Consider the following 144,179-nt stretch of genomic DNA (forward strand, 5'->3'; position numbering starts at 1 on the left):
CAAGTGGCAGCATCATTTCCCCAGCCCACATCAAAGGTTATTTAACTCTTCTGGTGATGTCTGTGTATACAATCTGGTCCTTTACGTGTTACCTAGACTTAAACATTTACATAGGTAATTGTCCAGATGGAGTTGTTGTGACTGGAGCCGAATATCTGGTTTTGAACACACAGACCCAAGGGCTGCCAACATCCTGTCCGTTTCTAGATGCATAAAACAGTGAAGTCCATCACCAGGCTGACTCTGTTGTGTGCGACTACCAGGAACACTTCACACTGAGTTACACTGAGTCACACTTCAGAGTACAGGACCTAAAGAGAGCGGATAAAAGCCTTCTGATTCTGAGCAAACTGTTTCCTGCTGCAGACTCCAAGTGAACTGTGTAAAGATGTTACATTTGATTCTTCTGCCTTTGTTAACAATGTAAAGATGTTACATTTGTTTCTTCTGCCTTTATTGACAATGTAAAGATCTCAGACAGAGCTGGGCGGTGGTGGCGCACACCTTTAATCCCAGCACTCGGGAGGCAGAGACAGGTGGATCTCTGTGAGTTCGAGGCCAGCCTGGTCTACAAGAGCTAGTTCTGGGACAGGAACCAAAAGCTACAGAGAAACCCTGTCTCGAAAAAATCAAAAAAAAAAAAAAATCAAAAAAAAAAAAAGATCTCAGACATTTGCTTTTGCTGCATTTGTTTAGTTATGAAAAGATGTGTTGCCATTTCACCTTGCCTTCCTAACGCAACTGATTGATCTAATGAAAAGCCAAGCCGCCAGTAGCTAGGCAGTAGAGAGACAGGTGGGGCTGGCAGGCAGAAAGAATAACTGCTTCCTGTTTGCAGCTGGAGCTGTGAACTTACCCTGCAGCTCCAGCCAGCATGCTGTTGGCTTCCCTGCCATGGTGAATTCTTACCCTCTGGAGCCATGAGCCAAGTAATCGTTCTTTCTGTAAGATGCCTTGGTTATGGTGTTTTATCACAGCAACACAGACATGACTAAGATACATCCCTAGCAAGTCTCAAAGAACTTTGGGAACTTCTCCTTGCACCTTTATGTTCCCCCTCTAGTGAAAGGCTGGCCAACAATAGTAACTAGCCTCATTGTTTGCCTGGCCTCAGTTTATCTTAATATTCCTTATGAAAGAACATTCTGGAAGATGGAACAGTGACGGGGCAGGGACTTTTCCTGGTGTGTGAGCTGCTCTGAAGTCACAGCACATAGAATCTGGGGCATCAGCTTTCGTCTCTAAGTGCTTTCTGAGACATAGCTCACTCAGCCCCTCCCACCATGCTCCATCATTCCCCATCAAACTGTCCTGCCCCAGACATGACTACCAGCAATGCAGTTCTACCCAGAAAATACGTGTGATGACAGCTCAGCCACGAGAGTTGTCAATACTTGTCATGGTTTTCTTACGCTATGCAACAGTATGTAGAATTGTCTTGAAGTGGGCTTCCGTAAGTGCATGCTTAATTAGAGAATGCCTCCCTGGCTGTGCAGGACTGTTCTTACTCCGTTAAGTAACAGTAAGGGTATTTACAGAAGGCTGAGCTGGGTAGCCACTGTACAATCTGATTTGGCAAATGTACAAAAATTGTCCTCCCGATTATACATTAAAGCGCTAATTACACAAACGACACTCCAGGGACACCTTGGGCAGATGCAGCGCAGAATTAAGGAAGGAAACAATTACTCACAATTATAAAAACTAGCTCCAACAGTAAGAGCGAATGAGCCTATTTCCTGCAGCCCAGGGAACCTTGGTAATGGCTGAAGAGCAAAGGAGAAGCGTAATTTCTACAAACGAGTAAGAAAAGGACGTATCTCCAAGTTAAGTTACAAAAATGACTTTATTTAAGTTACATTTGTTCCTATTACACTATATAGCCAAGTAACATTAAGACGTTTCCTTTCATGAACATGTATTATGACAAATGAACTCTCAGTCCTTTTACTGGACAGTCCCAGAAGTTTGCCAGCACTCGACAGTCTGAATGCCTGTGGACACTGTAAACAAATGCAAGACAAATGCGGAGCGAGCACGTAAGGCATGGAGCGTCAACCCCAAGAGCACGGTGGGAGAATGGAGACACAAACAAACACGTTAGAAACCATTCAGGTCAGGGGAACACCTGGAATCCAGGACCCAGAAAGGTGAGGCAAGAGGTTCTCAAGTTCAAGGTCAGCCTGGGCTCAGAAACCAAACCAAACCCCAAACAGATAGTGGTTGCTATTTGGTCAATAGGTTAAGCAGTACATGTTTTATATCCGTCTGACTCTCTTCTCTCTCCCTCAGACCAACATAAAGACACCATCTTTATTAGTGCATGACTCTGGGAAAGGGGAATGGGGTTGGTACTTGTTTCGAAGGCTGATGTCAAATTATAAGAAGTTTGAAGATCGGGAGCTAAATCTGAAAACTCATGGTGGCCCTAGGTAAGACTGTCTGAGTTTTATTACTTTGTCTCTAAAGAGACAAGATGTGAGCTTCACATAGAGCCATCTAGAAACTCTCGTGGCCACCATGGCATTTTGTTCACTGAGTATGACCCTGTTCTCAAGATCCTGACTGCTCCAGTAAAAACTCGGCTCAGCACCACATGTTCCGGAATCACAGGATAACACGGATGCTGTCTCTGCCTACTTTCTGAAAAGCTGAAGTTACATCAACAATTTATGTTATTTGCAAGAGTACTATGAGTGGATTTTGTATAAGTGGACCATAAATGTTCTTGTTGAAATGCCAACACTGCTGATTGGACATCTGGGGTGAAACTGGACTAGAGAGTGAGAGAAGCTAAAACAGAAACCAGCATGCTCTAAGAAACTGAACTCCTCTTCCAAGAGACCCAAGAAAGAGCTTGCGTTGTCTCAGACCCTTCCAAAGCAGGACCTACAATCAAAATGAACAAAATCCACAGGGCACGAACATTTCCCAAGCGGCCTGTAAAAGCAGACTTGCTTGCTGTTCAAGATGCCATGGAGATTGTTGGAGCTCATTACAACAGCAGGGTGGGCAATATGAGAAACCCACATGTGGAGGCACCAGACTTGATCTCATTAAGAATTTTGATATTCAAAACCAGATCAAATCCTGTAATAAGAAAATACAATACTGTTCTGAGGTGTTATCTTTTTAGGTGTGTTTATGATTTTAAAAATGACATTAATTAGTGCATGCGTTTTTGTGTGGTTGCTCACGCCATGGTGCCTGTGTGGAGGCCAGAGGACACCTTATGAGAGCTGGTTCTCTCCTTCCACTGTGTGGACCCTGAGAATCAAACTCAGGTCCTTAGTCTGGGTGGCAAGTGCCTGTTACCCACACAGCCAGTCCCTTAGATGGGGCTCTATTAGGACCTCCCAACCAAACCACCACCAGACAGCGGCTTGTTCTGTACTCCGTGGCTAGACGTCACTGTACAGCTTGTCCACGTGAGCCTGAAGCTGCACCTGCAGTTACGAATACAGAAGAATACAGATGGCACAGTTGAGGTTAACACAGCAGTTTGTTGTGAAGCTGAGGTTGGACAAAGAGCTGGCTGACCTCCTCAGCAAGAGCACTTGGAAAACACAGAGTGACCGGGGGAATGGCCTCTGTGCACTGAGTTGGATCAAAGAACTCTAGGAAATACAGCAGTTCAGGTACCTGAGTTTCTCATTGGAAGGCTAAACAGTGATCAGATGCATCTCACTCAAGAACGTGAACAAAAGCTTGCTGTATTAAAAAGGACAAGCATCAGAAAATTTAAAGTCTTCAAAGCTAAGTTTGAGGCTTTGGAAGTTTTATAAAATTGAGTAGAAAGATCTATGAATATTTTCCTCTTGGTAAAAACATAAAGTCACAGAATTACAGTGGTTTATTGAGTGTTATTTACAACTTAGGTTGGGAGCCAGTCTGCAGAGTCATTATGAAAATAAATCAAATTATTTTGGAGGCTTGATAAAATTGAATTATTGGTGACTTATTTTAGTTATGAAGCCATATGGGAATTCCAGCTAACGCCAATAAAGACTTGGGCATAAATACGGCATTTGACCTGAATAGCTCCCTTTAAAAGGTGATAATGGAAATAAACATAAATTTTAACCAGCAAGACAGTGCAGGTCACTGACTCGGTTTACCTTTCTATAAAAGGTCACGCATGCTCAATAACAGACAATCTGCCCATAATTCCCCTCTCTAAGACAGCTGCTTCTGAGCAGGACAGAGCACTCATACTTGGGATCTCCAAATGCTAAGGTTGATGACTTCATAATGGTGTAACCGTATTTCAAAATATTATTGTTTCAATTTCAGGTTTAAAGAAAGAGTGGCTGAAACTTCAGACGGAAAACAGAAGCGTCTGCTCCACACAGCTGGCCCCAGGATGATGAGCACTGGCTCCGTTCCTCTGTTTTGTGGTCTTAGGGGACTCAGCTCAGGCGCTGGGGCACGCTGCTGGACACACTGTCACTAACTACAGCTCTTATCTTCATCAGACAAAACTGTGTCTGCCCAGTGCCTCCCAGAGTTGCCTTCTACACGTCTGCAGGGCACAAAAACCAGGGTTGGGCAAGGCCAAGGGGCCAAGAAAGCATTCTTCAAACCCCAGGACACTTTCTATTCTCAGTGCTGAATTAGGGTTTTCCTTACGTCAGTGGACTGTGTAGCCTGAGTCTGCGTACTTCGCTGGATTCTAGGCAGACAAAGTCAAGGAAAGGCTTTGCCAGCCACCAGGCAGGAATTGTTGCCAGGTGACCACACATCTGGAAAGTGACAGGACCGGCCGACTGAAGTAATATACGATTTTAAGCAGAGAGTCGAGGGGTTCCCATGCTTGCGTCACGAGCATCCGCGTAGAGGGCAGGCTTGCGGGAAGCTAATACCTATATCTATGTATGTACTGGGCTGTTCTGATCAGCAGGCAGGAGGTGTATTGATCATCACTGCACAGGGCCCAAGGAAGGGGCGGGGGCTGTGTGGACTATATCGGCTTTTTAAAAGACTGCCTTAGTAGCAAGATTGCTTACCATCTGATGCATCCACATATCAAGATGTTGAAAATGATTAAATTACTCAAGACAGGCTTCTGATTCTATGATTTAAAATTTAATTATCTGCTACAATATTAAAATAAATCTAATTTCCTTAAGGTTGTTCACCAGTGCCACATGGTAATACTGAGGTGGATGGGGGGGGCTTAATTTTTAATGATAAATTTTAGGGTATTGGTAAAAATATAAATCAGCTAAACAACAAATGATAAATGAACACAAGGATGATAAGAAATGGGGGTGGCCTGCTTCAACCACTTAAGAAGCCCATCTGAGGCTAACCGAAGCTGCTGTTCAGGAAATGATATGATTAACCGTGTTGGAGGAGGGAGAATTTTCGCTAACACTCGGTGACAATGCACTTATGTGAATCTTACACTCTGGAGTTTCTGCAGAGTGGAAAAGTTGGCCAATGAAGAAGGCAGCTGATATTAAAATATCTGGCACAGACGCCATGACACACGATAGAAACACAAACAAGTAGACAAGTAGAAACAAGGTTAAAATGGTGTTGGCAAAGTTATCTCCAGCCTTTTAAAATATGCCAAAATGCACACAACCTACTATCCCTTTCCTTTCCTGAGAATGAACTGAAGTGAAAAAAAAAACAAAACCCAAAGCCAGATGGAATTCACCCATTCCTGTTGGTAGAAAATAACAACAGATGCATTCGCTTCCAGGACAAATAAAATGTTAAAATATTAATACTGAAAAAAAATACAATTAAATTTTTATTAAAAAATACATAATCCTTACTCAATCTTTGTGAACATTTTGTCTTGTGTGAAAAACAAAAGCAAATAATCCCCCCCCCAAAACAAAAGTAATATAGGAAAGGCAATAAGACTACCTAGTTCCTTATGTCGTATTTGGTAGAAGCATGTTTCAGTCATGTTTTGATGAAAAATAAGTTACTCTGCTTTCATTTGCTCCCGGACATCTGACGGTAGAGTCTCAAACAGAGCGTCTTCTACAACTAACCCGGCTCGCTTCAGAGCCCGGCAGTCTCCCAGCTCAGGAGGGAGGACTTCAAAGTGATTGCCTTTGATGTCCAAGTAGGAAAGAAATAGTAAATTTCCAATTTTTGGTGAAAGGACGGAGAGGCTGTTTTTCCCAATCTTCAAAGTTTTAAGTTTCTTGCAAAAGTAGAGTTCGTCTGGAAGGCTTTCAACTTTGTTACACGTGATGGAAAAATACTGTAAACTTTGCAGAACCCCAATTTCGGGCGGGATGAAGCGGATGTCATTATAGGACAAGTCCAGGTATCGGATTTTGTTGCAGAGGAAGAGGTGGGAAGGCAACACCTCTACCTTATTGTGGCTGAAAAACAGTCGCTCCAGGCTGGTCAGTTTCTTGATGTGCTCTGGGATGTAGGCGATGCTGTTATACCAGAGTTTGAGCACGGTCAGCTTTCTCAGGTGCTGGAAGCTCATGATTTCCTCTATGGACCTCAGGTTGTTTCCCTTCAGGTCCAGCTCCTGCAGGCTGAGCAGGCTGAACACAGCGTGGGGAATGCGCTCCAGGTCGCAGTGCACGAGCTCCAGCTCTGTCAGGTTGGTCATCTTCTTCAGGTTGTTCAGCATCACCAGCTTGGTGCCGTCGTTGTGAATACACATCCTCTGGAGGTGACTGGACACGTCCACCACGGCCTGGGGGATTTTGGAGACGTTGCTTTTGATGGAGAGGATCTTAAGGCTTTTGAGATCCCGCAGGGACTCCAGGGTGACATTCTTGGAGATGTCGTGACTCAGAGAGCCGACCAGATAGAGCTCTTCCAGGTTGCGGAGGCCGTACATCCAGGGGGGCAGCTCCCTCATGTCGTCAAACTTGACGCTCAAGACCTTGAGGTTTTCCTTCAGGAAAGAGAGGGCCGCGCTGTGGATTTTGACCGAGCACTGGTGCAGGGAGAGCTCCTGTAGGTTGTCTAGCTGGGCAATGGTGGCGGGTATCATGACGTTCTTAATGATCTCTAGCTTCAGAGACTGCAGCTCTGTGATTTCAAACACGGTGTCCGGAAGGCCAGACAGCATGATCAGAGGCAGCTCCAGGCGGTTATGAGCATTCGTCTGCAGCTTCTGTCTCAGCTTGTCAGGGGTCCACTCGTTATTTAAATTGAGCTGCTTTAATTTGTTCTCGCTGACCTCAGACAGAAACACGGCAAACCGCTTCGAGTAGAGAGGGTCATACTGGTCTATCATGTGAAGCATAAAAGCAAAGTCATTTTTCACATCTGGGATGTCATCAATGCCCGTCTCCTGCCGGACGTACTCGAAGGAATATTCCCGCAGGGAACGGTAGAAGAGCCAGTAGAGCGTATAAAGACACGTCAAGCCGTAGATGCTCACAAAGCACAGGTAGCAAAAGGAGAGCTTGGAGAACAGATGAGCCATGGTGTGATTGCAGGAGAAGTTTTTATAGCCTGTCATGTCCTGGATGTCCACATTGCAGTCCACTGTAAACTGGACTTTGGAGACCAGAGAGCTGTTGTACGCAATGATGATTAGGAACTTGATGACCTTGAGCACGGTCTGTCTAACGTACATGGCATATAGGATGTCACCTTCTTCCACATGCAGCCTGAACTTCTTCACCTTCTCAAACAAGGCCTTTGCCTGCTCACCCTCCTTTTTGTCCAGAGCCCCTGCCGTGGTTTTGTCAACCACAAACTTCTCAGGAATTGACTTGAGAGACTGGGAGTTGACCATGCTGCCCTCGGGACCGGGCTGGATGGTGTTGGACCTGCTCATGTTATTCTTCCTGTTGTCCTTTTCTTCGGAGTCCTCCCCAGACACTTCAGAGAGTGCCCGCGTGGTCCACGGGGAGTCAAAACACTTCCCCAGGATGGAGATGAAATGTTCTATCTTGGAACTGGAACCAGGGAACTTGAACCAAAAGTTGCTGCAGAGCATGAAGACCAGGGTGTGGATGAGCACGAGGTACGGGAAGTACTTGGCGTACCAGTGCAGGGCTCGCTCGTAGCACATCTGGTTGATGAAGCTGTACTGCTGGAGGTCCAGGTCTGTCTTCAGCCCTTTCATCTCCACGGTGGCTGGGTTGGCTGGAGATGGTTTAGGTGGAGGCAGTGGGGTGGTGCTGAGAACTGCCTGAGAGACATTGGAAGCGGAAGAGTGGTTCTGAGCCGGCTGCACTCTTTTTGGAAGGCAGATGATCTTGTCTTGCATGACCTGAAATGCAGAAATGATAGTTTCAAATTATATTATCCAAAGAGCTTTTGTAATGTCATTAGTGCAAAAAAAAAAAAAAGTAGCAATAACATCCAATAAATGTCCATTTCCTCTGCCTGGAGAACATAACACTCAATTCCAGCACCAAGATTTTATTCTTAGCTCATGTCATGGAAAAATGAAATCTTTAGTTTTGTTTACCATATCAAAGATTGACACAAGGCAGTGGTACCGTCGTCATGGCAACATGAGTATTTAGGGAATAGCCAATAATTTTAATCTTTGTATTTCTTCTCTCACTGTGGCCGGGGGGATTTTGACTTGAACTGGATGGTTTTTAGTGCCATCGTCGTTTGTGTATGAGACGTGTACACATTGGAAAGAAGAGCGATGGAACCAGTTCCTGGTGTTCCTGTTTACGGCTTTTTCCCCACCCACATCATCCACTCGATGCGTGATTAATGTAACTGGCTTTGATGTAACAGGCTCTCAGGGGCTCTCACAGAAGCTTTCCCACGTTCTTTAGAGCTGAGAGAACAGACACAATGCTCAATAACAACCCATTCCTGCTTGAATGTGCTGCCGTGGAGAACAGTCCTGGGCCCCTCCACTCTGCCAGGGCTTTGTGGAGAAGTGTGTAGTTTAAGAACATCAAGCGGGTCCTAGGATAGCAGCACAGAGGGGGCAGGGTACCAACTGTCTGGGAGGAGCCAGGGGACTCCTGAGATCACATTAGAGAAGTCACCCTCACACAGACGCTCAGGAACATGGAATAGTTTGGACAATGAACAGTTCGGAGGATGAATAACAACCAAAGAGCACGGAGTAAGGGTGTATGGAATTAGTAACTCAGGGACAGTTGGTTTGGGGCTGGTGAGATTGTGGCTAAAGGCACTGGCTGCTAAGCCTGCTGTCTGGCGTTTGAGCCCGGGACCTACAAGGTGGAAGGAGAGAAGTGACCTCCACATATGCACACACAATAGACAAATGTAAACAAGAAGAAAACAAGTCAGTCTATATCTTTAAAGATCAGAAACCCAGTGTGTTGTGATTCTTCAAGAGCAAGGACCTGATTACAACAGAGGAAGAAACTGAACGCATTGTAAAGTGGACACTAAGTAAGTGATTACTGGGGCCACCCACAAAGCTAACAACCAGCGGTGGTGGTGGGGGTACAAGGCTTAGTGAAGTACGTGGTACTCAGGTGCTGACTTGCTGAGAGACACCCTGGGAGCACTACCAGTTCTTCTGGGTGTGGGTGCTATCAGTGAGAGCATGAAGAACACCTGTCCTACACCCAGGGCCCCCAACCATCCGTCTGGGTGTGGGTGCTATCAGTGAGAGCATGAAGAACACCTGTCCTACACCCAGGGCCCCCAACCATCCATCTGGGTGTGGGCGCTATCAGTGAGAGCAGGAAGAACACCTGTCCTAGGGATGAGGATGATGGTGATGATGACGACACCAACACAAGTATGTCGTACTCGACAACTGTCCTTATTCTAGTATCACAGGATTAATTTTGAATTGTCTCCTTTAAATTTTATTTTGTTAGATAGGGTAATACGTTGCCATGGGTACCAAACATGCCATGGAGCTGAGAATGACCCTGAATGCCTACTTTCCTTGTTTCAATGTCGCAAGTGCTAGGATTCCAGGTGTGCGTCACTGTGCCCGATTTAACTGTCACCTTAATCTGATAAGGCAGTGTGCTTATCATTCCCATTTTAGAGTTCAAGAGACCAAGGCATTAAGTGACTTACTGACATCACAGACCTACATCCTGTTATTTTGCATAACTGATAGGTTTGAAAATGTCTTTATTGCTTTTATCCTTTTTATTTTTTTTAAAAAAAACTAGTTAAAGCTGTATTTTCTCATATATATGTGCATGTGTGTGATGTGGGAAGGTCATTGGTTAATTAATAAAGAAACTGCTTGGCTTCATAGGTTACAATGTAGGTGGGTGGAGTAAACAGAACAGAATGCTGGGAGGAAGAGGAAGTGAGCTAAGATGCCATGCTTCTGCTCTCCAGGGCAGACGCGATGAAGCAAGCCGCCAGGTTAGACATGCTGAATCTTTCCTGGTAAGACTGATGCTACACAGATTATTAGAGATGGGTTGATCAGGATATGAGAATTAGCCATTAAGGGCTAGAGCTAATGGGCCAAGCAGTGTTTAAAAGAATACAGTTTGTGTGTTGTTATTTTGGGGCATAAGCTAGCCAGGCAGCCAGGAGCTGGGTGACAGGAATGCATCCCGCAGCTCACACAACATGTGAGTATGTGTGTATGCATGTCACGTGTTTGGGTGCAACAGAGGCCAGCAAAGGGCATCACATTCCCTAGATCTGGAGCAATAGGTGGGTGATGAGCAGCCCAACCTGGGTGCTGGGAAATAAATTCGGATTCGTCAGAAGAGCAATAAGTGGTCTTAGCCACAGAGCCATCTATTCACTGACCTTTATGTTTTTAATTAGAAATTTATCTTTATTTGGGTTGGGGAGGTGGCTCAGCATTTAAGAGCACTGGCTGTTCTTCCAGGGGATTGGGGTTCAATTCATGGCAGCTCACAACTGTCTGTACCTCCAGTTCTGGGTGATCTGAAATCCTCACACCAGTGCACATAAAATAAAAGTTAAATAAACTATATACATGTTTATATATATATATATATATAAAATTATCCTTATTCTTTCTCAGTTTATACATTTTCACCTCTTGTTACTCCCTTTAATTCCCTCCTCCTCCTGCCAAGAATGTTCCTCTTCCTAATAAATGCTGACCCTAATTTAAGTCCTTTGTGCGTGTGCACTTGTTTAATTGGGGTAGCTTCAGAACGGTGCTTTCTTTCTTGAGGAATAGTTTGGTTTGTTGGTAAGCTTTACAATTCTGTGTTGAAAGCAATTCCCCTTTGCATTTGAAAACACGATTCCATTTCCTCCTGTTTATTTGCCAGAGAGATGCCTGCTGCCAATCTAGTTGTTTAGTGGGCAATCTATCTTTCTCTAAGGCAGCCGTTAACACTGTACTGAATCCTGGATCTTCCTAGTGCTGCTTTAATTTTGTATACATGTGGATCATCCCTGCTCCATACTTGGCACAGAGGACTCAACTTTCTTCAGTTTTAGAAAGCATCTGCCAATGCTACTCCACACGGCTCCATCATTTTCTTCCCGTGGACACATGTTCCTGCCTTGCTGTCCATCTTTGCTAGCAAGGATGTGCTCTGAGGTCCTCTCTCTCTCTTGCTTGGATCTGGGAGAGACCAGAAGTCACTTCTTAGGCAATTGTTGTGGGATGTCTGAACACTGTGTGAAGGTGTACTGCTAGGATTGGTGTGATGCAGAGCGGAGTGGCCAATAGCTAGGCAGGAAAGTATAGGCAGGACTTCCGTGCAGAGAGGACTCTGGATATGCTGAACTGTGACCTTCTGAAAGCTTGGATTATATATGAGCCCAGCTTGATCTCAGCCTTTTTTCAGTTTTCTTCACCTGTTCTGGGGAAGGTATGTTTGGAGTGGGAGGTGGCTTTTCACTGCCTGAGTGTGCTCTTGTGATGTTTGCATCCATCTGGCCCTGGGGACCATCCCTGGGTGTTATCACAGAGTTCTGTTGTTTCCTGGGGGTGTTATCACCTTCCAGGTCCATGCTGGGACACAGGGAGCAGGCTGACAGGAGCTCTGGCTGGGAGGTACTCTAGGGCAGTACCCAATGAGGAACCAGCTTTAGCTTCCGGTCCATTACCATTCTTCCAGGGTCCTTCTGGGAACGAGAGCTTTGGCTTCAGAGGGTGACCAGGCTCCAGTCTCTTACCCTGCCTGGAGTGTTTCTAGTTGTCTTTACTGGCAGAAGTCAAGTTTTTGCTCATCACTGCTTGGCTTTGGAAGGAATTCTGGAAGCTGATTTAGACTGGTCAGTCCACTCAGTGCGCCATTCCTGCTCCAAGGACACTAGTCTGGACTGGCAGACCTTAGATTTGCTAATTAGCTTGAGAGTGACCTTGAACTCACGATCCTCCCGCCTCTACCTTCCAAGTGCCGAGGCATGCCTAAACCACTATACTTGGTTTGGACAGTGCTAGGATTGAACCCAGGGTTTTGTGCATGCTAGGCAAGGACTCTAACAACTGAGCTACAATTCAATGGGGCTATGGTAGATTTCATCCAAGCTGATAGAATAGATCAGTAAAAAGGCAGGTGAACTATACCAAAGATAGCCAGTCTTTGGCAGGAGGAGGTGACTTGGCAGTGTAAGTTATTTTATTTTGCCACTAGCGAAGCAACAGATTCAGCATCATGCCACTCTGTCTTGATTAATCTTGATATTAATATACATTGTACATATTGTCTCTGTCATCTTTCTTTCAGAGATGCATACAGCTGGTACTAAATGTGGTCCCCTAAAGCATTGATAACCAGAGGTGTCCCAAATCAGACAGAGCAAATCAAGTTATCCCTGCAGTGAGAAACGCATCCCCAAGTATTCTCCATGGCTTGCTTAGAAACACCAGGGAAGTGTTCTTTATCAGCTAAAGCTGACCAAGGAAGGCTCTGCTATACATGGCTGACACCTCAAGAAAGGAGAGTGGCACACATAACACTTGTTCCACTGCCTTGCTAGAGATGTAACTGGCTGTACAAAACATCAACAAGAACACAAATAAGGCAGTGTGCCCTCCACAAGGGTGGCACAGGAAGTGCAGTAAGAGCTTGGGTGTGGAGGAGGGAGTAGGAGTGGGGCTCCAGGAAGAGGCACAACTACATTGGGTCTTGAAGCTTCTAGACTTGAATAGGGCACTGGGGAATGGAAGGTCGGAGCCTTGTAGGTTCCAGGGACAGGAGCAAAAGGCTGCGGTGGGTGGGAGTGAAAAGCACTAGGACGATGGACTGTCACTCTTCCACATTTCTCCCGGAAGTAACTCTCAGGCCACTGAGGCACAAGTTAGTGAGCAAACTTAAGTACTGTCTCCCAGAAGCCAGAGCCCAGAGAACAAAGCCACTGCCAACAGGAACCAGTCTTGTTCTGTGGCAGAATGATTAATTCAGAAAATGCTGACTTTGTTTCAAGGGTATTGAAAATGCTTTAAGTATCATAAAACCTTTCAGAGAATGAGGAGGAATTGAAAAATCTGGGCAGATGGTGCTAAAGGAAGGGACACTTTGGGGTTATTAGATGTCTTTTTCATAAGCCCGCTGTCCTCTGAGCCGAGCCCTGTGTATGCAGGGACAACCACCCCAGAAGTGCAAAGATAGACATCCGTGAGAATCACACATGCTGCATCTCCATCACCAGGACAAACATGGTCTCTGTCTCCTGGGGAAACAGGAAAGTCAGACTGGGCAGTGCCATCACTTCCTGTCTCTGCGCACATGTATTTTACCCTGTTATCTAAATAGCTTTATTATTATTTTTTTAGAAAAGATTTATATATACAACAAAATAGACGGAAGGTACAGCAATACCTCATATCCTCCCATTCATAGGTATGCAAACTCCTCTTAACAGCCTGGTGGTACATTGTAACAATGTACAAGATGAGCTTATATTGATGTCAAACCCCTCTTAACAGCCTGGTGGTACATTGTAACAATGTACAAGATGAGCTTATATTGATGTGTCATTATTAGCCAGAATCCACAGCTACATTAGTAGTCTCCCATGGTCTTGTTCTCTATGGTCTGGGCAATGCTGCAGCACACATCCACTGCTATAGCACTCTACAGAGCCGTCTAACAGCCTTAAGGCCTCCTGAGTTTAGCCTGTACATCTCTGTCCTTTCCAGAACCCTACTTTGTCTCCCCAAACACTGACATTTTTACCTCCTTTACAGTTCTGCTTTTTCCAGAATGTTCCACAGTTGAATGAGATAGTATGTGGCTTTCCAGTTTGGATTCTGTCACTCCACTGTTTTCTCAGGTGCCTCTGTGTTTTTGCAGCTGGCTCAGTTTCTTCTTGACAGTACTGTATAGCAACAAGTTGTCTAGATTCCCTTAGTGATGGTGTTTAAAACTGACAGAATGGTTAGGAAACAGCACATACTGCATGGAGAGTGTTTAGACCCAGAGAGCCAAAAGAGGGAAAAAAGTCTTAAGCAAATTGTAAAAGTTTAACTGGTTATTTAATAATATAAGTACTAGTTCAGGCTGTAGCTCAGTGTCAGAACCCCTACTTATCAGCACGCAGGAGATCCCGAGTGTGATATTTTGCAGCTCACACATGCAACCCAAAAATGGAATAGTTTGTCTTTATTGACTGTAAGAAGAAACAAGGCCATGCGCCCCCACCTTCCACCCCAGCATTGAACAATAGTTTGTTGTCTGGGTTATCTTTTTAGTGAAGATGCTCAAAACTTTCAAGATGGTCAGGGAGTAATGTGTGCACAGGGGAAGTTTTATATGTAGAAAACAAAAGAAAGAAAAACCAGACACAGATAACCACAGCCTCCTGCACACTCTACAGTCTCCTGCACACATCCTGCAGCCTCCTGCACACCCCACAGCCTTCTGCACACCCCGCAGCCTCCTGCACACCCCTGCAGCCTCCTGCACACCCCACAGCCTCCTGCACACCCCACAGCCTCCTGCACATGCCCACAGCCTCCTGCACACCCCACAGCCTCCTGCACACCCCACAGCCTCCTGCACACCCCACAGCCTCCTGCACACCCCACAGCCTCCTGCACACCCCACAGCCTCCTGCACATGCCCACAGCCTCCTGCACACCCCACAGTCTCCTGCACACCCCACAGCCTCCTGCACACCCCACAGCCTCCTGCACACCCCGCAGCCTCCTGCACACCCCGCAGCCTCCTGCACACCCCACAGCCTCCTGCACACCCCGCAGCCTCCTGCACACCCCACAGCCTCCTGCACACCCCGCAGCCTCCTGCACACCCCGCAGCCTCCTGCACACCCCGCAGCCTCCTGCATACCCCGCAGCCTCCTGCACATGCCCACAGCCTCCTGCACATGCCCACAGCCTCCTGCACACCCCACAGCCTCCTGCACATGCCCACAGCCTCCTGCACACACCTGTAGTCTCCCAGTTATCAGTGTCATAGAGTGGTGCGCTGGTTACAAGTTGTGGACCTACACTGATAGGTTCAGGAGTTTGTGTCACTGGGGATGGGAAGCAAGATGTCCTTGAAGGATGGTACAAAAACCTGGATCTTTCTCAGTGTGAAGAAAGTGCCAATCCTACATATTGTATTTGTGTGGATTTTGTCAGTTGTAAAAGATAACAATGATACAGATTGTATATATGTAAACTTAGTGGTAGAAGATTACAGTCATACACATTCTAAATGTTTCAAAGAAACCAGACTTCAGGCAATTTGTGGCTATAAATCAACAGGAATTTCTTGGCTTGAGAAATATGAAATGCCACTGGGACGGCATTCATTCCCACGTCATTATTACCCAGACCACGTGAAACCTAAATACTGCAGGTTCTGCAGAGACAGTCACCATGGCTTCTCATAGCGGCATCACGGACACAGAGAAGATCAGATGAGTAAATACAGTCTTTCCCCCAGGAGAACAAGCCCCAGCAGTGGGCACGGATACACGCACGCCTATAATTAGATGGCATTAACATCTGGAAGTGTCTGTCTGCTATCTGCCTTCTTCTGAGATAAAGCAATTTCTTATGCACATTCTCCACATCGCCAGAGCTAAGTGCTGACTGCTGAAGATTCAGAGAGTGCCGGAGTCGGGAGGCTGACACACAGACATTAAGACTGTCTCTGTGCTTTGATATTTGGCTTCATCACTACAATTCTTTCATCACCACAGATACTGATGCGTACGTTTCTGAGAGAGGTGACGCCATGGTGATGCCTGCCGTTTGTTGTTAATGCCTCTGACAACTGGTTGGCCTGGCACTTCCCAGCCATCTGCGGTGGGCTCATTTCCTGTATTTTGATTATGCTGACATTATCTGTCTTCTTTTGCTGAAGCACACAGCTTCCCAGCAAACAAGGAATTAGATTGAAAGCTTAGGGCGGGTATAGGAATTGGAGGGACTGATGATATTTTCCAAGTAGATCAGTGAACTACTGGATCCATTTCAATAGGAAACATCTATTTCAAAGTTAAAAACACACAGGAAAATTTAGTGGATATAAAAACCTACACTAATATATACTGTATATAACTACTCGGCTTGGCTTATGTCTTCGGTAAATTTGAGATATTTACCTACAATTATGTCCCTGAAACAATATAAGAAAAGCTACTTCTGAGGCGGCATGCAAGGACAGACTGACATCTTGTTCAGCAGCTACAGTTTGCTGCTAAGTCTGTAAGGGGGAATAGAATCAGAGAAATGGGGAATGTTTAAAGAAAAGACATAAATCTTCTGGCGTACCCACAATGTATCAACAGCACAGAGGATACTAGAAACACCCAAATAAATAAGAAAACCATTCAAAGAGGATTTTTTTAAAATGAAGATTATTTAATAAGTTTGCCATAATATTTGTCTATATGATAATAATATTCTATAGCTCCCAAGGAGTGTGATAATGCCAACTGCCAGGGTCCAATCTGTTGGAAGGAACAGACCATATTATTCTTAAAAGATTAGCTGTCTGTCATTCATTGTGACATCACAGGGGCCCACCATAAAGTAGGGGCTGTTACAATTGTTAGGCAGTTGTCTGAGCAGAGTTAGGCCTCCTCTTTGCTCTTGTTCCAGGGAGGGCCGGAGCTTCAGAGATGCTCATCTTTGAGGAGAACGATTTGACCTTCTGGTTGCCAGGGGTTAGCAGGTTTGAGTCTGAGCCCTGGATGTGTGACTGCTCTCCTTAAGGCTTCTCTTTGGAGCCCTCCTGTGTGGGGAGGGTTGTGTACAACATGGGAGATAGCGCTCTAGCCCCGAGCCACACCCTCAGCCCAGGAGTCATGTTCTGCAGCTTTTCCTTTCTCAGAGCTGACGTAACAGGATGATTCCAGCATTGCTCTGTCTTAGGGAGACAGTGGCCTGGGAGGACAGCTCAGATGGGGATGCCAGCCTTTCTCTGTTTTCTCCCCCCCCAACTTTCCATTTCTTTGCCAATTTACACAGCTCTGCCTGGTCTCTGCTTTGTTTTGTTGTTTGTTGTTGTTATTGTTTTGCTGTTCTGAGCATGACAGACCACAATACCAAGGAGGGTAGGTAGCTCCTCTTCCCCCTTTCTGAGACATTTACAGGAGAGAAAGTCCTTGTGACTTATGTGAGGTATGACCCAGTTCAGCAGGAGGGTGTTAGTGAGGACTGGGCCACAGCCTTGGCGTTAGCTAAATGGTTTTCTTGCCTGGCTTTCCCTCTATGACTGTACATCTTCTGCAATACTTCCCGCAGGAGAAGTATAGGCAGCCACTGGCAGAGATAAGCAGGTGGACACGTGACCTTGGATCCTGGAGCTCTCTTGGTCTCTGAGTGGTTTACCCAACTTGATCACACTTCAATCACATGGAAATGTCCCAAAGGAAGTGAAGGTACTTCGAAGTCTATAGCTAAAGAGGAAAAATGCTACCGATTTCTACTACACCTTGATTCATCTTTCAGAACAAAGCTGAAATAAGGGCTGGGGAGACGGCTCAGTGGGCAACCTAAGTTCAGATCTCCAGAACCCATACAGAAGCTGGGCACAGGGGCAAACATCTGTAACCCTAGCACCAGGAGGCAGAGGCAAACAGATCTCTGGAGTTCGTGGCCAGCCTGGTGTAAACAGCGAGTTTCAGAACAGTCAGAGACACACAGAACTTGTCTCAAAAAATTAATATAAGAAATTGATTGAGAAAAATACCTGAGGCCAACGTCTGGCTCCACTCTTAAGTCTTTACATCTTTATTCTTTCTATCAGGAAGTGCTACCCCATGTGTCTATCTCCATCCATCCATCATCCATCCATCCATCATCCATCATCCATCCATCCATCCATCATCCATCCATCCATCCATCATCCATCCATCCATCATCCATCCATCCATTCATCCATCATCCATTCACCCATCCATCCATCCATCATCCATCCATCATCCATCCATCATCCATCCATCATCCATCCATCCATCATCCATCCATCCATCCATCCATCATCCATCCATTCATTCATCCATCCATCCATCATCCATCCACCCATCCATCCATCATCCATCCATCATCCATCCATCCATCCATCCATCCATCCATCCATCCATCCATCCATCTCCCCGCTCAAAGTTGTTATTGGCTAGAATCCTTTATGTGAACATTTATGAAAACTTTAACCTAGTTTTACAAATCCCACCTTTTGTAATACCTTGTAATACTTTATTTCAGAAACATAGTTTATTCCTATATTCTTCTAATCGTGTGTAAAACATTAAGGGCTTTGATTTTCCAAGGTAGAATTAGTCTCCTTTCTCTGTTGTACAAATAAATCTGAAATTTATTTATAAATGTGTGTACTCCTATAAATAAATTTGAGATTTATTTATAGATATCCAATGTAGAAATTATAGCGTTTTAAGGAGTACACACATGAATTTCTACTCTGAGACAGTTTGAATATCTTTAGGACTCAATCCAAAGTTTGAGGTAGTCATCACCGAGCATGGTGCCTGCAGCTACAGGGTAAATGATGCAGTGAACAACTTAAGTGCTGCTTGGCCTCTGTAACAACTCCATACAACCCTCTGGGGCAGAGACGGAGTCTTAAATATTATGCACTCCCCACAGTTCCTCACACAGTCCTGGGAACTCAGTCAACATTCTGTTAATGTGCACCGATTTATCTGTACTTTCAGGAGTGCAAGTTTCACCGAACAGGGCTCTTCTCGCCCCAGACGGTCTCAAGGGAGAGCATCCACGTGCCAAGGATAAACTATCTCCCTTGGACTTCCACTGCACATCTTTCAAATTCCCTTCCGGTGCTGACAAGGATACTCTGTAAAAAGAAATGTAACAGTGCAAGACCACAGCCCTCAGGGATAAGACTGAGCCAGCATCATGAAGACCCAGCCGTTAGTGAAGAACACTGATATTTACATGAAACATGTCAAAAACGGGTGAACAAAAGCAAGGCCTCAAAGTTCACTTAAAAACTGGCTTAGGATAGAGACTGGAGAGGGAGACTGGTGAGGGACTGGAGAGGGAGACTGGCGAGGGACTGGAGAGGGAGCTGGCGAGGGACTGGAGAGGGAGCTGGAGAGAGTGCTTGCTGCTCTTCCTGAGGACCTCAGTTTGGTTCAGCATCATGTCGTGTGATTATTAATACGTGTGTTTGTTATCTTCTACCACTAAGTTTACACAAATACAATCTGTATGGTTTTATCTTTTACCACTGACAAAATTCACACAAATACAATATGTAGGATTGGCACCTTCTTCACACTGAGAAAGATCCAGGTTTTTGTACCATCCTTCATGGACATCTTGCTTCCCATCCCCAGTGACACAAACTCCTGAACCTATCAGTGTAGGTCCACAACTTGTAACCAGTGCACCACTCTATGATACTGATAACTGGGAGGCTGTGGGTGTGTGAACTAGGCTGTGGGCATGTGCAGGAGGCTGTGAGTGTGTGCATGAGGCATCATGTCGTACGGCTCACAACCACCCGTAACCACAGCTCCAGAGAACCCGATTCCCTCTCTGGCCTCGTGGACATGCACACATGAGACACACACACACCAGAATAAAATATTCTTTAAAATTGCTTTAGAATAAAAAAGATGTTTTCCCCTGAAAATAGATGAAGGGTTTAAGGCTCAGGTCAGCTCATTAAAATCCAACCCAAGGGAACAAGGTCACTTATGACACTATAGAACCCGAGCACAGCAGATAATGTCTATCTGGAAATATGACATGTAACATCTAGGTAATGATAAAATTAGGGCTCTAGACTTCCCTGCCATGGTCCTGTTTTACTTTCCCAGTTGCTATGTTACAGCAGATTATATACTCGCATTCAGAGCTAGATTCACCAATTAGAGAACACACACACATGAGCAAAACTAAATAGACTCAGCGGGTTGTAGCTGTGTGTGTCCACCGCGAAAGGGACCACTCTGCCTCACGCTTGCAGTCCCTGCCACAGTCCCTTGGTTCTCCGTGTGGATCGTTCCTTTGTGGATGCCCACAGGCTCCTCTCTGTTCCCTTGTTCTACTCCGCTTGACCACTCTATGGCTTCACTCTTTCACAGGACTTAAGTCTCAAGTTGTATTTCAGATGTACTTGCTGGTTTTCATGCAAGGAGCTGGATTTTTTTCAAAAAATCCCTCTGTCTCTCTGTCTCTCTCTGTGTGTTTGCATGCGGTTGCCATGGTACTCATGTGGAGATCAGAGGGCGACCTCAAGGTTCAAGCCCTCACATTCCACATTGCGACAGGCTCCTCCCTCCCTCGCAGGGGCTCATGTCAGGCTGGGCAGCCCCTTAGCTCCTGGGGCCTCCCACGTCTCCACTTCCTGTCTCACTATTGAAGCGTCTGAGTGACTGTGCCAGGCTTTACTTGGGTTCTAGGACTCAAACTCTGGTCCTCCACATGCACACAAGTGTTCTAACCCACCGAGCCATCTGCCCAGTCTGGGTGCAGACATTTTTATCACTACTGAATCCTCGTGATGCACACTCCCGTGCCCCTCCCCCACACTTCTGAAGGGGATCTCCAGTAACAGAATCTCATGACCTAACGTAACATTCCAGAAGGGTCTTGACTAAATCTCTATTCTAGGAAGCACAGGTGAGGCCTAAGCCACCGATACTTTTCCTTACGGAAGTCTGCTGTGATTCCCACTACAGCTCATGTAGCGAGGGCTTGATCCCCAGGGCAGCAGTGTTCAGAGGCAGGTTCGGGGGCTGGATCATTAGGGCTCTGATCTCATCAATATACTCATCCAGTGATGGATAAAAGGCTACTGGAGGTGCAGGAAACTTAAATGGGGTCTGTGGAGGAAACGGAGCCCATGCGGGCATGCATGCAATCCAACACTCCCGGGTGCTTTCCCAATGCTATCACATGCTCGCTGTCAGTAGCCGGCTAATGGGTGCCATCAGTAACTCTCTGCTCATTTCCTAAATCCACTCTGTTAAGCAGTTACATGTGTTTGCTGCTGGTTTCCATTTTAGGGTATAGGGATAAACCCCACAGATGGGGCCCGGTCTTATTAAGTTTATAATCTTATACATTGGATATAGATTCTTTAAAACTGCACTGGCGCTTTGCCTGCATGAGAGTATTGGATCCCCCAAAACAGAGAGGTGTGAGCTGCCATGTGGGTGCTGGGAACTGAACCCGGGTCCTCCGCAAAAGCAGCCAGTGCTCCTAACTGCTGAACCAACTCTCCAGACCCTGGATATATATTCTTACAATTGAATTCTACAGTAAGGGACGATGTATCCTCAGAGCAGGTAATTTTCCCCCTTATGAAACTTAGTGCTAATGACATCTATTCGTGAAGTACAATAAAAAATGATTACAAAGCCATTTCCAAGTCCACATTTGAAAAGAGGGATGAGATCTGGAAAGAATGCGTGATGCAGTCTAGAAGGGGAGCAGGAAAATCCTTCATAGGGAGGGGAGAATTGAGTGTGTGCCTGCGCACATGTGTGCACACGCATGCATTTGTACAAGGCTGTCATGTATGAAGACATGCAGGGAAGGGGACCAACTGTGCATGCTCTCGAACGGAGATACATCATCACTCTGTGTGGTCCCCGTCTTCCCTCATGCTGCTCCCCTTCTGTCTTTTCATTCTTCAAATCATTCTTTCCCATTATCAGGATGAAAAAGAATTCATTTGGGGGAAGTGTATGAAGTCTCTCAAGAAAAATCTAGCTAGAATTTTATTAGTATTGCTGTGGATCTAATTCTGGGAACTGGATGTGTTTATAGCTTTGCTTCTGTGTGATCTGAAATGTGTATCATCTATTTATTCAAATACATCTCATGTTTTCACTGGACACCTAAATGTTTCCTGCGAAGGTCTTGTCTATTGACAGCTGGCTGGTTTCCCAGATACTCGGTTTCTCCTTTGTTTTACAATGGCATTTTTTTTCCTTATAAGTTTTTTACTTGGTATGTATCTTTCTAGCTGATAGCATTAATTACTCAATACATTCATTTATCCTTTTGCCGAGACAGAATCTCATGTACCCAGGTTGTGTCTCTGTAACCAAGGCTGCTCATGAAATCCCCATCCCTTTGTCTGATCTTTGCAATGCTGGGGTTACTGACATGCGAAGCCACGCCTGACTCATTCACCTATTACATGCAGTGAGTTCCTGGCCCCAAGGATGACCTGTGGATTGCCTTTACCCAGCTCTCCAGGGCTTCACAAAGAACAGGAACCCACATGTTATTCTCAGTCCATCTGATACCATGCAATGCCGCGTACCATATCACACACGAATGTTAGATATTCCTAAAGGACGGGAATTATGAAATGTGCGGAAAATTAGCCTAAGGAGAAGCAGTAGCAGCACACATTGTATGAACTGAAAGGCTCCAGACACGAGCTAGAAACTTCCCAGCTGGCAATTGAAACGTGGCTCAGCTTTAACCTACTCACCACAGAGCCTCTGATTCCTGAGGGGACACAAGCATGGCCAGTGTTCTGGGGTGGGTGGAGTGGAGAGGAAGAATGGACCTGAAGTCAGAAGGACTGAGGAAGCAGTCACCACCTCGAGGAGAAATTCAAGGTCATTCCCCTCTCTGCTTCCACCCCATCTTCTTCCTTTTATTTTACTGTCTGCCCCTGGGCAGGCCTGAAACTCACTATGTAGCCCAGGCTAGCTTCCAGCTTGTACCAGTCCTCCCGTCTCTGCCTTCTAAGTGCTGGGCCGACATGAACTACCACATGGAGCTGACCCAGATCTTTAAACAGCGGTTTTAAGGACTCACACACACAAACAGCAACAGAGACTAAACACATGATAAATCTCTTTGGTCTCACACAGAGAAAAGCATGGTGTTCTATCAGCACCTTGTGATTCGACAGAAAAGATATTAAGAGATAGTAGGCACTGGGCGTAGCGGCTCACACCTTTAATCCCAGCACTCAGGAGGCAGGCGGATCTCTGTGAGTTCAAGGCTAGCCTAGTCTATAAAGAGAGTTCCAGGTCGTCCAGGGCTGTTACACAGAGAAATACCCTGTCTCAACTCCCAACCAGTCCCGCCAAAGAAACAAGCAATAAAATAATATCAATCTACAATGTCGAGGGAAAGGGAAATTATTCACTGTCTGGCAATGCATGGTACCAGAGGGTCTAATAACAGCACCTGGATTCCTGCCCTTTGCCAAACCCGAGAGAGAGATGAAAGGCAGCTCATACCTTACTCTGGGTATCAGGAACTCCCTGGACTTTAAGTTGTCACAGTGGGAAGAAGAGAAGCAAAGTCCCAAGCACAACCAAGTACATTGAACTGAATAACCCACAAGGACACGGGGGTCCTAAGGCGGCAAGATTTCCACCGCAGGGTGGAGCGGGGCTTTGGAATCATGTTGCCTTCACGGTTCTCTACAGTCACGGCACACGAGAAGACCCTTTGATACAAATCTCACAGCTGAAATGATGTTTATTTAACAGCCCAAAGTTCCAAGTAGATGGTACAGAGAAATTTATACGTATCTTAGATGAGGTCTTTGATTTTGTTTTTCTCTTGCAGACAAGGTATCTGTACCCAGGCTGGCATCAAGTATATGGTACTCCACCTGCCCCAGCTCCCAAGTGTGAGCCCAGTCTGAGTCTCTACACCCAACTGAAGTCTTATTTTAAACCTGCTTATTGGTGCTTTTGCTATTTTCCAGGATATTGAACTTTACCTTAAACTAAGGCTGTGTAAGAACTTTTGGGCTTCACCTATAGAAAAAGCAAAATTCAGAGCACAGCATTCAAACGAAGTTCTGTGAAATCACTCCGAAGTTCATGACTTCTCCTGCCTGGACTCTCCAGGAGCTGCCTGTGAGCATTTTTACCCAAAGTCCTTTGCCTTAGCTTGATAGAGAAGTAGAGATGAACTTCCATGTGAACCAGAAACCAAAGTGGCCCCCACAACTCTGCTTTGCAAGCTGACAGCATGAACCTGTCGGCTGGTTTGCCTCAGTGCTTGGACTAACCTGTCCCCTCTCAGTGCTCGGACCAACATCCCCCCCACCCCCGCTCGGACTAAACCCACTGAAATACTTTGGAAAATGGTCTCAAGTCATTGAAATAATTCTCCTGTGGCCCCCACCCAGCTTGGAGAGCAGGAAATGCTGTTCCTGTGTAACAATCACAGGGCAGGTCCCTGGGGTTTCCCGGGACTTGCATCACCCAATTCCTGTTTCTGGCCCCTAACTGCTCACTCTATATTTGTACCAGGCTGCCGTCTGCTGCTGTGCATTTGGTTTACAAGATAACCTGGAGTCACTGAAATCTAAAATAATCTGTTTTTCCAGGAAGCAGCGGACTGACCTTTCAGGATTTGGTCTGCTTTACCGAGTGTGCCGAGCGTCTGAATAGTGCTGTTGATAGCACAAGGCTGGGTGTTTATCCTGTGGGTCCTTGAGGGTGAATAACCGTACGGGAATAGGATACGCACACTCCTAGACTCTCTTGGCTTATGAAGAATTGATTCCTGTTTCTTCTGCGGACTGGTGTCACGTAAGGAATGCTACTTCCACATGTTTTTCTGCCACTGTAGTTTTGAAATAGCTACTTGCTTAGAAATGAGTAAATATTTGTCAGACAAATAAGACAAGAGTTGATTCTAAGTTTTGCGTTTCAGGGCAGGAAAGAGCCTAACCAATAGCCCCTTTATAGATGATGTCACTCCCCAGTGCTATATATGTGAACAGTATATTTTAGGGGCAAACACAAGCAAGCATGACTGGTCACAGAGGAAGCAGTTTTCAAGAGGCTCAGGCTGCAGGGTTATTATTCCACTGTCAGTCAACAGCCCAACCTCTATGGATTTCGCCCTGCTGTGTGTTCTAACCTAGGAATTAATCTGTTTTGTAAGGAAGGCCAGAGAGGACTGCATCCTCCTTCTTCATGGGGAGCAGCGAGGCACTAAGCACCTTTTAGCTGGTTTATTATCGCCGTGGAGACGAGAAAGGAATGCGAGCTGCACAGAGGCCCTTTGTGTTTTAGGATTTGTCAGTTACTAAGCCAGTTTCAGAGCATTCCCGCCGCACGGCCTGAATGGGAGCATATGGAGAACACTTTCCCAGGAACAGCATGTCCATGGCGGAGCGGCTCCTGGGCGCTTTTAAATCCTTCTTTAATAATTTATTGCAGCCCCCCCCAGGTTTCTTTAATGCAGAAGCTATTATCTTATAGCAGACAAAAGTGAACAGTCTTTTTAAAAAATTGAATCTGTAAGACAGACACTCTATAACTTCATATCCCCGCACTGGCCTCACGTCCCCCATTATCACTTTCTGCTTTTTGTTTTAAATAAAGTTTCATACAGTGAAGTTTGGACATGTGTAAACCCCTCCCCCAATATTCCACACCAGTGTGTGTAGGGCAAATATTCCACAGGGTGTATGTATGAGCTAGAGCAGGGGTTCTCAACCTGAGGGTCTTGACCCCTTAGGGGTAGCATGCCCTCCATATCAGATACTTACACTATGATTCACAACAGTAGCAAAATTACAACCACGCAGTAGCAGCTAAACCATTTTATGGTTGGGGTCACCATGAGGAACTGTATTAAGAGGTTGCAGCATTAGGAGAACCACTGGGCTAGAGAGAGGGGTCCTGAGAGCTGGTTAGCTTCTGCCTATACCCATATTCTCAGCCGGGCAAGCCATCCCAACTTTTATCCTTCCAAATCCTTATCTAAGAAACAGGATTTCTCTTGCTACAGGCTCATACTAGAAGAAGTCCATATGGATTCGAGTGCGGATCGCTTACAGGCTACTCAGTAGCAGTGCTGCTAGCATTCTGGCTAAAGGGATTCTAGTCTTGACTCCGCCCTCAAGATGGCACCCGGGCTTCTGACACTGTGGATCCCAGGAGGGTCTGTGAAATGACCAGGCTGCTTCCTGCTTACGCTGACTTTTCTTCCCATTTTCATACTATTTGAGAATTCACTAGATCGTCTTCTCTTCAAGTTCTTAACTTCCTGTGACTGAGATGCCGGCACCACGCTAAATATTCTCACTAGTCATTGAGATGCATACACTGCAAAGGGTCACTTTATGTATCCTCAAGATCTCCAGACTGCTGACACTGGGGTTTGGGCTGGGCTGTGTCGGAATGAGTTCTGAACTCTGCAGACTTGGTACTGTGATGCAATGTTCTCACTTCTCGGAAAGGTGGCATCTCAGAGTACACTGTATCTGGTCCACTGGCATCAGATTCCTTCTCAAGGGCTGTAAAGATTAAACAACATGTGCAGAAGGTCCAGGCTAATTAACCTATCTTCTGGGAGTCACAAAAGCAGGGGTGGGTGGTCCTAGGGCTTCTGCACCATAGGCAGGATGGGGATCTGCTGCAGACAGATACTGTCATGTTGTAACAAAAGGAGGCTTAAAGTATGCTTGACCAGTCCCTCCCCCAAGCCTCCAACACTTCAGACACCTCTCCTGAGTGATGCCCATTGGAGACACTACTTTATTTTTTGAGAGATTTTCTCATGTAGCCCAGGCTGGGCTTGCACTTGTTACATAGCCGAGGATGCCCTTGAATTTGATCTTCCTGCCTCCACCTCTCCAAGCCTGGTCTATGTGGTGCTGGGGATGGAACCCAGGGCTTTGAGCATGCTAGACAAGCATTCTGCTAAACGAGCCGACCCCCAGTTGCATTACAGATATTTTGGTGGGCATATTCTCTCCTGATTTGGTTTCCAGAGAAGGGTTACTTCTCCCGGATTTCTGAGTTCTCTTTTCTGTTCTCTCTCCAGCCCTGGAAACCCTGGAATGTGGTTTTGTTAGGAAGCTCCTACCCTGTGTTGGAGCTCCTCACAGTCAGAAATAGATGTGCAGTCTTCCTGTTGACCCAGGCACCTTCCTTTACTTCCCAAAGTGGCCATTGCTAATCTTTGTCCCGTTCTTTGAGGTCTACATGGCACTACTTCCCTCGGTACCATTTCCTGTCATCCGCAGCCAAGCCACACGTCTCCCCAGATGTTTTTCCTTTTATACCACAGAGAAACCAATCCACAAAGGCCCATCTTTCTGTGTCCCTTCCAAATAAAAGACATCGTCGTTCCCTTCTGGTAGCTGATGCTCCCAGTCAAGGGTTTCCTGCCCCAATCATGGGGGACCCTTCTACCTGGACACATCGTGTCCTCACTCCTGGAGACGAGTATTCCCTGCACTCCTCTCTCCTCTCCCTCTGCAGGATCTCCAATCTCCGCCTAATGCTTGGCTCCGAGTCTGCATCTGTCTCCATCACTTCCTGACCACCCTTCATGCAGCCACCTATGCATTCAATATCACAACCCGGGTGCCTGACATGTAACTCGGACGTAACATGCTCAAAACCGAACCTTTTCAGTTGCTCAGGTCTGAAAACCTTAGAGACATCACCATCGCTTTTGTCCTCACATTTAACGTTCAATCATCCAGAAACGCTTGGCCTGCTTCCCTCAATACACCCATGACGACTGCTCCCAATCTGGTCTGAGGCACTAGGTTAATATCTGGATTACAGTACTGGCTTCCAAGTAAACCAGTGATGCATGCTCCCTTCCTTTGCACCTGGACTGCACCTTGAGCTCCCATGCGAAAGTGCCTCGGTCTTGCTCGCTCTCTCTTCTATCTAGACAAGGGCAAGCCACACCCCCAAAGCTTAGGTTCATGAGACACTCTCACTACGTAGCTCTGACTGGTCTGAAACTTGCTTCCTGACCTTGGGCTTTTTTGTGATCCTTCTGACCCTTGCATGCTGAGATTACAAGCATGCCACCTTGCCTAGGCTTACACTGATTTTCCACAGTTGGAGTGGTCTTGTCAAAAATACCATCTCATGTCAGGTGTGGTAGCACACACCTTTAATCCCAGCACTTGGTAGGCCTAGGCCTCTCTGTGAGTTCAAGGTCAGCCTGCTCCACAGAGTGAGTTCCAGGACAGCCAGGGCTACATAGTGAGACCATGTCTCAAAAGAACCAAAACAAATAAATACTTAGGCAGGTTGGTAGGTAAGTAGGAAGAAAAAAAGCAAGATGGACGGATGGACAAACAGATAGATAAACAGAGTGTAGTGGGAGCTGTGGGCCTCTTCCCACAGCCCAGCTCATGGCTACCTGGCTAGCTTTACCCAAAATAACAACACACAAACTGTATTCTTTTAAACACTGCTTGGCTAATTCTCATATCCTGATCAACTCATCTCTAATAATCTGTGTAGCACCAGTCTTACCGGGAAAGATTCAGCATGTCTGACCTGGCGGCTTGCTTCATCGCATCTGCCCTGGCGATGAGCTGCATGGCGTCTGTCTCTGAGAGGAGCTATCGAGTCTGAGCTCACTTCCTCTTCCTCCTAGCATTCTGTTCTGTTTACTCCACTCACCTATGTTCTAACCTATGAGGGCCAAGCAGTTTCTTTATTTTTTAACCAATGACCTTCCTCCATCAACAGAGAGATAATACCACCTCGTGAAAACCCTCTGCTCAGGATGGTCCAAGTGGGTCCTATCTCATTTGAGCAAAGCCACCCTCAGAAGTTGACAAAGTTCTGCATGACGTGACTGCTGCTAACCTCTCAGGTGCCAGTGTTACCTTTACTGTGCCAGGGAAACCTTTGCTTGCTTGGGTCACTGTCAGGGGCTTCCTAGGTTTGCCTCATCTCACACGGTACTGGAATCACTTACAGAAAGGACTAAGTGGCAGCTTGTACCCACAGCTTCAAGCCCTGAGCTTTGTCCTTGACAGAGAATCTACCAACGGTCTGTAGGTGAAGTGGTCTACACTGGTCTCTGAGCATCTCCCTTCTCCCTCTTGCCAGGTGTATATGACAGGACAGTCTATACCTCTGCTTGGACACACATGCTCCCTCCAAGTCAGAGAAGTCCAGCAATATGGCTCCCTGTCAGGCATGTATTGCTCTTTCAGCTTAGACAAGCTGACCAATCAGTGGTGACTTAGAATCTAAGTGCTGCTGCCCAGTAACAGAATTGAAACTTTACCTGTATCAGGTCTCCAGAGGAACAGAAGGATGAGGAGTGAGGGGATACAACTTCAGGAAGTGAAGGATCAACACACTCTATCCCCCTGCTCCAACTTTTAGCCTGGAGTGTTCCTTCCAGCTACCTGTTCCTGCCCATCTTCCACTCCTTGGCCCAAATCTTTACTTGATGACTTCCCCTGGGTCTTTCTCCCATCTGAGTGCCGGAGTTTTCTGTTGCCCTTCCTGCATTCTAATTTTTTCTAACAATTGCATTTTATTCATAAATTGCAATTCTGTGGTTTTGGCTACCTGCTGTTGATTGTGGTCCTAAAATATTAAATGGAAATTTCAGAAGTAAGTGATTCATACATTTTAAATTGCACGTCACACTGAGCAGTGTGGTATTAATTGCTTACTAATGGCCTTGGTTTTCAGGGTAACTGTGGGGACATCTGGGCACTTGCATTCCTGTAGCCCATATTTTCATAAAATATAATGAATAAATTTTATTTAATAAAATAAAACTCAAAATGACCTTTGAGTACCAGAAGAAGCAATGGATAACTTGAAAGCCCCAAGAGAAGTCTCAGTTTAACAGGGAAAGGAAACAAAAAGATTTGCTGCGGTTGCTAAGATCCATATAATGTGAGAACAAACAGGAAACACCAGGCGTGGTGGAGCCTTTCAGAACACACTGGAGGTCTTGCATGCATCTATCGCCTCTCGGTTCATAACTGACTCACTGTGCTTATTCTCTTATTTCCTTTCCCTCAGCTCGAGGCACATTCTGATGATTCAGTGCATGTGCTCTCGCATGTGCTGCAGGAAGAGCACAGTTGTCTGAAGTCAGGACTCTTCTACCATTGCTTCTTAGGATCCAGCTCTGCTCGCTGGTCAGGCTCGGCAGCAAGTGCCCTTCCCTGCTGAGTCATCTCGCCAGCCAGAGGTTTCTGTCTCCGCCTTCCTTCCTCCACTGTCAATTCTTAGTAGAGAAGAGCTTGGCACACAGGTTATTTTATTTATGAATTAATCTGTTTTCCCTCTGTTTTAGACTTTGGTTTCTCCTTGGTATTCTATTCTGAGTGGGTGGGGAGAAGGAAAGTGTGTTTGTTTGTTTTGAGACATGGTTTCGCATAGCTCAGGCTAGCCTGGAACTCATTACATTGCTAAGGATGCCCTTGATTCCACTCCTCCTGGTTCCAATTTCCAAGTGCTAGGATTCTGAGTGTTTACTACCAGGCTAGCTAGCAAAATGTTTTTACTGTTCAAATAAAGCAAAATGAGCATGATATTAGAGACTAAGAACAAGGACTCTGGATCCAAATCACTTGGGTTAAAGAAGGGCTGTGCCGCCCACAGGGAAGTTCCCTTTAACCTCCGTGTACTTAGGACAGTGACAGCTCCTATCTGAGAGCTGGCACGAGGAAGGAATGACTTGCCACAGGAGTGACATGTCCAGAAAGACACCCGGCACACAGGCAATGTTAGGATGCACTTTAACGATTAACAATACCAAATCTTTAAAGGCCTTTATTTCTACACTGTATTATTTCTGGAGATTTTTCTTTCTTCCTACTTCTTGCAGGCCATTCTTTCTGAAGGTCCCACCCAACCATAGCCTCTAACTTCCATCCACTTGTCCAACCACTGAACTAAGGCTTCTAAGGGTCAGATGTTACTTTTCTCTCCTTAGTCGGTGAGTTCGGTGGGAGTTGTCTGCTGTTGTTACCCACTCCTCCTGAGCCTGGGACTCTCCTGTTCTCCACCCGGCCTTACACCTCCCATCCCTCCCACAAGAACCCTCCAGTGCTGTTCAGGGCATTTTTTCCCTCCCACCTTTTCTTTGGATGATTCCACTTCCAGGCACCACACTGACATCATCCGAAGGACACCCAATCTGTAGCAGTCCTTCTGAAGGTTTCCCACGCATGCTGTGTTCTTTGTTTCACTTCCTCCCCATCCTGGCACCTTCTCCCTGCCCTTTCCCTACCCCTCCAGCTCCCACCCTCTAGCTAGCCAATTCTTCAATTAGTATTGCAACAATTCCCTTTTTCCCCTTTCTAGACTAAGCTGAGTTTCTTCCTCTGCACTTCCTTCCTACCTGTGGCACCGGCATCACTAACCGTCTCTTCTGCTTGCCTGTCAGCTCCCCTCAGAAATCAACTACACACAGTATCTAGGCCCTGTGAGTGCGGGGCCTGGCACAGTAACAGGCACAAAGATGTATCTGTGTAGATGGGTACACGGCTTCTATGCAGAATGCATTTGTGACTGAGTTATGCTTTAACTCAGAGCTAAACACCGAGGGCACCTTGGCCTCTCCCAAAAATATCAATTCTCCCAGAAAAAAACACAGGCTCAAGCATAAGAGGCAAAGAAAAGCAAAAGGCTGTACATGACAATGGAAGTGGCCCTGCGAATGGGTCACTGTGAAGGCTGTGAAAGTCAAGGAGCCCTTCTGGATGTTAATGACGTCAAACCTCACTTGAGTAAGCGGCTTCCTTGAATTCTAGCACAGCTCCATCTCACCAGGAAAGCTTAGCAAATGAATTTTCAGGCTCTATGTCATGATTACCAATGCCATAGATAGCTAGAGAAGACTGCCTGTCGGTTACCTGCAACCCCCACCCCTATGTAGCCAGCTCACCCCCTAGCAGCCAGCTTACATGCCCCCTCATGCAGCCAGCTCATCCCCCCCCAATGCAGCCAGCTTGCTCCTCTCCCTCCCTACCTCTTCCACCCCCACTTTCTGCCCCGTACAATGCTGGAGATTGAACCCAGGGTCTCGAGTTGTATTCCAGGCATCCCCCACCAGCAAGCTCCGTTCCCAGTCCAGAAGAGCCAGCACTTCAGCTGCCCCCTTTGGCTTCCAGTCCTCCGAGGGTCGGGCACTTACCTGCAAAGTACATCCGAACACTCCGATCATCAGCATGGCCACCGAGAGGTAATCCGTGAACACATCCCACCAGGGCTTCAGCACCCGGAAGGCAGGCTGCTGCTCGGAGAACTGCCGGAACTCTGTCACGGGAATCATGGTTCTGAGAGAGGAGAGAACACTGGTGAATTAACACTTCTTTGGACATCACAGAGGGCGTTTCTGTCTGTTTTTTAAGCAACATTTGAAGTGCTTTTGTGAATTGCAGGAGCAGGACCTTGTGGAGCCAAAGGGCTTCCAAAACACACAGTGCTCCTGAGCCAGGGAGGGACCACCAACGGGAGAACTGAAGAGAGCCGCAGACAGCTGAGTTATCGTCTGGTAGCCATGCTGCCTCTGTGCTCTGTGGACAAAGCCAGGTAACCCTGGATCCTCATTTCCCTCAAGTGTAGCATGAAGATGCTGCCATGGGGATGGTGTCCGCGCTTTGAAATACCTTTCCTATTCTGTGTGTCATTTGTGTCCATTTGTTACAGCTTTATGGGGACAGATTAGTGGGTGCTTCCCTCAGTTCAGGGAGACGGGAAACCATGTGGCTCCACGGCCATTGTCCAGTAGTAGACTGTGTGTGTGTTTGTGTGTGATTTCCTCCACATCTTTTTTTGCCTAAATGCCTTTGCTTCAATTCCTTTTCCATTTCTTACATATCATATTCCATTGTGAATCTTAAACACATCCTGATTTTCTATTCTGAGAAATTAGTTTATCCTGGAAACTCGCTACACTTTGGGTAACTGTTACCTAGAGTGTTAATCCAGGTATGGCCGCCAGCCTGTGGTGCTTTGAGAGGAGGAAGATCTTTAAGAGGTCAGGCTCAACAGAGGGAAATTAGGTCGCTGTGAGCGTCCCTTGAAGGGACCCCAGTGCTGGCTTCTCTCTCGGTTTTCCTTGCCTGCCATGTGCTCCTCCCTAGATGTGATTCCACGCCAAAGACGCCAAAGCAATAGGCAAACAGGCGCTGGACTAAAGTGTTTAAAACCATGACCCATGGTCTTTCGAAGATGATTTATCCCAGCGTGTTTGTTCCAGTGATACAAGATGAACATAAAAATGGATTCTCTATAAAAATGACCGCTGAAGGCGCACCATCCTCACAAAGCCTCGGGAGCTGCGGAAGAGGAGGCAGGAAGGAGATGGGAGGTGTTATGAAGCGCAGTTTCCTCGACAGAACGTGGCACCTACAACTATGAACACATATGCACCGTGGACACCAGCACATGGCTTGATGAGACTGGGCCCTAATACATTCCACTGTGAGCTGGGGCGGGGCTGTGAGGCCCAAGGTTGCCTCAGGAGCTCTCAGAGGTAGCTCTCAGAGGTTGCTGGAGGAGGAAACTGAGCCAGAGTCTGCTGTAAGAACAGCAAGTGCTCTTCAGTGCTGAGCCACCTCTCCAGTCCTTCCTCCAAATGTTTAAAACCTACTGCTATGTAAACAACAGCAGAGGAATACACATGGTGACCCCGAGGTTCTGGGGAAGGGAAATGGGCACATTCTCTTCTTCTCTTCTCTCAGATGCCCATTCTCAGAGCCTTCACTGTGACCCAGAACTCCTGTGGATTTGTTGGTGGCCACTGTTGAAAAGCTACCATAATGTTCATTCTGTCTTGCTGCTTTAAAACTATCTACTTTTTGTTTTGTTTTGAGACAGGGCCTCTCTACATAGCCCTGGCTGTCCTGGAACACACTATGTAGACCAGGCTGGACTCCAAATCATAGAGATTCACCTACCGAGTGCTGGGACTTAAGGTGTGCACCACCACAGTCAACTACAACTGTTTCTTAAACAATTCGGGCTTTGCTCTTTTGAGTTTATTCATTAATGACGCTGGGAATTTCAGCCCTCAGCTCTGCTAGCCTGTTGTCTACTTGACATCTGAGCAGCACTGAAGTGAGTTTTCCATCTTATTGAAACATAATTTTAGGCTAACCCCACCAGCCACCACCAGTTCCTGAGAGCTGAGTCTACTCTGTTATACACGTACAATGTTCTAGTTACACATGTGTCCTGGTCCACTTTATGTTGCGCACCGGTTCTTTCATGGGTTTGGTTGTTTTGTCTTTCACAAGTTTCCACAACCTTTGAAAGAACTGGGCTCATTCACTCAGGTAGCAGACAATTTCAGGAAGGAAAAAATATGCCATAGCGGAGCAGTGGGCTCTCAGCCTTGTTCTTCCTTTCATGCCCAAAATGTAATGAGACTCACAAAGTGTTTGCTATGCTCTTGAATACTGAACAGTAGATGTAAAAACCACAAATTTTTTAAAGCATGCATTCATGTATGAAAAAGTAAAGTACAATATGAAAAGTGTTGATTGCACATTAACGAATGTTTCTCATGAAAGTCAATCAACAAGACTATGAATTCAAAAATGGGAAAAAATCCTCATCACATGTCTACATATATTACTATGAAAAGTCAAATGTTCCAAAACATCAGATGGAAGTATTTTTCACTTTTGCAAATTTCCCCAATATCTAAATAGAGATGCCAGCTGTATTCTCAGGTCTGGGTCTGAAGTCAGCGTGCTGTGACATGCTGTTTGGGCTAAAATGCATGAGACTGAACACAGCCTCACAAAAATGTGAGTTCGGAAATACAAGGACTATGCTAATAGCTTTCATGTAACTGTGGATATTTATTTCTGAGACCTTGACTAGTTAGTTACAACATGGACAATAGGGAGGTAGCAATGAGTCTCACTATAAAGACTTCTTACAGGCCCAGAGAGTATTAAATGGGCATCAGCTGATACATAGGGGGCTAGAACCAAGCAGGTAGCAAGGTTTAAGCTTGACTAGAGGGTGGCCTGTTGTCTCTATTGATTATACTTTGTATCTTTCTCTTCTGAAATGTAATGTTCACCCAGCTACAAGCCCTTTGTGGCCAATGCAGAGGCACCAGCTGGTTATAGATACAGCCCAATGTCACTTAAGGGGCATGAGACCTGCCTGCAGGGCTGCCCCAGATCACCAGGCATGATTGCCAAACAGGTAGCAACCCTGACTACAGGCTGGTGTAGCCAAGGAGGCAAGCAGCATTCTTCCTTGCTTTAGGCTAAACTAATCAGTTAGAGCCAGCTCCACTGAGTTCATGAACGCTGGAGAAAGGCAGAGGCTCCATGGGTGCCCAGCATGAGGAAGCCAGCTATTGACAGGAACATATGGAATGTTTTCAGGCTGGACTAAACCTAGCTAATGTTTTACTTTAGCATCTCCTTATGGTTGACCGGCATGAATGGCAACGGACTGAGTATTTCACCAAAGTTATCTTTACAACCACACTGTCTTTTATGGGACGGTGGCCCAGGACCTTCTTTGTTGTTCTGCCAATCTTACAAGCTTTCAGTATGGGGCTGGGGAGACAGGCTCAGCAATTAGGAACATGGCTGCTCTTCTAGAGGACAGGTTTCCAGCACCCACACAGTAGCTCTCAATGGCCTGCAACTCCAGCTCTAAGGGATCCGATGCCCTTTTCTGTCTCCAAGGGCACTGCACACATGTAGCGCATACACATACTTGCAGGCAAAAGACCCATGCCACACAACAAACCAACTTTTATTATACAGAGGGCACAACGCTAACTTTGAGTTTTTTACAGATCTAGAAAGTTCCTTGAGGGACATATGTGTGTACATACCCACAGGAGCAAAGCTGAGAAGACACCTTACAGAGAGAACAAGGGCAAGATGCAACTGAGAGGTTCCTGGGGACTTTATGGTTGATGGGCACAGATGACACTGAGGTGACTGGGAGAATTCAATGACACTGAGTCAAAGGGACATGGGAAACTGAGTTAAGGACAAAAACAGGTTGGTCAGTGTGTACCTAAAAACACCACCCTCCTCCCCTTCCAGTCTGGTGCCTTGATCTCGACTTATGAAAAGTACCTTCCACACTACTGATTTTGCATCATCAGCAACAAAGGCAAATGACAAATTAGCATCACAAAATGCTAGTCTCACAGGTCTGGGCTAGTGGGTTCCATGAGCTACCAAGGCAGAGGTTCCCTGCTCCGTCTTGATAGCTTTCCTTGAAAAGGCAAGGGTCTGGAACACACAGCATGTGAGACTCCCTGAGCGCTTGGCGGAGGTGTCTCCTAGGTATCACACTTTACTGTGGGAAATAAAGGTGAACTAAGGAGCCAAAGCAAGCTTGTGAGGTGTGCTGGTCTCAAAGACAATGGTCCCCATAGGGGCAGCACTATTAGGAGGTGTGGCCTTGTTGGACGAAGCGTGTCCCTGTGGAGGTGGGCGCTGAGGTCTCATATATGCGCAAGCCACATCCAGTGAGCCAGTTCACTTCCTGTTGCCTGAGAGTCAAGATGTAGAAGTCTCAGCTCCTTCGCTAGCACCATGTCTGTCTATACGTTGTCATGCTTCCTACCATGACAATAGTGGACTAAACCTCTGAAACTGTAAGTGATCCCCAATTAAATGTTTTCCTTTGTAAGAGTTGCTGCGGCCATGGTGTTTCTTCACAGCAATAGAAATCCTAACTAAGAAATGAGGCAAGTGCTTTCCTTGCTGGGCCAGCTTTCTACTCCTGCAAGTAAGATATCTTAAATAATTCAAAAGGGTCAGATACTCCAATTTTAGAAACATAAATTTTTGCAGTCTATGTCTGCTTATATTGCAAGCTGAGGTGCTGTTTGGTGGTTGAGGATATGCTCAGCCTGCACAGGTTTTAAACTCCACTTGTTCTAACTGCACTCAATGCTCACTGCTTGAGGATATCATATCATTCAGTTCTTTGATTAAAAAGCATTGGTAAGTGGGACTGGGGCCACAACTCGGTCTGTGTGGTATTTGCCTTGCAAGCATGAGGACCTGCATTCCATGCCCAGAACCCATGAGAAAAGCCCAGTGTGGTGAGGTGGCTTTCAATCCCAGTTTTAGGCAGCTACAGACAGACAGAAGGTGGCTCCACCTACGTGAGGGGCTCCAAACCAGTGAGATCTAACTTTAAAAGGTGGATGATTCCTCAGAATAAAACCTGTGGCTGTTCCCTGGTCACCTTGTGCACACATGCGCAGCACACATGTGAACATGTGCAGTAGTACACAGACATGCACACATACAAGAAATGCTGGCATTAAGTGCAACAATTTCCTAACACAGCGTATCCTCACCAGCACAGAACTGCATCCCGGACAACACTGATACTTTCTTGCCTGGAGTTAACACTCTTCTCTATTTATTTACCATGGCTCAAAGGCTGTCAAACTTAGTCTAGCACTTACATCCCTTCCTGACTGCCAACATCACTGGGTGGGTGTGCCTCACTTTTGTTTCATCCATGACTTTCTGGCAGTCATGAAATGGCACTGTACCCTGAATGAGCACAGCCATAGACCATTCAGAGAAACAAGATTAGATTCTTGTCAACAAGAGATCAGTGGCTCTATAACAGAATGCATAAAAAGCAGCTAAACATTCCCGAGTTCAAGATTCACAAATACAGTGGGAAAGAACCCCTCATGTATTATCCATCTCTTAAACTGGTTTTCTTAAATTACACAATTATGCTTTGAAATTTTCATTAATGCATACAAAATATGTTGGTTGTATCTATGACCTACATTCATTCATTCTCATTCTCTCTCTCTCTCTACCTCTCTCTCTCTCTACCTCTCTCTTCTCAATATAATCCACTGATCTGAGTCCAATTTCTGTTGCCTATATGTGCCTACTGGGGCATGGACAACCCACCAATGGCAACATCCCCTAGGAAATGTGCTTCTCCCTCCCAGTCACTAACTGCCAACAGCTTTTTAGCTAGGGTGGTGCCACACGAGCTCCACCCGTCCATGCTGGGATTTTAACTGGCTTGGCCTTGCACATGTCCCGTACAGCTGACCACTGCTGGCAGGCTGTATGTGCAGAGTCGCAGCTAAGGGACAGAGTTTCACACACTCTTCTCCATCCTCCAGCTCGTACATTCTTTCTGCCCCGCTTCCATGGTTTCCCCAGGACGTTCAGACATGTGGGGTGTTGATAGAGATGTCCCATCTATGGCTGGATGTTCACGGTCACTTATTCTCAGGACTGTGACCAGTTATGAGTCTCTGCATTAACTGTGGGAGCAGGAAGGTGGAGGGAAATGGATTATGTGTGTGTGTGTGGGTACTTAACCCAAACTAAGAATGTATGAAGAGGTTTTATGAAAACATAGTTCATAAGCTTATTACAAATACACCCTACCCCCTGCAAGAAGAAGTTTGAATTGGAAATACCCTGTGTGGGTGCACAGTGATATGAGCTGTGGTTTTTAAATTATGTGCATAGGCACGTTCACGTGAGTGCAGGGGCCTGCGTGTTCAGAGGATACCATCAGCTCCTCTGAAGTTGGAGTTGTGTGTGTGTCGGGGGTACTCATGTGGACTCTGGGAACTGAACTTGGATCCTTTGTAAGAGCATCAAACATTCTTAAGTATGAAGCCATCTTTCCTATTTTAAGTATGAAGCTCTGTGAATTACTAAATGAAAATCTCAATGCCAGGCATGGGTTACCCCTCAACGAGTTACCAGTCAGGGATGCCCAAGAGGCACCTAAAACGACGCAGGCTATCCTTACTGCTCTCAGTTGCCCACTGTAACTAGATGGTAAAACCCCACTGCTGAAGACACCACAAACTCTGATTTCAGGACATAGGGAAATCAATCTTGACTATTTGGGAAATTCTCCCAGGTAGCTCGCTTTCAAACTGCAGGAAGCTGTGCAAGCTGCTGGGTGAGAAAAGACAGCCATGGTCCCATCCAGGACTGGGCCCTGCATGCTAGGCTGACCTGCCATGAAGAACGAGCCTGCTGGAGCAACAGTGGCGCGATGGATATAGGGGTAACCAAGTCTGTCTGACGGGACCTGAGGCCTGCTCCACACGAGGGAACTTATGCCTAGCACTGTAAACCTAACGCAATCCCACGGATGGGGAAATCCATGGATTCTGACCCCAGTGCGGAACCCACTGTAGTTGTTTTGCTAAACAGTTACCCTGCCAAACTGCCTTCTAATTATTTATGCTCCTATCCCTGAATCTGTGCTGCTCTCAGCCCTGACACAGGTTTTGTTGTTGCTGTTGTTTGTTTTGCAATAGGTAGGGGTTAAATCTTCTTATCTGCTTTCCCAGCAGCACCTGACACCGTCAAACCATTCATTCTTGGGGCTTCACTTTGCTTCTGACCCCCCTGCTGTTTCTCCCATTCTTTTCCATTTCCTATCTCCTCTCCTCCCCTGACCTTTTATTTTGAGTGACCACTGCTAAGTCTTTGGTGATTTTCTTTCTTTCTAACTCCTTCACTCCCTGGGTGACTACATCACTGTTTCTGTCACCTCCATGCAAATATCCAGCTACCTATTTGACACCTCATTACCCACTAGGTAAGTCAAGCTTGGTTTTCCAAAATCTATCCATGTCAACCCTTACTTCCCACTCTCACGGCAAAGCCCTGCTTCATATGTAGCCTTCCTAGCTCAAAAGAACAGCCGTATCCTTCCAGTGATCGAGGTCCCCAATCTGAGTCACCCTTCACTCTCTTATATCCACAGTTACTCCGTCAAAAGGAAGCTTAACACCGTTTCTCACTGAGCCGCTTCTTCCTTACGTGACAATCTAAGTTTCACAAAGGTGACTCTTTTTCCTTGTTGGTTCTATTCTGCTCACAGATGTATTACAAACGTGTAGAAAATGGTACTCAGAGAATATAGGTCAAAATTTGATGAAGTTAACAAACCTGGGGCGATAACTCAGTGGGATAGGATGCTTTTTGTTTTGCGAGAACAGGGACCTGAGTATGCCTATCACTGGGGTCAGGGGGAGACTCTGTTCCAAGTGAATGAGGCAGAGAATCACAGGACAAGGTATTCAGTGTCCTCCTCCGGACTCTGCATAAATTTTGGAGTGCACTCACCCATACATGCGGTGTGTGTGTGTGTGTGTGTACTATAGAAATATCCCATATACACACAGACACACACATAAAATAGAGTGAATGTTTGTAATTTTAGTGAGGAAGAGGGTAAACTGTTTTCAATTTTACAACAGTCATGCAAATCAACATGCATCTGGGTACTACCCCAGGCAGAAGTTTCCTTTGTGCAGGGCCAGGGCATGGGCACAATGAAGGCCAGTATGGAGAAGGCACATATGATTTTACACACACAGACTGTTAGTTGTACCAAAGGGTCCACAGGTCAAAGGGAGCCATCAGGGTCCACAAGCATCAGTCATCAAACAAACGCTTTCCTTTAGCAGTGTGGAGGAATGAATAGCACACCTTCTCAATCACATACACAGTCCGTCTTTCTTCCTTGGGAGGATGTGACTCTGGCTAAAGTCTTACTACGAGGTATACATGACAACATATTCCTAGAAAAGTCCCCCAAAGGAGGGTGTGACGTTACGATGCTATAGAAATACAGTTTGTTAGAAGAGGCATAAGTGTGTTACAAATTAGCACTGAGAGGGCCCAGGAGTTTGGCCATCCCATTCATACCATCGTTTTAGGGGTGAGAAACCTGAGCCAAGAGAAACCAGATGCTTGATCAAGGACGATAGCTAGCAAGTGGAGAACCGGAACTTCCAGCTGAAGTTCTTGCTCGGGAGTTCTTTGATGAGGTCACAGGATGTGGACGAGGATTTAAAGAACCTATTGAGTTCTAAACAAAGAGTGGAAATAGAATTTCTCCTGAGCTCAGTCTGCTGTCATGTCCTTGGTTGGACTGTGAGCAATAAAAACCATAGAGTGTTATTAACGTTTAAATAATTCTTACAGGCAAGTGGCCCTCAAAGCCGTCCTGGAATGGAAGCCTTTGACTCAAAGGAAGCTTAATGGTTAAGCTGACCTTGTGACCCAAGATGTACTTCCGTATTATTGACTCCTTGGATTGCTTTATACATTCCTAAGTTTCCCGTGAGTGGATAGCTCAGTTATCTTATACGAAAAGTCTTCAGTTTGAACCTCCCATGATTCCAAGGGCAGTGATGGCAGGAAGTGAAAATCTCTCTTAGTTAGCAGTTTTTTCTTAACCAGAGAAAAGATTGCTTTCTTTTCCAGCCTTCTCCTTCTGTCAATGTGTACAGCAAGCACGCACCAAGGCCTTGCCTTTGTATGATGCTTCTGGGATCTCTATGTAGCCACTGGCCTCTGAGGCTACTAAAAGTGTGTCGTATATTCTGAGCAGGAGCTGTCTGGGACAACTCCCTGTTACAAGCATAATTCACTTTTATTATGAATTGGCTTGCTGTAAATGAATTACGAGAGCGAACTATGCCTGGCCCTGTGCACACAGGAGAACACAGCAGACGGCGTACCAGTTCCCACCCACATATTCTTTCAGGGAAAGGGACCTGCGATCAGGATTCCCACAAAGTTGGCAATACAATGCTCTCCTTTCTAATCAGTATTGATTAATGTTACTGGGTGTGCCAATGCTCTAAAGATTGATTTTATTTTAATCAAGATAAAATTTATATGTTGCTTATTCTGGAATCTTCTAGAAAACAGCAGGGTCTTAGAAATTATCATTGTATCATGTGGTAAGTTGAAATCACATGGATACACACACCCAATTAAGCAATTTGTAGTAAACACCAAATTCTTCCAATATGTTACTCTTTTTTTCTTTTTTTAATTGATTTTATTGAGCTATACATTTTTCTCTGCTCTCCTCCCTTCCTCTCCCCTCCTCTTTAACCCTCTCCCATGACCCCCATGTTCCCAATTTACTCAGGAGATCTTGTCTTTTTCTACTTCCCATGTACATTAGATCCATGTGTGTCTCTCTTAGGGTCCTCATTGTTGTCTAGGTTCTCTGGGAATGTGAATTGTAGGCTGGTTTTTCTTTGCTTTAGGTCTAAAAGCCACTTATGAATGAGTACATATGATATTTGTCTTTCTGGGTCTGGGTTACCTCACTCAAAATGATTCATCCATTTGTCTGCAAATTTCAAGATGTCTTTTTTTTTCTGCTGTGTAGTGCTCTGTTGTATAAATGTACCACATTTTCCTTATCCATTTTTTGGTCGAGGGGCATTTAGGTTGTTTCCAGGTTCTGGCTATGACAAACAACGCCGCTATGAACATAGTTGAGCACATGTCCTTGTGGTATGATTGAGCAATCTTTGGGTATATGCACAAAATATGTTACTTTTTTAAAAGATTGATATTACAATAAATAAAACCAAAAGCATTAATACATAGACGCATATTGGAAAAAGTGACTAACCAAAACCCATCTGGTATTAAGAGAGAATGCATGAGAGGAGCAAAGCAGTCTGGGGATATGTATAATAGGAAGCCGAGGATCAGCAAAGCTTGATGACCGCTGGAGAGGGTGGGCTAACAAATGCATTCCTCCACCTCAGCTTGGCCCCAGGGAAAGGGCCAACGCAGCTGGGCTGAACGTTATGACACAACAGACAGCTCGAAACTGAGTTTGGATTTCTGTTTGTCCACATGCTGCTAGGGTTGCAAAAGAAGGTTTTCACTCCTTGGGGATTTTTGCTAAAAACGCTTCAGTGATGTCATCATGACACCAACCACTTAATGCTCACTCTGTGCATTTCAAGTTCGCCTCCATTCAGAGATCCCTAGTGAACTGAGACTAGGTGCTGTCTAACAGCCTCTTAAAGACCGATCATAGACCAGCATGAGGGGTAGACATTCTTTTCCTGGTCTCTGGTTCTGCAGGTTCTCCTACCTACAGGCTGTCTGCCACATGGCTGCCGCTGGGTATTTGTTTGCTTGTCTGAGATAGGTCTCAAGTAGCTTTGACCCCCAAAGTGGCCAAGGGTGACCTTGAGCCTCTTTCCTTCTGTACCTCCCTAGTGCTGGGCTTACAGGTGTGTTCAGTATACCCTGTTTATACGGTGCTGAGGACCAAATTCAGGGCTGCATGCATGATATTCTACCACTGAACTAAATCCCCAGCCTCAGCCCTGCTTTAATTTCTAAATGTTTCAGACCATCTGCATGCTGCCCAGACTGGTCCTGAACTCGCTCTGTACTCAGGTAGGGTATAGCCTGATCATTATCTTGTCTCTGAGGTTTCAGGCGTCCCTCACCATGCCTGGCACACTGCCACTTTCCCAGAAAAGCTGTATACTATTTAGAAAGGGGTTATTTGCCAGGTACTATTATTAGTAAAAATCTTGGATTAGAACTAAATGAGGCTTTCCTTAAAAAATCCATTTCAGAACTGTCTATGGCCTTGCCAGATGTATTTTTAAAAGTCGTTGAAAGATCTAGAAAGCAAGATTCATAAGCCCAGTGACATATCAGCCTGCCTGCTGGCATCTACAGCTGGTTTCTGATCTGCATTTCATCAGCTGGATGAAAAGTGTGTTTGGAAGGAACAGAGCTGGCTTAAGGTTTGTCCCCTTGGACTAGCGTGGGAAGCATGTTCATGTGTGAGGTATGTCCGTACCACCAGCAGTTCCAGGCAGAGGAGAAGATGGGAATTCAAGGATAGTTCTAAGTCAGCCTGGGCTACACGAGACCCTGTCTCGAAACAATAACAGAGAGTTGTTAAATTGAAAGGCTTAAAATATCAATCCGAGGGGAGAGGTGGTGGTGCACGCCTTTAATTCCAGTATTTAGGAAACAGAGGCAGGCAGATCTCTAAGATCAAATCCAGCCTTGTCTATCTAGTGAGTTCGAGGCCAGCCAAGACTACAGTGGGACCCCCACCTCACAAATAAATAAATAAATAGTTGGAAAATCTGAGACGTTTGGTTAAAAGCAAAAATTTCATAGAAAAAAAAGGAGGACATAAACAAGAAGAAAAGGGTTACTTTTAAAAGTCAAACACTCCAGAGATGAGAGCCCTTTGGAGCTCTGAAGAGGAACTGGGGAATTTAACAGATGATTTTCTGGGTGGTGGAAAACAGGCGCAGAGCCAAGAGAAAGGGCAATTGATGGAATAACTGGAGATGTTTGATTGTCTGTTTCCTCCGTTCGGAGGACCCACCCTCAAAAGGGAACACAGATCACTGCTCCCTGGGCCTGAAAATGCTTACATAGACATAAAAGTTACTGCAGAATAAATAGTGCCCCCTGCATGGAGCCATGGGGATGTTGAAAAGATAGGTTGGTTCATTTGTATTCAAGGCATTGGATACAAGCAAGGCCATCCTCGGATTCCTGTGAGTATGTGGGACTGGGGATGGGGAGGAGAAAACCAGGGATCTTTGACTTCATCTCTCCTTGCCCCTTGGAGGTACAGGGGCTCAGATTATCATGAAATCTTGGAATGAGATGGATCTCAAGGGTAGTGACTGACAACCTCTTTGTCCCCGACACTGACCCTGACAGTAGACCTGGCAGCTTTATGAAACATCTGTAGCATCCGGAGCCGCGAATGTGGAGAAGGGAGTGAGTGAGGAAGATGGTCTGTCCTAGGAACCTTGCACCAGGATGCAGAGATGTACGGACAGTTGCGAGAGTCACGATAGGCCGGGCACATGCAGGATGCTTCATATATGCAGAGCTGCCTGGACACCGGGGTTGAGATGCTTTCCTCGGGGTTTAACATGGCTCTCAGTGAGGCACTATGAATTTTTGTTTCTGTTGAGTAAGATAAAATTGACGTTGTCTACCCCAGAGATAAGGACAGTGCTGGGCTGCTTCAAGTGCCCCAGAGGAGTAGGGCATAAACGACAGATTCTGACCAAATTGATAAAAAGTCACTGAGACTCAGTCACGAAAGCCAAGCAACCAGCAGAAGCCAGCTCCATCTTCCAGCTGCCAGTTAAATGAGGCAGGCTGTCCTCCAGATGTGCTGACTGACACTGACCTATACAGGGTCATCCTCCACCTGACGCCCCAGTTGTCCATGCTGGGTACTGAGTTCCTAACAGTCTCCTTCCAATCAGGATATGCTGTTTTGACATCTTAGGGATCAGTCAGCAGTTTCCTGAGCGCCAGTGGCGATGCCGGGGGTGGGGGGGTGGGGTGTGTGTGGGTGTGCGTCTCCTGCCTCTGCTCTCCTCACTCAGTCTGTCCACATCTATCTGGGAACCCACTTCCCAGCTGCACACACGTGTCTATTGCCTATTCTCTGGGCAGAGGATGATTCCTTAGATCTGTTTAGAAACTTTTTTTGAGCCGGGCGGTGGTGGCGCATACCTTTAATCCCAGCACTCGGGAGGCAGAGACAGGCAGATTTCTGTGAATTAGAGGCCAGCCTGGTCTACAAGAGCTAGTTCCAGGACAGGCTCCAAAACTACAGAGAAACCCTGTCTCAAAAAACTATAAACAAAACAAAACAAACAAGCAACAACAAAAAAACCCAATTTTTTTGGGTTTGGTTTTCAAGACAGGGTTTCATTGTATTGTGTAGCCCGGCTGTCCTGGAACTCCCAAGTGCTGGGATTAAAGGCATATGCCACCACTGCTCGGAACGAACAATTTTAATTGGATTACAATACTCAGGGGCTTTAGGTTCTCAGATTTTTGGGTTCTGGTGATGTTTGGGCTTGAGTCCAAGACCTTGGGGACATTAGACAAGTGCCTGACCACTGGGCTACACTGCCAGCCTCGCATAAACCATTTTATGGCATGGCAAACCTCTGAGCCTTCTCCTGTTAGTTACTGAGACATGTAAATCACTGTAAATAGCTATCCTGACATTCTACAGAAGGTATGAACAAATTCTTCCTGCTGGACTTCTTGGTCTTGTTATATAACTTCTCCAGCTTTCCCATCCTCTCTGCCATTCCCAGTCTCCAGAGACCATGATTTAGCTCCCCCCTTCTATGAGATCAGCCTGCTAGGACTCACGGGTGAGGACGTGCAGCATTTTTCTTTCTGTGCACAGTTAATTTCTCTTTATTGGGATGTTCTGCATGTTTATCCATGTTGCCATTTTACTGTGTTTTTTTTTTTCTTTTCTCCTTTTCTTCCTCATTTCCTTTTCCATCATTTTAAAACTACTAACCACCCATCACCGAGAATCAGATGTTAGGGGGAAGTGTGAGCAGCACACATCCTTGAAGGAGGCTTGAGAGACGACCCCTTCGACCCCTTCGTCTGTTTCTCTGCTCTTTATGCTAATTCAAACCCGAAGGGTTTGTCTGAGCCGGGAGAGCTCTTGGGCGATGTGTGGTAACCAGTCTTTCACTTCTTCCAGAGAGGACAAGATCTAAAGTCCTGCAAGCCAGGTGTGATGACAAGCACCTGTAAGCCAGGTGTGGTGATGGGCACCTGTAACCCTAACACTGGACAGGTGGAGGGAATGGGAATGGGCATGCAAGTCCAGTCATGAGTTAGCACAACCTGGGTTACACGTGATTGTCTCAAAACCAAAAGTCTAACAAGACAAAACATAAAACCAACTAAATATGCGATTGCCTGGGAATAAAGGCGTGGAAATAAATGTGTCCAGCCTTCACGACTGGGATTTGTTTTATAACTTGAAACTGGAATAGATTCAGAGAGATGTTTAAGAATTTCTTACCACAATAAACTCTGCTTAGGTGATTTTGTTTTTGAGGTAGTATCTAAGTAGCTAAGGCTGGACTCTAGCTAGCTATAAGTCAAGAGTGACCTTGAACTTCTGATCTTCCTGTGCCCACCACCAGAGTACTGATATTTCAGGTGCACCGGCGGCATCCAGTTTACACAGGGCTGGGGACTGATTTAAGTGCTTGTCCACCTGAGGCTGCACTCTCTCAGCTGAGCTACACCCCAGCCCTTGGGAAAACTCCTGCAATTCACTATCCAAATTCTGAGAACTAGACAGACATGGAGGAGAGATGTCTCAATATGTTTTTGAATATTCAATACTTCTCTCCATCGTTACTTAAACTTGCATTTTTCTGATGAGAAGGTCTTTCTTCTTGTTAGCAATGAGATGTGTACCCGCCTCAAATATTTAACCACTATACCAACAGGGACCCACCTGATGGCGGCAGGAAGGGAAGCAAAAGGGAAGGAGCTGCAGGAATGGAACTAGAACAAAACAACCCCTGTGAGTGAAGGGTGAAGGGAGTCAGCACGAGGTGCAGCAGCCCACAGGCCTCAACTTCAAAGAGAAAATGAAGTCATTTGGGTTGCCCCGGTAACACCAAGATAAAATGTGGAAATGAAAATGCAGGCTATAACGTTAACAAAATCTTCCTCGGCAGGAAGGTCTCTGACAAGCGGAATGAGGTTTACCATAGCAACATGCAAAAACCCCACATAAACCAATCAAACAGAGAATTCCCAAGGGGGAGAAGCCTGGCAATGAAGACCAGACGGATCCACTGCCAATTCTGTCCCTCACAAGGGCTTGCTGGGATCAAAGGAGACTTCCTTTAAAACCTTAGCCAGTTTTAAATGCTAAGCGTTGTATCTACCAACTGTTTCTTCAAATCTGCACTCTTTCTAAAGCACTGGTTTATGGGGGGGGGGGGGAACGTAAGTAAACAAACAGAAAGGCCAGAACCCCAGTGATGGTTTAAATAAGAAATGTCCTGCATGATCTCAGTATCTGAACACTTGATCTCCTGTTAGCGGCGTTGTGTGGGAAGGTTCAGGAGCTGTAGCCTTTCAGGAGGAAGTATGTCAGTCACCAGGGCCGGCCTTGATAGCGTAAGTCCCCTACCCTGCTTGCAGTTTGCTTTCTCTGTGGCCACACTACCCACCATCCTTAACACATCCCTCAGGAACCTTTTCCCCCTAAGTTGCCCTGGCCGTGGTGTCTTACCCAAGCAACAGAAAGACTGATACTGCCACCATTCTGGGTTATATTTTCCATCTATACCAAGGTCCTCAGATACTAAGGCAGTAGGTAGACCTCCCTGGCAATCAGTTGTAGTGGGATTCTAATTGATTTAATAATAAAAACCTGGAGTCAGATATTAAGGCGTGAAAGCGAAAGATCAGAGAAGCTGAGCAGCCACACTAGAGTTCTTACCTCTACGAAATCCTCAGAACCAGGGGGGCGAAATCCTGTCTCTATGAATCCTCAGACTGAATGCCGAGAGCTCCTGTCTTCTCCCAGTTTATATTCCTCTCTCTGTCCAGCCATATCCCTTCCTGTCTCCACCTCTAGTGCGTGACTCCCAAGTACTGGGGTTAATGGTGTGAGCACCACTGCCCGGTTCTGTTTCTCTATTAGATTGGATCAATCTCGTGTAAATCAGGGTGGCATTGAACTCACCGAGATCCGTCTGCCTCTGCTTCCTGAGTGCTGGGATTAAAGGTGTGTGCCACCTCTGCCTGGCCTCTATGGTTAACTGGTGGCTCACTCACACTCTGATCCTCAGACAAGCTTTATTTGTTAGAGCACCAACAAAGTATCACCACAGTCCGGGTAGTTCTGCAGTATTGCTATCGTTATTAACTTTCCTTTTGGTTCTGGCAAAAGAACTCAGGGACCTGGACATGCAGAGAACTTACTCTGTGACAGAGCAATGCTCTCAGCTCCACTGAGTCAGGTGAGACTCTAGAAGTAATAGTGGTTGGCCAGGATGGCCCTCGTGTGGAAGTACCTGGGTCAGAATCCTGACTCTGCCACGTGTGAACCGGGTGAGTAGACCAATAATCCTTTGGCTTCTTCACCCTCACAAGGCTGACTGGAACAGTTCTTTTCCTCTGTAAGACTTAGGAAGTGTGTGAGGAACGATTACGGTAAGCACTAATTGCAGCGAGGCAGGTACTTAGCGCTCAATATTTGGCAGCAGAGGCAACGATTAGATTTGGCAGGTATGGTAGGGAGTTCACAACTGAAAAACTTGTATGTCGTTTACGTAAGAAAACTTCAGAATAAGATCTACCTTCTCAGCAAGAAAAACCGTCTAATATACAGTGTGATTTTCACTAACCACAGCTGTAAAATTCTGCAACAGGTTCCAAAGTGTGTGTATCTTTCTACTTGAAATGTTACATCTATTTGTGGTGGTTTTAATGAGAATGGCTCCCATAGGCTCCTATGTCTGAAAGCTTGGTCCCCAGTTGCTGAGGGTTTGGAAAGGGTTAGGCTGTGTGGCTTTGTTGGAAGGGGTGTCATGGGGGTAACCTTTGAGGCTTCAGAAGACAGCCATTCCCAGCATGCCTCTTCTTCCAGTGAGCTCGCAACTATGTCTCCAGCTTATTGTCCCTGCCATGGACTTCCCTTCTGAAACTGTAACCACCAAATATACTGGCTTCTGTCAGTTGCCTTGGTTGCAGTGCCTTACCACAGCAACAGAAAAGGAACTAAGACACCGAGATCAGTAGCCACCACTTATCCTTTCTGCTCGAAACCCTCTGATTAGTGTCGATGTGCCAAGCAGGTGGAGAACATAGCATGTCACTGTGTGATTGACCTGTTTCTCTTAACATGACATTTTCAGGGCTTATCGGGACCATCACATACTGAAGAACTAACTTTTGGAAGCTGAAAAGCAGTCCATTGCCGGTGGACACTTTTTTTTTAAAAAACGAGCCGGGCGGTGGTGGCGCACGCCTTTAATCCCAGCACTTGGGAGGCAGAGGTAGGCGGATCTCTGTGAGTTCGAGACCAGCCTGGTCTACAAGAGCTAGTTCCAGGACAGGCTCCAAAGCCACAGAGAAACCCTGTCTCGAAAAACCAAAAAAATAAATAAATAAATAAAAAAAAAATAAAAAAACGATTCTTCAGAGAGAGCTCACAGGGCCCCACCCTTCCCTGAGGATCTAACTGTATCTGGAGGAGAGAAAGACATTTTCTTCAATGGTGTGGCCACTGGTAAGCTGTCCCTGCTCCCGTAAATTCCTTTTCTCTGAGCCCCATAAGCAGCTTCAATTAAACTAACAGGTTCACACACACACACACACACACACACACACACGATATATTCATCTCTTGATAGGTTATTTCCACATTGTGGCTATTGTAAGAAAGGTTAGTATTAATATAAAGAGGTTATCTAAGAATAAATGCTTTACAAACAAAACCCTTTGAATAAAATTTCTTGTTTTTGTTAAACAAGAAAGGCAGATCTGACAACTGATAATGTTATTGTGCCTGCCAACTGCCAGGCACTAACACAGTATCTGCCAAGCATTGTCTTTTTTACTCTACGTTAAGTCTGTCAGAGAGCACTGGCTTGCTCTACAGAAGATGAAACCTACACACAAGTTAGTTTCCCCAACGTTAGAAAGTCTGTGAACGGCAGAGCAAAACCCCCAACTCCAATCTGTCGGAGTCCAACATCCAAGCTCATCACACGTCACAAGTAGAATTGTTTCATTCGGGAAGCGAGCTCTCTTGGGATTGTATTCTTGGTAATCATGTTTGTGAGCTGAACACAATGCCCTCGGCTCTGCACACAGAAAGATGCAGTCTAAGAGAAGAGCTTGGTGGAGGTTCTGTCCACACAGCCACTAGTATGGAACCGACCTGTCAGTCACTGGGAGCTAGAAGAGCGAAGATTTACAGACAGTGCCACAAGACCACTTCCATTAATAAATTACACTCAGTTACACCGCTTCTGTTTGAAGCTAAACCCTTGGGTGGAGAATGCGGTTCCCAGACACAGTCTCCTAATTTAGGGGATCTGGATGTGACTTCCAGGAACTTGGTGTGGCAAAACAGCAAGAACCTTCCGTACCGAGAATTGAATACTGGGAAACTTACACCAAATTAAAATAGAAAGACACCAACTACTTACTTCCCCTTCATTGTTCTTGTGCAAATTAATTTGCTCTGGCTACTTGTTAACCATCTCTCGCCCCAAGAAAATTACCAGATCTTGCTTCATTCATGTTTCAGCTAAGTTTCTGCTTTATTGCAAATACACTCACAAAAAAAGGTTGGTTTTTGAAGACTAGTTTGAAGGTTCAATCTTAAAACAAAATGTGATGACTATTTTGGACCCTTTCTGCTCTTCTCAAAATATTTCGAAAGGGAGGAAACACTTTAGGTATATTTTATGTATAATATTCCATGAGTACTGAACACCTCTTCCTAATGTATGGCCTCCATCCTGTCCATGAATAATGGTGGAACTGCCATAGCAATGCACAGAGCCGACCTCTCTGAGGGTGACGTCACCTTTGTAGGATTCCCACGCTCACACACCCTTAGCTTTGGCTTCCATTATTTTATTAAACATTTTTTCCCTGCAGGCGCCTCTATCATTGCTCAGATTTCTATCTGAACTCAATTTTTAGATCTAGGTGCTCCAAGTTTCCCTCTTAAATTTGTCCCAATATATAGAACACGGGATCTAGCTGAAGGGTTTGACATGGTGTTTGGTGAAGTCAAGACAAGTTCAAGATTTTTACTTATTTTTGTAAAATTGAAGGGAATAAAGAAGTCTTAGTCAATAAGAAGAGCTCGTCTGCAGAGTAGCACATGGGGACTTGGTTAAGGCAATGCAAGTTAGGTGTCCAAGTGGAGGAGCTTTGTAAACAGTTGGATACACCAGACCAGAGTCCAAAAGTCTTGGCTAGCAGAACAAACTCAGGAGTGATTAGGACATATGAACTGTTACCAGGGGACAGGATAAAACCACTTAGGGCATATACAGACAGGAAAGCTGCCTAAGGACTTCCTGAAACAAAGAACATTTTGCTCCAGATATGGGCATGAATATTTTCTCTAACTTCCTTCTTACCTTTGCATGAATGCCACTTTTGGAGATTTTTTTTTGGCCGGCCCTCTTGAAAATATGAACGCTAGAGGCTGGGAGATGGCTCATGCTATACAAGCGTGAGGACCTAAGTTTCAATCTCGAGCAACCACATGAAAGCCAGGCATAGCTGTACATGCTGGCAACTCCAGCCTGGGTAACTGGGAAACAGACAGACGCTCTGGGGTTTGTGGGCCAGCCAGGGTCGCAGCATCGGTGAGCTCCATGTTCAGTGAGAGACCCTTTCTCAAAGAAGAAAGAGCAGCCGAGAAAGACACCCAACATCAACCTGTGGTTTCTACATGCAAATGCATGCATACTTCTACATACATATGTACAAACCATAAGAACACATGCCACACATGTGTTCATATGCATACATACACACTAGTGCCAACCCTTGGACAGCAACATGTGATTCCAACCTTCCAAACCCCCATAAGAACATATGCATATGCCAGCCACACACGTGTGCACGCACACACACACACACGTGCTAACTCTTGGACAGCAGCACATGATTCCAACTTTTTAAACCCCCATAAGAACATATGCATATTCCACACGTGCACGCGCGCGCACACACACACACACACACACACACGCTAACCCTTGGACAGCAGCACGTGATTCCGACCCTCCAAACCCTCCCATCGTCACCCTCACTTCACAGCATTATTGGCCCCACCCGTGTTGTGTGTTTTATGGTTTTCAGTTGTGTTGGTCTGTCTCCTCTATGCGAGGTAAACTCCTTAGGGATCAGGGGCCCGGCCTTCCTTCCTCCCTCCCTTCTAATGCCCAGCACGGCCTCTGGCATATCCACGCTCTCAGCAGACAACTGCTGAAAGAATGAGTGAAAATCAGTGTACACACGACTGGAAATTCTCTCGGTGGTCAGAAATGCAGAGCAGAAGAGCTGCAGAGAAGGCTCAGTCCTCAGCATCCTGCTGCTCTTGCAGAGGACCCCAGTTTGGTTCCCAGTACCCCACACACAGTCTCACAACCACCTGCATGTAAGTCCAGATCCAGAGGATCTGATGTCCTCTGTGGACACCAGGCAGTCAAACATAAAATGAAAACAAATCTCCACAAAACACGCATACAAGAAACATTCATTTGACTCCAGAATTTAGTTAGGTGGACTTGGTTTTGAGAAGAGAACCATGAGCTCCTCCGAACTGATCAGCATTTCTCAGGAGACTGCGCTGTGCCAAGGCGTTGAATGACAGCACAGGTGTGTAAGAGGCCATCAAGATGTGTGCGTGTGGGTGGAAATCTAAAAAAACAAAACCTTTTGTCTTCTTCAAGGAGTGGGGGTGGGGGGCGGGGCGGGGGGAGGAAGGAGAGGGATAAGGCTAGAGGTGCTCTTGGACTGGGTTATCCTAGGCCACAAATCCCTAAAGGTACACGGACAGCAATGAACAGGGACAGCGGAACAGAGTGTGACAACTTCATAGGGGGTGACACAGGAGCAGGCTCAAACTGATGATGCTCATAGGGGGTGACACAGGAGCAGGCTCACACTGATGATGCTCATAGAGGGTGACACAGGAGCAGGCTCACACTGATGATGCTCTTTCAGGAGACAGGTGACATAAAGGCAAATACTTCTGTAACTAGCAATGGGTGGGTTCCTCACCAGAGTGTGGAAGGCTGCTATCTTAAAGAGGAATGTGAGAAAATACACACACACACACACACACACACATATTCTAACCATTTACATACTACCTTCCTCTCTCCACCTTTGGGAATACATTCCACAGAAGCCCTGAACCACTGGTCTACACCCTGAGTCTCTGTTTCTGACCAATCTCCACTCATGACGATGGCATGACTGGATGACCGCAGGAGCCCCTTAATCGATTTCCCTGATTCTACCATAGATTGCTCTCCCCTGAGCAGCCGGAAGGAAACTCTCTGAGTCAGGGTTTCTATTGCTATGAAGAGACACTGTGACCACGGCAACTCTTACAAGGGAAACATTTAACTGAAGAAGCAGCTTACAGTTCAGAGGTTCAGTCCATTATGATCATGGTGGGACATGGCAGTGTGCAGGCCAACATGGAGCTGGTGAGGTACCTGAAAGTCCTACATCTTGCAGGCAACAGGAAGTGGTCTGTCTCATTGGGTGTGGCTTGGGCACATATGAGACCTCAAAGCCTGCCTACCCAGCGACACACTTCTTCCAACAAGACCGCATCCACTTCATCACAGCCACACCTAATAATGCCACTCCCTTTAGGGACCATTTTCTTTCAAACCACCACGCTCTTAAAATACCGGGTTTTTCCTGTGAGCCCAACCCTCTGACAACTCTCCATCTCACTCAGGAGAAAGGTCAAAAGCTGCACAAAAATCCTACACTCCTGTCTTCTGCTAGTGAGCTCTGGCCTGCTCATTTTATCTGCTCTAGCCACACCGGCCTTTCTAGACGTCCCTAAACATTCCATACCCGTCCCTGTCTCAGGACCTTCATACCTGACACACCCCTGCCCAGAATTCCTCTTTCTGGAATCTGTAATGGGCTTGTTGAATTTGACTCATATCTCAACCACCTTTTAGGCCCCTCTGTCAGCACCATGGTGGTATCTGACGTCACTACCTCTTGTTTGGACAATAACACTGCAAAGCTGATTTAACACTAAACCTCACAGTCCACACTTCCTCTCCCCTTCCACAACAGTTATCAAAGCTGAATGCATGTGTGTCATATGTGTGTGTGTGTATGTGTTTTCTTTTCTGTCTTCTCTAACTTGAATTTCCACTAAATCAGGGTTTTTTTTTTTAATGCTTAATTTGGAAGTTATTTTTGCACCAACCATTCAGAACAGCCTCTACCTGAGTCACATGTTAACCAAACAGTTCAAGAAGCAGAAATAGCGTATAGAAATGCCATGGAAGAGAAAGCAAGTAAGGGGATACAGATGGCTAACAGACACATCAAAGGCCTAGTAGTGCATATGTACACTCCAGCGCGTGCAAATACAAAGCTTTGGAGCGATGCACGGCACCAGGATCCCATCTGTCGAAGGAGAAATTTAGGAAGGACTGGTGGTTAAACGGCATGCATAACAGATTCTAGAACAAAACTCAGAGACTATTAGAGGAAAAAGTCAGAAAAACACTTCAAGTTACAGGCATAGGCAAGGGCCTCTCAACCGGACTCCAGGTAAATGGGACCTCATCAAACTAAAGTCTATAGAATGGGAGAAAATCTTTGCTTATAAATCTGACAGATTAGTATCTAGAATATACAAAGAACACAAAAAAGCTAAACAAGAAATCAAACAACCAGACCAATAAATGGACTAATGAAATGAATAAAGAGTTTCCAGAAGACAGAATAAACAATAAACCTATGAAAAATGCTCAGTTACTCGGCATCAGAACTGCATGCAGGTCAATACTATAGTGAGACTACACTCTGCCCCAGTTAGAACGGCAGCCACTAAGAAAATGAGCCAGGCGCGGTAGTCCTGCCTTTAATCCCAGCACTCAGGAGGTTGAGAGCAGACAAGTGTACATTCCAGGAGCAAGTACAAATGCCTTTTGAGTTTGAGCCAGGCCAGCCAGGGATACGCAATGAAACACTTTCTCAAGACAAACAATAAAAAGGAATCTACCAAAAGCCTATGGGTTGGCTATCCCATGATAACATCAAAGATGGGTACTGTATAGAAAGGCCTCTGGTGCCCTGCTAGGGAGTTCGGATCCTTTGGGAGTCACTTCTGAAACACGAACAGTGTTTTAGGATTGAGTACATCTGTGTAAGTCTGTGCTGGGCACTGCCCCGTGGAGAACCTATTGCTAATCCTAGCTGCGCTAGCATTTGAAAGATTTACTGCAAAATCCTGGGGGAAATAAAACCCAAGCAGGTGTGGGGATCCTTCAACTTTTGTCACACAGCAGGGCTGTTCAGAAAGCCTTTAAGACATCAGTTCCTGAATGAGTCAAGACTAAGTGTCCCAGGCATGGGACCCAGGCATGAAGTATTTTTATGCAATCCTAGATTGGGACCTATTTTCCTAGATACATCTTAAAAAGTAAAGAAACACATCCAATAAGGTCTGTAGACAGATAGCCAGAGCTACAGCTGCCCTTACAAAGGTAGTTTTCTTGCTTTAGTACTCATGATTGATCAATTGATGGGTTCAATGATTCTAGCTAGGGAACTGAAGAAGTCCTTGAACATGCTAAACACATGCTATACCTCAGAGTTACAGCCTTAGTCCCTGTATTTTATTCATTTATTTTGAGACAGGTCTTACTGTGTAGCTCTGGCTGGTCTGGAACTTGCCAGGTAGACCAGGTTGGCCTTGAACAAAAGACCCCTTACCTCAGCCTTCCAAGTGCTGGGATTAAAGGCAAATGTCACTATGCCTGGCCAGTCCTTGTGTTTTAATATCCTGTCTTTAGCTCATATTCTCCTTCACACTACATCAGGATGGACAGACTCCCCCACGCACTTGGCCTTGGGGAAAAGCAGGCTGCCTAAGTAATACTGAAGGGAACTTGGCCATAACCCTACTTTGAAAGTCCACAGCTGAGTGTTTTCGCATACAACCCAAGACCAAGACTTTCCTACCTGCTCTGGTCTCTTCTTCGGTGCTTGGGTTTTTTATATCTGCAACTACCTCTCCTCCCACACTGTGAACGCTAAGGGCAGAGACTGAGTGCCCACTCTGGTACTCCCCGCTAGTTGTCTGGGAATAACGGTTTACATGACAGAACTGTACGTGTGCACCGATGGTTTGGCCTTCTCAAATACCTTCTGAATGTGGACAGTGCTCTGAACATAAAAGCTATAGTACTGACGGGATCTCTGTCTGCTTGACAATTGGAAACTAACAAGTCTTAACAAAGCTCCCTCTCCGCATAATGGAGAACTCTGGGACACAAAGAAGGAGCACCAAGAAGGAGCAGGCATTTCATGTGAGCTGCATGTTTAACTCCTCACTATCCCAAGGCTCGAGGTCCTACAAGCCTATGTGTTTGGGAGAAATGGAGATTTTAGAGAGTTACCCATTTTGCCTGGATGTGACAGCTAAGTAGGGTCCTGAATGTCACCCAGGGAGCCTGTTTATGGTACTGTGAACGTTATACTCTAAAGACAACACTGTTTTTCTTCCTGATCTCTGGCAGGAATTCATCAACAAGAAAGGCTGTTCTTTCTTCTTCCACTTGTTAATTCTGCCCCACTTCAAAAGGGATGATAAATGAACATTTATTAATTGTACCAAATGAGTTTCACTGTGACATTTTCATATAAGCACAGAGCATAATTTGATCCTATTCACCCCTCCTGGTCTTCTATTAGCTCATTGCGTACTGTCTACTAAGATGGATGCTGTAGCTACCTTGCATTTCCTAGGAGCTGACAATGTCAGAGATACTTTGTTTCCTCTCTCACTGGTTTCTCAATCTTGTAGCTCTCTAGCCTCTTGGGTGGTAAATAACATCACAGAATGTAAAGGTAGACTCCGCTTCACTCAGCAAGTCCATTCTGTGAGCAGACAGCCCATATGCATATTTATATTAAATATTTGTCATAACATGTAACACAAGAAGTAGCGGCACACAGGTTTAGTTTTCAAATCAACTGTTTCATTTTAGGGAGAAAAATGAGGATTTCCTCAGTGTTGCCCATGGGTGAGCTCAATATTAAACTAGATGGCACTTGGAAGAATCTTTCTTAGAATAAGGACATGGATTTATGTTTTTAAGTCATGGTGACCCTGCCACCCTTGCCCCTCCTAAATAAAATGCCACAGAGATTGACGCATTGAAAAAAGCTGAAAGACTATTTGAAAACCTTCACAAGACAAAGAACTCACTGGTCCTTTTCAGATGACATTCTAAAAACAAAACGTATTTTAAAACAGGCTCCCTTCCAGGTTTCCAAGCAAACACACCCAAATAGATTAATTAATATATCAGAGCCGTAGAGTGGCCTCAGATACTGTACTTAATCTTGCTTATGATGCCACACAAGCAACTCTGATTCAGTGAGAATGTCAACAGGAAGAGGTCTGGCGGAAACATAAAACCTCAGAGCGAACGAATCCCGAGACTCAAAACAAGTCCCTTACCAGAAATGCTGGTTAAGCCAAACGACAGGGCAGCCAAGGCCATCAAGGAAAACCTCTGTTCTCAGGCTTCATGCTCTCCTCATATAAGGTGTCTATTATAGTTCTGCCTGGATGCGGGGTTTTTATGGAAGCATGGTATATTTCAATTAAAACCTCTAGCTGAGGGAATGTAAAGACAACCACGGGTATACACTACATTCCTGAGGGGCTGGCCCTAAAGAGATACTTGCTCCTCGGCACCACTGATATACCTTATTGCCTCCCCCAAAATATTTTTGTTTTGACTTATAAAATATTCTTGAGGGTGTGTCTCAGCTAGTAGAGTGCTTGCCTAGCGTGTAGGAAACTCTGGGATCCAGAGCAGCACTTCCTAAACTGAGTGTGGTTCGCCCAAACCTATAATCCCAGATTGTGGGAAGGTGGAGGTAGGAAGATCATAAATTCAAGGTCATCCTTAGCTACGCGCTGTGTTCGAGGCCGGGCTGGCATACTGACGGACGACTCAAAAGAACAAACAACTCACTACCACCAAAACCCAAAAAGCTAATAATGGCTTACAATATTACAATATACATTGCCCCATTTAGGTCTAATTTTCTTCTCTGATATTAAAATGGAAACCCATCAGCAAATTTTGAAGAAGCAAACTATGATCATATAAGTACCTTCCCAGACACAATGGCAGTTGATTACTGAAGATACACCTTAAAAGACGTGACAGGCTTTATGGTTCCAACTACTACATGAACAACATTGAATCCAGAGGCTCAAAGGCAATGTGTGAAAATTCTGCTCTCTCTGAACTAAGTACAGTTGCTTTGTACATGAAGACTTGTAAGAAGCACTTCATTTAGAACAATCTATGTCAACGGTGAAACTGATAAAAAAAATATACTCCTGGTATTACCTTATATGTATATGTTACTCCACTGAGCATCTGTAGTTCCAGAATTCTAAGTTTAGTCATAAGCAGCCACATTCATCTAAAGAAATAAAAACAAACGTAAGTCATCTCTACTCCATTTTGCTCAACACGCTCTGTTCTGTATAGTAGTTACAATGTAAGCCTTATTCAAGAAGATCTATGCTTGCAGTGAGGCTTTAATGGGTAGTTTTCAACCTCTTCAAATTATGCGCCAGTAGGAAAGAAAAAGTGTTGGCAATAAATGTAACAAGTGTCTTTAAATGTAACAGTTACCAATATTGACTTAAAAGAGAAGCCTCTATCTTAGAATCTTCTGGAACACTTACTGTTTGTGCCCCTTTACCAGCTGCTCATAGAAAGTACCTGTAAGAACCGTCAATTGGTGGGGTCTTCTTTCAAACATTTACACTGTGGAATTTCCCTCTGCCTCAAGTTGAGTCAAAGTGTTCAAATTATCCATCTCTAATCCATATGTGCCAGTCAACCCCCATGAACATCAGTCTGCCCCCATCCAGAGGCTTCAAATGAGCAGTCTAGGGTCTCTAGTTTCTGTGTCTCCTGGTGCTTACTCAGCATGGGGTACCTCTGGAACATGCAAGGCCCAAAGTTTCCAAGAAGCTTCCATAGCCCAAACCAACAATAATATCAACTGAAGAGTTCCTTAGAAATGAGGGTCTATGCGTAGAGAACACATTACCGCCATTTCCCTAAAAGGCCATGCTGTTAAACTGCCTCCTAAATATGTTACATCTATCCCCATAAAGTAACTCATGTGCCCCCTTTTACAGAGGGTGACAGCTAAGGCAGATTGTCTGGGCAAAGTGCTGTGAATTGGAGACTGATGAGTGTTTCTAATAGGACATCTACAGTACTGCCCCTCAAGGCCTAAGAAACATGACAGATGATGGGACAACAGAAGGAATTTAAAAAGTGGAGATGAGCCAGGGTCATGACATGCTGCCTTCTGCATATGACATTGTCATTGCAACCACACACACAGCAGCTACGGACACCTGCATAAGACTATGCCCTTTCTTGTCATCATGGATGGGTGATCCATTCCTTTCCAAGGAGCTGAAGGCAAGACTGTCATTTTCTCTAATGGTGAGGCCAATAGGGGAACAGGTAGAAGGGGTTCACAGGCAAAAGAAGGGGGACACAAGCAAGTAGTGGTGTGAACATATCACACATAATACACTACACATGTCTGAAACTGTCAGGCAGACAACAAGGGCCAACCCCACTCCATATATTTTGGGTGGTTAGACCACTTTGAGAACACAATTCGAGAGCGGTGCTGCACCTTTGGGGTCTACAAGGTGTCATCAGCAGAGCAGGACGGACTCAGCTATATTTTATAGAATTGGTATGTCCCCTGAAGACCGATTTCCTGGAAACTGAATCTGTGCTCCCCAGGAGTGGTTGAAGCTGTTGGCTTTCACTATGCGGATCAGTTCCCAGGGTCCACCCTCTCCTTTCTCTAACATGGGGAGATTGGTGTTCCTTGTGTTGGGTAAGGGCACGTGACGACTCAGTGTTAACATCATGTACATGGAAATGACGGGCTCAGCTGCCAAAGCAAAGGAACTCCCCTTCCTCAAACCCTCGCCCCTATTTCTTACATGATACAGACTTAGGAGTAACTACCTTCAATCTGACAAGCTAGGGATACATCAGCAAAGCAGAACATTAAGACATAAGCAAGACAAGCGTTAGATGTCATGTGATCATGTCTAGAGTATTATAAGGGAGAAAAAAAGCAATATTTTTTTTCTTTACATCACAACAATGTGGGGTGGGGTGAGGTGGAAAGTTCCTCTGAGATCACCTGAGCTTCGCCTAACTGACATGGACAGTGTTTCTCGCAAAGAAGAAGGGAGGATGAGGGAAGGATCCACAGGGCAGACTCAAGGACAAATTATTTTCAATGATTTTTGGCTTTAAAAGAAATTTTCTATTAAAACCATCAAGGATGTAGACACAATTGTGAACTTCACATGCTTTTACTAAGTTTATTAATTTATGTGCGTGGGGTGGGGTGTATACCTGTCACTGCACACGAGGGGGCTCAGAGGACAACTTTCAAATATCCGTTTTCTCCTTCCACCATGTGGATTCCAGGGACTGAAGTTAAGGCCCGAGGCTTGGTAGCAAGTGCCTTGAGCCATCAGACCGGCTCTACATGCTCCTGAGAGTTAGAATATAAAAGATAGTATATGACATTTGGTCCTTCCAGCTGAATGCTTGGATCTCTGCTCACAGACTTCCAGAACGTGCAGAGTATCTTTCCCATAACAAAGGGGGCACCGATGGACAGAAGCCTGAGGATATTCATTAAATACTTGACAAGACGCCCAAGGCCTAATCCCATCCCACTGATAAAATACAGCCACGTAAGAAAATATCTCAGCGGTATTCTTTCTCCCCTCCCCCCACTGACCCTTTCCAGCTGTGTGAGGATAAGGGTGACTCAGGAGCAACTTTGGAAGGTGACGCAATGCGAGGAGTCAGACCCCTCTAGCAATGACATCAAACCGGAGGTCAAATAAGAGAAGGCTGCTTGTGACCTGAGCATGCACTGTAAAGGCCTCCGGTGGACTGATCCCGCCATTCACACAGACCTCTCAACCAGCTTCCACATGCTTGTGTGGCCTGAAGGTTTGTCTGTCTGGGCTTGTGTTGAAATTCAATCGCTGTCACGGCATTGGTCACAATTTAAGAGGGTTTCTGTTATACGGTTCCTTCTCATAAGCGAAGGGATATCATGTCTGGAGCGAGCCTATGGTCATTTGTATGGGTTCTCTCTCCTGTCCTCGTTGATCTCCTACCCCGCCTCGCAGCATGGCAGAGCAAAGAGATCCTTCCCGGATAGCAGTGTCCTGATAGACTTCACACTCCATACTGTGAGTCAGGGAATTTCTGCTCATTATGAATTCCCCAGATTCTGGTATTTTCTTATAATTGCACCAAATGAAATGAGACACATTCGAGCATGACAAGATGAAACACAAATATCATAGCAATGAGTGCACAGAAAAATGAAATGTTGGGGAAACATACAAAGTAGAGAGCAGGGGTGGGGATGTGGCTCAGTTAGTATCATGTTTGCTTAGCGTGCACAAAGCACCGGGTTCAATCCCCAGCACCATGTAAACTCACTGTGGGAGCACATGCCTGCAATCCCAGCACCTAGAGGCAGAAGAAGGAGGGCTGTGTTGGTTTTTGTCAACTTGACAGAAACTAGAGTCTCTTGGGAAGAGGGTGCCTCAATCGAGAGATTGTCTCCATCAGACTGAACTGTGGGCATGTCTTTGGGAGATTTCCTGATGAATAATTGATGGGGGAGGACTCCAACCTGTAAGTGGGACCAGCCCTGGGTTCTACAGGAAGGCAGCTGATCAAGTCGGGGGTAGCAAGCCAACAGGGAGCACTCCTCACGGCTTCTGCTTTAGTTTCTGATTCCCTCAATACCGGACTACCTTAAGCCCTTCCCTCCCCAAGTTGGTTTTGGCCAGTGTTTTATCACAGCAATGGAGAAGTATGTTGATACACAGATCAATGCAAGTTCAAGGCCAGTATGATTAAGCTACAGTGTAAAACCCTGCTTCAAAACAGTAAGTAGACTATTATACTGCATTGTAGAAGAAAAACTGCCTAAACTTAAGTGCATGATGCTACTTACAGCCTCCTCCCAGAAGAAATCAGTATCCCTAGCAAAATGCTTAAGTGTTTGATGCTTATGAACATCAACCACGCAAAGGCATATTCTGCCAGGCAGTTACACCCAGAGTTGACCAGCTGACAAGTGAGCTAGTGAGCTTTCTTTCTCTTTCAATGTCAAAACTAACGGTCTTTCACAACTGTCATTTTCCACAAAATATTCTTATCCAGTCAGACGTGGTGGTGCACACCTTTAATCCCAGTACTCGGGAGGCAGAGGCAGGCGGATCTCTCTGAGTTCGAGGCCAGCCTGGTCTATGGAGTGAGTTCCCGGGCAGCCAAAGATACACAGAAACCCTCTCTCGAAAAAACTATATAAAGTCTTACCCAAAGCAAGTCTTTAGAGTTGAAATGTTGCTCAGTCAGTGGTTTAGTTCTCCAAAGCAATAAATAAATAATAAATAAGCCAACTTTTGAATTCTAAGAGCGCTTTATCTTTGTAGCAAGTAATAACATTTTGAAAAATATTGCAAATAAGTTATCCATTTACCTTCTTAAACTCAGAGAACAGGTACTTTTTTTCTATAAAGGCAGAGATGGACAGCAAATACCATGACCATATGTTCCATTGGTATATACTGCTTTGGAAAATACAAAGCCAAGTCTGAGGTGGACTGTGCAAAAGCAGGCTGCAGACCCAGACCACGTGAGTATGCGAGCTTTGTCACTGTGTCTTGTGGGGTTGCGAGACGCTCCAGGCGGACTCGCCTTGACATAAGTGGAGCCGTGGTTATTAGCTACAAGGCTGGGATGTTACAGTTCGAGCACTGCAGTGCGGAGTCTAAAGGCCATCTGAAAAGTCTCTCATCTACAGGGCTTAAGATGACTTACTGTGTCAACCGGGAGCAGGCTTAGGAACTGGCTGAGCCCAGGGTTGGGTGGGAGCACTTCCTCAGAGTGGAATTGCTATAGGATTGTGCCGTGCAAGGAATGTCAGTGTAGAAATAAAGAGATGGCCTTAAATTTCTCTTCCATGGTTTAAGCCTGAGGACTCCCAAAGCCAGTGTCTCATTTTGACCCAGCATAAATGTCTATTTTATTACAGAGACAACTAAGGTCCTTTGAATAAAGCATAAGATGAGTAAGTGTGTGCTTTTGAAAATATCAAAATTCAGAATGAAGCAAAGCGTGAACAGAAGAGATCCTTTCAGTGAGCTACCAAAGGGTGATTTCACCGGCCTACTCAGGGTGACTTAAGAAAGTGTGGCTCGTTTTGATTTTCTGATTAGTTCTAGCTAAACTCCACAGGGATACTTGTGTCCAGAAGAAAAACACATAGTAACATTTGTTTCTTTGAAACACATTTCCTAGTCAAAGATCTAACTGGGCAATGTTATTTTAACATTCTTTTTAAAAGTGATTTGCATATATTTTACATGTGTTACGTGTGTAAGCTGTCCTCAGAGGGGAGACAAGAGATGTCAGATCCCCTGGAACTGGAGCTATGGGGTTGTAAGCCAACTAATACGGGTGCAGAGAATCAAACTCCGAACCCCTACAAGAGCAGAGAGTGTTCTTAACAGCTGAGCCATCTCTCCACTCTTTGAAAAAGAAACTCCTGAGTACTCTGGGAAGCGGCTTTGCCATTCTCCTGGCTCCCTCCCACTCATTAGTTAGGCAAATTGATGGCATGATCGCCTCGCAGAAAAGTGATGTTTCAATTTTGAAAAACTATCCTTTGACAACCTTCAGAAAAGTTTCGTGTTTTGCTTGCTATGGTGCATTTTCATGTGGATTTGTCTCTATCAAACAGTTAGTTAAAGTTGCAGTCAGGAACCTGTTCAGAGGTTGCCCGTTGCCTGTTGTTGGTCAGAGGTTCTGTCTGGCCAATGAACTCCTGAGACACTCAACAGGTCTACCACTTCCGATCTGCCCCGAACACTAAGAAGGAAGGCTCCCTGGCCACAGGAGTTTGTGTTTGAGAACACTGACCTGGCTGTACATGCTAGTTAGTTTGAAATTTGCAAAGACAGGGAAACCGGAATACCTGCTTTCCCTGGGTGAGAAGACAAAGGGGGAAGAGAAATTTCTGCACCTGATAGGGAAATGAAACAGTAACTCCCCAAAGACCCAGACAGAATCTGTCGTCTGTAAAGTCAATTCCAGTACAGAAAAGCATGGGGGTCCGGACACACAGCAAGATTAGAAGAGGCTCTGTTGTTCACAGGCTCTGTGTCCTCCTTCCAGACAGAACCTGAACTCTGAGGTCACCTCTCCTAGACAGACACCGACAAGCACTTTATCCATCTGGAGCGAGGAAATTGAGAACTTCCACTTTCTTACACGTGACACTAATTGGAGCAGGAACTAGCGGGTAACCTGCAGGTTGTTAAGGACAAGGTACGAGAAATTTGCATGCAACCACCTGGTGAGAATCTTTCAGAACACCCTCTCTGTCTGTCTGTGGTGCAGGGTGAGTGTGAGACCAGTGCCCTCTGGCCTCAGGTTTGTGAAACAGGGTCTCACTGTCCAACGGAGGTTGTCTTCCAAATCACAATCTTTCTCACTTCTTGATTTCTAAATGAAAATTTGCACCCCAAATATAGATCCCATGGTGCTTCTGTTACTTTGCAAACAACAGTGAATGAGATAAGAAAACTGGTAGGTATATATATATATCATATATATTATTGAGCTCTACATTTTTCTCTGCTCCCCTCCCTGCCTCTCCCCTCCCCTTCAACCCTCTCCCAAGGTCTCCATGCTCCCAATTTACTCAGGAGATCTTGTCTTTTTCTACTTCCCATGTAGATTAGAGCCATGTAAGTCTCTCTTAGGGTCCTCATTGTTGTCTAGGGTCTCTGGGATTGCGATTTGTAGGCTAATTTTTCTTTGCTCTATGTTTAAAAACCACTTATGAGTGAGTACATATGATAATTGTCTTTCTGGGTCTGAGTTACCTCACTCAATATGTTGTTTTCTAGATCCATCCATTTGCCTGCAAATTTCAAGATGTCATTATTTTTTTCTGCTGTGTAGTACTCCATTGTGTAAATGTACATTTTCCTTATCCATTCTTTGGTCGAGGGGCATTTAGGTTGTTTCCAGGTTCTGGCTGTGACAAACAAAGTTGCTATGAACATAGCTGAGCACATGTCATTGTGGCATGGTTGAGCATCCTTTGGATATATATCCCAAAGTGGTAGTGCTGGGTCTTGAGGAAGGTTGTTTCCTAATTTTCTGAGAAATCACCACATTGACATCCAAAGGGGACTGTACCAGTTTGCATTCCCACCAGCAATGCAGGAGTGTTCCCTTTACCCCACAACCTCTCCAGCATAAGTTGTCATCAGTGTTTTTGATCTTGGCCATTCTTACAGGTGTAAGATGGAATCTCAGAGTTGTTTGGATTTGCATTTCTCTGATGACTAAGGATGCTGAGCATTTCCTTAGGTGTCTTTAGCCGTTAGGTTCTTAGGCTGTAACTCCCATCCCGCTGGTACCTTCCCCGTCCCCGAGGTGCTCTGTGTCTGCCAGAGGAGTAGGAGGTTTACCAAGCTCAAATTTTGTGAATTATAAGACCAACCTTCCAAGCAAGATGCTCCCACTTGTATAAAGCACTATTATTATGGTTGGATTTGAAGCCTGCTCCACAGGGAAGAGCCATACCTGCTACAATAAAAATCCTGGCCCAAAACTCATGCCTGCTATGACCTGAAGCTCTGGGGATAAGTAAATACCAGCGCCAGCTAAGCTGACACAGCACCAAAATGTCTTTTAATGCATATTTATCTTCATACATAAATGCTATTCCGTCTCAGTGGAAGAGGCCTCTCGTGCCAGTGAATGGTGGTGAGTGCAGAGACTGGGGGCTACAACAGGTGCTGAGAATGAATGCCCAGGGAAAAACAAGATGTGTATACCCACTCCTTCTAATGCTCAGGGGACAGATAAGAAGAGGGGATGGATGTTACATTTGTTTACAGTATGAAAATGTTTCTTTGTCAAGGAGGCTTCCGACGGGTTTAATAAAGGCTTGGATAAAGAAAGGGGTCCATCCATCCCTGTTGCGGAATGTTCCTTTACTTGTGTGGAGATGTGTAGCTGTGACTGGTTCAATAAAGCGATGACTGGCCAATAGCTAGGCAGGAAGATGCTAGACAGGACTTCCAGGCAGACAAAAGAAAAGATGAATCTAGGCATGGGAGACGCCAGAGGAGATGGGAGACAGAATGTACAGGAGAGGTAAAAGCCACGAGGCATTTGGCGTGTGGCAGCTTGTAGATGAATAGAAATTGATTAAGTTATAAGAGGTAGTTAGAAACAAGCCTAAGCTAAGATCACATTTTCATGATTAATAAGAAGTCTCGGAGTGGTTATTTGGGAACCGGGTGACAGGACAGAGAAAGACTTGGTGCACATTCCTCGTAGCTGAACCATAGGCTACGGATAGATCAAGGACAGGGAGGGAATGTTAGCTCCAGCTGTGAGCCCACTGGTGACTCCAATGGACAGTCTCAATCCAATGGGCACACGGATGGCCCTGGATAAACAGAAAAACAAAACTAGCAGTCACAAGCCTTGGAACGGACCAGGTCACGTGTGAGCTTGCCAAAGAACAAAATTCATTAATAGAATTTTGGCATTCAATGAATATTTCTGATAAGAAATAACTGATCAGAATTATTTTTGTTAATTCCATCAAAATACTAATATTTTAACACTGATTCAAAGAACAAACATTCAACCTACTTATTTTTAAACAATATTTTAAAAATTTTTAGACGAATTTAAATTTTAAGTTTTAAAAATTTAAACTTAATTTCAAATCTGTTTTTCAAATCACTGATTCTGTTATTATTTCTATTATTTTCTTCTTTAGTTGGGGGGCTAATTTACTTTCTCATATGTAAACTAGATAAAACTAAATTTGTGTGCTGTTTTTTATTGTTATTTTGGTTGTTGCTTTTTAGTCGTGACAGAATAAACGCAGGGCTCATGCATGACAGGCAAGCACTGTGCCGCTGAGATTACCCCCAACCCGAGGATTCTCCTGACATAAACACATTGAGTCCTATAAAGTTTCTTTACCCACCTGTCCACCTATCTCTCATCTGTTCATCCACCAACCTACCTATGCCTCACCTGAGCTGTATTTCATCATGTTTTCCTAGTAATTTTGACGTTGTGTCTTTATCATTCAGTGCTGGGAATGTTTTAACATTTTCTTGAATTTGCTTTTGAAATAAAAGTATATAAAAGTTACTCATTTGACTTACAAGGATTGCTCTTCTTGTAAATGTCTTTACAAAAACTCTGTGTGTGTGTGTGTGTGTGTGTGTGTGTGTGTGTGTGTGTTCATGCAGAGGCCTGAAGGGGCATTGGTCTCTGGAACTGGAGATAAGATTGCTGATGTGGGTGCTGGGAAACAAACTTGAGTTCTCTGGAAGAGCATCAAATGCTCTTACTGAACCATTTCTCCAGCCCCTCCTCTAAGTATCTTATTCTTTCAAAGTGGTCAAAAAATACAAATAAGATTACCCTGTTCTTTCTTGAAATCGCTTATTGGGACTGGAGAGATGACCCAATAGTTAAGAGCACTGGCTGTTCTTCCAGAGGACCCACCCATATTTGGTCTCCGTACCCACAAAGTGGCTAATAATCATAACCCCAGTACCAGGAGATAAGATGCCCTCTTCTGGTGTCTGAGCACTGCATGCACAATGTGCACAGACACACAGGCAGGTAAAACATTCATACGTGAAAAATAAAAATAAACCAATCAGGGCTGGAGAGATGGCTCAGTGGTTAAGAGCACCACCTGCTCTTCCAAAGGTCCTGAGTTCAATTCCCAGCAACCACATGGTGGCTCACAACCATCTGTAATGAGATCTGGTGCCCTCTTCTGGCCTGTAGGCAAAGTACTGAGAATACTATATACATAAATAAATAAATCTTTAAAAAAATTTAGAAAAAATAAACCAATCTATAAAAAATCGTGTCTGTGAGTATGGGCTCCCATGCACCACAGGGGCAGGCATGCAGAGGGTTGTAGATACCAAATCCAGGCCGTGAGGCTTGCATGCAAGCAGCTTTTGCTCCTAGCAATCTTCCCAGCCCGAATTTTTCTGGAGGAAAACTTATCCTTTATTCTGTTTTGGCCTGCAGGGAACATGCTGTGCTTTCTCTGCACACTTTCATAGCTTTCTCCGTCTTTCTTTCCAGACGTCAGTCTACGGCGACGATCAAGGGATGCTTTCACTGTGCTGAACCTGACTGCAGTATGATGTGAAGTTTATGTTTTATTTTTGTCAAATGTGGGTACCTGATAGTCATTATCTGAAACTGTTTTTTCTTTCTTATTTTCCCTATTTTTTCTCCTTGAACACTTTTTGCTTTTTTCATTATTTCTTTGTACTAAATTTATTCCCATGGCGTTTTTGTTTGTTCATTTGCTTCTGGGATACTCCTTCTTCTGTGGAATCTGCTCTTCTGTGTTCCTTTCTGTGACGATCATCTCAGTGCGTCAGACTCAGGCATGTCTGATCCGATCACGAGCTCACTGTGTGCCGTGGTGCATCCTGGGAGCTCAGCCATGTCTAATCTGACCACAAGCTCACTGTGTGCCGTGGTACATCTTGGGAGCTCAGCCATGCCTAATCTGACCATGAGCTCACTTTGTGCCGTGGTGCATCTTGGGAGCTTTGCTCACCTGGCTGAGTCCAGTGGTCAGAAAAGTTGCACTGGAACCATTAGGCGCTCTACGCTCGCTACACTTTGAAATGTACACAGCAAAATGTAGTACTAATTCTAATTTAATAATAAGAACCTGGAGTCAGATAGATGGGTTAATGCTGAAGATCAGAGAAGCCGAGCAGTACGTGACTAGTTCTTATCTCTACTAAATCCTCCTGTCTCTATGAAACCTCACATTGAGTCCTGAGCTCCTGTCTTCTCCTGCCTTACATTCCTCTCTCTGCCCAGCCCTATCACTTCCTGTCTCTACCTCCTTGGTGCTGGAATTAAAGGTGTGAGCCATTACCACTAGGCTCTGGTTCTCTTTTAGACTGATTCGATCTCCTGTAGCCCAGGGTGGCCTTGACCTCACAGAGGTCTGACTACCTCTATGAGGGAATAAAGGCATGTGCCACCACTGCCTGGCCTCTATGGCTAACAAGTGTGTCTAGGTCTATACTCTGATCTTCAGGCAAGCTTTATTTGTTAAAGCACAAACGAAATATCAGCACAGCAAAAGGTTACCAGCACTTTAGACCACAGACCCTGTGCCCAGTCTACCCACTCCACCAATGCAGCGGCAAGATGCTGCAGGCTGCTCCTTTCAACCAACGCTTTTCAGCTACTGGGCTCTGGGGATGCCACGCTTCGATGGCCCAGGCAGCTTCACAAAGGAAGAAAACACAAAGATTTGGACCTCTGGACTGGCAGGATTTTGTGTAGTTTTCTGGGTTAAGAATACCAAACTGCTTTACAAGTCACCCCAGGCTGCTCCCAGGAAGAGACGGCTGCAGTATTGATTTGTCTCATGTGTCACTGTGTGTCAATTACTTCAGATCTTTTACTCTACCCTTTACACTACAAAATTGTGTGTGTATGTATTGTGTGTGTTCTCTCCAATGAGTTCTAAAGCTACCTAGGGGCTTTTTCATTTTAGACTGCATTTTACAATTTCTGTTTCTTTGCTGAGTTCCTATCTGTGGAGCCGTCAGGATCACTTTTCCTTCCACGCCGCTAACAACAGCAGCTGGAACTTGTTATTGCCTAGTTCCATCACTTGGCTCATTCCGAAGTTAATTTCTGATGATAGTCTTTGTCTTATCACGGACTGTGTTTCTTTCCCTGTGTGTTTTCATGTCTAATTACTGATGTTTACCCTGGATGCCTCTGGAAAGTGCTGGTTTTAGTTGCAGCAGATCAGCGGTGTGGTCCTCCTCAAACTGTGAACTCTGTGCCACACAGTGGCAGGGGCTCAAGCATGGCCTGAGGCCAGGTACCTGCCCAGCTATTGATGTCTCTCCTTTGAGATCAGGCAAACATTTGGGAGGGGCTTATATGCGGATTTGGGGGTTTCCCTCTACTGTGCTGCCACTGGCAGGCTCTGACTTGACCCTCCCCTTTTCCAAGTCAGCAGGGCTGCAGCGTTTGGTTTAGGATGGAGCAGCTCCCTGCGACAGGAAGCACCCAGAGGTTCCAAAAGAGAAGCCTAGCACGACCTCACCCAGTGCAGTTCCCTCTCTTAGGAAGCCCTGCACCCCATCTTGGTGTTGACTGTGTTCTCATGCCTTCCTTGTCTAACTTGTTTTCTGAAAGATATTTGCTAAAGCAAGCCCCTCTATTTTAAAAAAGTTATTTCTAACCCTTAATCTAGCAAGTTATTTCAGTGTAGAGTACCTTTGAAAACAAAACAACAAAACTAAACTAAACCCAGAACAGTCCGATGTAAGCGTCTACGATAACTGGTGATTCCTGATGCTTCCATCAAAATCCAAACCTCTGTCTCACTGGTACATCACCAACAAATGCCAGGAGAGCCAGAAGCCCCATTTGAGGGGTTGGAGGGTTACCTTCCTCAGACTACTCCCCAACATAAACACGCTCTCTAGAATTTTGGGTCACACACCACTGCTAGCATTCTAACACCATGAAAGAAAACATGCGGTAAGGAACAGTAACAGGGGAGCCGCCAGCATTACCTCATGAAGGCGGAGGAGAGCACAGGGGAATCCCATGAATAACTGCAGTTTTTGAAAGTGAACTCAGAAAAGCACAGGCAGGTTCTGTAAAGGACCATCGGCACAAACTTTACTCTAAGAAGGACAGCAATAGAAGAAAAGCTTGCTTGCTGAAAAGCACATTATTATGGATGCTACGTCCCCTTGGGAAATAAGACGCAAGTTTCTTCCATTCATAACGCTGCACGTCATTACTGTGTGCCCTGAGACCTTTACTGCTCCTGGTAATGTATCAATATGCAAGTATTTGTTACACATCTGTCCTTCCCAACAGCTAGTAACTGAGCAAAGCTACCGTGACATGCTGCGCTGAAAACGTCACACTTGGAGATGAATTTCTTTAGCATGCCAATCCCACTCTGAAGGGTCTAGGGTTATACTTTCATAAGAGGAACAAGGCCCGCAATAACTTTCCTGAACACACTGTATTATCTTGAGAATGCCAATTGTGTGCGCATGCACAAGTGTGTTTGTGGGTGCACAGGTGTTTGGAGGCCAAAGATCAACACTGTCTTCCTCGGTCTCCCTCCACACTGCTTTTTGAGACAGGGTCTCTTGCTGAACCAAGAGGTCATCAACTTGGCGAGGCTGGCTGACCAGTGAGCCCCAGGGGTCTGCCTGGATCTGCTTAAGGTGCTGGGGCTACAGACGTGCACTGCCGAGCCTAGTTTTTACATGGGTACTGAGGATCCGAATCCAGGTTCTCAATGCATACATGGCAGGAACTTATCAATTGATCTCTTTCCCCCAGCCTCAGAACCTCAACGTTTTAGGAAAGAATACAATTTTTGCTAAGTGTGGTGGTGCCTGTCTTTAATTCCAGTACTGGGAGGCAGAGGCAGGTGGATCTCTGTGTGTTCAAGACCAGCCTGGTCTACAAATGGAGTTCAGGAAGCCAGGGCTATCCTGCCTCAAAAAAGATTAAAGTCGTTTTGAAAGACTCAAATATATTTTTTAAAAGAATATAACTTCTTATCAGAATAAGTCTTAGGGGCCTCTCAAAAAATAGGGGTCCCACGGGGATTAATAATATAGGCAAAATTATTTCTAGCTTGAAATTGGCACCAAGTGGGCCATACGTACTTCTTGGTGTTACCTTTTAAAAGATAACATGCTCAATATACAGGACAGAAACACAGAGGCCAGGTGCACACACACACTGTATTAATCAGATCATAGTGAAACAGTATTCATTTAGATTATGTTTTGAAAATATTAAAACTACCAGTGTGTTATCAGTGCTGGCCATCAGAACTCTAAGGACACAATATAGACGAAGAAATCCAAAGAGTGACAAACTCAAATATCTTAACACAAAAACAGAAAAATCCAGAGTGACAAACTCAAATATCTTAACACAAAAACAGAATGCAATGGAGGACGTTTCCTTGGCCAAGACAATCTGTAAAGACTGTCAGGAGTGACATGTTTCATTATACTGTCTTTGAATAAACAAACGCACGCGTGCACACACATGCCAGGACGCACACGCACGCACGCACGCACACCAGGACGTAACCCATGACTTTGTATTCCAACTTAAAAATTAATTCAAAATGAAACAAAAGTGATCCAGAAAGTTTCAAACTTGATCTGGGACAGCATCTATTTGCAAGGTATTGCCACGGTCTCCCTCAGCAAGGAAATTAAAACTCCTGATAAAAAGAAAATTGAAATGAACATTAATGGAGAGCAGACATGTTCTTGGAAATCTGTTTCCTGGACACCTAATTAATTACTAGCTGTCAGTCAAGGGTCTAGTTAGTAACGTAGGCCACCCTTTAGTGTCAGCATTCTAGGGACAGAGGCAGGTGGATCTCCAGATGTTCAAGTCAGGACTACACGGTGAGACCTGTCTCAAAACAATAGTTTAGTAATACTCTTGAATCCACATTTTAAAAACAAGCCCACCATCCACTTCTCACATCCAGTGATGCTCAGAATTCACTTTTAGATGAATCCCCCCATCCCACCCCTAACACCACTTTTTATAAATTATTTATCCAGCAAGTTTTGCTAGCAGCTTGTTAGCTGGCCAGCACCATCTACCTAGGAAGACCTACTTTTATGCTAATGGCGCACAGCCTTTCTCTGTCTTGCATTTCACTCACTCATTCAGTCCTTCTTTTAGCACACCTGCATGGACAACAACCAAATCGGCACCACGTGTGCTTACACGGCTTTTTCTTCATGAGGCCACCTTGCACGTTCATCCAAACAGTCCCCTTATCACTTGCCTGGTTTTTTTACTTCATTTCATTCTACCAAACTCGTTCTAAATCCTTGCTTTAGCGCTCTGTCATCATGGACTCACGTGAACATCAGATGCATGTTTTCTAGCATGCAGACCGCAGCCTTCACAAGACGCCGAAGTTTTTAATTCATGGCCAAACCCCACCCTCTGCTGCAGCCCCCACTTCCTCCGGTGACTGGAGGAATCCTCTGCAGACCTACATTCTCCAGAAGGTCGAGTGCAATCTGAACAGTATTTCCCAACATCACTGAAACACACTGTATTGGGCTTTGCTGAGGTCCAAGGGAGGCAGAGTGATTTATCCTTACAATGCTTTCCCAATGAAGTCATTCTGTGAGGCTTCAAAACAGAAATGACTGGCCAAGCAATCATCTGCCTATTGTTCCAGAAGGTAGGTACAAGTTACATCTTTCCCATTTACCAAAAGCAGGGAGATATTTCAAAATGTTTCTAATTTTCATAAACTTGAAGATATTTAAAAGTGACTACTAAGTGATTCTTAGTGATTTTTGACAAGTGCTTAAAATACACAGAAAAAAAGAAAAGTGGAAAGGAACCAGTCGGGAAGAGGAAAGGGACAGGGATGGGTGGGAGGGGATCAAAAGAGGGTGATGAGGTAAATATTTCCAAAATGTATTATATATATGAATGAAATGTCATAATGGAACACATTATTTTGAATAATTACACATGCTAGTGAGCCAAGATCCAGGGCAGCCATGACTACATAGTGAGACCTTGTCTCAAAACAAAACGAACGGACGGTGGTGGCACAAGCCTTTAATCCCAGCACTCGGGACGTAGAGGTGATCTCTGTGAGTTCAAGGCCAGCCTGGTCTACAGAGTGAGTTCCAGGACAGACTCCATAGCTACAGAGAAACCCTGTCTTGAAAAGAAAATTACTGGGGCTGGAGAGATAGATGATGGCTCAGTGGTTGAGAACACTGGCTGCTCTTCCAGAGGTCCTGAGTTCAATCCCCAGTAACCACATGGTGACTCAACCATCTGCCCTCTTCTGGCCTGCAGGCACACATGCAGACAGATCACTGTATATATAATAAATAAACATTTTAAAAAGTCAGAAGGAAGTGATATGCTCCCAGCTGGAAGGTAGGAAGTTTCGCCATTAACATCTATAATATCGATAGTTCCTGAGCAACTGTGTCCGAGGGACTCCTTGAGCACTGAGGAAAGAACAGGGAAGGAGGTTCTTGCTGTCCTGGATACTTTCCTGTCATCAAACACCTTTCTGAAGGTTTGAGGTAAAAGTTGAAAGGAAAATATAGTTAAAATGAAAGCTGGGGAACAGGAGGATGCACTGCTTGTGAAGATGGAGCGTGCCAAAGCACGCCAGTCTCCAGATGTGGCCAACAGCTGGGGAAACAGACCCCTCACAGCTCCAGAAGATGCACCAGAAGCCCAGGCTTTTGTTCCCCAGGGAACTTGTGCAAGAAACCAGGAAGCCAAGAAAGCCCTGGGAGCCCCACCCTCCCCAAATATCTGCACACTAAAATCTTTTTAATAAGGAAGTGTTGTAATTATGAAGAAGTATAAATTCTTTGAGGCAGACAAACTCATACTTAATAAATAATGGAGCAGTCCCAAGGAAGCTTGGCTTGTACCAGAGCATCTGCAGGAACAGATGAGGGGAGATGGCTGTGAGAACTAAGGAGGCTGCCCATCAAGAGACAAGGGGATGCCCGGTCATCATTACATCCCCAGCATCCAAGCTCTTCTTAAAAGTCAGTCATTTGTTTTCCTAGCAGGGGAGAGGCAGAAACAAGCAGATCCCTGGGGCTTGCTGGTGAGCCAGCCTAGCTTTATCAGAGAACGGGTCCCAGTGAGATGCCTTATCTCAAAAACAAGGTGAATGGCTCATGAGAATGACACAGACCTCACACGCTGACCCACCCCACAGAGCAAATTAACTATGTTTCTTTTTTGTTTGTTTGTCCAGAAAGGATCCCTCTATGTAGCCTTGGCTATCCTAGAACTCACTATGTAGACCAGGCTGACTTCCAACTCACAGAGATTCACCTGTCTCTGCCTCCTCAGTGCTGGGATTAAAGACTTGTGCCACCACATCCAGCTAAGTGTGCTTCTTATAAATACAAATAACAAGATAACTGTAGAGGATTTTAAAAATGAAGACATCATATATATTCACAAAAATATATTGTTATATTGGCTATTCTGTCTGCCTTCAGTTGTCCATGGCTCCTCTGTGACTTCCAAATGTATCATAGAGCCCCGTAACCATGAGTTCAACAGGGGTCATCTTGCTGGGAAGCCCTGAAACCATACGTTCAACAGGGGTCATCTTGCTGGGGAACCCTGTAACCATGAACTCAACAGGGGTCATCTTGCTGGGGAACCCTGTAACCATGAATTCAACATGGCAAAAGGTAAGGTTGGGCAGAAAGTGAGGGGTGGGGGAGGCACAAACAGCTCTTACTGACTGTGGTCCACCCAAGGCCACAGTCCAAAGAAACACAATGGACCTTCGGTATTAAGCTTTCTCACGCTCTGTCCTGTGTTCTGGGGCCTTGCTGCTTTCTCTGGCATGGGAATAACTTTTATTTTCCTGGGACTTTGGAAAGATTCTTTAAGGAACACATATCAATCCTGGATTGCTCTAGCTCAAACATTTCCTTCATCTGAGACACTTTCTGTGACTTTCTCAAGTTATAAAACATCTTTCTGAGCTGGGCACAGTGGCTGAGTTCAAGGCCAGCCAGGATTACACAAGAGACCCCATCTTTGCCACTGATGGTGGTGCACACCTTTAATCCCAGCACTTCTGAGGCAGGGGCAGGCAAACCTTTGGTCTGCAGAACAATTTCCAGGACAGTCAGGGCTACACAGAGAAACCCTGTCTTACAAAAACCAAAACAAAACAAAAAAGAAACCCTCTCTCAGACCCCACCCCAAAAATATTTTTCTGATAGCTGATTTCTGAATTTTGCTAAACTTTCCTAAGCCCGCATTGCAATTTTTAAAAATCAACAGCTCTTTGGTAAGACACATCACCAACTACAGAATAATATTAAAACAAACAAACAAAAAAAGCCACCCAAGAGCTGACACAGACAAAGGTACAGAGATGGGACTCAGGAGGAGCATGTGATGTATGAAGCCTGTGCAAAGGCCTGAATTGACTCCTGAGTTCAAGTTTGCGAGCGCGGGCGTGCGCACAAACACACACACACACACACACACACACACACACACACTGGCCCCTTACTCCGGGCAATCTGATTTCAATGTGCTCAACAGATTTATAATGCAATGATGTTTATTACATGACTCTAGGAGCAATTTATAAATGAAGCATGTCTTTCTTTCATGGTGTCTAAAGTTCTTTAAGAACTGTGACCTTGCCGGGCGGTGGTGGCGCACGCCTTTAATCCCAGCACTCGGGAGGCAGAAACAGGCGGATCTCTGTGAGTTCGAGGCCAGCCTGGTCTACAAGAGCTAGTTCCAGGACAGGAACCAAAAGCTACGGAGAAACCCTGTCTCGAAAAATCAAAAAAAAAAAAAAAAAAAAAAAAAAGAAGAAGAAGAACTGTGACCTTCCAGTAAATGTAATACTAGTGAAACATGGTAAATGAAGAAAGTGGCTGGGGAGGTATGAGTTTGCCCTGCAAGAGTGAGCCTGGGTTCAGATCCTCGGAACTTATGTGAATGTCAGGTGGAATCAGGGTTCAGAGACGGGATCTCAGATGAAAACTGGCTAACTAGACTATATATATGGTGTGCTCCTGGATCAAGTAAACAACCCTGCTTCAATAAATAAGACGAAGTGCTCAGGAAAGACTGGTTGATAACCATAAACCTCCACACAAACTCGTACACATGTGCAGTTTCATACACATAGAGCCCACATGTGAACACAGACAGTACACACCCTACATACATCCACGTAAAAGAACAAGCACGGAGGTTGAGACGAGTAAGTCTTAAAGGTAAGCAAGGAATGTGGGCATCTTTCCTAGATGCCGTGGAAGGATTGCTTACAAATACATGACTTGTCTTTCTTTCAGGACACAAATAACATCAAGATGCTATCCTAAGCAAAGAAAAATAAATAGAGAAAGGTCTACTACATTCAACGACTTACTGTCGTTTGTAGCATACCTGGGAAAACGACATGAAAAAAAATGGAAGCAGTAGAGCTCCTGTTGGAAGTGCAACTGGACTGAGGGAAGATGCAGAGGGAGGTCAGGGGCTGGAGAGGAGGGAGCATTTAGCCGTGCAGTGTTGCAGAGGGGAGTGATGTGGTGGAAGAGGGTGAGGTGTGTGGTGGGGAGATACTGGCATCCTCATGGTGTTTGAGAGATAAGCAAGGCTGCAAGACCCTGAGCGGCAAAAAACAGGAACACTTGTTTGCCAAAGCATACACATTCCAATCCACTGATACAGTTCTAGTAAGTTCTTTAAAGTATGCAGCACAGAACAAAGGAAACACTAAAAAAGGTGAGAGAGCGTCTAACTCAAGACTTGAAGAACGGATGTGATTCAAAGTTAGATATGCTAAAAACGGATTTCGACCAACCCCGGATAGCTGGAGGAAGAGTGAGTCTATGGCAGATTGACTAATCACCACTTGCAGGTACAAAACACAGAAAGTGAAAGCAGAGACCTCCATGGGCTCTAGACATCTAGACGGTTACAGAGATGGAGTCCTTACTGCTCCTCTGCTAGACAAGGGCGCTGTCTTCACAGGTACTGCTTCATCTAATTCATACACGGCACAGACTCTAACACTCCACTACACAGCAGGGCTCAATCCCGTGGGCCCTTTGAATACCTATTTTGCACTGCATCCAGAAGTTGACAGCAACTATGCCTACCTGGGGCTAAGCTCTGTACACCGGTCCAATTTAAAATGATGCATATATTCTACTATGATATATGTTAATGCTTTATTTACTTATTTATTTTTGAGAAAGAGCTTCACTCTGTAGCCCAGACCAGCCTGGAACTCACAATGCCAAGACCAAGCTCACCTTAAACTTGTAGCAATCCTCACGCCTCTGCCTCCCAAGCGCTGGGATTACAGAATGTCTCACCAGGCTCTGCCACCATTTATATTTTAAAAGAAATGGCGTCAAAGACACATCCACAGGAATGTCATCCTCATGAGTTGTAACATGCCATCAGGGCTGAACCAAGACTAGAGACACAGCCAACATTCCAGGGATGAAGTAGGAACTCTGGCAATGTGTTACAGTCCATGAGACACTGTTGCCATGTGGACAAGCCCAGCCAATGGGCAGGACAGAATGGTCCACAGGGGTGTTTCAAATTATTCACTTACTTATAATCAATCAAAAGAACATAGGCTTTGAAGTATTTGTCCTTATTCAAAATTCAAATTCTGTTGCATAGTAGAGGCCTCGCAAACCCTAGAGAGGTTACTGTATATTCTTAATTTTTGTTTTCTTGTGAAGGTGTTACTGTTAGTTAAAAGCATATTTAGGGCAGAGGAAAAAGAGGAGGACTTAGATAGTGGGGAGAAAGTGTAACATTAAAAATTCAAGAGAACCAGGTATGGAGATTCACATCTGCAACCCTATCAATCAAGAGGACTGTGAGGCAAGTCTGAGCTGCAGAGTGACGCAGTGCCTAAAATCAAACACTATCTGCACCAGCTAGCATTTATTCCAGCTGCATGGCCTTCGGCAAGTCATACACTCTGAACTCCATTCTATAAAATGGATACAGCACCATCTCTCTCTGGATGGACGGAGAGATATCAGGACAACCAGTTTACATTAAGGAGATGCCGCACACTAAATCATTAAGACAAGTCTCGCCGGATTAAATAGAAATTTCACCTCATTTCTCTTTAAACTTGGGCTATATTATAACGACACCAATGACTATAGATTAAAATACTACAGAAGGTTTAAAAACCATCAATGGGTCTGATGCCTATAATCTCAGCACTCGGGAGACAGAGACAGGCAGCCCTCTGAGTTTGAGGCCAGCCTGGTACAGGGCAAGTTCCAGGACAGCCAGGATACACAAAGAAATCCTGTCTCAATCAATAAACCAGCCAGAATAATTTTATAAAAACTGGGCCTTCGGAGTTAAGAATATTTCTGGTTCTGTGTTGTTTGAAAAGACAAATTTTACAGTGGGCAGTGGTGGCCCACACCTTTAATCCCAGCACTCAGGAGGCAGAGGCAGGCGGATCCTGTGAGTTCGAGACCAGCCTGGGCTACAGAGCTAGTTCCAGGACAGGTTCCAAAGCCACACAGAGAAACCTTATCTCAAAAAAATAAAAAAATTGCTCTTCTTTGGGATGTAACTAATTGATAAGATTGGCTAGTACCCATAAAGGCCTGGATTCAGTTACCAGCACAGAATAAACTGGACATGATAGCATACTCCCCCTAAAGCCAACGCTTGTGAGATCAGACGTTCAAAGCCATCGTCTGGCAAATAGGAAATCTGAGGCCAGTCTGGGCTACATGAGACCAATAAAACAATAAAACAAAAACTCACAAGATTTGGTTAAATAAAGTGCACAGTCAGTCTGAGAAACAGATTAATGTTATTAGCAAAGGCTTCAGGCGATTTTACCAATAAAAGAACAGTAAATCATGCTTCCTGCCTTTCACAGCCATGGAGATGGTGGCCCTACCTGCTGTCAGTCTAGAATATAAAAAAAGGGAAATATTTGTGCTTGCAAAACTGCCCTCTACCTCCAAGCTTGTCTTAAGTCATAAGAAATTCTATTATCACACTACTACAGAGTTGTGTAGATCTAACCCGATAGCTTTGTCCACAGGTCCAGCGTGGATTGCAAATCTGGGTAAGAGTCTAAGAAGTTCGGATTACAGCCAGGTTTCGTAGCTTTGTACAAGTCGTTAGAGAATTAAGAGAGGCTTGGCGGTTTGCAGACTGGTGTGAACCAAGAGGTTTAAAATCACTTGTATTCCTGTCACCTAGATGGCATCTCAATGCCTGGTCCACCACTGAATACCTGGCAGAAACGCGAACGACCGTCAGTTGGGGCGACACTTCTTAGACTACTGCAGGCTCTAACGGGTCCTGCAAGCCTCCGAGCCAAACTCTCACAACGATCGCTTAAGTCTTAGTTTTTCCACTTTAAGGATAGGAACCCGAAAATGTTTAGCGGATTTGTTGTGAGGGTAAAATGCTTAAGGACTTGGAAACCCAGTGAAGTTTTGCCCTCACCCTCTAATAAAACATCTGCATAAACATAGGGACCAGGGGTGGACTGAGCCAGGTAAACTCGGAGGATTTGAAAATAACTGAAATCTGAGGAACACAGCAGAGCGTGGGGGGTGGGGGAAGAATTGGCTATTGGACAAGAGACAGGCATTTACAGAGCACACCCTAAGGCCCCTGAACACCTCTATGCTGGGAACCACAGAAAACGACGGATCAGCAAGGCTCCATCTGGGATAAAGGCAGATGTCCTGGCCGCAACTGCGGGCCTAGACACCTGACCTCTGGGTCGTGGGATGCGCACCAGCCCCCTCCCGCCCCCCTGGTCCTGCAGGTGAGCGGGCTGGCGCTCACTCGATTCCCACGGAGACCACGGTTTCCCCCTCCTTCCTCAAAAAAGTGTAACTTCAGGCATTCCTGGGAGGCGAGGGGGTTGGGGAAAAGAGCAGAAAAAAAAAAAAAAAACAGGCCCCGGCATCTCCGGGGTTTTGAAGGTATGGAAAAAGGAGAGTCGCCCAGGCCATCCCTGCCGCGACCGCGTTTTCTCCTCGTGCGCCCCTCCCCCAGTCCCCAGAACCTGGTGCGGTCGAGCTGCGCTACGCGCCAGGCTGGGGGGTCCCTGACAAGGATCCCAGGACCCTTGTGGGTTGGGTGGGGTTGGAATTGGCGGGCTCCCGGGACCGCACGCTGGGCAGGCGACCACATTGTGCCTGTCCCAGAGCCCGGAGGAGGCAGGAACACGAATGAGGCGGGGTGGGCGCATCCGGGCTGGGGCGCGCCGGGAGGACTGAGTCGAGTGGCCGTGTGTCGGCCGTGCCTCTCCATCCCTCCGTGATTCCCCAGCCCTTACCTCTGGGGGCGAGGGTGTTGGCAGGAGAGGGTGCCGGGGCTCGGCGAGCTGTGTCCGGATTGGGCTCAGCGGCGGCCAGCGACCTCTGGGTCGCTGCTCATGGCTTGTCGCGCCCAGAGTGCTGCGGCCGCGGCCACGGCAGCGCCTTGGTCCTCGTCCTCTTCGCGGGCTCGGAGCCGGGACGCAGCTAACGCCCCAGCTCCGCAGCCCTGTTCCTCCTCCCCGGTGCCTCCCCGGCCGCGAGCGGTGCCGCCTCCAGCGCCGCCCAGCGCACAGCCAGGCCCGCGGCAGTCAGCGCCGCCCAGCGCCCGGCCCCGGGGTCGCTGCCGCCTGCCGAGCCGCCGCCGCGGTGCCAGCCCCGCTGTGACGCAGGCAGCGGTGCCCGGGAACTTCCTCCTCTGCAGAGACCACCCGGCGCCCGAGGCGGGCGGGCCTGCGCTGCAGCTGGCTGCAGAGCACGGCGTTTCGCACCGGGAAAGCAAGCCTCTCCGCCGCTGGATGATTGCGCTGCTCGGAACCGCCCACCTGGCGGGCACTACAGAGGAAACCAGCTGCATCCCCAGCCTCCCATGCGCATCCCTAACAATGCCAGAAAGCGGGTGGCTTCTGTACGGGCGGCGTCGACTCCCACACCGCAGCTCCTCCTGGAGCTTAGTTGGAGCGAGTGGCCGTTGCTAAAAATAGCCCTCCCGGGAACTGCTGGAGGGTCAGAATGGAGATAACCCTTCCCCGGAGAACCTAAGGTTGAGGAAGTGGATAGAGAGGGCGGTGGGATACACTGAGAGGGACAGAGGAGAAAGAAAAAACCCAATGTCAATAGTACACGAAGCCTCAAGTCCCTGGACAACCTCAAGCCTGGTGTCCCGCTGGCAGGAGTCCCCAACTGCCCGACCCTGCCAGAAAGGCTTCTGGGCTCTGACCAGCAGGTGCCACTCAGTATGAAAGCTCCACCTACGATATTGTGTGTGCCAGGGCGGTGTGTGTATGTGTGTGTGTGTGTGTGTGTAAGAGTTAACAGCGTGCAACAAACCACCTGTTGTTTGTACGATTGTGAGGGAGGGGTGCTATTCTACCCATTGATTTGAACCGTGGGTTTCTCCTTCCATCCCTCTGCCCAATTATAGGTCGAAAGCGCAAACCGACATCCTGAAAGCTTGCAGCTCCCTACATAGAAACATTACCCGGTGTGTGTGGGGGGGGGGAGGGGGGGAGTGCAGACAAGATAACTGTAGCAGAGTCTGCTGGGAGTGAGAGCTTTGTCAGGCCCAGCTGGCTGTCCTCAGTGCACTGATGATAAGGATTATGCTGTCCAGGCAGCCTGGGAGAGACAGAGAGGAAAAAAAAGGGCAGCCAACAGCCATTAGTTTGTGTGCTTTTGCACAGTTACATCTTTAGAGGGCAATCACTTCCCAAGGAATGATAAAAAAGAAAGAAAAAGCCCCCCCCCCAGGCTCTTAACTATTCTTAGGGATCACAAAATAAAATACTACACTGTCTCTAATCCCAGTTCCGTTCTTGGCTGCGAAAATAGCCTTAAACCCCTTCAAGCCTTAGGGGAATCGCTCTTGCATGAGCATCATTAACCTCGGACAGGCCAACAACCTGGGGTGGGGTGTTCTGCGGTGGAAACAAGGGGGGTCTCAGGGTCTCTGGGGAAAGGACAGAGACTGGTTTTGTCAGTTTGTTGGAAGGGGGAGGGAGAGAAAGAAGAAAGAAAAAAAGGAAGGAAGGGAAGGAGGGAGATAGAGAAAGAAGAAAGAAAAGAAGGAAGGAAGAAAGGAAGGAAGGAAAGAAGGAAGGAAGGAAAGAAGGAAGGAAGGAAGGAAGGAAGGAAGGAAGGAAGGAAGGAAGGAAGGGAAAAGAAACCTGACTACCCTGTAACCCAGCAGGTAGTGTAGGTCCATATTTCTATATGGTGTGGCAGCCAGGCTCTGAAGTCATAGGCCCCACCTGAGGTGGTCACGTAGCCCTGCAGACATGCTATCACTGCCCTAACAAAAGGTCAGGATGTTGCTCCTTTCTTTGTAATTTGGAGGATGCCTGATGGAGATGCTGATTCAAGCCTACGTGACAGCTAGCACACACAGCACACAGGTAGTTGTGGACAGACTGAAAGCCATTCACCTGGTTACCTAGGAGACAGAATGCTAAGGTATTTCCCCGAAATTAAGTTTTGGTATAAAGGCTGTTCGGAGAATAAACGAGAAGAATTCTTCAGGATGTGAACTCAGCATATCATGAGGGATCTCTGAGAATCTTCCCTCCGAATGTGAGTCGTGTCTTTATTCCCATGTCCTCCACGCTGGTCCAGAGAGAGATAGTTTATGTTGGAGTCTGGTAGATAAATAATTGAGGGTCGTGGCTAGCACCAGACCCCGACAAGGTAGATGCAAAACTGTTCCATGAGGTAGCTCCCAATTCAAACAATTTACTTCGGGGACTGGGATGGGGATGCCGCTCAGTGCTAGTGTCTCTGGTGGCCTTGAGTTTGAATCACAAACACCAAACATGAATCTCAGAAAAGCAATTCCTAAAGCTGAAAACCTCCTGTGCAGAATCTTAGTCTCCAGAAGCTTCCCCAGGCCACATCAGCATGCTGTTGTCTTCAGCATCCCAACTAAGCTGAGGCATGCTAACCCATTACTAAGACACCACCAACCCCTAGCCCAGTAGTCCTCAACTTTCCTGACAGGGGACTCCTCTAACACAGCTCCTCATGCTGTGGTGACCCCTCCAACCATAAAATTATTTTCATTGCTACCTCATAACTGTATTTTTGCTACTGTTATGAATCATAATGTAAATATCTGATATGCAGGACAGCTGATAGACAACCTCTGTGAAAGGGTTGTTCAGACCCCCCCACCGCAAAGGGTCATGACCCACAGGTTGAGAACTGCTACCCTAGATTGTTGGTGAAGGTGAAATGAATTTGTCTCTGCTCTTCCTCTTAGAAATGCTCTTTTTCACACACCCATCAGTGATCTAGTTATAGACCACAGGGAGCTGGGAGAATTCCATATAAGTGTAAAGCACCAAGAGAGTGAACCAAGCACTTCCCACTGTAAGCACTCAGTACATTTATTGAGAACAGTTATTGAAATCGTTCCTCTTAGCAGTCTTGAAAAGCACAAGAAGAGGTACAATGTTAAGTTTTGGAATGAAGTATGCATCCCTTTGTCAAGACTTCTCTAGAGTTGCTTCCTGCCTGTACCCAGACCTCGTTTGTGATGACCTACCAGACTCCCAGTGTGACCAGGACAGTTCTGCATCTATAGACAGGTGGTTGACAGTGCACATTAAATATGGCATCTAAAAGTCATGGCGCGATACTGTTTTGGTCATCTTTTCTTATTTGCTAGCTTATGAACATCAAGTCTAGTCTTTTCAGTTAATCCACGTACTTAGCGAGCTCTCTGTCATAAACACCGGATGAATCAGCAGTCGGTTGGCGTATGTGAGTGCTTGGTCTCCAAGGTCTCGGCAACATCCAAAGGCAACATCTGTTGACTTCAGGGTGTTAATGGAGAGGGAATCTGGCCAACGTATGAAATTGTAAGTCTTCATCTTCAACTTTAGTCAAAGAAGAGATTGTTGTTGGCTGTTTAAACTGGAATTCTATCTTGACTTTGTATGCATGTCTCCAGTCCCTTTCTCCCACTCTGAACTGGGGACAAACTCGCGGCCTCATTTTGGGTACGCTCTCTACCCTAGAGCAAGTTGTCATTCTCTCTGAGCTCCCAGACTCTCGAGTTCCATATACAGACTCTACAGTTAAACAGTTAAACACAGTTTGGATAGGGAGCTCAAGTAGGCTCTTCTGGACTGGGCCAGGCTAAAAGTCCAGGGTGAGAACTGTGCACATCTGGGCTCAGATTCCACGCCACCAGCTCTGTCGTCTTTAGCTTCTTCCTTTGAACTTCAGCTCCCTCATCTCCTTCCTAGACCTTCTTTAGGGCTGTGGTGAGTCTGGGGCTATCTTGTAAATGATGTGGAAATGGTGAGGTGGTTGCCTTGTTGTATTGTTAGCTTCAGGGAGAAAAATTCCCCAAACTGTCACCTCATACTTTGAAGGCACAATTAAAGAATCAGTTTGTCAGGTGCTTGCATCTGGAAAATTTTTTTTCCTTCTTTGTGTTCTCACAGCGTTTAATTACATGTCTGCTTCACCATCAACTCTAGGTGCTTCCCCAATGCGGGAGCTGTAATTATACATCTTCACACCTGCTATCAGTACCTGGCCTTCTCGTAAATTCTAATATTTTAAATTTTGGATGATACTGATTCCTTCAGTATAACTCATTCTGTAGGCTCTGAAATCTGAATACTCTCGCTAGTAAATAATTTGTACTTAATAATGAATATGTATGAAAGTGGCAGATATTTTGTATGCTAATTTAATACATTTCAAAACTCTTAATCTCACTTTAAAAGTGGCGCACGCCTTTAATCCCAGCACTCGGGAGGCAGAGGCAGGCGGATCTCTGTGAGTCCGAGCCCAGCCTGGTCTACAAGAGCTAGTTGCAGGACAGGAACCAAAAGCTACAGAGAAACCCTGTCTTAAAAAAAAAAGAAGTTATACTAGAATTATGTATTTTATACAGGCATGGGCCATAACATCTGATTTTTCAATGCTGGAATTATTCTTTAGGGTGAACGTGCTGTTTTCGTTTTGTCTTGCTTTTTAATGTCAGTTGATCTGTTTGCTAAGAACGAAAGTCAAGTTTAAGTTCTCAGTCAAAACCACCCCCAGGGTTTTACTCTCGAATCCTCTATGCCATCAACGCATCCACTAACCAGACCTTTTCTGGCGTTGTGGGAAGAAACTGAACTAACAGAAAACATCCTGTTTTAAGTTTCAGCTGTTAACATTGTTGCAACAATTTAAGACAACTTGAGTTACAGCTTTTAAATCTCCACTTTACACCATCACAACCCCTAAAACAGTGAAAAGAATGCCTTTGCCTGGAAAACGGCCTCTGCTCAGGCAGTTGGCTGGGTAGCGTGGTGATGGCAGCTGAACCGGCACCAGACAAATGACCTAATAACGGGCCCAATGACCTAAACATAGGAGACTTTAAGTCTTTAGATCCAGGGCAGGTGAGAACTCAGCTGGTAAAGGTGCTGCCAAACTTGACAACCTGAGTTGGTGCCCTGGAGCCCACAGTGGAAATAGGAACACACACACACACACACACACACACACACACACACACACAGCCACCTGGGGGTGGGGGTGGGGTAAAAATTAAGAAAAATGCTTCTAGATTAAATTCTTCTAAAGAAGAGAGAAGACTTTCGTTCAGTCTGTTTGTGAAATTTCCTGTGGAAATAGTTTTGAACTAGTGTGTGTGGCGTACGTTACAGACCAATAGAAGCTTCCTTTGCACGGGCTTATTTACAATCGCTATAGCTCCATGAAATGGGCAGCATCAGTGTCTCCTGTTGACAGAGGATTAACCAAATCCCCTTAAACTCCTTTAGCAAACCCAAGGTCGTATAGTCTTGAGGGAAAGAGTTATATGTGAACCTAGAGGAGCCTGACTTGGGAGTTACACACAACTCCTCAATCTTGTGAGAAAGAAGCAGGTGTTTTAGACGAACCTGTCGCTGTTAATGGCGCGGCTTTTTGGCCATTCTTTTAAAAGTTTTATTTCTATTCTTTTTGAAATATAGTGTGTGCATGCATGTGTGTATGTGTGTGCAGGTGCACATGGGCCATGGCACACATGTGGAGATCAGAGGACAGCTTTGTGTAGTTGTTTCGTGTAGTGTCTTAGGGTTTCTATTGCGTTGAAAAGACACCATGACCACAGCAACTCTTATAAAGGAAAACATTTAATTAAGGTGGTGACTCACAGTTCAGAGGTTCAGTCCATTATCATCATGGCAGGGAGCATGGTAGTGGGCAGGCAGACATGGTGCTGGAGACCATAGCTGTGAGTCCTACATCTTTCAGGTAACAGGAAGTTGACTGAGACACTAGGTAGTATTGTGAGCATAGGAAAGCTCAAAGCCCACCCCCACAGTGACACATCTCCTCCAACAATGCCATACCCACTCCAACAAAGCCACACCCCCAATAGTGCCCCTTCTTTTGGGATTATGGGGACCGGTTACATTCCAACTGCCATGTGCAGTTCTTCATTTCTGATCCTCGTGGAACCCAGAGACTAAACTCAGGTGGTGAGGCCTGTGTGAAAGCACCTCCACCCACTAATCCGGGCTCATTCCGTTTTGCACTCACTTGCACTCTCCAGGGAATGCTCATCCCAGATGCACCCTCTTGTGGTGGTCTCACTGCTCACTCTGTAAATGCAAAGCACTGATAAAGAAATTCAATACAGAATTTCTCTGTGTATCCCAGGCTCTCCTGGAACTCTCTCTGTAGATCAGGCTGGCTTTGATCTCATAGAGATCCATCTGCCTCTGCCTCTGTGGAGTGCTAGGATTAAAGGTGTGCACCACCATCTCCTTTTTTTTTTTTTAAACAGAAGAATGTGTTCAGGTTTACACTTTCTGAAGGATAAGACTATATCATGGCGGGGAAGTGCGGCAGCAAGCTGGAAGGTATGCAGCCAGAGCAGGAAGCTGAGAACGCACATCTCTAACTGCAATGAGGCAAAAAAGAAACAAACTTATTTTTTTCTTTTTCTTTTCTTTTTCCTTTGAGAAAAGGTTTCTCTGTAGCTTTGGAGCCTGTCCTGGAACTTACTCTGTAGATCAGGCTGGCCCCGAACTCACAGAGATCTGCCTCCCTCTGCCCCCAAATGCTGGGATTAAAGGCATGCACCACACCCAGCAGAAACTTCTTAATGAGAGATCGTGATGTGTGACTCCGAGAGTTTAAGCAATGCCACATAGACTGGGAGAAAGTCTCATTCTTAGAATTATTGTTCAGGTGGACAGTGATAGAGTTCTCAATGATACAGTCATCACACCATAGTCTAAGATATTCATGCTCTAGTTTTCATTCATGTTTCTTAGCTTGTAATTTTCACACTTTTTGTTCTAAGTGATTAGAGCTATGAGAGATCCTTTACATTCTGGGTTTTGTCCTCAGTTTATTAAATATCATAAAGGGGGTTTCTTCTGTGATTTATTACAAGCCCCTTTCAACTGAACATGGCCTTCTGTTGAAGAGGTGGGTTTCCCAAGGCCACGCCAAGGGACACTGGCTTCCATGTGGGGCCAAGCCTATGGTTTGCTGGGCACTCCTGAAAAGGGAAACATTTCTTTGGGGTTACATTTACAGGTTCAGTTCATTATCATCATGGTGGGACATGGCAGGATGCAAGCGGACATGGAGGGGGAGAAGTAGCTGAGAGACCTGCATCTTGCAGGCAATAGGAAGTGGTCTGACTATAACACTGAGTGAAGCTACCTCAAAGCCCACCTCCTCAGTGACACACTTCCTCCAACAAGGACATACTTACTCTAGTAAAGCCACACCTCCTAATACTGCCACTCACTTTGGGAACCATTTTCTTTCAAACCACCATACCATCTGAAGCTAGGCAGAGGGCAGCCTTCAAGGGATGATGCTATCTCCAGATAGACAGAGTCAGAACTTAATTAAATTTAGGACACTCTGTTAATGTTTGTTGAAGAACTGAATTGTTCTAGGAAACACCTCTCTCTGTCTCCCCACCCTCCACCCCATTCCTGGCGAGAACCTGCAATAGACTGGCTTCCTCAAGCTAGTTTCTATATTTTCTTAAACAGAGATGACTTTTCTGCTAGGTAAAGCCCACTGTGGTTTACAGGCTGTCTGTGGATTAATTCACAGAATAAACTAATAAGAAGGGATATTATACATTCTTATGTCACCTGAAGCTCACTAGGTGTTCTGGGTTATCTAGGTTCAAACACAGATTATTTGGCAATTGTTATGGGTTGGGTCTGAAATGTTCCCCCGTGGGCTCAGGTATGTGAACACACGGTTTCAAGTTGTGGAAGCTACGGTGTCTTTTGGGAGGGAGACATGGCTGGTGTGTACAGAGCCATCAGGGCCTCCAGAGATTCTGGTTCTGTATTAAGTGTGCTTGCCATGCAACCACATGACGGGAGTGTGGTTTTCAGCAACCATATAACAATCTGGCTGTTCCGCACACTCCTGTAACCCCGACTGTGTGTGTGTGTGGGGGGGGGGTCAGACATAACAAGCTGGATGTCCTGCATGTTCCTTATGCATGCACCAGCATACACACACTCACAGATACATTCACACATATATAAAATCATAAGTAGATATTTTAAACACTAAAACCAAAAGAATTGAATTACAGGCTCTGTCAACTCATTTCCTGAATGTCTCCTAAGAACAGGCCCATTCTCATATAGAAAACACAGGCTTGTTTCTTTACCACAGGTTCATCTCCCTTGTATTTACATATTCTTTTAACCCCTGGGTTCTAGGATGCTTCTTGAGAAACATGTAGCTGCAGCTTGTGGAAGACAGACACACATGTTCTGAGAGTTCAAAGGGAAAAGGTAAAATTACTCATTGATAATTGTTGCACAACAGCCTGGGGCTGATCTTAAGAGCATTTCTGTGGATCTGCTGAGCCAGGCAAACTCCTATACTATTCTGTGTTTTTCTGTCTTATTATTTTTGTGGCTTGGTATTCTTTACTAGTATTTATAAAATCCAAGGCCCCTACCCTGGCAAGAGGTATTTTTGTTGAGGCTGTGCCCCGACATCCCTCCTGAGTGGCTGGGCAGTGGCAGGGTAGCTTGGTATTCCCGTCTTTCCCCTTCTTGGCCATTCATTCCTGTCTATGAATACCCTCTGCTATAAATGCTTTTCTAGGCCAACTACTGCTGCATTTATAGCCCTCCGTCCTGTATATATCTAAGAAAATTATAAATAAAAGCTCTCTTTATAGAGGGCCAATGACAATCTCGGGCTGGTGAACACAGACTCTGTGCTGCTAGGGACAAATTAGACACATGAGAACAAGCCACCTTTCCCAGGGTACAGGCAATACATGCGGTGTAGTGAGCACCGGTCTACACTGTTTAATCGTTAGTGATGAGCTGCTACTTTAAACAGTCTCTCTTCCTATTTCCCCTTGCACATTAGCTAAGACGTTGGGGATGGGTGCTTGGGCTCACTTGCTCGGACCTACCAGACTCCTCTTTGTAATCAGAGGTTTCTCTCCCACCTGTCAGTTCCCAAATCACCACTCCAAGGCTTAAATTAATATTTATTGAAAACTGGCCTATTGGTTCAGGTTTATTATTAACTAGCTCTTGCAGCTTAAATTAACCCATTTCTAGTAGTGTATATATTACCACGAGGCTCTCCTTGCCTGTCTCTATTGCTAGTAGAGTGGAATGGAAGTCACATGACTTCCACAGTGGCAGTGGAAGCTATGGTAAAGGAAACATCAGTGAATCAGATTTCCTGCTGCTCTGCCTTCCAGAGACTTGATTGACAGTTCTGCTAATAACTACCAGCTAACATTACTGGTAGCTAGTATTACTAGTATTACTAGCATATTGATAGCTCATATTCTCCGTGTCTTGTTTCCACCCCAACTCTCTCCTGACACAAACTACTCAGAGCTAACACCCACTCTTTGTTGGGATTTGTGTGTATCTTTTCATCATGGGGGGGGTGTTGCTCCCCGAGACCCCTGGGGTGACGTGTGGAGTTCGCTGTCCTCTTGCCTTATATGTCTGTTTGGTTCCTCTTGAAGCGTGTCCTTTAAAAAAGCTTTGGATTGGGTGAATCACCCCAGTGACTTGCTGAATACAAGGGGGTCATGGTAACCTCGCCGATCCCAGTTGGGCTGAAGTGTGGTGGCCTGCAGGCCTCGGGAGACTTCCTGTGGCTTCATATGAGAGGAGGACAATCTGATGGTGCTGTTGTCTCTTCATCTCCGGAGGCAGGGGCGTTTGTGCCAACTCCGGGAAGCTAAGTGTCAGAGTCGAACTGGAAATGGAACAGAGTCAAGCCTAAGCTCTAATTGCTGGGATCCCTAGAAGGTGATAAAACGACAAAGGGACCTGACTACCCAAGGCCTCTGTGGGACCACAGCTGTCTCCTCTCACATGATCACACGGACTTTGTTGCTGTGGCCTCCTGTGAAGACATCCTGCTTGTGAGTCATTGCAGACTAGAGGAGTCAGAATGTTTGGACTAGGCCAGAGCATGGCACTTCAGATGCATTGCAATCTATGTTCTCATTTCCATGGAGTCACAGCCATGGTTGATTTTGGCAAAAGACCACACGGGTGACCTTTGCCACACTGTTATCTGAGCATTCTTTCTAGGACAGGCAATGGGCACACTGTGGAGATTTGGAATTGTGGGCTCTGTTTGCAGTGTGTGTGTGTGTGTGTGTGTGTGTGTGTGTGTGGCATGTTTGTAGGTGTGTATGTGGCATGTGCATGTAGGTGTGTGTATGTTATATGGGTAGGTGTGTGTGAGTGTGAATGTGTGTATGTGTGTTTATTTCTTGCTCACTATACTTATTAGACTGCTTCTCATTTGGGTACCAACACACACATACACACACACACACACACGAGAGAGAGAGAGGCAGAGAGAGAGAGAGACATTTAAGTGCTGGCATTACTCTCTCTTTGCTTCCTAAGCTATGGAGAAATGAGTTCCATCCAGCCCTACCCTGCTGCATGAGGAGCTCTGTCATCATGGATTCTTCTATAATAAACTTCCCCATGACGAACTTTCCCACCATGATGAGCTCTACCATCAGTTCCCCTCCATGATGACAGCCGACACCCTCTTGAATCTTCACCCTCTTCCCTTAAGTTGCTTCTGTCAGGCATTTGATCACAACAAGAAGAAAAGTAATCATACATTCAACTAAAGCCAGCCGTGAAACAGTCTTCCAGTAGTCCAGCTTCCCACCACCACCACACTGACATCCCTCCTCCTCCCCACTCTCTCTTCAGGCTTCTTGGTGCTAGTCGTGGGCAGGTGTTAGCAGCCTCACCAGCACCAAGAAGCATCCTGGGTACAGTCACCCAGGTCAGATGCCACTGGGTTTTATTAAATGGTCTCCCCACCCCAACTTAGCTCTGTCTAGTTGTAGATAGCCCAACAAGACACAGAAAGAATTCTAGGGGAATGTCCCCGACCCTCCAGATGATAGAGACCATGACTGGATCCTGTTGAAGCACACTGGCCAATGAGGCTGCATTCTGCATCAGTGTGTGTCTTCTAGTTGCTAGGCGGGAACCCCAAACTAGTGTGATTGGCCAGGGACTTAACGCAGGAACATTGGAGTACAGTACTCAGTGTCCTGGGCAGGGGGGCTTACTGACCTCTGAGGTCTCACCTGGCCACCAGCAGGGTGCTATTTCACTTGAGTTGAAATGTTGAGCAGCTGTGGGACCTGCTTGCAGACAGAGTGAAGGCATTAACCAGAGAACACACTTTCCCTTCTTTTCCCGAGGGTTCGTGGCAGTTGTTTTCTCGTGAAAACAAGCAGAAATCTGTTGCAATCATCTGGCGTTTTGGTTTCCCGGTTTGTATGGGAACCTAGAGAGATAGACAGATGGTACTTTCATTATCCAGAAAATTACAGCTGAAAACAAACATGAAAGCCGGTCTTAGGAGGAACGCTCGGGTAGATGTCTTCAGACCATGGTCCCTGATCTCAGGACCTGCTAGCGACCCTGCTGGGCTTGCTGTTTCTGCTCCAGCTCAGTACACTCTAGCAGGGTTTTCATCTGGATCATGGTAGGTGACTCCCTGTGACACACTAGCCTGCCACCTCCCATCAGATCTCAAGTGTCCCTTTCTGCACCAGCCGGAGATTGGAGTGACCAGGACAAAGAAGTCCTCAGGCCCATGTTCTAATCCGTGGGATTTCTGTATGAACACGGTGCACAGACACACATGCAGGAAAAATCCATACAGATAAAATAAAAGCAAAAATACAAGTGTATGAAATGAAATGTTTCCACACGGAAGGCAGAGGAGGCAAATCCTCTCCTGGTCACCCTGGGACCTGGGGTGTGCTGCATAGAGAGCTGGAGCTGTCCTGGACTGAAGATCCTCTGCAGAGGCCCTGTGGCCTCTCTCTGCCCGTCAGACTATTGCAATAGTGGACCCCAGAAACTGGAATTTCCCTCTAAATCTCATGCTGGGCAAGGAGAAGTCTGGGGCCTGGTGTCAGCCAGGAGGGGAAGCTTGGAAAGAAATTTTATACACTCCTGTCAACTTTTCAGGCCATGGTATAGGAGGGACTGGGGCTGAGACAGTTCTCAGTCACTGATGAGTGGAACTGAATCTAGACTGGACTGTTAAATTATACACACGCTACTTTCCCTCTATTTAAGCCTATTAAGGACCCCAAAGAGGGAGCTATGATGTCATTCCTTGTCCCTCTCCCCAGCATGGCCGCATTGAATACATCTCTTCTGATTTTCACTATTATTTATCTCTTTAGTTCTCTTACTGAGGTTGGATGGCTAAGCCCAGTTTGCTAGGACCACCAGGCTCCTGGCTTTGACCCTAATGACGTCAGTAGCAGTGTGGTTGCATACAAGGAGGGATGCTATCTAACTCAGTGGGAGAAGGCCTGTCTTCCAGCAGAGCTGTCTGCTCATATAGGCTCTTTGTGTAGCTTTCACCACCTCTAGGTGTGTGGCAGGATCCTTTTCAGAACCACGGTATGTGTCCTACAATGAATCCAGGTTGACCAGACCCTTTAAAAAATGTCTATTTCTTAAAGGAAAAAGGAAGATCAAGGAAAGTCATGGTACTGGCCATACAGTATAAAAAGCAAGCTAGGCATGTTAATCCTAGCAATCAGGAGGCAGAAGCAGGTGGATCTCTGTGAGTTTAAGGCCAGCCTGCTCTACAGAGTAAGTTCCAGGACAGCCAGGGCTACGTGGTGAGGCCTTTTCTCCAAAAATTATATTGCGTATATATCCAAATGCTATACTATTGTTATTATTGCTATATATTATTATTATAGATAGAAAAGGGGGTACCCTTGACTAATGGCATAGAGAAGACCATGTACTTATATTAGTGTGTGTGTATGTGTACAACCCGTTTAGTCCTTATATTTGTTACTTTTGTGTGTATGTTTTCAGGGTGACCACTTGGTGTTGGGTAACTCATTGGGGGCTATTCCTTGGTCTTGCCCTGAGAAAGATGACCTGTCAAATGTTTCTGTGGCTTGCTAAGGATGACACAGCTGGACAACTGAGGAGGTAGGATTCACTTAAAGCCTGGCTGGTGACATGAGGAAAGGGCAGAAGTGACCAAGCAGTCGGAGAGTGGGGTCCTGGTTGAAGGCTTTTGGAAGGGAGGTCAATCAGGAAAACCAGCATTTGTTGACTCAAATCCAACTCTGGGAGAGCCACACTCTGCAGACACACAGGCTTTTGACCAGCATGCATTTTAGATGTCTGTAGAGGCTGTATGGAAGACAAGCTCGCAGTGATGACAGAGTTCCGGGAAGGCAGATGCTCAGCTGGTCCTCAGTCCATCAGTGTGCCCTCTGCTGTGACTGAGCGGTAATTAGTTGCAATCAGTTGAGTTCAACACAACAATTACTGTAAATGAAAATTCTTGAATTAAAAAAAATCAGATGTGTTTTTCAGCGAGGGTTGTGACTCCATGTCTCAGTCTCTCAGTCAGTTAGGGTTTCGTAACAAGAGCTGCAATCAGGGGGCTTAGAGAACAGATGTCTGCTTCTGACCACGCCGGAGGCTGGGGAGTGCAGACTTGAGGTGCCACATTCAGTTCTTTCCGTGTAGTGGACAGCTGGCTTCAGAAAGAGAGGGCTGTCAGTCACTGCTGAACCAGGGCCCTGGTTTCCAGCCATGGGCTCCTCCTGACTGTTCCAAGCTTAACTAACCTCCCTCAAAAGCCCTGCCTTTTAGTACCTTAACATTTGAGTTAGAATTTTAACATAGGAATTTCCGGGGGACACTGTAGTGATATTTCATTTGTATTTTAGCAAATAAAGCTTTCCTGAAGTTCAGAGAGTAAAACAGCTACACTGATCAGCGTTACAGATCAGGCAGTGGTGACACACACCTTTAATCCAGTAGCCACACTAGTTTGCCATAGAAGCCAGGTGGTAGTGGTGCACGCCTTTTATCCCAGCATTAGAGAGGAATATAAAACGGGAGGAACAGCTCTCAGGCACAGTCTCATTCTGAGATTCCTGGAGGCAGGATCGCCATTTCGGAAGGAGGTAAAGGTAAGAGTCAGTAGCTGGCTGTTTTGCTTTTCTGACCTTGAGGTTGAACCCCAATTTCTGTCTCTGGACTTTTATTAATCGTGTTACAGGACACAAATACATGGTTTATAACACAGAGGATAACCGATAATACATCTGTAGAGTTCGAATTGACCAACGAAATCCCCAGCAACCGTCTTCCTTGAGCCTCATGATGACATCTGAGACACCTACCTCTGTTTTCCAGCTGAACTGAGAAGTGTGTGTCCCTCCCAGCATCCTACGCTAAATGGCAGCAGTGGGATGCACACCACAGGGATCTGATCCCCAATCCTGTGTTCTCATACCTACACCAGGGACCTGGCCATGTGCCTCTCATATCAACAGCAGAAACATCAACAGCGGAACAATGAGAGCTCAATGCTGGTCTTCAAGAGAATATTCTCTTAGGGAAGGTGCCAGCATTTTCTTTGCTTTACATATTCAAGAATTATCAGGGTTAGATAACTATACGATTACACAGATGGCACATGATACACTGAACGTTTGACTGCTGTGGAGCTCGTGTTCTCATTAAACCACGCTGCCAAGTGGCCTTTGGGGGTGCTCTTTGGAAAATGATATGCAAGATGAAAAGATCTTGTTTGACATTTATCAGGATTTTAGTAAAAAGAAAGAAACTCTTGCTCTTTCCAAGTACGGATGCTCTACACAGCACTCAACACAAGTCTTGTTTCCCAAGGCCCTGCAGATGGAGGACAGATGTTTATGCTTGGAGAGGTCCACTCTATGTAGCTGACTCAGAGAGATTGTATCTTCTTCTGAATGTTGCAGAGAAATGGCACCAGGCAGAGCCTGTCAAATAAAAGTCACATCAAAGGAGTTATCATGCAGATTGAATTCTTTTAAAAACCCAAGAAACCAGGATGTTATATAGTGGCAGGGCTGGGAACCCTGCATCTCAGAGGTCATCCTGGACCTAGTCCTTTTCGGGTGTCTTCTACCCTGAGATCTAGCTTGAAGCCAGAGAGCATCCCCCATGTGTCTGATTGACAGCTGTGTAGGTGGGGCAGGGGCGAGAAGCAATGGTGCAGTCTTGTGCAAGGCTGGTATTTGGTCACACTCAGAACTGCATGGACCATGGGGAGAAAGTGGGAACGTGGTCATCACTCAAGTAGACTATTCAGATGAAAAGAAATTCACAGTGAACTCAGAAACGTTATGCTGGACTGTGTGGGCATGTTTGAAATACTCACTAGGGAAGAATAATCAGGCCTGTAATCATCACACAGCTTTTGGGGTCATGATGGCAGCCCATGAAAAGGTTCTTCAGGGAAAATGCACACATCCACTGTTATGTGTACATGTGTCTGTATGTTATGCGATGTATGTGCAAGCATGCTTACCACAGCTCACATGTGGAGGTTGGAGAACAACTCCGTGGAGTTGATTCTCTCCTTCCACCTTTACTTGGGTTTCAGGGATCAGGGGGTTTGTAATCCCCAGGGGGCAGTGCCTTACCCTCTGAACTGTCTCCCCAGTTCAGCTGATTCCCATGTTAGGAAGCCCGTTTGTATGCTACAGGTAATCACTGCAGTGCTGACACAGCCTTAGGGATATGTGGTTCACGTCGCCTTTTATAGAAGAGGAAACGGAGGTCCTGAGAGGGCTAGTGGCATGCTGGAGTCACACTTCACTCAGGAGGACGAACACTTCCTGAGTGTGTAAAGGGCCAGCTGCACGCTCACTACCTAAGGCAGCCCTGGGAGAGCGGCAGGGACTAGATCATTGTAGAAAGGCATTTATATCTCTAAAAGAGGAACCAAGGAGGAGACAAAGAAACAAGAATAATTGGTGGAAACAGGACTCTAACCCAGCAGAGACAAGTATCCTCCAGGCTGTCCATCTGAGTTTCTCCCTGAGTTGCTGTGATAATGTTACCCTTACAGAAGCAATTCAAGGAGCAAGGGCTTATCTTGGCTCACAGTATCAGGGGCCATTTGTCATGGCAACAGGAGCTTGGAGCAGCTGGCCTACAGTCATGAAGAAAGCAATGGACACTCATGTTCAGCGCATTTTTCTCTTTCTATACAGCCGAGGATCTCAGCCCAAGGAATAGTGTCATCATCCACAGTGGTTATATCTTTATTAGCCTAATAAAGATTATTCTCCACGGGCATGCCCAGAGGCCCACCTCCCAGGTCATTCTCAAGGTCATTAAGTTGACAATGATTTTAACCATTGCTGGACCACAGGACAGCCCAGCCCCACTGAAGACAGAGGTCTTAGCTTCCTCTAGGTGCAGTGAAGTCAGTCCTGGCTTGGGCACGGGAGCACAGAGGTTGTGCACAGTGCCCCCTGCAGGAAGCCCTCTGCATAGCAGAAAGTCTGACAGTGCATAGCTTACCCCTAGGAGCCAGTCAGGGGACAGTATGAACCCCACCCAGTCAGAAGCCAATCCTTTGCAGTGTTCCCAGCCTACAGTTGTTTTGCCATGTGGTGAAGTAGACACCTATGCTTAGAGCTTGAGAACAAAACCCGAGAACCCCAAGCTGCGGGGATCTTCTGGGAGGACCCTGGGCTGCATGCCGGACATCTTCCACTTTCCATGGTAAAGCTGGGGAGGGGCAGAGCAACTCTAAGGTCTCCTGTACCCGCACAAGCTCAGGACTTCCAGAGAACGGACACTTTGCCAGTGTTGTGCCAGCTGACCATGCTCCTATCCATTTTAAACAGCTTCTCTTTACTGTGTGCCTGGCTCTCTGATGGGGCTGCCCCACAGAACAGCCTTTGAAGACAGTTCCACACTCACTTATGATGAAGAATGATGATTCTTTAGCGAAGAGTTCTGTTCATGTGTCAGGAAAGTGAATCATTTCAAAAGCCGAAAAAAGAAACGAGTGACATGCGTGCTGAAGATAATGACTCAGTCCTATCCCTCATCGACACGGCCCACTCACCCAGCATTGTGTGACGACCAAGAGATGAGCATCAGCTGGTAACTCAGGCAACAGAGGACCCACCAGCCCGCGAGGTCGCAGAGGTCAGACATTACCCTGGGCGTGCTGCCAGGGACACAGCACGCTGGAGATGACGGGCTTGTGAGCGCTGATACCGTTATCTTCCCTCACCATCCTCAGCACAGTCAGGTTCCCCAGTTGGTTCCTTTTCTCCAGGTCCGCCAGCTGTTGGCTCACCAGTGCCTATCTTGAGTACCTGACACCAACACCCAAGCAGCCATTGAACTCATTTCCAGCTTTGCAAAATCTTTCAACTCTTCTCAGACACCCGCCGTTACCAAAGAGGGAGTAAAGGGAAAGGAAGGGCCAGGTTCCTTCTCAAGGAGGAAGACAGTTTGTATGACTGAGCCACAGGATGTCATCTTTCCATTAGCAGATCTCAGTGCATGTGGGTGGGGGCCCTAGAATGGCAGGCAGTCCGTCAGTGTGAGCGAGCCTTGGAGGCAGCTGAGATACTTGATTTGTGGAGGTTTCACGTGCATGATGTCTCAGAGGGCAAGCAATCTGAAGAACACAAGGAGAGCCAAGAGAGCCAGGCCTGTACGGCAGTGGACAGGAGAGCTTGGGCCTGCCTTTCTCTGTGCTCAGCCGTGCAGTCAGCCAGGGGCAGAGCTAGGCTTACAGCTCAGACCACAGCTTCTTATCTGGAACAAGGGATGAATTCAATAAGGATGGTGTAGCTCGCCCCTCCTCCTCATGCTCCAAGGAGCTAAATCCACAACAGAGGGGTAGTGTAGCAGAACTGTGTGAGGAATTCATTTTGCAAGTCTGAGATGCCTGCCAGCATTTTCCTATAATAAATCAGAGCTTGCTAAATCTGTAACTTTGTCTACAATAAAATCCAAACTGGGAGCTCCCTCAGCAGCTGGAAGCAAGACCACAATGGAAACAACTTTTCAATAGATAGGGGCCATAGGCTACACAGCCCAGTGGATCTCCTGTCCCTCTAATGAGAGCAGCTCGGGGGAAGGTGCTGCAACAAAAGCTATGCATGCTTAAATATATGCAGTCTAAAAACAGTCACTTGGATGGCATATTTCTACTAAGATGTGTTTAGAGCTGGGCGGATGTACTTGCAGGCACTTGCATCCCATTTAGAGCTGTGTGGGGATACTGGCAGACACTTGCATCTCCTTTCTCAGAATATTCATTTCAGCCCCTCATATTAGAAAGGGCTGTGTAGTACTCCAAACCCCCATACTCCTTAGACATGTGAACTCTGCAGTGTTAGTGTGTGTAACCGGTAGAGATCTGGTGCAAGTTTTGGTCTCTAGCTCAAAACCCAGCGGTGGTACCTACTTTCTGTATAATCTAACATACAGTTCGATATGGCAGTCAAGTTGCCTGAACCTATTTTTCACCTATAAAATGGAGTTCCTGCCTACTTAGGCTTTAAGCATCAACCGCATTCCTAAAGCCCACGGGAGGTACTCGGCCATTTTCAGGAATGGCTCCCATTGGAGAGATGTTTGTGTATGGAATGGGAACAAGAGCCTGCAGTCAGCAATGCCCTGTGTGCAGCAAGGGGTTCCCATAAAGGTGGGCTCCCAACGGGAAGGCTGCAGCTTGTTACTTTGGACTCAGCGAGGCAGCAAACGCGGCTGCTAATCTGAGTTTTTACAGACGCGAGGCCCAGTGTTTCCCCGCACAGCAGAGCAGGCGCTCTCTCTAGGCCGTGGGGGAGGTGCCATACTGCTCCGTCAGCGGAGGGAGGGCTGTTTTCTCCCTCCGTGGTGCTTTCTCGCCGGTAAGCTCTGTCTGCAGGACTAGATTAGATGATAAGGGTGACACCGACTCAGGAGACAGGAACTAGGACACAGAAATCGGAGAGACCTCTGAGCTTTTCCCTCGCACGAAGCAACTGTTCAATAAAGGTTGTGAACAGGCCTGCTTGATTGACTCAGAAGAGGGAGCGGCAACTGCTGTCTTTCAAAGGGTCTCAGTACTCTGTGCACTACTATGGCCATAGCAAGGCAGGGCTGTGAAGCCAAATCATTTTTCTGGGGGAAAAGACTCCTTTCATAGAAGCAGCGTTTGATCCCCCCTAGTGGTGCAATTGAGCAATTCCGGGAGGAAAGCCTTTCTACTTGGCTGTCTCACACCTGCGAGGGATTTGAAAGCAAAATTGCCTTTTAATTTGTTGCTTGCTAACTCCCGCCGAGAACGAAGTAGTCGTGGCCCAGGACCAGGTACCGTGTGCCAGGTCACGCTGAACTAGACATTAGTACCTTTGGATAGGTGCCTAGAGTTGCTAATCTGCCCGAGGGTGAAATGTCATTAGGATAATTGGGAATATGGGGCCAGTTAACTCCATTTTCTGACTGCAATCCCATAGGTCACCGGATTATACTGAGTAAATCTTATTCTTTCAGTTATGGAGGAAGAGAGAATGTTGAAAATATTAATGTTGCGGAGTATAAACCAAAGTGTCTTCTTTGGACCAATATCTACTTAGTATTCCTGGTGATGGGATGAAGTGATGGGTAAGTCCATGTGAGCTTGGCACACGGGCCGGATGAGGCTGTGAGGGGAGGGGAGAGGTGTTGCTGGAGGGAGTGTGGTCTGGGGAGAAGCACGAGTGAGCCAAGAAGGTGAAGGGGTTGGCGGTAGGGCCACAAGCAGCCTACCCACGAGGCCTGGGCTGACTGACAGTTGAGAAGGGGTGACAGGAGGCTGAGATGTGGCGTCCCCAGCAGGATTCTGGTTTCTCCTGCAGATTCGTATGAGAGGGCAGTAGACATCATGATTTTTATTAACAGAAAACCAGTTTTCCCATCTTTACCAAGTCTAGGTTGACTATTCAAACCAAAGTTTTTTGTTTATGTTTTTAATTGGGTGTTACAGTCCCCACCCCCCACCCCAGACAGGGTTTCTCTGTAGCATTGGAGCCTTGGCAGTAGCTCTGTAGACCAGTCTGGCCTCGAACTCACAGAGATCTGCCTGCCTCTGCCTCCCAAGAGCTGGGATTAAAGGTGTGCGCCACCACCCTGGCGGGTGTCAAATTCTGAATCACCCACAGCGCTCACACTGGGAGGCCCTGCATGGAGCCAAATAACTGAGACCTGAGCAGGTAATTGTTAAAAGGCCACACCAGGCAAGAAATTAGCCTCCAGTAGCTGATCTCTAGCTCGGGCTGCTTCATAACCTCATAGGCGTTTTACGCACGTGGCGTTGAGGCCCTTACCCTCCAGGTAAGAAGACTGACCCAGATAATTGTACAGACTGAGAGATTGTAGGGACGCTTAGGGAATCTAAGTCTGAGATGCCATTTAATTGGCAACTTCTAGAAATTACCAGGAGGGCTTAGAGCATGGGACAAGCTTGAAAGAAGAGGGCTTTGAAGTGAAGAGTGAGGAAATGGAGCCGTCTCGGGAGGTTTGGGGTTCACAGAAAGCATGGAGTCTGTTTTCTCTGTTAGGTAAGGACGACATGAACATGTTCCTCCAATGAAGAACCTGGAGACACACTGACTATAGAGAGCTTCTGCCTTACCATCTACTCAGCAGCAGGGGGAGGTAGAGAGTAAAAAAATGATTCCTGCTGAGCCTTCAACAAGGGGCTCAAGCTTGCTTGAGTATTAATTACTTAGAAAACCTCAGTGCAGACTTTATAGAATCTGTGTCAAAGACAGAAAAGCTATGCGTTAAGGGTCAAGGACGAGGCAGCACCGAGCAGATGGGAACTGAATTTTAAAAGATTACACATCAAAATGGCTGTTTTTCTGATCCTTTTCAGGGCTTGTGGCTACTTGTAGAAGCAGGAGCCACTGAGCGGAGTCCAAGGAAGGAAACAAAAACTGCATAGAAGTTGCAGCTCCAGAGACACAAATCCAGCCACAGAGTAGCCCACACAGCCTCCCTTCCCCGGTCAGGATGCTCACCACATTCTCGAGGTGCCATCTTGAAAGGGGGAAGCAGACACTGGAGTGAAGAAGCCCCAGGGTCCACAGGCTCCCAGAGCTGCTCGCCCTGACTCACCTAAGCACTTCCCAGAAGGCCAGGGAAGCCTTGGAAACCATGATGCGTTTCCCATTTCTACACATTTAGGGGAGCCCAAGGCTGGAGGTTGTATATGACCCCGGCTACTTTAGTTTGTATTGTGGTTCAGGATTCACTTCTTCTGACAAAGATGAGTTCCTCTGCCAGCTTCCTAATAGGTGTGAGTGCACTCCTGTTAACAGAGTAAGACTTTATCATCGCATGTCTGTGTGCGCATACGCGTAGGGGCACTCACTAGAGTGTGAAGGTCAGAGGTCCTCAGGTGTCCACGTCAGGTGAACTTCTGGGCATTCTCCTGCTGCCCCTCCCATCTAGCTGTAGGAGCACGGGATTACAGACGGGGCTTTCCTTGGATGCTGGGAACCCACACCTAGGCTCTCATGCTTGGATAGCAGCAGTGTTTTTACCTGCTCAGCCTTTTCCCAGCCCTTTTAAGAAAGTATTTGATTCCAAACATCAAATTATCCCATGCCTATTTTGTCTCGTACTCGGTTTTCTCTCCCTTTGCTAAGCCTGCTGAGAACCGTTTAACAGTTACTTAGAGTTCATTTATCGGGTACACTGGTGTTAGCAGCGCATGAAGGAACAAGTGCCAGCAGGAAAGGCGGGAGGCAGGGCTGGTTTCTGAGTCCCTGGAACTTCTGGGGGGAAGGTGGGAGCGGTATGGTTTGCACAGTCACCTCAGATGGGCACAGTGCACTTACTCTCATCTCCTGCACACGCCACTGCTAACTCACCCCCAGTCCAAGGCTGGCTATTCTGCACCCATTGCTGCACACCCAGAAAACCCAGCCACTGAAATTTGCCTGTAAATGTGAAATCCACTGTTAGTACACAACAGCACACCGCATGAGAAGTGAGAGATGACCGCTGGATGCTGAGCACCAACGGAAAAACGGGCAAAACGGAGGCTGCTTGGTTTCCACTGAATCATTTATTTGCCATTTATTATAAAAATCGAATCTTTTTACACAAAAGATACTTTAAAAACAGCAGATTTTACCCAGATCTACAGAATGGAGCCAAAAACATTGAACACAATTTTACATTTTCTAGTAATTCATTCTAGAAACAAAACCCAGATATACATTCCTGAATATATGGCAAAGATAAAGTAACAAATGCTAGCCTTCACTGGACGCCAACAAAAGAATCTCCACTCGAGATCGGTCCATTGTTTATTAGAACGGAGCACAGAATTGTAGGTCTTACTGTGCAGTGTTATAATACTGACACATGGCAGATACAAGCACAGGCGACACCCATTCTAACGCTATACCTCGTGTATTTTTAAAACTGCACCAGGTCTGTTGAAATGATGAGCATGCAGAAGGCATTCAAAATCATTTTTCTCAGCTATGGTGTATTTTGTGTTAGATTCAAAACTTGCATGAAATTAAGTTCGACGAGAAGTCATCTCAACTCAGTACTTTGACTCATATAATCTGTGTTAATACTTCCATGTCGATGAAATTGTGCATACTTTTTTTTAAAAAAAAGCTGAAGAGATTATAGTTTATGAAGTCCATTGCAAAAGGTACATAGTAGACTTGTCCCTGGACGTTGAAGCTGAGGGTAAGAGACAGGAAGGGGACCTTCTGCAGCCTTCCCCTGGCTCAGCACATCACACAGGTAAAGACAGCCACAGCCACACCCAGGACATTCTGCAGGAGTTGCTTGTTTACACTGTCTAAATTTATGCATTTTCCCCTCCAGGATGCAAAATAACTCTTCCTTTCTCTCTATAATTAATTTTTCATTCTCCAGAAACTAATACAGATTCCAATGCAGTATGTCATCAATGAAACCAAAGTGACCAGAAGCTGGATTCTTACAGCAGGAACGAAGGACTGAGCATGCTTGATGTTGCTGCAATTGCTACCGCACAAATACACGGCTTCTATACAGTGAGGTGGTGAAGACGAACGCACTGTGTGTGGATGGACCAGCAAGAACCAAATATAAAGACGGGAAGGTCATTTTACTGAAAATACAGGGAAATCATGTCAAGTCTACAGAAAAAAGGGTTTGGCTAATTTTAATGAACTCATCAATATTAATGTAATATTTTAATTAAACATGACATCTGAATTATAAAACATGAGCAGAACCATTTCACCATCAAGGAATAACGTTATATACATAAGCCATATTAGCACACTGAAGCAGACCAAGTAGAGCTTGCCACATAACTGAGACCCCAAGGTTTTCATGTACCCTGATTCAACCTATTTTTCAGTAACAGAGAAATATGGTGACACACAAGAGATTAAATGAAAATGCAGCATCAATATGCCGCAGAGACCCACCCTGACCTAGGTGACGGAAAGGCTCCAACTTGGGGGAACACACGCGCCTTTGCAAACCAAGGTAGTGTTTGGTTTTAAATACCATAATGAAGGAAAGTGAATACTTCATGATTAAAGTAATGAATTTTTAAAAAGTTACTATTCTTAGACTAACCTAAGTGAAATTTGCAAACATGAGATGTATGTCTGTCTGTACTGGTGTGTGGATGCAAGTGACATGAGCCCACACCATCATACTATAAGCCAAAATTTTGCTGTTCATCCTTGATGTTTGGGTTTTGGAAAGTCTCGCGATAATTTGGAGATTTCATTTTCTTCATTTACGATTCTCTTAGGTATGAAGTGACTCTCAACACAGGGCCGCGAAGCCAGAGCTAACACAGATCTCCATCAGTCGGATGGGAGGCTTGTTCATTGTCTTAGTGTGTGTTAGCTTGAAAAGCTACTTCAATGTTGTTGCCTAAGCATCAAATTCAAAAGACACCTCAGAACGGTGGTATCAAGAGCTATATGGTTTCCAGCAGTACAGCCTAGTGTGGGAGAAGGACTTGTGCCTCATGTTTGATTCCCCCAGGGAATTTCTCTGAGGAGGTAGGCATGCTTGCACTGGTAAGCAAGGCATGGGGATGTTCTCTCTTGTCAGGTAAAGGTTAGAAAATCTGAACTGTGTTTTGAATTTCTTTTCTACGAAGAGGGTAGGATTTCTTTTTCATATGAAATATGGTTGACAATACTGAAACCTCCCTCACATAAAACATTTATGTTCAAAACTTCAGAAAATTCCAGCTAACTTTGGAATTGGTCCATGTGATGATTCTACAGCAGAATATTTATCATCAACTCATTTTTTCAAAAAGTAAAAATAAGAAAACCCTGGCTATACCAGGACCAGTCTGTGGGGTCCTAGAGAGAGCTGCCCTTGTCATGCCCGGTTCCCTGAGACTCTCAGCTTGGCCGTTCTAAAGAAGGCAAGCTTTGTTAAAAATGTCTATTTGTCTATTTTTTAGTCTGTTCCTTGCCAACCATAGTGCGTTAGGCAGCTTTTGGGCCTTCTATCTATTCTTTGTATCTAACCCTACTCGAGTTTCCTCTGTGCAATTCTTTTCTCTGAATGTCAGGCATATGTGGTAGCTAAGAGAAGAGGCATTTCGAACAAATCAAGAGGAAAACTACACGGCACAGTTCCGTGTTTAGAAGATTCCTGGCCCATAGTGTTTCCCAGTTTTGTGTAGATGCAGTTAATGGGTTACTTAGTGAATGTCCAAAGAGAGGTGGGTTCATAATGTCCAGACCCAACAGAGAAAAACAGACTGCGGTGTTCATTTCTCCAAAGCGAGCCAGTCCGCTTTATTTATTCAGTGATGTGCACGATAATAAAGGACCAGACACAAAGTTCTCAGTCAAAAGGAGCAAGATTTATCTCAGGAGTTAAGAGGCATGGACGCCAGGTCAATGAGCTCAGTTAGGCGGAGAATAGACAGCTTCCACCATAATCACACCGGGAGACTGTGTAGACGCAGGGACACCCTGCAGCTTTATTCTACAGAGTGCTTTCCAGTCCAGATCTTGCCCTCTCCCCTCCAGCAGTTTGTAAGTAACTGAGATGCGTACCCGTATGGTTGATTGCACAACACCAAGGAGAGGTAGAAGATGCAGCTGTCCTCTCCCAGGGAAACCCCTCAGAGACTTTAGGAGGGAAAAACAAGGCTTTTGTCATCCAAAAGTAACTAGTTGCAGGGTACAAAACCTTTTGAGAGCAGAATGCATACAAACATGAGAATTATAATCGGCTCAAATCCAGAATCAGGAAATTCTTATAGAGACACACATGCTCACTGTACCTTATAAAGTATCCTCAGAGATGGAGATCTGAGATCATACAGTAGAAAATATGTTACACTTCATATAAAAATGCTTAACATATTTTAAAAAGGCTTGGATGACAGACAAGAAGACAATTTTGAGAACCCGTTAATTTCTAGGCTGCTCAGAGGGTCACACGTCCTCAGAACCCTGGCTCCTGTTGTAGTTAAGTGCCAATGTGAGCATTCTCCCAGGGATGTTCGGGGAAAACCAGAAGATTCCAGCAAATGAGAAAGGAAGTGGGGAGTAAGCAAAGCACACACACCCTGCTAACAAATGGAAGACTATAAATCAAAGCCAATGGTGAGCATACTTGATGAAGGACATTGACGCTGATGAGTCTTTATGGGTTTGGAGATAAATATCAAAACTAGAAAGCCAGGAAAACAAGTGTGCGAATAAGAACGGGCTGACAGGGGAGAAAGGAAAAACACAGTCCTGAAGACAGACTGGAAAGGGAAAGCTTCCCTAATCGCATGCCTCTCAGTCCACCTCAGTGTATACTTTTTCTTACAATATCTTCAATAATTTAAAGGTCAGTTATTCCCCACACTCCAGTGTTGGCATCTTTTCCCCACTTGCTTTAGACACTGGGTAATTTGGTAAGATTTTTGGTTATGGTGTGTCATAACCATCAGCCAATTTTCATCTTCATAACTCAGGAGAGATCATTTACCTTTAAGCCCTGGGGCCTCACTTGAAAAGCGCTTTCGCCGTGGGTCTGATCCCTAGGTCAACATTTATCTAAGCACGTCTGCAAACGTTCTGTCACAGGGAGCGGGAGGGTGTTGAGCAAACTGTCCTCGACAATCAGACAGCTCCGTTTCAGGGACTGGCAGCCTTCCAGTTCCGGAGGCAGAGTCTCCAGGTAGTTTCCGATGAGCTCTAGGTGGGTGAGGTTGGACAGCTCCCCCACTAGAGGGGACAGGTCCGTCAGGCTGTTTCTCCCCAGAAGCAGACACTGGAGCTTCTTGCACTGGAACAGCCCGTCTGGCAGCATCTCGATCTACAAGGAGAAAGGAAGCAGGTGAAACCGGTTTTGACTGGCTCCGATAGTAATTCACGTCCTTCCATTACAGTTACCTTTCTTCAAAAACATGCCTGCAGGTCCACAGGGAAAGTTATCACATTGGCTGTAAATCTGAGGGGCAGGCAAAAGAGAAAGGACAGCGTGGGTATGTGTAGCCAAGGCAACTATGGCCCCTGAGTATCTACACTCTCGAGTGTGGGTGGACAACCAACCTGGTTCTGAACACTCAACATGATCCTTAAAGAGAAAGTACTTACACATTCAGCATTTCTCAGATTAAAGAAAACAAGCCAATAAACCCAGGAGAATGGTAATTACTCAGTACTGGATCAGAAATAAATTACTCTCCAGAGCCCTCATAAAGATCATGCCACGCTAATCAGTGAGCAACACCCAGGGCCTCCTGAGAGCGGCAGGCAAGGCTATTTCCTATATTGCTATGCTTAGAGAACGAGCCTTCACATTTTATACGCCATATTCTACAGGGCAGAGATGGATCAAATGGGTAATATAAGCACATCCACTTCACATCTCCACAGACACACACTCCTGGGTTGCTGCCCTTCTTCCTACGCCCTCATATCCATGAAAGGACATACGTAACACTCAGGTGAAGTTAAATATGGTAAATAGCCGGCAAAGGGGTCAACTGAGGAGCAGCCCCAGCTGAGAGCTCCCTGCATGATGAACGGGGTCTTTGCATGGGCAATGAAATAGATTCAGCATGAGACCTCCAAGGAAGATGCTGAGAATATACCATCCCCCCTCAACCCATCGCTCCACCCGGGAGCCTTGGGAGGGAGGGGCATCCATGGACTAGAAAGTTCACCTGTGTTGGGTCTGGATGAAGGGCACTAAGGGGCCGTTAGAGCATTCTCTGATGGCCTAATGCAAACCTACCGAACCAGCTCTCCTCCAAAGGATTCTTTCCAAAGAAATCCAAAATTGCAAAGTTGCATTAAAAATGCTCAATTGTAACTTCCCTCTTCCACAAGTCCCCTCCCCTTTCAGCCCTGTTTACCCTTGAAAATAGATCTAAAGTTCACCATTTCTATGACCAAAGCTCAGTATTGATCACTCTCACACTAAAACTAATAAGCAAAGGAAAATATGCACGCTTATTGCACTTTTCTCAGGCACAGATGTAAATCATTCCCTATGTGGATTCAATATTGAAAAAGGCAGGCGGAATAGAAAGGCACACAGGGAGCTGCTTTGAAAGCCACTCCTCGTCACTCAGATGTTGAGTCTTACATAGGCATGCTCAGCCGGGAACCCCAGAGTCCACTTCTGCCTCCAACTCCACATGGCCACCAACTACTCAGCTAGACCACTTTTCCCCTAGGTGCTCTCCGGAAGCAACTGCCCTTGCCACTCTCCTGTCTGTGCCACTAGGTCCCCACTCTTCTTCCACAGTTCTGGATTTGTGTCCTCGGTAGGGGATGGACTGCCCAAGAGGTGGACAGAGTCTCTGGGGCTAGGCCCACGCCAGGGGTTACCAGATCCTCTGATTCTGCACCACTGTGGTTAGAACTGGTGGTTATCTAAAGGGCTCTCTCTGTCCAGACCAGGGCCTAGCTGAGGTGCAGCATCCTAACTTAACCTACTTAATCTACTAATTCTATCCTGAACTAAACTATTTACATTAAAAAAAATATTTACCTTTCAGTTCATAACACCAAATGCATTTGGAACAGTACACTTTATGGATGATTCTGGGGCTGGGGACGTGATTTGGGTGTTGGGGTGCTTGTCTAGCATGTATGAAGCCCTGGGTTTGATCTCTAGCTGGGCATAAATGGGGTATGGTAGTGTGTGTTTGTAATCCCAGCACGACACAGAGGCAGGGAGGGCTCATGGTCACCTTAGTGGTGTAAATCTAGAGCACATGAGATCCTATTTTCAAAAGCAGTTCCATAAAACTATACATAATTCTTTGAATACACCTCTTTAGGCTGAACCATACATGACTTTTATATTTTTATATTAGTTATTAAGGGGAGTTTCATCTTCCCACAAGTTCCTAAGAGAAAAATATCTTGCTCAAACACATGTCAAATCCAATCTCCTCTTGGAGAAGCAAGTGTGTGTTCACACATTAAAGGCACGGTGAAAACACGATTCAAAGAGAAACTATGGATGTTTTCTATGGGAACCCTACTGCCTTCTGTGCTGAGGGCTCTGCCATGAACACTGGTCCCCTGAGGACTGCCCTGATTTGAGGACTCTATTCATGGCTTTGGGGGAAGCAAAACTGCTGTGGGACAATGGTCTACACCCTGTCACTTGTATTTTAAATAAACGCTGATTGGCCAGTAGCCAGGCAGGAAGTATAGGTGGGGCGACCAGGCAGGAAGCAGAGGTGGAGCAAAGGAAAGATTCTTGTCACCCAGAGACAGAGGAAGCCAGACACAGAGCAAGCCAAGATGTGATTGCCTTGCCAAAAAGGGTACCAAGCCACGTGGCTAACACAGACAAGAATTATAGACTAATATAAGTTATAAGAGTTAATAAGAAGCCCGAGCTAATAGGCCAGTCAGTTTACAATTAATATAGACCTCTGTGTGTTGAAGGAGCGGCAGCAGGCCACTTCCTGCTATCCGGCTCCCGCACGGCTAGCTTTATACCCGAAATAATTACACAGAAACTGTATTCTTTTGAACACTGCTTGGCCCATTAGTTTTAACCTCTTATTGGCTAGCTCTTACATATTGATCTAACCCATTTTTGATATTTTGTGTAGCCCCACGAGGTGGCTTACCAGGAAAGATCTTAACCTGCCTCTGTCTGGAGTGGGAGAATCATGGCGACTCACTGACTCGGCTTCTTTCTCCCAGCATTCTGTTCTGTTTACTCCACCCACCTAAGGATTGGCCTATCAAATGGGCTAGGCAGTTTCTTTATTAATTAACCAATAAAAACAACAGATTAAAAAAAATCACTCCCACATCATCTGTGTATTTCTTTGGGACTGACTGTGGGACCAGGAAGGACAGAAATCTCGGTGAACACACCACTACCAGATTCTCGTGTCTCTAGGTCTCCTGCATCTTGAGAATGGGGCATTCTGGAAGAGAGAATTAGATGCTCACATTTGGGCTTGGAACTGAGGCTGTCACAGGGAAAGGACAATGACAGGGGACCTCTGTGTAGTAGTGTCCGATGGTGCCCAGGCCCAGCATGGACGTGAGAGTGCTGTCAGCAGTGTTCCTCTGAGCTTTATCTCGGCTCTGGTCTCTTCCCTGAAGTCTGCCTTACTTTTATTCTTGACTGTCTGCCAGGTTTCGTTTTGCAGACTTAATTTTCCAGTGCTACTATGAGATACTTGTTACCCTAACTGGTATCTTATTTATATTTACAATACATATTTATGCATGCATTATGAATGCTTATCATTTTCATAAATATTTTAGCTTCCCTTTCAGAACCACGAGAACTTCAAGATTAGATAGTACCTAGATACCTGCATCTCCACATGAAACATGAATCTCCAAGTTTCTTTAACAACGACCGCACTGACTGGCTGATAAGAAGCCTGGACAGATTCGGCATATGTCAGCTCCTTTTTCATGTCAAATGCACATCCAGTCTCTTGAGACTGTATGACCAGATGAGAAATCTTATCTTGGCTGTTCTGTTCTCACACTTGTGGCTGTCGACAACAAGATTTGTTCAAAACCTTGAACGCTAATAAAGAAGAATATTCTCTCTGCCTCCCCATGACTGTCCACTGCCAGGTCACACTGCTCCATCAGTGGGGAATTTCTTTTTTAAAACAATATTTTTTTAAAGTATTTATCCTTTCATGATTTCAAACACACACTCTTCTCTGATGAAAGTCCCGCCCATTATCCTCTTTAACCTCTTCACTTCCCACTGAACCACCTTTTCTAAGTCCCCTACTTCTGTACCATTGATTGATTGTGTGTATTTATGCGAGTGGGTGCATGTAAGACACACAGTGTGGTGATCAGACAACAACTTGTAGGAAGTCTGCATCTTTCCTTCCACCACGTGGGCTCTGGGGCTCAAACTCAGGTTTTCAGGCTTGGTGGCAAGCGCCTGTAGCTGCTGAGCCCTCGTACTATCTCTCTGTTGTGACCTACTGCCTTTAACTAGGGTTCCTGCATGCACATCCATGACATGGCAGTGTGGCGGGGGGATCGAAGGGGACCCACTTTCCTGGAACTTTCCTTCTCTCTGGCTACCTCAGGATCTTTTCTTTGACCGCACTCCAGGGAGAGTGCTCCTACTTATTTCTAGGTGTCCTGTTCACTCTGAGATGCTCAGGTGTCCGAGACAAGGCGCACAAGGACATATGATTCTACTTGGCCATGACATGTGTTTGGCCTAACCTATCTTCCCGTACTCATGGTAGCACTTGTCTGACTTCTCTTTCAGATACAGTCATCAAGTTAAAAAAAACTTGTCATCAAAGGGACTAAGGGTCTTAATTTGCCTAATCATGTCTTGAAAAGCATAACCAGCTGTTGAAAAGCTGTAACTTTTTTAATTAAAAAAAAAACAAAAAACAAAACCATGTGTGGTTTTTTTCTACCCAACTGCCATCTGATTATAAATGTTTAATTAGGCAAAGGTGTGTTACATTTGTTTATGCTGCATTTGTCTAAGTATATAAAGATGTATCACATTTGTTTATGCTGCATTTGTCTAAGTATATAAAGATGTATCACATTTTTTTACGCTGTATCTGTTTAACTATGTGAAGATGTATTGCATTTGTTTTATCTTGCCTACCAAAGGTACCTGATTGGTCTAATAAAAAGCTGAACAACCAATAGCAAGGCAGTAGAGGGATATATGGGGCTGGTGGGCAGAGCAAGAAGAAAGGAGAAAGAGAGGGAGATGCCAGGGGCCAGCCAGCCATGGAATAAGCAATAAATAAGGAAAAAAGGTGAAAAGCGCTGAGGCAATGTAGATGAAGGGAAACAGGTTAAAATGAGTTGTAAGAGCTGGTGGGACAAGCCCAAACTAAGGCCGAGCTTTCGTAACTAATAGTAAGTCTCTGTGTCATTATTGGGGCTGGTGGTCCAAGAAAGCCTGCTACAATTCTACCTTCAAAAGAAGCATCAATGGTCTTAAGGTTTCTTTAGGTTTACCTGCCAAAAAGTTTCACTTGTTCATCTAAGTAAGGCATGGCCAGCTAAACAGTCCCAACACTTGTGTGGTGACAAATAGAATCAGTGCTTTCCCAAACAATTGTTCACACGACTTACTCTAGTTGTAACAATGGAAAAATGAAACCCAAACTAGTTTACCGCTCAATATCATAGTAAGATAACACTGAAGATAAACCTTTAGATTTGTGATTTTCTATTTGGGCACCAGGTCAGCATCAGCATCCAGAAACTTCAGAGATACCAACTAGGGTGTCTTCCACTGGACCTACTCAGTCTGAAACTTTATGTGCCTGTGTGTGTCTGTGTGCCTGTGTGCATGCTTGTGTGTCTGTGTGTGCGAGTCTGTGTGTGTACGCGTTTGTGTCTGTGTGTACTTACTGGCAGAGAGCTGTCCTGGAATGTGTATTTTAACAGGCTCTTCAGGTAATTCTCATATATATCACTGGTCCAAATTGGTCCTATTTTGATTTTAAACCCTCAAGTTGAGGGATTTCTCATTTGCCATGGGCCGGGCATACTTCTTTTATGTATGAGTCTCAGCATTCTAAAAAAGTAACATGAGCTTCCTTCTCATCTCCATTTTCTGGCATCTTTTTAATATTCATGCTGTCCAAATATAAGTGTAGGAGAAACATATTTTGGGACGCGTTGGGAGAGAGCAGCTCGGAGAGGCCAGGCTGTTCTCTGGAGAACTGCGCTTTGACTCTTCTCTCTCACGTATACATTACCCTCATCCTTTGGCCTATCAGACTAGCAAGAGTTTCTCGCCTTTGTCCTACTTCATAGTTTAGCCCAGGAAGCTACTCGCTTTTTTCTTGTTTCTGTGAAGTTCCATTTTCCTTAACTGTTGCAAATGATGGTGCATTTTAAAGTATGGAAGCTAGAAAAAGAGGCCCTAGTGTCGCATTACGGAGCCAGGCCTTTCATTTCAAATTGTCTTTTTAGATGTATGTGCAGATGGCAAGTTTTTTTTTTCTTACAGCATAACAAAAAGAATTTATGAATAATTCATAATTCCATCCGTTTAAAAAGGCTATTCTTGGTAAAATGAAAAATTTACCAAGCTTTTTAAGTACTCAAGCAAACACAAGTCAGCTCGACCATCACTAATCAGTGAATTTAAGTGCTTTAACTGTGATGTCTGTACAGAGAATACAGAGAACATTTGTTGAGCAACTATTATGGGTTAGGAACTGTGCCAATGCCTACGTGTTCACAGAATCTCCATGCTAATACCCAGGGCTTTGGTAATTTATCAAGACCACAGGCAAGGAGGCTGTGCCGGGAGCATGCTTAGTACAGGCCCCCGTCCATTGATTTTCCCCATGACGCACACGGCAAGCTCGGCATAAGCAAGGACAAATTTACTCACGTTGTTGTTGGTCACGGCAAAGTACTGCAGGTTGGTCAGGTACTGGATCTCCTCTGGAATGAAGGTCAGATGGTTATAGCTTAGATCCAAGTAGTGCAGTTTGGTGCATAGGAAGAGCTGCAAGGGCAGGCTCTCGATGTTATTGTGACCCAGGAAGAGCTGCTCGAGGTTGGACAGCGCCCCAATCTGGGCAGGGATGTAAGCGATGTTGTTATGCCAGAGCTTCAAGCAGGAAAGGCTGGGAAGGTGCTGGAAGCTGATGATCTCCTCCACCGTCTTCAGGTTGTTTTCCTTCAGGTCCAGCTCATGCAGGTTGTTCAGGCTGAAAATGGAGTGTGGAATGCGTTCAAGATCGCAGCTGAGGAGCTCCAGGCTTTTCAGGTGGACCATCTTCTTCAAGTTGTTCAGAACAACCAGTTTGCTTCCGTCGTTATCAAGGGACAGCTTCTGCAAGGAGGGCAGCAGGTCCGTCACCACGTGGGGGATGCGGGACAGGCTGCTCTTCAGGTAGAGGGTCCTCAGGTTCTTCAAGTCCTGAAAGCCCTCCAGCTGCGTGGTGCTCACGTGCTCTGGGAGAACGCAGCCTGACAGGTACAGTTCCTTGAGGTTCTTCAGGTGGAACACCCAGCGGGGGATCTTGCCCATTTCGGTAAATTTCAGGCGGAGGATTTTCAAGTTCTCCTCAAGGAAGGTCAGGGCAGGATGGTCGACGACCAGGGATGAATGGTATATGTGAAGTTCCCTGAGATTGACAAGCTGAGAGACGGTGGCCGGCAGCTTGACCTCAGGGATGAGTTCCAGGCTCAGCACCTCCATCTCTGTTAACTCAAAGACGTTATCGGGAAGGCCGCTGAGCATGAAGAGATGCAGCTCCACCTTGTCCTGGGAGTTTTTCACGAGCTTGCTTTTCAGTTTCTCGACGGTCCACTCGTTGTTGAGGTTGATCTGCTTCAGCTTGTTCTCACTGACCTCTGACAGGAAGATGGAGAAGCGTTTCGAGTACAGAGGGTCGTACTGGTCGGCCAGATGCAGGATGAAGGCAAAGTCATTCTTGACGTCGGGGATGTCACTGTAGTTGCTTTTCTCTCTGAGTGCCTCAAAGGAATACTGCTTCAAAGAGCTCCTCAGCATCCACCACAAGCTATAGGAGGAGGTCAGGCCGTAAAGGATCACCAAAACGACATAAAACGAAGCCAGGACCTTAAAGATTTCCGCCAAGGAATAGACACACTGGTAGCGCTTATAGCCTGTGAACGCCTGCACATCGATCAAACAGTCGATTTCAAGAGTTATACAGCTTAAAAAGTATGGAACGTAACTTATAATGAGGACAAACAAGATGACTTTGACGATTATCTGCTTCAGGTACACCCGATAAATGATGTCCCTCTGTTCCACGTGCAGACGGAACCTCTTCACTTTCTCAAAGATGGCTTTGGCCTGTTCACCCTCCTTCTTGTCCAGGACGCTGGAAGTCGGACTTTCTATGCCCGGTGACTCCAAGCCTGGCTGTGGGTGGGGTGATGACTGCTTGCTGGCATCAACGTCGGCAGAACCCCCTGAGGTTGAGAGCAAGGTTTTGGACTTGGAGTGTTTCAGGGGCCTCACTGACTGTTCGGCTACGGTCTCCGACAGGGCACGTGTGGTCCACGGGGAATCGAAGCACTTGTGAAGGATGGCCACGAAGTGCTCCAACCTGGAGCTGGTGCTGGGGTAGTGGAGCCAAAAGTTGCTGCAGGCTGCGAAGATGAGCGTGTGCAGAAGCACCAGGTAGGGAAAGAACTTGGCGAACCAGTGGAGCTGCTTCTCGTAGCAGACGGCGTCGATGTAGGAGTACTGCTGCCGGTGGAGGTCATTCTGGATGCGCAGCGGCAGGGCCAGCGGCATGCCCGAGTTAGAGGACGCGTTCTCGCTGGCTTTCAGGAGGTCCCAAGGCACGGCACAGTGGTTGTCGAACTCCACCTTGCAGGGAAGACAACATAGGACCCTGCTCTGGGTTAGCTGCAGCGCGCCAGCCAGCACGGCCACCAGCAGCATGATGAGGGTGAGGTAATACCAGAAGACGTCCCACCATGGCTTCAGGATGTGATAGGTTGACTGGGCATCTGCTAAGTACTTTAGCTCTGTTAGTGTGATCATGACTCCCTTGTAGAGAACAGGAACTGGAGGAGGAAGGAAAGAAACTACTAAAGCCGTGCCGGCATACCTTTTGGTTTGTATTTTCAGACAGGGTCTCGTGTAGCCCAGGCTGGCTTCAAACTGACTATGTAGCTGAGGCTTTCTCCTTAAGCTCCCAGTCTTCCTGTTTCTACCTTCCAAAGCCAGGCTTACATGTATGCACTACCACACAGGCCACAGTGCGTGCATTTAATCCTAATACTTGTACACTCTATACCTGGCAGGATTTTAGCTGAGGTAAAACTCAGGAGGAAGGACTAATTAATGGGTGTGTAAGGTTTCTGGTTACATCCCCAACCTAAATCACACTCAACCATTAAGTTTGGGGACCATTTGGTGACACATATATAAAGGGTGTTGGGGGCAGCTTCAAGGCAGCTTTTTAGTTACCTCCTGTATCTTAACTCCAAGTCTGGGTTAGCTGTTCTTACATGTCCTAACCCCTAAGACCCCAAATAAGCCCCTCTCCAGAGAGAACCCATGTCTGGAGTGTTGTTTACCACCTAAGAATTATTTCAACCACCACAAAGAGCAAGCTCTGCTTCACAAATGCGACACTTGAGTGCTAACCCTAAACAGGATGCCCATACCAGCCCTCTAACTCTTAGACAGCATGGAAGAAGGGTGGAAAGAGTACAGGAGCCAGAAGATGAGAATAACGGCAGAAATGCTATCCTGTGAGCATGACACAGTATAGCATGAATTCCAACTGTTCTTAATAATAAAAACCTGGAGTTAGACATAGGGGTTAATGCTAAAAGATCAGAGAAGCAGAGCAGCCAGCCACTAGTTCTTACCTCTGCTGGATCCTCAGACTGAATGCTATGAGCTCCTGTCTCTCCCACCTTATATTCCTCTCCACCCAGCCATATCCCTCCTGTCTCCACCTCCCTAGTGCTGGGATTAAAGGTGTGAGACTCCCAAGTACTAGGATTAAAGGTGTGAGACTCCCAAGTAATAGGATTAAAGGTGTGAGCCACTACACTGGATCAATCTAGTGTTAGCCCAGGGTGACCTTGAACTCACAGAAATCTGTCTGCCTTTTGAGTGCTGGGATTAAAGGTGTGTGGCAAGGCTGCCTGGTCTCTAAGGCTAATTAGTTCTGGCTAGCTCCACCCTCTGATCCTCAGGCAAGGTTTATTTGTTAGATCACAAACAAAATATCACCACATCCTGGCAGTAACACCAACGAACTCACTGGTTCATAAAGCAGGACGGAATGGAATTAGTTTCTTTGCTCTTTTGGTACCTCATCTGTGGTAAACAGATATGCTCTGTCTCCTTTAAAAAGTGGAAAAATGTATCTCATAGATGAAAGAATGTGTGGATTTGTTTCAGAGGCGGAAGGGAGAAGGGTTTCATGTAGCCCAAGTTGGCTTAAATTTGATATGTAGCCAAGGCTGGCCCTGAATTCCTGGTAGAATTATAGGTATATGCTACCATGTGAGGCCGGTCGTCTGGTAAGTGGATGGTTTAGACAGTTCAGCTTTCTGTTTTAGCTGGGTCAACATGGACAGAATGACTGCCCAGCAGGAACACTACAAATTTCTTGTAATGGGAAATATTTTTTTGTAATGGAAAATAAGAGTGAACCATACCACTCTAAAGATTTTTCCTAGCCTGAGTTTATGGACTTATTTCATCCCCTACAGTTCTTGAGAGTCATTTACTATCTCAAACTGATACTGGGGAGAAGCAGCAACTCAAGCCGTGACGGAAAGTATCTGACATGGAGTAGAGACTACTCACAGACTACAAGCCAGCACGGACCTAAATAACACTGTGTTCATACTCACTGTTATGAAGAAGTGAATCAAATCAATCACGCTTCAGTCAGGAGGTCTACACCTTTTGAAGTTTCTTAGACACACCATCGCTGAGTTTGTCTTCATTCTATGAAGAAGCAAAACATTACCTTGGAGATTTTTTTTTTCAGAGACCAGCTCCACCAAACATCACACAGAGACCTACTTTCATAGGCCAGTTCACTCCCATCTAAGGCACATCCCGGCCAGGCTCTGCAGAGAGTTCCCACCTGTGTGCCCCAGACTATACCCCTCCCTGGACGTCCTTTCGATTTTGGAGAAATTTCTGCAGAAACCTCAGTGTGCTATATTTAAAAATTCTCTAACAACCCTTCCCAAGTACTTTACATATGTTAGTCTCTCCCCCCCATATGCAATCAGCTTCATTTGCATGTGTCAGGTGGCTGACTGAACCATGAGATTTCTATTCCAACTAAAAACCATGTATCTGCTTAAATAAGAATTCACAGCGTTCCAAAAATTCAGCCTGCTAAGTTCAGTCACAAGGTAAAAGATGTCATTCTTACTTAGAGATGCGGCTGTATTTCCCTCAACTGCTATCATTAGACACAGACGGCCTTTGTGTCCATGCCATTTGATCTTGCAGCGGACGAAAGGCCTCCTCAGCCTCTACTTTAACCACACATGGTAACGAAACTGCATATGCACGGATGACCTTGACATGTAAGAAGATTTCAGAGTGCTAACATTGTTTCTCCGGTGCTAGGAATTGAGTGTGGGGCCTTGAGGCACATGCTCTGCCACTGAACTACATCCACGACATCCAATAATTTTAACTGAGCATATAAATGATTCTTTAATGTCTGTGGATCCTCCTTGAGAAGGCTGGGAAGATGTGTATTTGCTCTCACAATATCAACCATTAACAAATGATCACGTACTTAGGAGCCAGCAAAGGATACGGACATCAAACTATAGTCACCCTTTGTTTCTGCAGTAGTCTTGTGGAATTACTGGGTGTGTTTAGAGTTTCCTTTGGGCTCATACAGCCATGTGTGGCACAGGCTTAGACAAAAAGTCAGATTAATAGTTACAATTGACACAGGAATCCCAGGCTGTTTTGCAGCCCAGGAAGCAGTTTGAATGTATGACTACATAACTGCATTCACATGCAGTGAGCAGGATAAAAATACCAGGGGGATGAGGAGTAACTCAATGGTAGAGCATGCATGTTTAGCACGTGTGAGGCCCTGGTCCAACCCCTAGCATGGGATGTTAAGATGCCTGAAGCTGGGAGGGAGGGAGGGAAAGAGAGAGGAGAGAGAGGGTGAGGTCGGGGAGGGAAGGAGATCCTGTCTCAAAATAAGAAACAAAAACAAACAAGAAAAGTGACCTGATGCATGGAACATCATCTCCCACTGCACTGCAGAAAAGAATTCACTGGGAAGCCCTACTGTCGTAGGTAACATCATGTTCAGCGTGTTACTACCGTACTTCTTAGACAAAAGATTCTCTTAAATACTACAAATATATTTTTGGCATCACAGAAAGTTTTATAAACCCACAACTGATGGTGACTGTATAAAATAATCCTAAGGAAAAACGCTGATAAACTTAACTGCAGAGAAGATCCCAAGCGCACAAATAAGGTTTTACCCTACTTATCCTACTAGAAATTAACTGTAAGCTTTCTCCATTCGCCTTTTAAAACACTACCGGGCATGACTAAGCTGCTGCCGTGCATGCCAGTGTAGTGGCCTTTCATTTGTATTTTAATAAATAAAGTTTGCTTGAAGATCGGAGAGTAAAACAGGAACCCTGGTCAGCCTTATAGAACAGGCAGTGGTAACACACACTTTTGCCACAGAAACTGGGTGGTGCATGCCTTTAATCCCAGCTCTGGCCTATTCTGGGATTAAAGGTGTGTGTCACCACTGCCTAGTCTGTAAGGCTGGCCAGTGTGGCTGGTTTACTTTGCTGATCTTCAGGCAAACTTTATTTATTAAAGTACAGATGAAATGCCACTACCTGCCAGGACATGAGAATATACGATATACAGATGTGGCCCAACACGCTCGTAGGTGATGTCATGTCTCAATGTCTTAAGTTTGGACACTTGCTAGTAGGACTTTTCTCAAATCACCATGTCATCAGATTCCTTTGATGACGTTCTTATTAATAAGATCAAATAAAAACTAGTTTATAATCAATATCTTAATCGGTTATCTGTATTCAAAGAGCATTTTATTTATATCAAACCACTTCATACTTAAACAAGCCAGTGAGATAAACACGAGGTCTTCCTGTGTTATAAACATGGAAAACCAAACTGGCCCAAAGAACTCACCTGGTGCCCAATGTAACAAAACTGTCGGGGAAAGATAATTACAGCTGGAACTCAGACCATAAGCCTTGTCCACGGATCACATGACCTCAGTAAATCTAACTAATTATGCCACGTCTCAGTTTTCTCAACAGCTACAGAAAGCGCTATTGAGCTCTATGCCTAGCCCTTTGCCTGGCATGGCATCAGGACCGAGTTCTATTATAGTCTCGGGAACAAGGGTCCAAGTGTTGTTTTCTCTGACTTTTGCAGTGACGCAGTCACATACCGTGTCACAGGCATTCATCGCTAAAGATTTCCCACTAAACGTTTTCCACTGAACCGACTTCATCTTTAAATCCTGCATCGCGGTTTACAGACGCACGAAGAGTCTGAAGCCCTCCTGTATCCAACGCTGATTCTTCTAATTGACGTGCTTACAGTGAGAGCCATTATGTCAGCAAATGCTGCTTGTGCCCTAAACCTTTTCCAGGCCACATATTAGCAAACAATGAGGAGGATTCAGTCCAAATGAGATCTCCAATTCTAACACACAAATGCACTAAATCACTTCAAAGAAATGATGTGAAGGAAGAGTAATGGATTTTATGGTCCCAATCCCATTCCTTCAGCTTTTAAATCTCATTAAAAAGTCATCAAAGCTCTTCAAAGCCTATGAATTCACCCGACAGCCCCATCCTGATGTCTCCAGGACTGGAACAACACCACTCAAGTTAGGCATCTAGATTTCCCAGCAGGCCTCCTTTTACTTTGAAATCATTTCCAAAATAACTAGTGAAAATAAACAAGTAACAATCAAATGGCATTCAGTCATTATGTGCTGAGAACTTGATGCTACTCCAAAGATCTGGGTTTCTGATCTCAGACACAGCATGGAAAGCTGGGCTTCCTCCATAGAATTCCCCTACCATGGCGTCCTGAGTCATCACCGGCCCAGAGCAGCGGGGCCACCGACCAGGTCCTGAGACCTCCAGGAACCTGACTCCAGATTTCCCTGATGATTATCCCAAGGATTTCGTCATAGTCACAGAAAGCTAAAGAACACGATCGGTTGAGTTAAAATTAATTACCACCTCGTAAGATCAGACAGCAGAAGTTCAGAAAGAAATGAGTCCAATTAATTTAGAGTTTGATTTTGTGACATTATAGGATCTTACAGCTTTAACATGGTAAGGTACGACACATGTGTATGAGACAAACTGAACATGCAGAAATGCAAAATGCAGGAAGAATACTGAGATATTTGTGTGGGCATATTCATCTCAACAACCTGTGAGATGACCTGAGTAGGAAGAAGGGCAAGAATCCAGGAGGGAGCCTGGGAGAAGGGCTCTGGCTACCTGTCTTCTACCCTGTATCCTGATAGTTCAAACCCCACAAAGGTTTATTTATTGAGACCTTATGGATCTTTTCTGTCACTGTTTTGGCCAGCCCAAAATGTCCTCATACACTAGTAAGGCAGCTGGTGCTAACACTTGAACCTCTGCACTTCTGTCTTCAAACAAAGTACGTCTCAAGGAAGTCTCAGGCTAGCCTGGGAGAAGGGGGAAGCAGGATGTACTTTTCTGTGACAATAAATCCTTGGCTATGCTCCAGAAATATTCTGGTCATAAATGATTTCCATGTTTTCTACATGCAAAGCACACTAAAGTTTCACCCCACCATGAAATCGAGTTCCAACTTGAGACCAGGATCCTGCCATCTTAATCAGGTCCAGGATGCTATGACATCACCTCTGGCTGAGAAGATGGGGGGGTTGCCTTAATTTACTTTCAGATTTCTATTGAGGGTCTTACACATGTCCTGACTTATCTTTACTGTGAGTGCCCTGGAGTGTTGTCCTGAGTCTGATGTTTGCAACTGAGGTCATTTTCTTTTCTAAAGCCCTTCTGTGGGGTGCAGAAACAAGGAATAAAAAAAAAATCATTTTATGTCGGATCCTAGACAATTTTAGACAGGAAATATTTCATCTAAATCCTGCTTAAACCCTGAATGTTCCTTAATCCATTTCTCCCCCAACACCAGGATCATCGTGGCTAGAAAAGGGGCCTTCAGCGCTCCGCTAACATCCCACGCAGGTGATGGTTTGCTGCACGTTCTATTCATCCTCGAGGACCGGCCTCCTTACTGGCCCCCGACAACCATGAAGACTAATTTCACCGAGCTTAAGAGTCTTCTTTGCCAGCTGCACACTGTGCCAGTGCCATAGGTTTCATTACAGCAGCGGGCGGCTCACTTCAAGATATCACTTTCTGCCATTTTGTTACTTGATCTGTCAAAAACCACACCAAATCTCAGTATCTAAAATAAACATTTCATTATTTCCCATTATTCTGTTGAATGATGAACAGTTCTGTTTCATATGGTGCCTGCTGGGATGCTGGGATGCCCGGAATACCCAGCATGCCCCAGTCACAGGGCTGATGTTGGGATGCCCGGAACACCCAGCATGCCCCAGTCACAGGGCTGCACTTGGGCCACTGCTGTGACCTGGAGACCACTCTGAGTTTTTGGCTGAGGCCTCCCAATGTCCAAGAGGTTCTTCAGGCTGACTGCCAACAGAGTTGGTTTCCCAGAGGAAACTTCAGGTCACAGGTTCAGAAGGTCTATATCACTTGAGATTCTGTACCTTAGAGATCACTTTAGCACCAAGACCAGTAATGGGGTCTTAATCCACTGTGGGATACTGTGATCAACCAGGGAGGGAACAGGGCCTCAGGAAAGAATTCTCTGAGGCACCATTTTATTCTGCTGAGTGTGGAACAGAACTGCTGAGGCGTGGAGGGGGTGTTGAGATTGGAAAAGGAAAGGAAGAAAATATTCTGTGGGCACAGGGATCAGAATTTAAGTCCACAGAAAAAGCAAACGCAGACAGGTAATGGTCATCTGGCAATTCCCTAATGAGTTTGTTAAGGAATCATAATGTTACAGATAAAAATCACTTTATTCACTGGAAGTCCTAGGGGAAAAGTACTGAACAAATAAATTGAATATGAAAGACATAAGCTAAAGTTACTGAATGAATACAATCCTGAAATCCCAATGAAACAGAGCTGGGTTTTTGTTTGTTTGTTTGTTTGTTTTGTTGTTTTGGCAACAGGGTGTAAGCAGAAACTGCTTGTTTGTTTCCCGGCTGCCCAGACCTGAATAATCACACAGAAACTATAATAATTACAACACTGTTTGGCCAATAGCTTAGGCATATTCCTAGCTAGCTTTTACCTCTTAAATTAACCCATTTGTTTTCATCTGTGTATCACCATGAGGCTGGGTCCTACCAGTAAGGTTCCTGCGGCATCTTTCTCCTTTGGTAGCTACATGGTGTCTCCTTGACTTGGCCTACTCTCTCTCTATATATCTTTGTTTGGATTTCCTGCCTGGCTATATTCTGCCCTGCCATAGGCCAAAGCAGCTTCTTTATTAGCCAATGGTAATAAAACATATTCACAGCATACAGAGGGGAATCCCACATCAAACAGGGTCTAAGTATCTTTGGTCGGCCTGGATCTCATCAATACTAGGCTGGCCTTGACCTTAGAGATCCACCTGCCTCTGCCTCCAAAGTGCTGGGATTAAAGCGCTCCACTGTGTCTAGTTCTATGTTGTTTGAAGGTAAAGGAATGTTGCTCTACTCTGTTTCTACAAGCTACAGAATATGTCATATATTAGCTTTAGATGATGGTGTGTTTTGGAAATACAAATTGGCAATGATTTTAGTAGGCTACTCTATCATCTAAAACAGTATGTTGATTTTTGGCTTTGGAGTTTTTATTGAGACAGGGGCTTGTTATATAGCCCAGGTTAACCCAGGTCTCACTATCCTCCTGCCTCAGCTTCCTGAATGCTGGGATGATTGTCATGTGCAACCACATGGGCTCTAAAACAACTCTCCCAGAGATGGCCTAAGAAGGCAAGCTCGAATCCTTTGTTAGTTCTCATTATTTTAAAAACTATTTTCCTGGCCAACTCCCCCAGAGTAAGAGAGTCATCATAAGGTGGGGCCACACTCTTCTGAGTCACACTCTCTCCTCTCAGGTTACCATGCTGAGAAAGGAGACCATCAGTCAGGAACACGACACCCTTCTACGCCCTTCACAGAGCAGCCACGTGGAGTACAGAAACCAGAGTCTACTCTTAACTGAATAAATAAAGAAACACCTTCAGAGAAGTGAGGTAGTTTCTCCACAGACAGACGGTAACAAAACCTGGGTTATAGCCGAGCTTGGAAACACTGATAATGATCTTCCTTAGAAACATGAAGCTGCACATAGACTCAAGAAAACATCTTTTATAATCCCTTTTAAAGTGTAAAAAAAATGAGAGATTTTAGATGTGGGATAGACAAACTAATATGCTTGAAAAATCCTTAAAAGCATGGTGTAGTCACTCATTTAAAATCCCTTCTCTGGGTTAGCATATGTGCACTCAGTTACGGAGAGCAGGCACGCCAGCATGAGGCAGACCAAGAGCAGTCTCGTCTGCTCTCCTGAGGTGAGTGGGAAGTGGGACACCATCATCCCCAGACCTGTGGCGACTCAACGAGAGGGACAATGGGATACACCTAGCAGAGTCCATGAGTGGCTCTTACGTAAACAAGATGCACAAAGGGAATGCATGCATGGCACAGAATCCAGAACAGCACCCCCAGTCTGAGGAAGCTCAGAGCTTAGCTGCTCAGGCTCCAAATACTGACAATGCCCGTTATGTACCAACAGATCTAAGTCTTAGGGAAATACAGGCATACAAGATGCACAATGAGCTATGAAAGAATCTCAGTGGAAGCATGCACAAGGCCCTGGGAGCAATCCTCAGTTGAGGAGGTCTCTGTCCTTAAGTATTTTACTGAGCAGGAAGAGAAGAAACAACAACCAAACACACAGACACAGTGAGACGGAAAGCACTGTGAAGACGATGGACCCCGAGAAGAATGGCTTGCTTGGAGGACAATTACTAGAACAGTGATTAAGCGAGTAAGCACTCATCACTCAGCCCAATGAAGATCATTCCAGGCAGAGGGAGCCGCAGGCTTGGGAGGCATGAGGGTCAGACAGGAGTATATTCTGGCAAGGAGGAGGATGACAGCAAGCCTGTATGCAGCCAAGGCAAAAAGTTTAGATACAAAACAACACAGAAGTGATTGAGAGGCCACTAAGTGGTCAGAAGCAGCAGATCAGCAAAACCTGTTCTAAGCTTTTAAAAGCTCGGGCAGCTCAACAGATTGGCAACATGGTAAATGGGCTGAATGAATTACACTTGGGAGCTGAGTATGGGGTTCACTTGGTAAAGTGTCTACCTGGAATGCACAGGGCTAGGTTCAGTTTCCAACAGGGCACAGAGGCATGGTGGCACACGTCTGAAATCCCACTACTCAGAAGGTGCAGTCAATAGAGTCAGAAGTTCAAGGCCTTCCCTGGCTACGCAGTGAGTTTGAGATCAGTTTGCCATACAAGAGACTGTCGTAATCAGCCAATGGAACAACAAAAAGAATAACATGCCCAAATAAAATACATAAGCATGAAGTCTAAATCTCTCATAGATTATTATATTCTTTCGATCTTTAGTGGTTAAAAAAAAAGGTAACCAATTGAACATACACACTTCCTGCTTACAAAACCCACAAAGGCTGGGAAGAGGACATTTTAATTGAAATAACACAGATTTAAATTTCTGCTTAACCAGTTTAAACATATCAAAGCGATTTTACTCAAAACATCTGTAAGTATGGCAATCGTTTTCTGTATTCTATTTTGCCCCAAGCTACCAACTAAATTGTAATAATCGCAGCCATGTGTTCACAACTGGAAATGCTCATCTTACCCTATGAATGCTGGTCAGCCGGAAATCTGCAATTAGTTTTGATCTGAGGAATTCCTGAAGAGAAATCATAAGCATATTGTTATATTTAATGCACCCTAGGACTGCAAGATCATTTTCTACTTACATGGTTCTCAAACTCCCAACATACCTAAACATTTTGTTAAACACATAAAAATGCAACTTTTTATTTTTCTTTTTTCGAGACAGGGTTTTGCTGATATTTTGGAGTCTGTCCTGGAACTAGCTCTTGTAGACCAGGCTGACCTCGAACTCAGAGATCCGCCTGCCTCTGTCTCTGGAGTGCTGAGATTAAAGACATGCGCCACCCACCGCCCGGCTCAAAAATGCATCTTTTAAAACACTTGAGGCAGAGATGATGGCCTTTGACCTTTCAGCAAAGGTCAGCAGACACTCCAGGTCACTCACAGCAGTAACTCACAAGGCACAAGACGTAGACAGTTCGTTTTAAAAGAGAACGAAACACAGTATTGATCCTTATTTGTCTTTTACAAGTAAAAATATCTTCGTGAGAGTTTCCACCATAGAGTTTGCTACTTTTGTCACTCCTGGCCTGCAGCGCACAAAGATGCCACCATGAAGCTCCACGCATAATGTGCAGGTTTCCTCTGGACCCTCATGTGCCTTTTCATTTCTGATAAAGCATTACAAATATTTCACAGTCTTAAAAGCCACTCCCTGTTTATTACTAATAAGGCTACAGATATCTCTGAACTAGGCTTATATGACACGCCCTCTTCCTTCTTCCCCTTTGGGAACTGAACCTAGAACCTTGTCCATGGTAAGCAAGCACTCTACCACAGAGCCACATCGTCTCCTTCACCCTTGTTCATGCGATTCTTCTGCTGAGAATTCTAAACTGATAGCACTGGGCCAAAACAAAACGTTTAGTTTCTTATGTAATGTCAATTGATGCCCCACCCCCTTACAATGTTACACCAAGAATTTTTCTGGTAGGCAGGATATCAGGTGATTTTGGAATAGATTAGGAATTATCACTGAAACCCCATCAAAAACAAACAAAAAACACCTTCACTAACTCCAGACATAAAAAAGAATCTTCCTGCTGCTCCACTTTGCCTACTTCGAAAGGTAGGTTGCACAACCCACTAGGTTTATTAACCGAGTCCCACTCCTCTATTCAAACTCACCAACACCAGGGCCGTCTCTTGTCAAAAAAGCAGATGTAGAACTCTGGGGAAGCTCTCATAACGACTACCTGTCATCTCAGGGTGAAGCCACCGCTGAAAACTAAAAGCGATGTGCCTCAGTTTCTTTATCCAGGCTAAATAAATCATCCAGACTAATTTTAGAAACCGTAACCACAGTTGTCCCCTTTCTTCCTCCTCAGCAGAACACAGAAGTACTGAGTTAGAAGACTGAAATGTGAAAATCCTCAATGGCAATGCTGCTCAGAACAGAATAAATCGTGCACTTTAGGCAGGATGAAACGGGGACAAAGACGGGCACAGCAATTCTGACCGGCCAGTTGCAGAGATAGGCAGCTCTGTTATCCAGTTTCACCATGCTAATGAGTTACCGAACTAGCTCCATCTATACCACTCCCAGGCAGGGGCAGGACACACACGTGTGTACTTTGAACTTGAAAATTCAGCCCTGTGACAGCCTGAGAATGGACTCTGGCAGCTAGAGAGGCCAGGCTGCTGAGACTTTTCCCTCCCGCCTTCCAAAGTCCCCCACCCAGTTCAGAAATTCCTTCTAAGGGATATAGAAGAAAATCCTCATTCTCCCAAGAGACTGAGGATTAAGGATCAGTTTTCTGATAGAGAAACAAAAGGCCCCAAGGTTATGACTGCATGAGGGGAGGAGTCGGGATGTTCTTGCTCTCTGCTGGTCCACAGGGATGGCAGAAACTGACAGCACACTCCTGCACAGCAGAGCAAAGGGCAGCCACACAGTCCTGGAATCTTAACACAGCTGTCTTGTAGGGATACGCACAAGAAACTTACAAGATGAAAGATGGAGCAAAAATCAAGGTAAGGGTGGGAGTCGAACCCAAGGCTTTGACCAGGCGAGTGTTCTACCACTGAGGTACATTCCCAGCCCAGAGCTCACAGTCTTATGACATCACTATGCACACTGCATTCCAGAAATGGCAGGAATCACAGCACCATACTCTATCTTGTGCAATCGATATTTTAGGCTCTGATTATGTAAAACCAGAGTCTCACACATCTAATTACATCACTAATTTGAAAGACTCCAAAACAAAGAGTTAAAAAGGGACATTTCAGCTGGGCATGGTGACACACTCCTTTAATCCCAGCACTCGAGAAGCAGAAGCAGGTAGATCTGAGTTTGAGGCCTTCCTGGTCTCCATTCCAACACCTGTCCTGCCTCGCCGTCCCGTGACACCATCTCTGCAAGCCGCACCGAACTCACTGGCTAAGTTCCTGGCTCTATTTCCCTCACACTGCTTTACGGTACATGTTAAACTAAGATTCCGAGTCCCCTGAGGACTAATGCAGTCTCTTGTTTATCTGTATCCTAGGGACCCATCCCAGAGTATTTTCTTTTTTTTTTTTCTTCTTTTTTTTTTTTTTTTTTTGTTTTTCGAGACAGGGTTTCTCCGTAGCTTTTGAAGCCTGTCCTGGAACTAGCTCTTGTAGACCAGGCTGGCTCCCAGAGTATTTTCAATGACTAGATGGAAGGGTGTTGACAGGACCAGCAAGGAAGATAAGGACATGGCTGTGACTTCCTCCTGGTCAGCCGAGATCCCGAGAGCTGACACAAGAGGAAAGTAAAAAAGGTTTTTTCCTCCCAGAAAAAAACCTATTCAGCTCCTGGCTACTCCTCTAAAAATGTGACGGGGTTGGAGAGAGGATTCCCTGGATAGAAGCACCAATTGCATTTCCAGAGGTCCCGGGTTCAATTCCCAGCACCCACATCGTGATTCATAACTGGTTCTGCTCACATGTGATATAAAGCCAAAAATGCAGGTAAAACTTTCAGATATATAAAATAAAAAAATACTTTTTTTTTTTTTTTTTTTTTTTTGATTTTTTGAGACAGGGTTTCTCTGTGGTTTTGGAGCCTGTCCTGGAACTAGCTCTTGTAGACCAGGCTGGCCTCAAACTCACAGAGATCCGCCTGCCTCTGCCTCCCAAGTGCTGGGATTAAAGGCGTGAGCCACCACCGCCCGGCCAAAAAAATACTTTTTTTCAGATATGATTAGGCTCTGATTATATAAAATCAAATTTCAAATGTGAAGAAATACAGACGAATGGTCTGAAGAGGCACTGAAGTTAGTCTGCCCTATGGAGAAGGGCTCAGACAAGCCAGTGAGGCCCCATGTCTGCTCTGACGGCATGGGAGTACTTTGAGTGCCATTACTGTGTGACTGCATGACACCAGATTGTAACGGATCTTGTTACCCAGTTTGGAACCAACAGTATGTAGATGGCTTGGCTCTCAGAAGGCTGTGCAAGCAGAGGCAGGCCACACATACAGTGTGGGGGGCAGAGAACAGAAGAGGCAGGCCACGGCAGAGCCCTGGGCGTTTTCATCACCCGCAGCAGGTGCAGTCAACAGATGCAGAGTCCAACCCCCCAGGAAGCATGCTTGTCAAGCACCCACTGAACAGGACATTTCATTTCTGAAAGCAGAGCTGCCATCAGCCCCAGCATGACTGGCTGCATTACGACGGCTGCAAGTCATTTCGAATGCGATGGAGCCCTGGATAACTGCCACAGCACTCCTAAATGACCTTAGCATCTTATAGATTAGGATTGCATAATTATTCTTTCGCTTGAGTGGCCTTAGGCTACAAGAAGGAAAATTCTAAGATGAAATGAGAGCATGTGATTATCAAGTCAGAATATTGCCTGTCCCGTTACGCTGAGCTTAGTTCTGTCTTCTTCCTCCAAGACCATACCTACTGGGGGACCAGAAACTTTTCTTGTATCTCATGGCCTGCCAAACACGATTTGCTCCTAAACACTGTAATTTCACAACCCTATGAGCTAAGACCGAGCTGACAATGTTGCATGTCCATGGAATAATTTTAGTCTCTTAGAGCAAATCACTTCTGATGGGATCACCGCAAGGAAAGCTGTGTCTGCTACAACAGACTCCTGAAACGATACCAAACATCCAACATCATGAGTTGCAAAAAGCCTAGCATTGAGTTTAAGGTTTAATGTTCGCCTATAGATAAATGGCCACAAAACACTAAAGTTACGCACTTCTTTTTTGGTTGAGACAGGGTCTCATATAGTTCACAATGGCCTCAACCTTAATATAGCCAAGGCTGACCCTGAACACCTGAACTCTCGCCCCCACTTCTGAGGGTTAAGACTATGGATGTGTATCATCTTACCTGACGCTGAGGTGGTGGAGCTGAGGACTCAAGCCAGCACCCCTACCACCTGGGCTATTATTTCTGGCCCACATTAGAATGAACCCTACAGCACAACCTCCCCAGTCAGAAGTCACGCCACACTTTGTCCTTCGTTAGCTTTGGGAACACTGATGTTATACTGCTGTCGAACCGCATCACAGATATCTGGTGACATGCTCAGCTGCCTCTGCCTGGGAGCTGTTTTCAGGACAAGGCTAACATACAGCAGTCCCCACCTGCTGACAGGAGAGGGCTGTCAGGGTTACCTGGCAGTCAAGGTAACCAGTTCCTGTGCACCTGGTCAAGAATGACATCAATAAATTAGTTACTTTTCTGTTCCTAGACAGCGGCAATTTAAAGAAGAAAGGGTTTATGCTGGGCGGTGGTAGCACATGTCTTTAATCCCAGCACCCGGGAGGCAGGGGCAGGCAGAACTCTGTGAGTTTGAGGCCAGCCTGGTCTACAGAGCTAGTTCTATGAAAATCCAAGAAAGAAAGAAAGGAAGGAAGGAAGGAAGGAAGGAAGGAAGGAAGGAAGGAAGGAAGGAAGGAAGGAAGGAAGGCAAGCAAGCAAGCTTATTTCGACTTAGGGTTCTAGGTGGCACGGTTAGGATTCCATCATGGCGGGGGAAAGAAGCAGCATGCATCAGGTATGGCAGCAGAATAAGATGCTGACCACTCACATGCTCTACTGTGCAGGAAGCAGAGAGAGCCAACTCAGCAGCACAGGTGAGGCCTTAAGCTCTCAAAGCCAACTCCTGTGACAAACTTTCTCTAGCAAGGCCATACCTCCTCTGCACCACCTCCTGGGGACCAAGTGTCCAAGTGCTTGAGGCCATAGAGGACATATGCCATTCAAAAACCAGAGATCAGAGAAACTTAGAAACTTGTTCAGTCAAGCTCAAAAGCAAATCCAGAGTTCACACTAGCTCTGAGAACATCGGCTGCATGCACAGCCTCTCCAAAAGCACTAGAGAGGAGTTCCACAGAGAATATGACCTCTCTCTCTCTCTTCCCGAAATCTACAACAAGCCTTTTTGAGGAAAAATAAGATCTCCCTGGGTGGATCTCTGTGAGTCTGAGGCTAGCCTGGTCTATCTATCTCCCTCCCTCATGATAAGTAAACAGCAGTATTCCACCTGTCTACCCCATGTTAGTACTACCTGTTCATGTTATAAATGCTTGCTCATATACATGGTACAGGGTGGTTAGGGAAGATTCCTAGTACTGACTTCCGACCTTCCCGTGTATGTACACGCACCTGCACACAAATACACACACATGAATATGCATATATACATGAACACACAAAGTAGTGATAAGGAGGAAATGAAGTAGTTTTTATATGATGACAAAATGATCTCACTGAATAATATATATTATCATTCATAACATAATTCTTAAATCTATAACAACCACCTCACACAAACATTCAATAAACTAGTTTCCTGCAGAGATAAAACTTCAAATTTTTTTTTATTTAAAATGTGCACAGCCATGGAAAAGGAGGTGGCTTGATAGGTTACCCGCTTACTAAAACCCTGAGTCCAAGCCACAGCACAAGTGGAAGAAAAGGTATAGATTTGTGTTTCTTTTGAGTTGATAAAATGTCACAGATACTGCAATCGATAATTGGATGGCACAATTACAGACATGTAACTGGCCTTACGTTACCACTACAGTATCAAACTGAGAAAAAAGCAACACCATCCCTGTGGGTGGAGAAGTGAGGCATTTTTGGTCCTTTCCTGCCCATTGGTTTCTTGCCTCCTTTATTCAGTGACCAGTTCTTCCTCTAGGCCCCTACCAGGGTGGGTCAGTGATTCCTCCTCTCCCAGACCAAGGCAGGTCACAGAGACCAGAGTACTTTCTCCCCTCCCCTACAAGGTGGATCACAGAAATTCCCCAGATGGTCACCTTTACTCTGCAGGGCTTCTGCACTATGACTGGGAGGAAGGAATGCCACACCTGAGATTGAGAATCTGAACAGACAGGTTTCACTGAGCTGCCCTCAGTCTGTTAGCAGAGGTTCCCGTGCTGTTTTGTTCAATCATAATTCTACCCAGCAACTGCCTGTTCTTACAGTTTTGACTGGGCCTCTGGTTGCATTCTGAAAGTTGCTATGTCATCTAAAACTCTGATTACATAAACCAGTTAACAATCACCCTTCTGATGGGTCAGGATCAGTGTCCTACCTGTCTACCCTATGTTAGCACTGCTTGCTCGTGTAATTTCCCCACTTGTTATCTCTGAAGTGATAAGATCCAGCAGTATCTTCAGTGGTTTAACCTTTGTTAACATGGTAGGAAGGTGGAAAGGGCACCTCTCGCCTTAAGTCTATGTCTTGCTTTAGTCAAAGAGAGGGAAGGCAGGGAGTTTATTTGCCTCTGTCTGTTTTACCTTAACAATCCTTCGTATGTTGGTTGGGGAGCATCTTCTGGTGTCCACACCCCCAGAGGAACTGTCCCAAAAGAAAGCAAAGCAAGAGAGAGACAGAGAGAGAGAGACAGAGAGAGACAGAGAGAGGATAAGAGGGGAAGAGAGAGGAAAGAGGGAGGGGGACTTTGTAAATAAAATCTACATGGTCCTTCCTGGCCTATGGCTCAGTATCTCATCTAGTAAAGAGAAACAGGCAGGAGCTTCTTCATCCATCCTGACTGCCTACTAAGTAATTAAGACTGACAACCGGAGCAAGGATGCATCCCTGCTTACACAACTCATGCGGAAAAACACCTACCCGCTACTCTAATAACGACAAGGCAGGGAAACCTGCCTTTAATTGCCATTTAAATGATAATTATACATGCAGCCTGTTTCCTGGTAAATCTATTAAGATGCAGTTAAGATAACTTCATAGCATGCATTTAAATACAGACTTTCCTCCCGAATGGCTTGATAAAGGAGCTTGATAAAGCAGAGGGAACATTTGGGACAGCTGGAAGCGAGGTGGCAGAATGGTTAGGGTGGCCATCTCACATCCTTCCCCACTGAATGAATCTCTAGTAAGCGAAGTGTCAACTGTCAACCTATAACACAGGATATTGCTGTTTATATTACATAAAGATGGCCTTTTACCTACTGGAACTGACTTCACGGTTAAGTAAGGTAGCTATCACTCAAATGCTTAGGGCAGGGACGCAAGAGCAACGCGCAGGGTGGTCATTTATTAGCACAACAGTAGCTTTCGTAACAAACCCATCTTTTAAAAGGTTGGCTTCACATCGTGTCTGTCCTGAAAACACATCTGCCTTAGCACATCCCAGGGCCGCCTCCATGGTCATCTGCATCCGCCCCACTCTGGTCCTCCATCTTCAGCTTTCGTGTCTGTCGTTGGCCTCAGAGCTGATATAAAAGGTAACTCTGAGATCACTCCAGTGGCAAATGTAAAAGGATCTCCTGTGTGACCTGCCAGCCCTGGCTGGCAACAATGGATGGAAGCAACACAACTCTCCCGCCACAGCTTTATTTACATAGCTTGGTTCCAAGGAAACAAAACAACAAATGTTGCCACTGCCACTATGTAACATTTAAGCCCTCCTACAAAGCGCAAAGGAGCCTTTGAAAAAGGTCCGGAGGCCCAAGATTCCAGGCAGAAGAGAAAAAAGTGCAGTGTGGTAAAATAGGAGCCTGAGTAAAGTTCTTTGATAGATCTACCTTGAAAGTTCTTTGTTAGATCTATCGACCTTGTAATGGAAATGAGGGTGGACAGCAGACCATGAGAAGGAACACCCACGACACTCAGCTGCAAGTCTAGTTTGCCTGCCTCCTGAATGAGACAAGACCTTTCACCACAGTGCCCGGAGCCAACACACTGATTTCATCTCCTCTTCTAGGAAGAAAGTGTGGGCAGTGAAACATTGGGCAAGAAAACCAAGAGAGAAACAGGTCACTTTTGAGAAAGAGCAAGCTGTTACGTCATGGAAGCTTCAAACTCAATGTCCACTTTCTTTTTGTGGTTGAGTCAGCACCTCATGTTTCCAATTTGGTGAGCAGGGAATCTAGGGGCCAAAACTCTTCTGCTGGCAGGGTGAAAATGTTTGGTGTATGTTTAGGGCAAACACGATACCCTTCCTCTATCAATGGCAAAAATCCAGCTCTACTCTACCATCCCGGTTAGCACCTCCTCCCATAGTTTAAGGGCTCTGCTTCCGGCCATGCTTCTGACAGTATCCCTGCTACCCAGGTACATGGCTGCCTTGTCTGACCCCTTCTCAAGTTCAATAATTCTGTAGCATGATGCCCAGAACTCAGGACAATTAAGTTACTAATATTACCTCATTAAAGAGGAGAAAGCCCAGGAGTAGGCAAAGTACTCTGTGTGAGTGTGCATGTGCATGAGTATGAGTGTGTGTGTATGTGTGTGTGTTGTGCGTATGTGTGAGTGTGCATGAGTATGAGTGTGTGTGTGTGTGTGTGTGTGTGTGTGTGTAACTGGGACCAAGACCATAGACCCAGCACAGGCTGCATAGGAATCCTCCCAGAGGGCTAATACTGCCCCTTGAAACAGTGCCAACAAGTTCTCCCGGAAGGTCAAATTCACCTTCAGAGATCACACATTAAGTCCCCATGCCTGAGTCAATGACTTACAAAGGTATTCCCTTCCTCTTTGACACTCTGCCCACTCTGATGACCACAGACTCTCGTAGCTCTCTGCCCCTTCCTCTAAGTAGTCACTCCATTAACAGATCTCTCTTCCCACTAGCAATGAGCTCTGAGGTCTGGTCAGTATATATTATGCTGATTAATGTGTCCCAGGCTTACCATGCAGAAACAGCCATTGCATATTAATGTGCAGATAAAGGGTTAAAATTAGACTCCTGACTTGAACAGAAACCACAACTATCTTTCCATCATCTCACCTTCAATTTACCAAATTCCACGTGACAGCCCAAGGTCCCTGCCTGTAGTGACTAAAGACTCGCTGAAACTCGCTGAAGACTCGCTGAAACTCGCTGAACTGCCCATCAGCAGGGAAGCGGGTGGGCGGGCAGGTGGCTCAGCCCCATCAGGAAGACTCTGGGGTGCGTGGGAGCACATGGAAGCTTCTCACACAGGACCAGGGGAATCACAAGGTCTAGCTGCAGCCTTCTGCACTGGCCTGCTTTCTGCCCCAGAGCTCCTCAGGACCCTGAGGCTTCACCAGGGAGGAAGCCATGTTCTCCCTGGGGATTTTAGCTTATGAGACAGAAGTCACATTCTGCATTTGGAAGTTGAACATGGCTTTTAAACGAGGATGGCTTTCTCATGGTCTGGTGCACACTCAGCTAGACTCCCCAGGTCTGCTACAGTTTCTCCTGTGTACAGCACACGAGTCTCTGCTGAGACAGCCTTCTTCCAGCCAAAGTCGAAAGGTGTGAAGAGGAAGTGAAAGCTTTCTTCCCTGCATCCTTCATAAACAATACCTTTCCTATTTATATTCTACAGTGCCACGTGTCTTTATCGTCGAGCGTTAGCCGTTCAGGAAACGCCCCCACAGAGCACTGCTAGCTGGAAGACGGGCAGCTAGAAATAAGGAGTGCCTTATCTGTCATCAACTTGTGTCACACCCAAAACTGGCCAAGAGAAACTGAAAGAACGCCACATCTCGCATGGACTCTGACACTGTGTGAGTCTTGTCCCAGGCGATGGGGGGATGGAGCGGCTTAAGCTCAAACCTGGTCTTCAGAAGGAGCGTGTGCTTTGGTGGAAGAAGACATAAATCTTAGAAAGTGAAGAAATTGGGATGCAAATGTCATAAGTCCCTCAAGTAAGGGAATAATGATCACTGTAAGGTACAGAGGTGGGGAGGAAGGGGCAAGGAACAGAAGTAGGGGACTCAAAAGTAGGGCACACCATGAAGGACTGGGGGCACACAACATGAAGAACTGGTGGACACAACATGAAGAAATGGGGCACACATCATGAATGACCCTGATGTGGGATTCTCTTCTGTATATGTGTCGCTTTTATTGGTTAATAAATAAGCTACTTGGGTCTATGATAGGGCAGAACAGAGTTACGTGGGGAAAACTAAACTGAATCCTGGGAGAAGAAGGTGGAGTCAGGGAGACACCATGCAGCTGCCAAAGGAAAAAGATGCAAACTGTCAGCTGGAACCTTGCTGGTAGACCACGAGCCTCATGGTAAAATATAAAATAGAAATTGGTTTATTTAAGACGTAAGAGCTATCTATTTTATATATATATATATATATATATATATATTAGATAGATAGATAGATAGATAGATAGATAGATAGATAGATATCTCAATACGCTTAAGCTATTGGCCAAGCGGTGTTGTAAATATAGTTTCTGTGTGCTTACTGCAGGACTGGGAAGGACAGAAACCTCTGCCAACACGACCCAAACAAAATCAGAGAAGAAAATCAAAATGAGCTCAGGGGTTAGTTAACAGATCGGGTGTACTGGAATTCTTCAGATAGACATGACAACGATAATGGAAAAGATATTAGGGCCAAATATTAAATAAAGTTTCAAACATCAAGATAATAAATTTTCAGAATGAAATCCAAGCCCCACGCCTAACAGATGTCTGAGTAATTATTGCTTGGAGGAGCAGAAATAACTTTGGGAATTAACAAAGATTTTCACAAGAAGAAAAGAATTTAGAATGGATCTTGCACTTAGACATTGAGCAATGAACAGTGGGAAACTACCTCAGAGAACATATTACATTTTAGGGATATTAATTTGAGAGCAGGAAGTCTAATTTACATTAGAATGTATATCTGATAACGTCAAGAAGTAAAACATAAATGGGCTTCACAATTATAATTCCAAGTAGAAAAATCACAAAATGCTATAAAAAAAATCAAATTTCCAGATTTGCCTGGCGTATGACGTAAGTAGATAAAGCACTTAGATTTTGGGGACGCGGGATTTTTTTGAAAGTTTTAACTGGCTTTTTTTTTTTTTCAAAAAGAAATGAATTTGGAAAGTGATATCCTAGACTAGAAGGTACCTGAATATTTCAGTAGATTAAATACTTTACCATACTCTTTAGAACAAATAGTCAAATACTTCACGCAACGCTTTAACATGCACGAACAGTCGTGTAAACAGAGACACACACACAAAGGACACCAGATTTGGCACGGCCATGTAAACTGTATAATAGACAAGTTATCACCTCAATATATGGGGCTGTTGGTCATTGGACAAATCAGGCATCATGTCACTCCCAATCAAATCACAGTCCTGCTCTAACGATGGACCAGCCCTTCGTTTGTTTCACACTGGTGCCTAATCACACACTGTAGAAGGATGACTTCGCCACAAGGGCCTGGCTCTGACAGTAAATGAACCCACCAGGCAAACATGAAGATCTGAATTTGGCTCATCAGCATCCACATTAAAAAAAAAAAAAGTCACAGAGTGAGTGGTCTGAATCCCACGGCTGGGACGGTGGACACGGAGGGTCCTTGGGGCTTTCTGGCTAGTCAGTATAGCCAACCAGTGAGTTCTAGGCTCAGTAAAGGAGCTTATCTCAAAAGGAAGGTAGGGAGCAAGTGAAGAAAACAGCAGACATTGACTTCTGTAGAAGTGCGCACACAGACACGCTCACACATGCGCACACTCACACACACTGTAAAAGTCACCGAATAGGGAAGAAGGACCATCAAGGGAGGGGTCACAGAAGAACAGGGAACCATGAGACGGGAGTGAACGAGAACCTATAATGGCAAACACGTATGACAACACTATAATAAACACTTTGCTTTATATGCAAAATTTGAAAGCTATTTTGAATAAAAGAATGATAGTATGAAATGACTAAATCTAAATCGAACTAAATTTGTCTCTCCACTTGGCAGCAACATTTTTCTCTCCTAACCATGTGCTTAAATATTTCCCAGGAACAGGCTGACTGGGCAAAGCAGGAAGTGAAACCGAGTATGATCACTGAGAGAGCTGAGGGCAATGAAAGACACTTTGGAACTAGTTGGCGTGCTATTAACATTTCATTTAAAAGTCTATTCCCCTGGCAACATCAATGTAATCAGAGCCACGCTAAGAGGGATCTCAAGAGGTAAGTCTTCAATTTGTTGTCGGGCAACTGGTGTAGTCTTTTATGCAAATGCACTTTCCTGCAGTGGGGCTGGCCCACATGACATCTGAGTGACTCTCCCGTCCTGCTAAACAGAGAGCAGGGGGAAGCTCTGCTTTCCACTCTAATAAATGTACTCAGAAAAACAACTCATAATGGCCCACTTCGGGGAACATGTGGCTTTTGCTTCTCAGACAACAGATCCTATTCCTCTGAGTTATTCTGGGATCTATTCTCCTGTAAAGTCTAAACTTCTGTGCAGTCACACAGGCACAGTAAGAACAAAGTGCCATGGTTCCATTGTGCAAGGTGTTGTTCAACAAAGCTGGTGGCTGGCTCTCCTGAGATGCTCCATCATTTCTTCGGCTCTGCAATCATGATACATGTCCTAGGAGATTGGTTGTGGAAGAGGGTCTAGAAAAACTGAAGGAATTCTCACCCACTGATTTATTTTCTTCTGGCTTTAAGCAGGGCTGAGCGAGTCTAAATATATGACGTGCAATACTGAGCATTTCCTAGCAACCTAAGTAAGTTGGAGCCTCAATGACCTCCAGCCTTAGCCCCTGCTGTCTCGGCAAAAAAGCAAAGGCCACATGAGTTCCCTGCCTATAAAGCAAGCCTACTGCCATTACAAGTTTGAAGAAAATCTAAGAAGGAAGTCTGATTAAATAATCAGTGGCTACCAAGTCATTCTGAGTGTCCATGGACGTGAGCACACACATGGGAATCGTGCACACCCCATGGCTAGTGAGTGTTCGGTAAACACCTGATGGCCTATTCTGCCAGGGCACGGCCGCCCAACCTGTTCTTCTGCCACTGTGTTGAGAAGACGGACAAGCTGGAGTAAAGCTGTAATTGAAATGAAATCTAAACTCACATGGATAAAGCAGGGTAGTAGTATGTGAGAGGGCTCAGTGTGAAAAGGGGCTTGCTACCAAGCCTGATGGCCTGAGTTCAAGCCCTGGGTCCCACATGATAGGAGAAAAATACTCCTGAAAGTTACTGTCTACCCCCACATGTACCAAAGCACACACCTACACACACACATGCACACACACACACCTACGCACACACATGCAACACGTGCGCGCATGCACACATACACATGCAGACACACACACATGCAGACACATACACATCTTTTTAGAACAGCAGACCAGCTCATTAGGCTACCTTTCCTCTAGGTACCCTCTCCCATCTCTGTTGCCCCCCCCCCATCAGACATTACACTTTCATTTTAGAGTTGTTTTGTTTCCATTCTTTTGATGGGATGATTGGTTGGTGCTTGCTGAATTACAGGCTGAGGGGGAAAAGGAAGCAAATTGACCTTTTGCCTCCCCTTAAACACACGAAAAGGTCAGGGAAGGTCGGAAACAAACTGAGAAAGGGAAAGAGATGAGGCCCAGAGACTAACTCTGCACACAGAATTCTAATTCTGGGGAGCACTGCTTTCTTGAGTGGTTATGTACACCATGCCCTTGACTTGAAGGAAAATGCAGTTTCAGCTGGAGATCGGTGGTGGATGCTCGCCTGACAAGCATAAGGTCCTGTGTTTGATCCCCAACCATGAAGGAAGAAGACGGTAGGAGAGACGCATGGCTGGGGAAGAACGAGAGCCTTCTCTGACGCCAAGTACCGAATACAGATTTATACTGGATTTTGTTCTGTTCTGGTACACCTGGCCCACCTGGCCTGATGCTCACCAGGTCGTCAAAGCTGACCTTGAATTTCTGACCCTCCTGACACCATCTCCCTCCCAAGAGTTGGGATTACAGATTTAAGTCACCATGCCAAATTTGAAGCATGGTGTTTTCCCAACCATCGGAGCTTCTCCTGAAGCTACCAGAGTCCTAGTAGATAATGGGCTTCCTGTCTTTAGGAGTACACAGGGGCTGGACGGGAAGATGATCCAGGTGGGTTTTTAGGGGTACATAGGGGCTGGACGGGAAGAATGAGAGGGCGTGGTCCTGAGTGAGGAAATGTGTTCAAGGTCAGCATCTCTGTGAAGATGTAGTGAGGACATTTGGGGCTTCAGACTCCCAAATAAAGCCCATGATTGACTTGAGTTGGAAAAGATAATCCTAGAATCTGAAGGAATGAAGCAATATTTTAAGTAATGGTGAAAGCACGAGAAATACTTTGGTCAGAGGTGAAGTGAGGGGAGCAAGGGGGTCAGGGAACACTACAGGAACAACTGAACTGACAGGGTATGAGGATCTGGAGCAGGGAACATGTGAGAAAAAACAGGAATGATGGGTTTAGGAGGAACATGGGCTGAGAATGGCTATTCACAGTGGGAGTCTCAGTGGCCAGCTCTTTCATGTCAGATCAAGATAGTTTACATAACTGAGGGTTTTGGCTTATGGTTTGGCATACCTAGCCTTTAGCTGGAAAGTGCTTACAGAATGTTGCTGTCAAGAGGGACATGCACACAGAAAGGCATAGAGGGGATTACAGGGAACCTGCTATCCACACATTTACATGTTTTCCACAAGTTGTTCCCTGAAGGGAACGGATTCTGCAGTCTTGGCGTCAGACAAGCCACTAAAGAGGCAAATGACAAGCCTGATTACAGGGCCAGTAGTGGAGGAGAGAGGGGGCTATGCCTACATGAGTTGTGAAAGGCCAAGTTTGCACAGCTTGTGGACTTTCAAGAAACAGAGGATTAACAGGCAGATAGAAAAGCCAAACAGAGCCCAGGGCAGGTGTGTGTGTGTGTGTGCACGTGCGTGCATGCGTGCGTGCATTTGTTAGGCTGTTCTACTAAAGGCTCTGTGATGTAGGACATAAAATCCTGAACTTGGTAATATGTAAAAAGTACATTAGAAGAACAAAACAAAACAATTGTAGCCCCTCCACAAAGCAATCCATTTACAAGACTGCTTTTTAGACAATCCCATTTAAAGACAGGAAACTTATTTATGACAGCTTAGTAGAACAAGGCATAAACCTGGCTTATTGCTTATGTAGAGTTGGGGAAATAGATACAGGGAAATCATGGGCTCCAGGCTGGTCTGGGTTACATGGTAAGACCTTGTCTGAATGAACAAACAACTCCCACAACTCCAAACATATGTTATAGGATGTGTGTGTACGTGTGCGCGCGCTTGCGCGCGCACACACACACACACATAGAGAGGAAGAGAGAGAAAAAGAGAGAGACTGCTCTACCAAGCACCTCTAAGAAAAACATCTACGTGCACTTGGCGCCTGGCTGGAGGCAAACAGGACGACTGGAAGTAATCAAGACTCATTTCTGAAAGACTCCCAGCACCCCGGACCACTGCAGGTGCTTGTCGCCTTCCTGATTATGAACTGCCATCAAAGCCTGCAAGGCTTTTCTTTCCATGTTTCTTCAGTATGAAAAAAAAAAACTGGCTTCTCTCAAAGCACATGGACTAACTTGTGTTCTAAACTACTGGTCACAGAACCAGTGAGCATATTCAGTTCATCAACATCAAGAGTAACAAGAATTTTAGAAGCGGTATTCTCTTTTTTATGAGCATCAATGCCCTTTCTTTGATAGCTCTGAGTTGAAGACTGTATCCTTGGGCAATGTAGTTTAGAAGTGCTTCTTTTCTTTTGCTGCACAGAGTTTATCTGTGATTTGTACACTGATGCTTACTTATTCTGTCTCCATCTGATAGGGGCTGTGCCCCAGGTGCATAGGTTCTCTGTGGAAATCACTGAGTTTCCCACCAAGCCCAGACAATACAGACAATACTTGGAACACATCAGTCCTGTGCCCATTCCACTTTAAGAACCGATCATGTGTTTTCTTTAGCAATCATGTCACATTCTCCAAGATTCAACTTAATTTAAAACCATGACTTCTATCTATCTACCCTAAAGAAACTCCTCTGGGAGCTGATCAAGGCTCCCAGGGTCTCCAGGTGCCTTCCCTGCCCACCTGTCTGAGGGAGGCCTTGTTGAGGCTCCTCACCTGCTGCCCTATTCTGGTTTCTGGTTTCCCCTCTCACTTCCTGTTGGTAGCAAGTGCTCTAGTTCACATTTCCTTTCGGTATTTTGACCCCAGGTACCTGAGTTTAACATCTGTTGTTTTCATTGTTTGAGACTTTGTTTTGAAGATTAACCTGGTCAATGATCTAAGCTCATCTTTCTCCAGCTGCATAATTTAACTTTCAGGAGAATTCTAGCCGACTTTCCCCATCAAGGTCATTGTTCTTTAGCCCCACCATGAAGCCCAACCACTACCCTGGTTGATGAGATAATCATAACAAGCAACTTAGTGTAATCTTTTTCTGGCCAACTAGATTAAGTTGGTATGAATTATTACATAATCAAATCCAGGAAGAAACTATTATTCCAAACTCATTGAGAATGACATGAAAACTCCAGCCTTACAAAGAGATGTCTTTTATTTAAGTGACTGATGTTACAACTTAAGATGTTAGAAAACTACTGTGATGCTTGCTTTATGAAATGCAGACAGCACAAAATGCAGGCTGCAACTTTTTAAGCCATTACAAGATGATTATTTTAATTCACAGGCCAGTAATTCCAAACACATCTACAATCTGAGTAAGGTAGTACTCAGGGTGGTGCAGAAGACTAAGCAGTTGGTGGCTCTCCTTTCATGAGTGATGACTCAAGTCAGCTAGACCGGAAATAAAATCTGAAGGGCACACAGCTGGCATACAGCTGTAAGCCGCCTACTGTGCGTGATAACGTGATCCGTTTCCCCTATTTGTGCGAGTGACTTTGCGAGCAAGATTGCAATCTAGCGAGAGCATCTCTCCTCTGCAGCCTGAGGCTTTCCATGTCCTGGGGACACCTCTACTGGGTTCCTCTGCTTGCACCACGAACTGCACAGTGACTTCTCGATTTTACTTGAGGAGAAGTTGATCTTTAAAGTCAATGATCTTTAAAGTCAAAGTATGAATTGCTTACAAAATAAGGCTCCAAAACTTGAGAAGATTTTTGCTGAAGGAACTTCACTGGCAAGATTTAAGGGCCAGACAAGCGCAGGCCCAGAGTTCTGTGCCGACCACGAAGTAAATAAAGGCAGCTTGTTCGCTTTCAGTGTAGAACACCTTAATTCACATTTTAACCTTTTATTACGGGAAATTCCAACCACACACAAAAGCAGAGTGAGCCCACACCAGAGCCCGCATGCCCATCAGTGATGCAGTAACCACAACAACCATACTCTCTGGGTCATCTGAGTGACACTCTAGACACGGT

The 144,179-nt window shown here is 45.5% G+C and overlaps 2 protein-coding genes across 7 annotated transcripts in view; both read right to left on the minus strand.

Annotated features, from left to right (window-relative positions):
• Positions 1–1,847: 1,847 nt before the first annotated feature.
• Lrrc8c (leucine rich repeat containing 8 VRAC subunit C) lies at positions 1,848–81,816 on the minus strand. 2 transcript variants are annotated; one of them, XM_057772218.1, is made up of 4 exons: positions 81,534–81,816; positions 58,799–58,874; positions 32,180–32,321; positions 1,848–8,215 (listed from the first exon to the last, which is right to left on the minus strand). In XM_057772218.1, the coding sequence occupies exons 3-4, from the start codon at positions 32,315–32,317 to the stop codon at positions 5,942–5,944; spliced, it is 2,412 nt and encodes an 803-aa protein (XP_057628201.1). In that variant the 5' UTR covers positions 32,318–32,321; positions 58,799–58,874; positions 81,534–81,816; the 3' UTR covers positions 1,848–5,941. The 2 variants fall into 2 exon arrangements, with proteins under 2 accessions (XP_057628201.1, XP_057628202.1); XM_057772219.1 differs by lacking the exon at positions 58,799–58,874.
• A 21,827-nt stretch (positions 81,817–103,643) lies between these two features.
• The window catches only part of Lrrc8b (leucine rich repeat containing 8 VRAC subunit B), a 62,135-nt gene continuing 21,599 nt past the window's right edge, over positions 103,644–144,179 (minus strand). For 3 of the 5 annotated variants that reach the window (XM_057772100.1, XM_057772101.1, XM_057772102.1), the window contains 4 exons: positions 126,549–126,602; positions 118,418–118,514; positions 114,444–116,605; positions 103,644–107,906 (listed from right to left, as the gene is read on the minus strand). In XM_057772100.1, coding sequence (XP_057628083.1) covers positions 107,634–107,906; positions 114,444–116,582 — 2,412 coding nt within the window. In that variant the 5' untranslated portion in view covers positions 116,583–116,605; positions 118,418–118,514; positions 126,549–126,602 and the 3' untranslated portion in view covers positions 103,644–107,633. The remainder of the gene's footprint in view (positions 107,907–114,443; positions 116,606–118,417; positions 118,515–126,548; positions 126,603–144,179) is intronic. The other 2 variants (XM_057772104.1, XM_057772103.1) reach the window with 1 other exon arrangement.

The sequence above is a fragment of the Chionomys nivalis genome, chromosome 6 (assembly GCF_950005125.1).
Source record: "Chionomys nivalis chromosome 6, mChiNiv1.1, whole genome shotgun sequence".
Classification (NCBI taxonomy): domain Eukaryota; kingdom Metazoa; phylum Chordata; class Mammalia; order Rodentia; family Cricetidae; genus Chionomys; species Chionomys nivalis.

Excerpts from the sequence above, each read along its gene's own strand:
- Lrrc8c (XM_057772219.1), bottom strand. The coding sequence starts at position 32,317 with ATGATTCCCGTGACAGAGTTCCGGCAGTTCTCCGAGCAGCAGCCTGCC. Across the intron at positions 8,216-32,179 it reads TGTTCGGATGTACTTTGCAG|GTCATGCAAGACAAGATCAT; the intron begins GTAAGTGCCCGA and ends TCTGCATTTCAG.